This window comes from Salmo trutta, chromosome 30, assembly GCF_901001165.1.
Source record: "Salmo trutta chromosome 30, fSalTru1.1, whole genome shotgun sequence".
NCBI lineage: Eukaryota > Metazoa > Chordata > Actinopteri > Salmoniformes > Salmonidae > Salmo > Salmo trutta.
The window spans coordinates 38,125,644-38,269,822 of record NC_042986.1 but is presented as its reverse complement, the minus strand read 5'-3'; the positions used below and the strand labels follow the sequence as shown (position 1 = coordinate 38,269,822).

At 43.7% G+C, this 144,179-nt stretch overlaps 4 protein-coding genes and 1 pseudogene across 4 annotated transcripts; 1 reads left to right on the top strand and 4 right to left on the bottom strand.

Annotated features, from left to right (window-relative positions):
- The first annotated feature begins 39,273 nt into the window (after positions 1–39,273).
- Positions 39,274–74,456, top strand: LOC115168768 (syntaphilin-like). The gene is made up of 8 exons (XM_029724326.1): positions 39,274–39,501; positions 59,477–59,607; positions 61,955–62,032; positions 68,230–68,340; positions 70,644–70,796; positions 71,190–72,371; positions 72,599–72,654; positions 72,710–74,456. Exons 2-8 carry the CDS (start codon positions 59,558–59,560, stop codon positions 73,168–73,170), a joined length of 2,091 nt encoding a protein of 696 aa, XP_029580186.1. The 5' UTR covers positions 39,274–39,501; positions 59,477–59,557; the 3' UTR covers positions 73,171–74,456.
- Positions 74,457–78,094: 3,638 nt separating this feature from the next.
- Positions 78,095–103,477, bottom strand: LOC115168635 (syntenin-1). The gene is made up of 9 exons (XM_029724080.1): positions 103,276–103,477; positions 94,243–94,294; positions 90,468–90,561; positions 84,203–84,303; positions 82,243–82,407; positions 81,667–81,842; positions 80,761–80,932; positions 79,474–79,565; positions 78,095–79,364 (listed from the first exon to the last, which is right to left on the bottom strand). Exons 2-9 carry the CDS (start codon positions 94,291–94,293, stop codon positions 79,310–79,312), a joined length of 906 nt encoding a protein of 301 aa, XP_029579940.1. The 5' UTR covers position 94,294; positions 103,276–103,477; the 3' UTR covers positions 78,095–79,309.
- A 1,123-nt stretch (positions 103,478–104,600) lies between these two features.
- LOC115168634 (peptidyl-prolyl cis-trans isomerase FKBP1A) lies at positions 104,601–110,824 on the bottom strand. Its single transcript, XM_029724079.1, has 5 exons — positions 110,676–110,824; positions 110,448–110,495; positions 107,177–107,289; positions 106,119–106,264; positions 104,601–105,990 (listed from the first exon to the last, which is right to left on the bottom strand). The coding sequence occupies exons 1-4, from the start codon at positions 110,710–110,712 to the stop codon at positions 106,136–106,138; spliced, it is 327 nt and encodes a 108-aa protein (XP_029579939.1). The 5' UTR covers positions 110,713–110,824; the 3' UTR covers positions 104,601–105,990; positions 106,119–106,135.
- Positions 110,825–111,103: 279 nt separating this feature from the next.
- Positions 111,104–127,529, bottom strand: LOC115168633 (sodium-dependent lysophosphatidylcholine symporter 1). Its single transcript, XM_029724078.1, has 14 exons — positions 127,346–127,529; positions 127,122–127,241; positions 126,166–126,290; positions 125,788–125,920; positions 122,047–122,125; positions 115,994–116,181; positions 115,554–115,644; positions 115,321–115,442; positions 115,121–115,204; positions 114,936–115,019; positions 114,720–114,832; positions 112,600–112,743; positions 112,122–112,298; positions 111,104–111,638 (listed from the first exon to the last, which is right to left on the bottom strand). The coding sequence occupies exons 1-14, from the start codon at positions 127,430–127,432 to the stop codon at positions 111,596–111,598; spliced, it is 1,590 nt and encodes a 529-aa protein (XP_029579938.1). The 5' UTR covers positions 127,433–127,529; the 3' UTR covers positions 111,104–111,595.
- Positions 127,530–138,234: 10,705 nt separating this feature from the next.
- Positions 138,235–141,944, bottom strand: LOC115168632 (NSFL1 cofactor p47-like; annotated as a pseudogene).
- Positions 141,945–144,179: the final 2,235 nt, after the last annotated feature.

The following is a 144,179-nucleotide window of genomic DNA, read 5'->3' as shown; positions in this document are numbered from 1 at the left end:
CCCAGTGGAGCCAAAGTATTAAGTTTTGAAATCCACCTGGATTCGGACGCTTTCCTCTGGCCTGTGGTCCAGGTGGATTTCATCTCCAGACCGGTAATGCGGAGGGAGGTTGTTGGGTGGATTTGAAAATGTTGGACCAGGTGTGTTTGTAATATGTTTTTTCCAATTGTATAGAGGTGCTGTTTCAGGCGTGTCAAGACTGTGTGACCGGTTTCTCCTATATAAATGTTATGGCATAATGTGCATGTTATGGCGTAGACAATATTGGTGCTTTGAATGGTCATGAGTTATGAGATAGGACTGGAGGTTTGTGCATGTGGATTTTGAATGTGTGAAAGTTGTCTATAATACTGTTGTTCAATGGGTAGTTTAGGAGTGGGTTTATTGGAAAATTTTGCAAAAATTAAGAGATCCCTTAATTTGGGGTTTCTGCGAAAAGCTGATATGGGTCTAAAAAGTTAAGGGTTAGGGTTAGAGCTAGCGTTAGGGTTAGGGTTAGAATTAAGGTTAAAGGTTAAGGTTACCGTTAGGGTTAGAATAAAGGTTAAGGGTTAGGGTTAGAATAAAGGTTAAGGGTTAGGGTTAGAATAAAGGTTAAGGGTTAGGGTTAGAGCTAGCGTTAGGGTTAGGGTTAGAATAAAGGTTAAGGGTTAGAGCTAGCGTTAGGGTTAGAATAAAGGTTAAGGGTTAGGGTTAGAATAAAGGTTAAGGGTTAGAGCTAGCGTTAGGGTTAGAATAAAGGTTAAGCGTTAGGGTTAGAATAAAGGTTAAGGGTTAGGGTTAGAATAAAGGTTAAGGGTTAGAGCTAGCGTTAGGGTTAGAATAAAGGTTAAGGGTTAGGGTTAGAATAAAGGTTAAGCGTTAGGGTTAGAATAAAGGTTAAGGGTTAGAGCTAGCGTTAGGGTTAGAATAAAGGTTAAGGGTTAGGGTTAGAATAAAGGTTAAGCGTTAGGGTTAGAATAAAGGTTAAGGGTTAGAGCTAGCGTTAGGGTTAGTCGATAGTTAGTTGAAATGTTACTGATAGTCTGGCCTTTATGTGCTTGTTTTGATTACATAAATGCTTCAAAATTCACAAAAAAAATTACATTAGCTGATGAAGATTATCTCATAGAACAAAACGTATAAGATATCCTAAGCGTATTTTACCACAGACAGTATTTTCGGCGTTTATCCCAAAACCCTGCAAAAAAACAGTGGTGGAAAAAGTATTCAATTGTCATACTTGAGTAAAAGTAAAGAAACCTTCATAAAAAATGACTCAAGTAAAAGTGAGTCACCCAGTAAAATACTACTTGAGTAAAAGTCTAAAAGTATTTGGTTTTAAATATACTTAAGTATCAAAAGTAAAAGTATGAATAATTAAAAATTCCTAATATTAAACAAACCAGACGGCACAATTTTCTTGTTAATAAAATGTACGGATAGCCAGGGCGCACACTCCAACCTTCACACATCATTTACAAGCAAAGCTTCATTTGTGTTGAGGCAGTCTGCCAGATCAGAGGCAGTAGGGATGACCAGGCATGTTCTCTTGATAAGCACGTGAAATTGACTATTTTGCTGTCCTGCTAAGCATTCAAAATGTAACAAGTACTTTGGGTGTCAGGTAAAATGTATGGAGCAAATATTACATTATTTTCTTTAGGAATGTAGTTAAGTAAAAGTAAATGTTGTCCAAAATATAAATAGTAAAGTACAGATACCTCCAAAAACTACTTAAGTAGTACTTTAAAGTACTTTTACTTAAGTACTTTACATCAGTGCAAAAAAAACATGAATTTCCCCATAGGCTTTAGCCAACAAGACACGGCGGAGTTAGTGGCTATAAAAAGAAGCCATTACTATTGCTCTCTATAAAAGCCAAGCTAACGACTTAGGCTATATTGCAAATTAGTACCTGTCGAACGTGTCCCCCTGAATCATCACCTACCCTCAGTGTTCATTACTATAACAGGGCTCCAGACGAACATGTTCCCCTGAATCATCACCCACCCTCAGTGTTCATTACTATTACAGGGCTCCAGGCTAACATGTTCCCCTGAATCATCACCCACCCTCAGTGTTCATTACTATTACAGGGCTCCAGGCTAACATGTTCCCCTGAATCATCACCTACCCTCAGTGTTCATTACTATTACAGGGCTCCAGGCTAACATGTTCCCCTGAATCATCACCCACCCTCAGTGTTCATTACTATTACAGGGCTCCAGGCTAACATGTTCCCCTGAATCATCACCCACCCTCAGTGTTCATTACTATTACAGGGCTCCAGGATAACATGTTCCCCTGAATCATCACCTACCCTAAGTGTTCATTACTATTACAGAACTCCAGACGAACATGTTCCCCTGAATCATCACCCACCCTCAGTGTTCATTACTATTACAGGGCTCCAGGCTAACATGTTCCCCTGAATCACTAGCTTTTACAGTTGAAGGCACCAGCCCATGATTTGGTTAGACCCAAATCATGAGTAATCATCTTATGAATTAATTCACAGTGCTTTATTAAGAAGCATAATACCACAGACTACTGAGCTATTCAATAAATACTGTACGGAGTTTCATTTAATACATCCAAGCAAGAATGCATGATTCAAGATATTTTGATATGCAACCTAATCCAGTGATTGTCATGCATTCTGGGTTGACAATTAGACTATAGTTGGTATATTTTACTGTCAAAATTGGACTCCAGAATATATATATTTTTTAATAGAGATGAATTACATCCATCTTCACGTGACACGAACATCTGTCACTGATTCCTCCTGTACTGCTGCTCATTCCCTGCACCAGCTCCGGAGGTCTACGTCACCGGCCTTCTAGGCGTCACTGAACTGGATTCATTACCACCAACCCTGGACTGTCTTGTCTCATTACGCACACCTGGTTCCCATTCCCCCTGATTAGTATGTTATATACAATTGAAGTCGGAAGTTTACATACACCTTAGCCAAATACATTTAAACTCAGTTTTTCACAATTCCTGACATTTATTCCTAGTAAAAAAAAATCCCTGTCTTAGGTCAGTTAGGATCACCACTTTATTTTAAGAATGTGAAATGTCAGAATAATAGTAGAGAGAATGATTTATTTCAGCTTTTATTTCTTTTATCACATTCTCAGTGGGTCAAAAGTTTACATAGCATTGCCTTCAAATTGTTTAATTTGGGTCAACCGTTTCGGGTAGCCTTCCACAAGCTTCCCACAATAAGTTGGGTGAATTTTGACCCATTCCTCCTGACAGAGCTGGTGTAACTGAGTCAGGTTTGTAGGCCTACTTGCTCGCACACGCTTTTTCAGTTCTGCCCACAAATGTTCTATAGGATTGAGGTCAGGGCTTTGTGATGGCCCCTCCAATACCTTGACTTTGTTGTCCTTAAGCCATTTTGCCACAACTTTGGAAGTATGCTTGGGGTCATTGTCCATTTGGAAGACCCATTTGCGACCAAGCATTCACTTCCTGACTGATGTCTTGAGATGTTGCTTCAATATATCCACACACTTTTCCTCCCTCATGATGCCATCTATTTTGTGAAGTGCACAATTTTTCTGTCCTGCTAAGCATTCAAAATGTAACAAGTAGTTTTGGGTGTCAGGTAAAATGTATGGAGCAAAAAGTACATTATTTTCTTTAGGAATGTAGTTAAGGAAAAGTAAAAGTTGTCCAAAATATAAATAGTAAAATAAAGTACAGATACCCCCAAAAACGACTTAGGTAGTACTTTAAAGTATTTTTACTTAAGTACTTTACACTGTACTTTCCCACGTCATCCCCCAACGTCCTCAGACATGAATGGACGTTGAATTCTGATTTGTATCACGGGTGACCTGGCAGCACAGGAGCAGAGCAGACACTTTCATTACATGAATCATGAGGTTAAATGCACTTTACTGTTTGACCAAATCATAGTTTTAGCTGTCCAAAAAATAGGAAGCTTTGAGTGAGGTGACAATATACAGCGTGCAATTTCTACATTTATACTCACCCTTTCTGTTTTTTACGATCCATGATGTTGGCTGTCTTACTGATGACAGAGCAGGTCTCTTTGATTTCGTGTTTGAAGTTGAATGTAAGTTTGCGTGAGCCCGCCCATGTTAGTATGGGGACTGGACGTTGCCCACTGATCAGCCAAAGGTCCATTATAGATTAGTATGACTGAGAAATTGGACAAAAAAATCATTAAACAAAAATACATCTTAACAGGCCCATGGGCCACTAGACATGTCACCTTCTTCATTGTTTTATCTTTACAGTGCTTTTGGAAAGGATTCATACCCCTTGACTTATTGTACATGTTGTTGTGTTGCAGCCTGAATTCAAGATGGAGTAGCTTTCTCACCCATCTACAAAGAAACCCTTAATGACAAAGTGAAAACGTGTTTTTAGAAAGGTTTGCAAATGTATTGAAAATGAAATACAGAAATATCTTCACATACAGTAAATATACCCACCCCTGAGTCAATACTTTTTAGAAATACCTTTTGGCAGTGATTACAGCTGTGAGTCTTTCTGGCTGAGTCTCTTAGAGCTTTTCACACCTGGATAAGTGTTCAACCCCTTTCTTATGGCAAGCCCAAATAAGTACAGGAGTAAAAATGTGCTTAATAAGTTGCATGGTTTAACACAGACGCTGGGAGTCAGGAAGCAAGTACAGGGGGTGAATTTAATCATGCAAAAAAACATGGCCCAAAACAAGAATAGCGTCTGGACATGAGAAAAACAACTAATAGTGCCTGGGGACTGAACCAAAGGGAGAGACAGATACAGGTGAGGTCATCCTAGAAGTGATGGAGTCCAGGTGAGTCTCATGAGGCGCAGGTGCCTGGGGACTGAACCAAAGGGAGAGACAGATACAGGTGAGGTCATCCTAGAAGTGATGGAGTCCAGGTGAGTCTCATGAGGCGCAGGTGCCTGGGGACTGAACCAAAGGGAGAGACAGATACAGGTGAGGTCATCCTAGAAGTGATGGAGTCCAGGTGAGTCTCATGAGGCGCAGGTGCCTGGGGACTGAACCAAAGGGAGAGACAGATACAGGTGAGGTCATCCTAGAAGTGATGGAGTCCAGGTGAGTCTCATGAGGCAGGTGTGCGTAATAATGTTGGCAGGTGTGCGTAATAATAAGTAAACTGGCGACAATGAGCGCCAGAGAGGAGGAGCAGGAGTAGACATGACACATGGACTCGCTCTGTGTGCAATAATAGTGTTTAACATCATTTTTTTAATGACTACCTCATCTCTGTTAAATTAAATTAAAATTACATTACAATTAAATCCATTTTAATCCCACTTTGTAACACAACAAGATGTGGGAAAAATACAAGGGGTGTGAATACTTTCTGAAGGCACTGCATGCTTACAATCATAAGGCGTTCCCAAAAGATGTGTTACTACTCTGGCCAGTCTAAATAAAGGCCACGTGAAGCCTATCCATTGCGTGCTTGTTTGGAGTTTCAGGCTGGGTATCTGTTAAACACTTTGTGAAAACTGCTGACAAAGGGATTTATTTTTAAAAAAATGATGTATGTGATTGATTGATTGATTGATTGATTGATTGATTGATTGATTGATTGAATGATTGAATGATTGATTGATTGATAAACCACTGTGTTTCTTTGTGTTGCTCTGGACCTCACTTTTGGGAAGCAACATCTTCAGAGCTATGATAATTATACATTAAGCTCAATATGGATCACCTCTAACTAAATTAATATTATGTGTCAAATCATTAGCTCTCTCACACACTACTACATATGCAGTAATCAGTACTTTTACATTTTCTGCCTCAGGTGCAACTGGACCATATTAGCTGTTGGAGTCCATGGTGGAATATATGTAAAAGCCAAGGACACACAGTGGCACAGCGCTACGCACTAAGGAGGGATGATGTACAACCCAGCCCAGTATTAAGAAACCAAGCCTGGCCTGATCGAAGGTACTAACGCAGGATTAGGCCAGTAGCCTGTGTTTTACTTTATGTTCTGAACTGCTGGTCTTATGTGTGTCCTTCTGGTTGAAACACAACTCTCTGAGAGAAGCTGGAGTCAGGTACACTAGCTCACAGAGTCCTTGAGGAGCAACAGTGTACTCCCCTGGTACTGTAGAGGGAAGCAGGAAGTGCCACGGAGAGACAGGCAGTGTGTTGCACAGATAAGAGATGACAGGACTGAACCAGAGCCCAGCTAGTCGTACATTTCAGTTCACCCCCCCCCCCGACAACGTAAGGCCTTGAAGAGACAGAGGAAGAAACGGTGTCCCCACACAGCGTAAGGCATGTTACTCCAATTACCTTGCTGTGACAACTGCTGTTAACACCTAAGCAAACAAACACTGTGTCTTCAGACCATCAGGCTCTGGGCTGACTCACTGCACGCTATATCCCTCATCGGAAACATCTGGGAAGGAGGTTTAGGATATGTTTTTTTAGATATTCTTTGACTTAACAGTTCATATACTATTATGTGAAAGTGTGTTGTGCAATTCCGGCATTTGCTCTGACGTTTTATCATAGCTGGTTTAGATGTCTAAGGGAGTGGAATAATGTTTTGATGCATGTGACATTACAACCCAGGACCATAAAATACTGTTCTATTACCTCATTACAACCCGGGACCATAAAATACTGTTCTATTACCTCATTACAACCCAGGACCATAAAATACTGTTCTATTACCTCATTACAACCCAGGACCATAAAATACTGTTCTATTACCTCATTACAACCCAGGACCATAAAATACTGTTCTATTACCTCATTACAACCCGGGACCATAAAATACTGTTCTATTACCTCATTACAACCCGGGACCATAAAATACTGTTCTATTACCTCATTACAACCCGGGACCATAAAATACTGTTCTATTACCTCATTACAACCCGGGACCTTTAAAATACTGTTCTATTACCCCATTACAACCCGGGACCATAAAAAAATGTCCTATTACCTCATTACAACCCGGGACCATAAAATACTGTTCTATTACCTCATTACAACCTGGGACCATAAAATAATGTTCTATTACCTCATTACAACCCGGGACCATAAAATACTGTTCTATTACCTCATTACAACCCGGGACCATAAAATACTGTTCTTTTGCCACATTACAACCCGGGACCATAAAATACTGTTCTATTACCTCATTACAACCCGGGACCATAAAATACTGTTCTTTTGCCACATTCCAACCCGGGACCATAAAAGGCTGTTTGTTCTATTACCTCAACTACTACATCCCAAAGTGATTGTGAGCCTGTCATGCTACACTGTATTGTCTCTGATTGATTTGTTTCTATATCAAGACAGAGGGCTGCTGTACCTCGGAGAGTATTCTGACCTTTTCCAACTTAAGGAAAATATTAGGAGAGAGCGAGAGAGAGAGAGAGAGAGAGAGAAAGAGAGAGAGAGAGAGAGAGAGAGAGAGAGGAGAGAGAGAGAGAGAGAGAGAGGAGAGAGAGAGAGAGAGAGAGAGAGACAGAGAAAGAGAGAGAGAGAGAGAGAGAGAGAGAGAGGAGTTAGAGAGAAAGAGAGAGAGAGAGAGAGAGAGAGAGAGAGAAAGAGAGAGAGAGAGAGAGAGAATTTGTGACCTGTTGCCACACAAAAGGGCAACCAGTGAAGTACAAACTCCATTGTAAATACAACCCATATTTATTTATTTTCCCTTTTGTACTTTAACTATTTGCACATCGTTACAACACTGTATATATACATAATATGACATTTGAAATATCTTTATTCTTTTGGAACTCCTGTGAGTGTAACGTTTACTGTTCATTTGTATTGTTTATTTCACTTTTGTTTATTATCTACTTCACTTGCTTTGGCAACGTTAACATGTTTCCCAATAAAGCCCTTGAATTGAATTGAATTGAATTGAATTAAATTGAATTGAATTGAATTGAAATAGAGAGACCCTCTTGGTCACAATAGCTCCACCAGAACTAGTCTTTCTCATTCGTCAACATCTAATATAGTGTTCTCTGTTTGTTTGAAAAGTAATGTTACTGTAGACAGTCACTTTAAACAGAAGGTACACTTAAAGAACGGTGTTGGCTGGATTCAGAGATGTGTGAAGAAACAACCAAAGGTGTGAGGGTAGCACCAGGTTCGGAGACGAAGAGGAAGATTACAAGCTTTCTCTGAGTCACTATCAAATCAACCAGCTAACTGGCAGTGTGTTTTTTTACAGCCATGTTTTCATTATTTTCACTTGTTTTAAAGTTTCTAGCTTTTTTTAACCCGATTTTCATTTGTACTGTTCTCCTTTTTGACTGCTTGTTCCTGGTCTTTTTTTTTATCTCTGTGGGAAAGCTGTCAAATCAATGATAAAGATGTGTCAACACTTTTTCTTCAACCTGTCATCCCGTTACACAAACAGAGTAGGCCACAAAAAACACACCGAGAGAGAAAGAGGTTCACATCCTAGTTACAGACACAACAACACAGCAAAAACAAAAGGCTCTAGCTATATCAAACGCAGGCACGTGTATATATACATGCGTGCACTCACACATACAAAACACACAGGTCTATACAGTCACAGACACAGTCACAGACACAGACACCGACATAGACCTAGACACCGACACAAACAGTCACAGACACAGACACCGACATAGACCTAGACACTGACACAAACAGTCACTGACACAGACACAGACACAGACACCGACACCGACATAGACCTAGACACTGACACAAACAGACACAGACACCGACACAAACAGACACCGACATAGACCTAGACACTGACACAAACAGACACAGACACAGACACTGACAGAAACAGTCACAGACACAGACACCGACATAGACCTAGACACCGACACAAACAGACACAGACACAGACACCGACATAGACCTAGACACTGACACAAACAGACACAGACACAGACACCGACATAGACCTAGACACTGACACAAACAGACACAGACACAGACACCGACATAGACCTAGACACTGACACAAACAGACACAGACACAGACAGACACCGACAAACAGACAGACACCGACACAAACAGACACCGACACAAACAGACACCGACACAAACAGACACCGACACAAACAGACACCGACATAGACCTAGACACTGACACAAACAGACACAGACACAGACAGACACCGACACAAACAGACACAGACACAGACAGACACCGACACAAACAGACACCGACACAAACAGACACCGACACAAACAGACACACCAACATAGACCTAGACACCGACACAAACAGTCATAGACCTAGACACCGACACAAACAGTCATAGACCTAGACACCGACACAAACAGTCATAGACCTAGACACCGACACAAACAGTCATAGACCTAGACACCGACACAAACACAGACACCGACCTACGCGCAGACGCATATAGCTCAAAATGGAATAAAGAGCAATAACAAAGCTTTTGAGAGGACATGCCAAATCTCTCAGTGCCAGTAGCAGACAGACGTGAGGTTCTCTGAAGATCAACAGCCACCAAGACACCTGAGAAGAATGAACTTATACTGGGCTTAAGCATTTGACATTAAAAGAAAGAGGATAAGAGTTGGGGTCTGGAAGAAGAGAGAGAGTGATTATCACTCCTCCGGGATGTTGGACATGAGTTCAACGTCATGACCCCTTTATTCCCTACAGAAATGTCTCTTGCCAGTCTTCAAATCAAAATCAAATACAATTTTATTTGATCCATACACGTGTTTAGCAGATGTTATTGCGGACGTAGCGAAATGCTTGTGTTTCTAGCTCCAACAGTGCAGTAATATCTTAACAATTCACAACAATACACACAACCTAAAAGATTAATAATAGAATTAAGGAATATATATTCAATGTCTAAGTGGCATAGACTAAATACAGTAGAATGGAATACAGTATATACATATGAGATGAGTAAAGCAAAAATATGTAAACATTATTAAAGTGACTAGTGTTCCATTATGAAAATGGCCAGTGATTTCAAGTCTATATATGAGGTAGCAGCATTTACTTAACAGTCTGATGGCCTTGAGCAGTTTTGTCAGTCTCTCGCTCCCAGCTTTGATGCACCTGTACTGACCTCGCCTTCTGGATGATAGCGGGGTGAACAGGCAGTGGCTCGGGTGGTTGCTGTCCTTGATGATCTTTTTGGCCTTCCTGTGACATCGGGTGGTGTAGGTGTCCTGGTGGGCAGGTAGTGTGGTAGTGTTGGTAATCAGGCCTACTACGGTTGTGGGCGGAGCAGTTGCTGTACCAGGCGGTGATACAGCCCGACAGGATGCTCTCAATTGTGCATCTGTAAAAGTTTCTGAGGGTTTTATTTAATTACGCAAGTCAGTTAAGAACACATTTTTATTTACAATGACAGCCTACCCCAGCCAAAACCGGACGATGCTGGGCCAATTGTGCGCCGCCCTATGGGACTCCCAATCACGGCCAGATGTGATGCAGCCTGGATTCAAACCAGGGATTGCAGTGACGCCTCTTGCACTGAGATGCAGTGCCTTGGACCGCTGCGCCACTCGGGAGACCAATTTAGGTGCCAAGCCACATTTCTTCAGCCTCCTGAGGTTGAAGAGGCGATGTTGCTCCTTCTTCACCACACTGTCTGTGTGAGTGGACCATTTCAGATCGTCAGTGATGTGTACGCCAAGGAATTTGAAGCTTTCCACCTTCTCCACTGCTGTTTCCTGTAGTCCAAGATCAGCTCCTTTGTTTTGTTGACATTGAGGGAGAGGTTATTTTCCTGGCAGCACTCTGCCAGGGCCCTCACCTCCTCCCTGTAGACTGTCTCATTGTTGGTAATCAGGCCTACTACTGTTGTGTCGTCTGCAAACTTGATGATTGAGTTAGAGACGTGTGTGGCCACGCAGTCATGGGTGAACAGGGAGTACAGGAGGGGGCTGAGCACACACCCTTGTGGGGCCCCTGTGTTGAGGATCAACGAAGTGGAGGTGTTATTTCCTACTTTCACCACCTGGGAGCGGCCCGTCAGGAAATCCAGGACCCAGTTGCACAGGGCGGGATTCAGACCCAGGGCCTCGAGCTTAATGATGAGCTTGGAGGGTACTATGGTGTTGAATGCTGAGCTATAGTCAATGAACAGCATTCTTACTTAGGTGTTCCTCTTGACCAGATGCGATAGGACAGTGTGCAGTGTGATGGTGATTGCATCGTATGGGGCGCTATGCAAATTAAAGTGGATCTAGGGTGACAGGTAATGTAGAGGTGATATGATCCTTGACTAGTCTCTCAAAGCAATTCATGATGACAGAAGTGGGTCCTACGGGACGGTAGTCATTTAGTTCAGTTACCTTTGCTTTCTTGGGTACAGGAACAATGGTGGACATCTTGAAGCATGTGGGGACAGCAGACTGGGATAGGGAAAGATTGAATATGTCCGTAAACACTCCAGCCAGCTGGTCTCCTAAGTTCTTACCTAGCCCTTCATTAGTCTCTGTCTGTCACATGACTTCACTGACCATAACCCTAACCCTAAACATGCACATTTTTCCACAACATTTATATATTGGAGAAACCAGTCACACAGTCTTGACACGCCTCAAACAGCACCTCTACACAATTGAAAAAAATTTATGTTACAAACACACCTGATAAAACACTTTGAAAACCACCCTACAACCTCCCTCCGCATCACCAGTCTGGAGATGAAAGCCAGAGAAGAGAAGCTGAATCCAGGCGGATAGCAAAACTTAAGACCTTGGCTCCACTTGGTATGAATAGTGAAGAGTAAAATAAAACATTGACAGTGGGAGTTAGTGAGGGCCTAATTAAGAGAGCCGGAGGGGCCACCGACACGAGGAGGAAGTTCAATCAAAAATAATGTTTTAATTTTCTCAATCTGGTTTTGTCTTTTTTTTATATTTAATTGTATTATATTAAGCACTTTAACATAGCCCTTATCTTTGTAGCACTTAATCACTTCATTTCCAATGATGTAATTATTTCCAGTTTGCATGTTTTATTATGATTTTATTATATAACATTTGTTTTAAAATTAATCTTGTTTACCCCCAGCACTTGTTTACCGTCAACAATTGTCTTCCTCCTGTTGTCGAATTCTCATGGGTGACCCCTCTGAGCTCTCGACCTTTCATGTTCTCTCACTCTCTCCAGACCGGTCTGATGTACAATACAGAAACAGGGCAGAAAGTTGCAATAGGTCCGTGCAACCCAGGGTTTGATACCAGCAGAAACAGAAACCCTCTTAACCCTAACCCTTCACTAGTCTCCATCTGTCACATCACTTCACTGACCCTAACCCTTCATTGGTCCCCATCCGTCACATCCGTCATATCACTCAGTCACATCACTGTCACGTCACTTCATTGCAGCAGAGTAGTGTTTAAAGGCAAAGCAGCACACCTCTTTAAGCAACACAACCATCAGATCACATGTGATGACAGTCATGTCCTTGCCTGTGTCCCAAATGACACCCTATTTTCTACATAGTGCACTACTTTTGACCAGGGAGGGCTTGGTAGTGCACTATATAGGGAAAAGGGTGAAATTTGGGACAGAACCCTAGACTTCATTGACAAATCAGATAGTGTTGTTGTTCATAGTACAGATCTTTGAATGTCTCACAACTGTAATGAAACGTCACAATAGGAATGTTGTCACAATAGGAATGTTGTCACAATAAGAATGCTGTCACAATAGGAATGCTGTCACAATATGAATGACATCACAATAGGAATGCTGTCACATTAGGATGTGGAACATGCTTGAGAAATGAACCATAAAAAGTGGGCAAATGGTAAAGTATGAGAACTGAACCAGCCTTTTAATAATTAGCTGTCTATTTGTCTCTATTCATCATTCAGTGATGCCTTTCATCTAAATTGAACTAAAATGTAAAACAACCAGTAAAGCGTTGGTCCCATGTTTCATGAGCTGAAATAAAATATCCCAGAAATTCTTCATTTGCACATAAATTTGTTTACATCCCTGTTAGTGAGCATTTCTCCTTTGCCAAGATAATCCATCCACCTGACAGGTGCAGCTTGTGCTGGGCCAATAAAATGCCACTCTAAAATGTGTTGTTTTGTCAGGCAACACAATGTCACAGATGTCTCAAGTGTTGGCATGCTGACTGCAGGAATGTCCACCAAAGCTGTTGCCAGAGAATTAAATGTTCATTTCTCTACCATAAGCAGCCTCCATGGGCAGGCATAAGCTACGGACAATGAACACAACTGCAATTTATCAATGGCAATTTGAATGCACAGAGATACTGTGACCAGATCCTGAGGCCCATTGTTGTGCAATTCATCTGCAGGCATCACCTCATGTTTCAGCATAATAATGTACGGCCACATGTTGCAAGGTTCTGTACACAATTCTTGGAATCTGAAAATGTCCCAGTTCACCAGACATGTCACCCATTGAGCATGTTTGGGATGCTCTATATTGATGTGTATGACAGCGTGTTCCAGTTCCCGCCAATATCCAGCAACTTTGCACACCCATTGAAGAGGAGAGGGAGAACATTCCACAGGCCACAATCAACAGCCTGATCAACTCTATGTGAAGGAGATGTGTCGCGCTGCATGATTCAAATGGTGGTCACACCAGATACTGACTGGTTTTCTGATCCATGCCCCTACCTTTTTTTTAAGATATCTGTGACCATCAGATGCATATCTGTATTCCCAGTCATGTGAAATCCATAGATTAGGGCGTAATTATCTTTTTTCAATTGACAGATTTTCTTATAAGAACTGTAACTCAGTAAAATCTTAGAAAATGTTGAATTTATATGTTCAGTGTAAATAAAAGCTGTATTACAAAACAGTACTGGAAGCTTTTTAATGATTTTAAAGTTCAAAGAGATCAAACTTTGGAGTGATTTTTATATATTCCTTCTGGAATCATCGCAAGGGGAAGAAGGCGACAGAAAAGGCAGAGGAGGGCGAGAGAAAACGTGGGGTAGGGAATTGAGCGATAAGATAAAAACATGAGCAAGAGAGACAGAAAGGGGGAGAAACAGAGAGATCTCAAAATTGATAAATACAGAATCACAATGCTTGGGAGAAGACTCAACAAGAATAAAGAGAAGCCCAGAGACTCAACGAGAGCAGAGAGAAGCCCAGAGAAGCACAGAGAAGCACCGAGAAGCACAGAGAAGAACCGAGAAGCCCAGAGACTCAACGAGAGCAGAGAGAAGCCCAAAGACTCAATGAGAGCAGAGAGAAGCCCAGAGATTCAACAAGAGCAGAGAAAAACCCACGAAGCACAGAGAAGCAGCGAGAAGCACAGAGAAGCAGCGAGAAGCCCAGAGACAGACAGAGAAGCAGCGAGAAGCAGACATAAGCACAGAGAAGCAGAGATAAGCCCAGAGAAGCACAGAGAAGCAGCTAGAAGCACAGAGAAACACAGAGAAGCAGAGAGAAGGACAGAGAAGCAGCGAGAAACACATAAAAGCATAAGGGGAAGCACAGAGAAGCAGAGAGAAGCACAGAGAAGCAGAGAGAAGGACAGAGAAGCACAGAGAAACACAGAGAAGCAGAGAGTAGGATATGACTTCCAAAGCCAAGAGAATATTTCCCATCGTTCTGCACCTGTCTCCCACAGAGTGGGGGAAATCACTAACACTCACACACACACCAGAGGACCTGTCAAACCCGTCAGATCACCACAGGCCTAGCAGCATTGTTACTACAAGGTCTTTCCTCCTAAACCATTATAATTGGTCCACACCAAACTCCTGCCGTTTTAACAAGTTGACCCCTACGGTGCTACAGGAAATCCCATGAACATTACAGCAACGTAGTTGGAAAAATAAAGATTCTCTTCAAAACAACAATCCCATTTGATATATCATGGCAAATTAAAAGAGCCTTAGGACAGCAACTTGGACTAGAAATAGGACCCGATAACGAAGGTTGCTCCCTCACATTTCCCCAAAGTGTTTTTCCATGGGACAGAAAGGCTCATTTGATTTATCGTTGAAAGTGCACTTAACGTACCTCACAATGGTATCAATATCCTCTCTAGCACATCAATTGTATCAATATCCTCTCTAGCACATCAATGGTATCAATATCCTCTCTAGCACATCAATGGTATCAAATCAAATCAAATTTTATTGGTCACATACACATGGTTAGCAGATGTTAATGCGACTGTAGTGAAATGATTGTGCTTGTGCTAACAGTTTCACAACAACTACCTTATACACACAAGTGTAAAGGGATGAATAAGAATATGTACGTACAGTTGAAGTCGGAAGTTTACATACACCTTAGCCAAATACATTTAAACTCAGTTTATCACAATTCCTGACACTTAATCCTAGTAAAAATTCCCTGTCTTCGGTCAGTTAGGATCACCACTTTATTTTAAGAATGTGAAATGTCAGAATAATAGTAGAGAGATTTCAGCTTTTATTTCTTTCATCACATTCCCAGTGGGTCAAAAGTTTACATACACTCAATTAGTATTTGGTAGCATTGCCATTAAATTGTTTAACTTGTGTCAAACATTTCAGGTAGCCTTCCACAAGCTTCCCACAATAAGTTGGGTGAATTTTGGCCCATTCCTCCTGAAAGAGCTGGTGTAACTGAGTCAGGTTTCTAGGCCTCCTTACTCGCACACGCTTTTTCAGTTCTGCCCACATATTTTTTTATAGGATTGTGGTCAGGGCTTTGTGATGGCCACTCCAATACCTTGACTTTGTTGTCCTTAAGCCATTTTGCCACAACTTTGGAATTATGCTTGGGGTCATTGTCCATTCGGAAGACCCATTTACGACCAAGCTTTATCTTCCTGACTGATGTCTTGAGATGGTGCTTCAATATATCCACATAATTTTCCTCCCTCATGATGCCATCTATTTTGTGAAATGCACCAGTCCCTCCTGCAGCAAAGCACCCCCACAACATGATGCTGCTACCCCCGTGCTTCACGGTTGGGATGATGTTCTTCGGCTTGCAAACCTCCCCCTTTTTCTTCCAAACATAACGATGGTCATTATGGCCAAACAGTTCTATTTTTGTTTCATCAGACAAGAGGACATTTCTCCAAAAAGTACGATCTTTGTACCCATGTACAGTTGCAAACCGTAGTCTGGCTTTTTATTGCGGCAGCTCTGGACACGGACTGCGCACTGAAGGCCTGATGCGTGGGGCTGGCTTAGGACGTGCCAGACTAAGGACACGCACCACAGGGCTAGTGCGAGGAGCAGGACGAGCTGGACTGGGCTGACGCACTGGAGGCCTGGTGCGTGGAGCTGGTACTGGAGGTACCAGCCTGGAGACACGCACCCCAAGGCTAGTGCGAGGAGCGGGAACAGGACGTACTAGACTGGGCTGATGCACTGGAGGCCTGGTGCGTGGTGCTGGCTTTGGAGACGCCAGACTGGAGACACGCACCTCAGGGCTAGTGCGAGGATCGGAAACTGGTTACACCGGGCCATGAGTAGGCACTGGAGGTCTGGAGCGTACCTCCTGCACAACCCGTCCTGCCTGGAGCGGAGTGCTGGCACAGGGCGAACTGGGCTATGCAGAGGCCTGATGGTTGCCGTGCGTAGAGCAGGCGTAGGGTAGCCTGGGCCTAGGAGGCGCACTGGTGGCCAGATGTGCTGCGCAGGCATCCTCCTTCCAGGCTGGATGCCCACTCTAGCACGGCACTTGCGAGGGGCTGGGATTGCTCGCACCGGACTGTGCGTGCGCATGGGCCAGGTCGTGTGCACTTCCGCATACTCTGGCGCTCTCCACTCCATATACTCCCCATAATAAGCACGGGGAGTTGGCTTAGGGCTCATCCTTGGCCCAGCCAAATTACCCGTGTACCCCCCCAAAAAGATTTCTTGGGGGTGCCTCTCGTGCTTCCCAATCGACGCGTATAAAGCCTCATACCGGCGCCGCTCCGCCTTGGCTGCCTCTATCTCCTCCGGTGGGCGACGGTATTCACCAGCCTGGTGCCATGGTCCAGCCCCGTCCAGAATTTCCTCCCATGTCCACGACTCCTTGTAGTCCACATAGTTCCTCTGCTGCTCCTTCCCCCGCTGCTTGGTCCGTTGGTGGTGGGTAGTTCTGTAACGTTTGTCGTAATGATTGGACCAAGGTGCAGTGGGAACGTGTATACTCATCTTCTTTAATTGGTAAAAAGAAGGCAAAAACAAACAAAACACGTATACACACTTAACGAACGAACGAACGAACAAACAAACGAACGAACAGTCCTGTCATGTCATGTGCTCAGACACTAAACAAGGAGACAACTACTCACAATTCCCATTACAAACACACCCCTATACATAGGACCTTTAATCAGAGGCAATGAGGAACAGCTGCCTCCAATTGAAGGCCAATTCCAATTAACTTAACATAGAACTAAACAACCTAGATCTAACATAGAAATACACTAACCTAGAACATAACTCAAAAACCCCGGAACACTCTGAACAAACACCCCTCTACATAACACATAGCCCAACAAATGTGTTCTAGGTCCAAAAATACAGGAGAGAGAAAGTAAGTATCCCATGAAATTTGTTACGCTTTTTTTGGATACATTAATTCTGCTGGACGATTTAGAATAGGTAGTTAGTTAGCTAGCTAGCTAGCAAACGTTGGCTGCGGTTTTTGTTGAGCCTACCAACCAGGCTAGCTAGCTAGCTAGGAGCCCAAGACGTACTCTTATTAAGGAGACTACCGTTACTCCTTAAGGTCCAATGATCTGACAGTGCCTTCAGAAAGTATTGACAACCACTGACTTTTTTAAAAATGTTGTTGTGTTACAGTCTGAATTTAAATGTCATTAAATTGAGATTTATTGTCACTGACATACACACTACACCCCATAATGTCAAATTGGAATTAGGTTTTTCGAAATTTTTACAAATGAGTTAAAATTGAAAAGCTGAAATGCCTTGAATCATTAAGTATTCAATGCCTTTGTTATGGCAAGCCTAAATAAGTTCAGGAGTAAAACTTTACTTAACAAGTCACATAATAAGTTGCATGGACTCATTCTGTGTGCAATAATAGTGTTTAACATGATTTTGAATGACTACCACATCTCTATACTCCACACATACCATTATCTGTAAGGTCTATCAGTCGAGCAGTGAATTTCAAACACAGATTCAACCACAAAGACCAGGGAGGTTTTCCAATGTCTCGCAAAGAAGGGCACCTGTTGGTAGATGCTTAAAAAAATACAGACATTGAATATCCCTTTGAGCATGGTGAAGTTAAGTACACTTTGAATGGTGTATCAATATACCTAGTGACTACAAAGATACAGGCGTCCTTCCTAACTCAGTTGGTGGAGAGGAAGGAAACAGCTAAGGGATTTCACCATGAGGCCATATGGTGACATTAAAAACAGTTACAGAGTTTAATGGCTGTGATAGGAGATAACTGAGGATGGATCAACAACACTGTAGTTCCTACGCAATACCAACCTAAATGACAGAGTGAAAAGAAGGAAGCCTGTACATATTTATTTTTCAAAAACATGCATCCTGTTTGCAACAAGGCACTAAATTAATACTGCAAAAAAACAAGGCAAAGCAATTAACTTTTTGTCCTGAATACAAAGTGTTGTGTTTTTGCTGCAAATCCAATACAACACATACAATACTTGTGGCTCAGTTGGTAGAGCATGGCAGAGTGCGGCACTTGCAATGCCAGGGTTGCGGGTTCAACTCACATGAGGGACCAGTATGATAATGTATGAGATAAGAGAGTCTGCAAAATAACTAAAATGTAATTACTGAGTACCATTCTCCATATTTTCAAGCATAGTGGTGGCTGCATCATGTTATGGGTATTCTTGTAATCATTAAGGAATGGTGAGTTTTTCATGATAAAAAAAACTGAATGGAGCTAAGCACAGGCAAAATCCTAGAGAAACCTGTTTCAGTCTGCTTTCCACCAGACACTGGGAGTTGAATGAACCTTTCAGCAGGACAATAACCTAAAACACAAGGCTAAATCTACACTGGACAGTGAATGTTTATGAATGGCTGAGTTACAGTCTGGACCTAAATGTACTTGAAAATGTGCAGTACGACGTGGAAATGGTTGTCTAGCAATGATCAACAAACAATTTCACATAGCTTGAAGTTTTTTTTAAAAGAATAATGGGCAAATGTTGCACAATCCAGGTGTGGAAATCTCTTAGAGATTTACCCAGAAAGACTCTCATCAGTAATCGCTGCCAGAGGTGCTTCTAAAAAGTTTTGACTCCGGGGTTTGAATACTTATGTAAATTAAATATTTCTGTATTTCATTTTCAATACATTTAGAAAAATGTTTAAAAACATGTTTTCACTTTGTCATTAAGGGGTATTGTTAGTGGATGGAAAAATTATCTATTTAATACATTTTGAACTCAGACTGTAACACAACCAAATATGGAATAAGTCAACAGGTATGAATACTTTCTGAAGGCAATGTATATGTTATTTTCAGAGGTAGACTAGCTCTGGCAGCCAAAAGAGCCAAATACTCTATCTAAACATGAATCGATTCTCAATTGCAATACGGTTCTAGAAACATAAAGCCCTTTACTTTCGTGTCATATGAAAATGCAAAATATACTCTTACTGTACACTGTTTTAATCTGCTTTATCACAGTTGCAGCCGACAGCATTTTTCAGTGACAACACATTTCTGTCGGCCTTCTTCCATTTCACACAGGTGTTTGGAGCATGCTAAACAGCTAATTAGCACAGGTGGTCCCTCTCTGTCTTACGTAAACATGCGCTGTAACATGGAGACATGGCTGTGTGGGAAAACTAACCAGAGATCCTCTTTCTCCACAATGAGGGGCCAGGCAGCAGGCTGTTAGCCAGCCTGTCAGCTTAGTGGAGTCTGCCCCTAGCACAGTCAGTGTGTAGTCAGCTCAGTTTTCCTCATTGAGTATGTGCCTGTGCCTCAATCTAGGTCGGGCAAAAGTAAACATGGTGGTGTTCGCCTTAGCAATCTCACTGGAATAACATAAAAGGTTAAATGTTTTTCCTCATAATCCTGGATTATTGGACCACCATCTTATTACGTTTGCAATTGCACCAAATAATTTGCTTAGACTCCAACCAAAGATTATCAAAAGCTGCCCTATAAATTCTTGGACATTCCCCAAGATTCCTAGATGCCTACCCAAGGACATTCAGAGTACAAAAATAAGTTAACCACCTAACCCTAGGATCTAAACTTAAGATTGCGTAGTACCCTAAGTACAGTCGCACCGATAAAAACTAAAAGAAATTAGCTCCCTGGTATACATAAAATATCCGAGCACTGAAGCAAGCTTCCAGAAAATTGGAACGGAAATGGTGTGCCACCTAATTGGAAGTGTTTCCGACTAGCTTGGAGAGACAGTACCATACAATATCGAAAGCTCTCACTGCTGCTCGATCAGCCTAGATTTCCAATCTGCTTGAGTTGAATAAAAATCTAATGTATTTTTGATACTGTCGCATTCCCCAAGTGAGGATGGCCTTCACTTCAGCAGTGATGAATTCATGAATTTATTTGACGAAAAGATCTTGATCATGAGAAAACTAATTACAGACTCCTCTTTGGATAGGCGTATTTCTTCAAAACTCAGTTATCCTGAGTCTGCACAGAACTGCCAGGACCTCGGATCAATAGAGACACTCTAGCTTTTTAATCCTGTATCTCTCTACACATTTACAAAAATAGGCATAGCCTCTAAACCTTCCAGCTGTCTACCAGACCCTATTCCAATTAAACTACTGAAAGAGCAACTTCTTGTGCATGGCCCTCCTACAGTATGCTGAACATAATAAACGGCTCTCTATCCTCCAGATGTGTACCAAACTCACTAAAAGTGGCAGTAATAAAGCCTCTCCTGAAAAAGCCAAAATTTGTCCTGGAAATGTTGTAAAACTATCGGCCTATATCAAATCTCCCATTCCCAAAAATTTCAATTAAAAACTCACTGTCTTCCTGAAGACAAATAATGTCTACGAAATACTTTTAGACCCCATCATAGAACTGAGACCTCACTCGTGAAGGGGATAAATGACCTTTTAATGGTGTCATACCAAGGCTCTGTACCTGTCCTGGTCCTCCCAGACCTTAGTGTCGCTTTCAACACCACATTCTTTTGGAGAAATTGGAAACCCTAATTGGTCTATGCAGACAAGTTCTTGCCTGGTTTAGATCTTATCTGTCTGAAAGTTATCAGTTGACCTCTGTGGATGGTTTGTCCTCTGACAAATCAATGGTAAGTTCCGGTGTTCCGTTCTAGGACCTCTATTGTTTTCACTATATATGCTGCCTCTTTGTGATGTCATTCAGGAACACAATGTCAACAGTTACTGCTATGCAGACGACACACAGTTCTACATTTCTTTTTTTTTGCTACAATTTTTTTTTTTCATTCTTGTCTCATCACTGCAACTCCCTTACGGACTCAGGAGAGGCAAAGGTCAAGAGCTATGCATCCTCCGAAACACAACCCAGCCAAGCCAAGCCAAGCCAAGCCACACTGCTTCTTGACACAATGCCCACTTAACCCAGAAACCAGCCGCACCAACATGTCAGAGGAAGCACCGTACACCTGGTGCCCAGCCCACCACAGGAGTTGCACGATGAGACAAGGACATCCCTGCTGGTCAAACCCTCCCCTAACCCAGACGACACTGTGCGCCGCCCCATGGGTCTCCCAGTCATGGCTGGCTGCAACAGAGCCTGGACTCAAACCCAGGATCTCTAGTGACACCGCTGCACTGCGATGCACGTTTGTGGGGGTTGTAGAGCAAAACGGAGAACACCATCGGGTTTTTGAGAGTCTCATCTTTCCAGAAAGGGGTCATATTTTGTAGGCCAAACCATTTGGACTCTACATACGATTTTCTGAGAAGACCGATTTTCGGGATGTCTCATGGTCTGACAAACACTGCTGTAGCTCCTGAGTGCCGCAGTGGTCAAAGGCACTGCATATCAGTGCTAGAGGTGTCACTACAGACCCTGGTTCGATTCCAGGCTGTGTCACAACCGGCTGTGATTGGGAGTCCCATAGGGCGGCGCACAATTGGCCCAGTGTTGTCTGGGTTAGGGTTTGACCCTCAATAAGAATTTGGTCTTAACTGACTTGACTAGTTAAAAAACATAGCTCTTTCATTGCAGATGCGGAAGTCAGACATAGGTGGATCAAACCAACTTTTATTTGTCACATGTGCCGAATAAGTGTAGACCTTACCATGAAATGCTTACTGACCACCCCTTAGCCAACAGTGCGGTTCAAGAAGAGTTAAGAAAATATGAACCAAATAAACTAAAGTAAAAAAATAATACAAAGTTACACAATAAAATGACTGAGATATCTCTATCTTAAATTGACAGATTTTTATGGGGATTTCTTTATTATGGACATCAACCTTAAGGGGTTAAACTCAGACAAAAAAGAGATGCTAGTTCTAGGTTCCAAGAAATAATCTGCTTTCCGGTCTGATAATGAATCTTGATGGTTGAACAGTCAAATAAAACTGTGAAAGACCTCAAGTTACTCTGGACACTGATCTCTCTACTTGTTATTTTCCCCCCTTTCTCCCCCCAATTGCGATCTTGTCTCATTGCTGTGACTCCCCAGCGGGCTCGTGAAGGTCGTGTCATGCATTCTCCAAACCATGACCCGCCAAACCACGCTCCTTAACACCTGCCCGCTTAACCCAGAAGCACCAATGTGTCGGAGGAGACACTGTTCACCTGACAACCAAAGTCAACCTGCAGGCGAACCACAAGGTGTTGCTAGAGCACAATGAGCCGAGTATTGCCCCCACGGCCAAACCCTCCCCTAACCCAGACCACACTGGGCCAATTGTGCACCGCCTTATGATATTCCCGGTCACAACACAGCCTGGGATCAAACCCAGGTCTGTAGTGACACCTCAATCACTGCAATGCAGTGCCTTAGACCACTGCGCCACTCGGGAAGCCTCTGATCTCTCTTTTGACAAACATATTTAAAGAGCAGGCTTTTACCATCTTTGTAACATTGCAGTTATCTGAAACTGTTTGTCCAAAAATGATGCAGAAAAGCTAATCCATGCTTTTATCACTTCAAGATTAGACTATTGCCTTAATTTTGCTGGACCCCAGGAAGAGTAGCTGCTGCCTTGGCAACAACTAATGGGGATCCATAATAAACCCCAGTAAGAGTAGCTGCTGCCTTGGCAACAACTAATGGGGATCCATAATAAACCCCAGGAAGAGTAGCTGCTGCCTTGGCAGGAAGTAGCACTGGTGAGGACGACAAGCACACAGATGAGCTTCCCTGACAGTTTGTTCGGAAATTCTTTGTTTGTGCAAACCCACAGTTTCATCAGCTGTCCAGGTGGCTGCTTTCCGACGATACCGCAGGTGAAGAAGCCAGATGTGGAGTTCCTGGGCTGGCGTGATTACACGTGGTCTGCGGTTGTGAAGCCGGTTGGACGCACTGCCAAATTCTCTAAAACACAGTTGTGGCAGCTTTTGGTAAAGAAATAAACATTAAATTCTTTGGCAACAGCTTTGGTGGACATTCCTGCAGTCAGCATGCCAACACTTGAGACATCTGTGGCATTGTGTTGTGTGGCAAAACTACACATTTTAGAGTGGCCTTTTATTGTCCCAAGCACAAGGTGCACCTGTGTAATTTTGTTTAATCATCTTCTTGATATGCCACACCTGTCAGGTGGATGGATTATCTTGGCAAAGGAGAAATGCTCACTAATTTGTGAACAAAATTTGAGAGAAATAAGCTGTTGGTGTATATGGAACATTTCTAGAATATTTTATTTCAGCTCGTGAAACATGTGTACAAGTTTACATGTTGCATTCATATTTTTTGTTCAGTGTAAATTAGCTAGCTATGTACGCTACATACTGTACTATAGGCTACAGATTTCAGTCCCTACTAGAGTGGTCATTTTTATGTTATTGAGTATGCCTCTATCTTTGTTTAATATAATTTAGCAAATGACTAATCAAATTAAAATCCTTATTATTCTGTAAGAAATGTAAGGTATTGTTTACATGTTGCAATAAAGCTGACTACATTAGAAGCTCATATTTTGTTTGTAGGTGTTTTTACTTGGTAATGAATAATAAGTAATTATATAGAAATTGCTCATATGTAACTGTAAAGTTACACTTCATTTTAAATAGTTAAATCCTATGTAAAAAATAGCAACAACCTTGTACTTATGCAGATATTACAGATATGTACTCGAAGGTGTATTAATGTGTTTATTTACCTGACTTGGATGGCGCTTTCAGATGCTGATGATTAGATTGTCAGAATGGGTAACGTACTTTGTAGGTACACAATAATTACAAGTAAGTACCCCTCAAGATACACTTTAACTAGCTAAATCCTGTGTAACACCTAGTAATTACATTGTACTTATACAGATATTACATGTACACTGTGGTGTAATTGTGTGTTTATCCTTCCAACTTGGATGGCGCTTTCGAAAGCCTTTAAAATAAGGGCCAGGTTGTCAGGATGGGTAATCTACACTACAAAACATTAAGAACACCTGCTCATTACATAGACTGAACAAAGGAATCCAGGTGAAAGCTGGGATCCCTTATTGCTGTCACCTGTTAAATCCACTTCAATCAGTGTAGATGACGGGGAGGAGACAGGTTAAAGAAGGATTTAAGCCTTGAGACAATTGAGACCTGGATCGTGTGCATGTGCCATTCAGAGGGTGAATAGGCAAGACAAAAGATTTCAGTGCCTTTGAACAGGGTATGGTAGTAGGTGCCAGGCACACCGGTTTGAGTCAAGAATTGCAATGCTGCTGGGGTATTTCACGCTCAACAGTTTCCTGTGTGTATGTAACAGTATAGCTTCCGTCCCTCTCCTCGCCCTAACCTGGGCTTGAACCAGGGACCCTCTGCGCACATCAACAACTGACACCCCACGAAGCATCGTTACCCATTGCACCACAAAAGCCACGGCCCTTGCAATGCAAGGGGAAACCCTACTTCAAGTCTCAGAGCGAGTGACGTCACTGATTGAAACGCTATTAGCGCGCACCACCGCTAACTAACTAGCCATTTCACATCGGTTACCCTCACCCCCCTTTTGACTTCCTCCTTTTCCGCAGCAACCAATGATCCGGGTCAACAGCATCAATGTAACAGTATAGCTTCCATCCCTCTCCTCACCCCAACCCGGGCTCGAACCAGGGACCCTCTGCACACATTAACCACTGACACCCACAAAGCATCATTACCCATCGCACCACAAAAGCCGCGGCCCTTGCAACGCAAGGGGAACAACCACTTCAGGTCTCAGAGCGAGTGACGTCACTGATTGAAACGCTATTAGCGCGCACCACCGCTAACAAACTAGCCATTTCACATCGGTTACATGTATAAAGAATGGTCAACCATCTAAAGGACATCCAGCCAACTTGACACAACTGTGGGAAGGATTGGGAATGCATTTGGAATGCTTTTGACACCTTGTAGAGTCCATGCCCTAATGAATTGAGCCTGTTCTAGGGGCAAAAGGGGGAGGGGGGGTGCAACTCAATATTAGGAAGGTGTTCTTAATGTTTTGTAAACTCAGTATATATAAGGAGAGGAGAACGACACAATGGTCTATTACCATACCAGAAGTAATTTACATAATGGTCTATTACCATACCAGAAGTAATTTACATAATGGTATATTACCATACCAGAAGTAATTTACATAATGGTCTATTACCATACCAGAAGTAATTTACATAATGGTCTATTACCATACCAGAAGTAATTTACATAATGGTCTATTACCATACCAGAAGTAATTTACATAATAGTATATTACCATGCCAGAAGTAATTTACATAATGGTCTATTACCATACCAGAAGTAATTTACATAATGGTCTATTACAATAGCAGAAGTAATTTACATAATGGTATATTACCATACCAGAAGTAATTTACATAATGGTATATTACCATACCAGAAGTAATTTACATAATGGTCTATTACAATAGCAGAAGTGATTTACATAATGGTATATTACCATACCAGAAGTAATTTACATAATGGTATATTACCATACCAGAAGTAATTTACATAATGGTCTATTGCCATACCAGAAGTAATTTACATAATGGTCTATTGCCATACCAGAAGTAATTTACATAATGGTCTATTACCATACCAGAATAGTCTATTACCATACCAGAAGTAATTTACATAATGGTCTATTACCATACCAGAAGTAATTTACATAATGGTATATTACCATACCAGAAGTAATTTACATTATGGTATATTACCATACCAGAAGTAATTTACATAATGGTCTATTGCCATACCAGAAGTAATTTACATAATGGTCTATTGCCATACCAGAAGTCATTTACATAATGGTATATTACCATACCAGAAGTAATTTACGTAATGGCATATTACCATATCCGAAGTAATTTACATAATGGGAGAATACATCTGTTCATAATAAGACCATATAGCCTAAAACTTTAATGAATTTGTTTGTTTCACACATTATGGGCATTAAGATATGTCCTGTTGGTAGGCTGCTGCAGATTATAGGACAGGCCTTCAGGGAAAATAAATATGGCCTAAAGAAACAGGGCAGCGGGATGTTAGGCCTACTTTCAAAATACTCTCAATGAAAGAAGGAAAATAACCAAATGAGCAAAAATTGTTTATTTTTTATTTAACCTTTATTTAACTATGCATGGTATACAAAATAGAACAAGGTTATTTGGATCAGGCACAGCGGCGGTAATCGCATAGGTCGATGACAAAATAAATCTATTCATTACTCAAGTCGTTTGTATTATTCTCTGGTCATTCAAATTCATTCTGCACGTCACTACATGTTTTGTCATATCGAATAACAGATGTAAGAAGAGGAAATGTCAAAATAGCCTGCTATCGTACCAGCAATAGCCTAATCTATAGGAGAATACGTCTATTAAAAGTCAGCCAGTTGTATATTAATCCAGTTATTTAATTAATTTGTTTGTTTTCACACATTTTGGTGAATATGATCCATACTGCAAACGATAGGATAGGCCTATCAGGGGGACCTAGACTGCAATGTTTATCTCTCTGATTGCTCCTGTTTCAAACAGTTCTCAGAACATGTGGGCTCTCCTTAATAACCTATGATATCATGTGGTTCAATAGTCTATCTAGCAACAACACCTAAACCTCTAATAGGAATGAAAAGGCCTGGGGACTCTATTACAAGGCGAGCTGCCAAGAGTACATCCACCACTCTCACGGTTACATTAAATGGAGTCCTTTTGACTCAATAGTAGCACTCAGGGTTACAGGTAGTGTAATATACCGTAGGTCTAAAGGACGATGTTAGTAATGATATACAGGCATCATTTTTCAATGGTTCTCTCCCATTAATGTCAAAACAACATGAGAGGGCTGATGTAATGAAGGTGGGCAGTGGCTTTTGTCCCATCACGTCATTTACAACATGGAATTGTGGGTAATATTTGATTGAGACGATGATCAATGAGATTTCAACCTTTATTCACCCACTCAAAAAGACAGCCAACGGTTATTTGTTTAATTTTCGAGTTTGAAAACTATACTTACTAATAGTCAACTAGTGAGGTTGAGAACACATTGCCATCTGATTTGACCAAAACACACCATGGACTCAACAGGGATTATCACTAATCCAAGGACTCAACAGGGATTATCACTAATCCAAGGACTCAACAGGGATTATCACTAATCCATGGACTCAACAGGGATTATCACTAATCCATGGACTCAACAGGGATTATCACTAGTCCATGGACTCAACAGGGATTATCACTAATCCATGAACTCAACTGGGATTATCACTAGTCCAAGGACTCAACTGGGATTATCACTAATCCATGAAGCCAACAGGGATTATCACTAATCCATGGACTCAACAGGGATTATCACTAATCCATAGACTCAACTGGGATTATCACTAATCCATGAAGTCAACAGGGATTATCACTAATCCATGAAGACAACAGGGATTATCACTAATCCATGAACTCAACAGGGATTATCACTAATCCATGGACTCAACAGGGATTATCACTAATCCATGGACTCAACAGGGATTATCACTAATCCATGAACTCAACAGGGATTATCACTAATCCATAGACTCAACAGGGATTATCACTAATCCATGAAGACAACAGGGATTATCACTAATCCATGAAGTCAACAGGGATTATCACTAGTCCGTGAACTCAACAGGGATTATCACTAATCCATGAAGTCAACAGGGATTATCACTAATCCATGGACTCAACAGGGATTATCACTAATCCATGAAGACAACAGGGATTATCACTAATCCATGAACTCAACAGGCTGAGATTAAACTAGGAAAACAATCTGTATCAACCAGGACCTTTCTGATGTTGCACACTCTTGAACGCACCCTGATAAGTATAATACAATTCTACTCATGGTGCAAAATGTATCTTCCAGATTTAGGGTCTATTTTACTGTTCGCTATTGTCATTCTGTGTAACACAATTGCAGCAGTAACTTGGAACAGCATTGTGTAAACCTTGGTCCATGTAAAAAAAAACGTGCACATTTTTTGGGGGGTCAAAGTCAAGAACGGTTTCAATTAAAATGTATTGCATCACAAAAGAGATGTACAAGCCAAAAACAAATACATGAAGAAAAAAATATATATTTTCTGGCACATGCTTCTGGAAATACAAATTCAATATACATTTAAGCAATTAAAAGCGCTGTCGGAACAGACTGACGCTTCTAACTTCTGAAGAACTCTTTCATCCCTTTTCTCATTGGCTCTCCAACTACCCCCCTTGCGGTCAGGTCTTGACATTGCCTGTAGTACATCTGTCTCTGTAGCCTTTGATTCGCCAAGACTCACACCTGCTGTAAAGGGGGAAAACAAATTAGCTAGAGAAGGTATTCAAATGTCCTGTAAAATGGCATAATTTGGACTCCACTGTCACAGGAAAAGGGTCAGATTTTTTTGCAGCAATTTGGTGAGTGGGATCCTCCATTGAAGAAGACAGAAGGAGACCTCGAGCCCTTGTGCTCCAGGGTTAAGCCATATAAGAGAAGATGATTCTCTGCAATAAAAGATTGGACAACATCTTGCCAGTTGTTTTTACAGTTATAATACATTACACTGACAGTGGTGAAACATGGAGTGATTCAGTCTGGGTTGAGCCTATCTTCCCACTAGCCACACGCTTGTAGATCTGAAAGGACCAGTTCAAGTGATACAGTACAAGGTCCTCCCAGTCTATCAAAAGGCATGGGGGTTGTTCAGTGGCAAGGGTTTAGAGACAAAGGGTTGATTAGTAATCAGCATTGCAGGCTACCATACTTCCATAACTTGGAGGCAGTAGTGGTTGGGGGTGGGAGATTAGAATCCTCATGTGATTCTAAAACACACAACAATATACTGTATAAAAACTATGCCAAGTCAATTTTATGTAAACAAACTGTCAATGTGTTTAAACATGCAGTACCAGTTATAAATTATTTGAATACATTTTTGTTGTTGGTTTCTCTTGGAGATCTCCTCCACCTCGCTGGCGTTGGTGATTTCGAACATCTTCACATTGCTGTTTTGATTCTGAATGGTTGCGGGAGGTTTCGAACAATTTAACAGTCATTTCGAACAACCAACAGTTTTTACTTATTGCATTTTCAAGTTTAATATATATGCTATTTACCTGATTTCAGTTTTATCCTCAGAAGCTGAAATGACATCCCTTTCAGAGAGGCTGTGGACCAATCCCTTTACTGCTCATATTGATTTAGGGGACACCACACAGTTCGCTTTTTTGATCCACTGCTCTGGAATAACACTCTCTTCTCATTTCCCATCCGCACCGCTCTGGAATAACACTCCCTTCTCATTTCCCATCCGCACCGCTCTGGAATAACACTCCCTTCTCATTTCCCATCCGCACCGCTCTGGAATAACACTCCCTTCTCATTTCCCATCCACACCGCTCTGGAATAACACTCCCTTCTCATTTCCCATCCGCACCGCTCTGGAATAACACTCCCTTCTCATTTCCCATCCACACTGCTTTGGCCCACCTCCTCTGAGATTACAACCTGTGGAAATAGACATTATTAAACAATATCAACTATTCCAATACATCTGATCTTACTTGGCAAAACTGTGCAAGAGAGCGATCACTATGTATTGCCTACATTAGTGCAGACACACAGCCTTCCTGATGAGGTCAATGACGAGAGCGATCACTATGTATTGCCTACAATAGTACAGACACACAGCCTTCCTGATGAGGTCAATGACGAGAGCGATCACTATGTATTGCCTACATTAGTGCAGACACACAGCCTTCCTGATGAGGTCAATGACGAGAGCGATCACTATGTATTGCCTACGATAGTGCAGACACACAGCCTTCCTGATGAGGTCAATGACGAGAGCGATCACTATGTATTGCCTACATTAGTGCAGACACACAGCCTTCCTGATGAGGTCAATGACGAGAGCGATCACTATGTATTGCCTACGATAGTGCAGACACACAGCCTTCCTGATGAGGTCAATGACGAGAGCGATCACTATGTATTGCCTACGATAGTGCAGACACACAGCCTTCCTGATGAGGTCAATGACGAGAGCGATCACTATGTATTGCCTACGATAGTGCAGACACACAGCCTTCCTGATGAGGTCAATGATGAGAGCGATCACTATGTATTGCCTACATTAGTGCAGACACACAACGTGGCTGACGAGGTCCTCGGGATAAAAAAACGTTTCTTTTTCATTTGTGGATATTTGAGATACTGATGATGTTGACAACTTTGGGAGGGCACATGGAAGAAAGATGGAGTTTGAGTATGGTGAATGACATCACAGACAAGGTTTCCATTGCCTTTTATTTATTTGACAGACCCATATTTGTCCCGGAGGAAGCCACCATCTGGCATGTTATTCTTGATGTATGGTTGGATGTTCTTGGCAATATGTTTCACTTGGCTTGATTCAGACAGTCGCCTCATCACTTTGTACCAAAGGATTAGGTGGGCTTTTGATGGCACGTTTAAGCCACTGCAAATGGTTCTCAAACTCAAAGCAATTGAGGTCATTGAGTGAGCAGTTGTGAAATGCAGCCATCACCTGCCAAGTGAGTGAGACCATGTACATTGTACATTGTAAACTGTAAGTGTATCATCCTAGACATTCTTGCTCATCTCAAAGTGCATCAGCAGCTGTTCTGAATAATCAAGGTAATGCCCCCTTCGGTCATCATCTGGATCGATCTAAACTGACATGGCTACACTGAGGGACAGTGATAGACCTTTTTGGAAACAACATCCTTCAATATTATGAGACCCGTGTAGAGCAAAAAAAACTGCCTGTACTCAGTGGCATTCCATCGGTCAAGTTCTGCCAGTGACCGAGGTTTTCGGGCAAATTCTTTTTTGGCAATAAGCCAGGAAAAGAGATCAGAGCCTCTGACAACTTGGTTTCCTGAGAGAAAAACAGTCTGCATGTTCTAGAGCCTGGTTTAAGGGAAATCAACATCCTCCTCATGACAACCAAGCACACCATATGCATAGAATCTAATGGAAAGCCTGAAATAAAATAAACTCTAGCATCTATCGATGGAGATGTAGCTACCTGATGGCTAGCCAGGTAGACCAGGTTATTGAATTCACCATCATTTCTCTCTGGATGTGTGCCCTCAGAGTGCAACACTACCCTTCCGTTCCCAGAGCCTTTAAATCTGACCTTTCTCATCCCACCTTCCATTTTACTCCACTCCGGTAACCGTCATCCTTCTCGTCCTGTCATCGTATGTGGCTAGTGTCTCCATTCCGTCCGACCATAATGGATCCAGCTTCCTCGTGGCGCCGTCATCAGTGTTAATTTCCATACTAATAAAGCAATCAGGTCAGTAGGGTGCAGCTGTCACACAACGTCACAAGCAGGTTGACAAGACACCTTTCTCACTAGTGTGGAAACACTTCATGCACTATAAATCACTAAACATCATATGGCAAATTAGCACTATAAATAGAACGCTAAATACATGACATTGATATAATAAGGATTTACATTTGGATATTGTCTTATCCATATACAGTACATTATGAATAACATATTTATAAAAGGCAATATCCAAAGGTAAAAGTGTATTATTAATATCATGAATTTGGCATTCTAATAAAGCTAATGGTGACTACTTCGAAACATCTAAAGATCAATCATGAATGAACCATATACCAAGCTACATGTTGAAATGATGATGTCCTTTGGGCAAATTAGATGTCAATGTACTACATTCAATATAGCCTACATAAACCCAACATCACTCCAAATTCACTTTCACATAGCTTGTGTAAAACAAGTTAGAGGAGTTACTTTCAACTATTCAACGTTATTAAGGTAGAGAGCATAGCTACGCAAATGAGTATGGAAGCTGATCAGTATCCATATGCTGTCTGTTGACATGATAGCTCAGGAGAAATTAACACAGCTCGTTTCCAAAGCTAAGCAGGGTAAATAGAGGTAGGTATCTGGATGGTAGACTTGTCCTCAGTAGAGTACAGTACTCCTCATATACATGTGGCAGTACTGTTCAGGTTGGACTGTGGCTTCAGATTTTACTTCAATATAGGTATCTCTTTATTTAGGTTGATAGCATGACCTTGATTCAAACATACCATTTTACTATGAAAATTGAAACAAAGTCAATTTAAATATGTCTAATCAAATATGAAATTCAACATAATTTAAACCACCCAATATATAGGATGAAAAACTGACGTTGGTTAAGCAGTGAGAATAAGCAAAAATGTCAACATCTAAAATATAATGAAAATGTGACATGAATCGGGTGTTGCATGTTCAACCTACACTACCTATCAAAAGTTTTAGAACACCTACTCATTCAAGAGTTTTTCTTTATTTTTACTATTTTCTACATTGTAGAATAATAGTGAAGACATCAAAACTATGAAATAACACATATGGAATCATGTTGTAACCAAAAAAGTGTTAAACAAATCAAAATATAGTTTACATTTCAGATTCTTCAAATAGCCACTCTTTGCCTTGATGACAGCTTTTCACACTCTTGGCATTCTCTCACCCAGCTTCACCTGGAATGCTTTTCCAACCGTCTTGAAGGAGTTCCCACATATGCTGAGCACTTGTTGGCTGCTTTTCCTTCACTCTGTGGTCCGACTCATCCCAAACCATCTCAATTGGGTTGAGGTCGAGGGATTGTGGAGGCCAGGTCATCAGATGCAGCACTATCACTCTCCTTCTTGGTCAAATAGCCCTTACACAGCCTGGAGGTGTGTTGGGTCATTGTCCTGTTGAAAAACAAATGATAGTCCCACTAAGCCCAAGCCAGATGGGATGGCGTATCGCTGCAGAATGCTGTGGTAGCCATGCTTTACGGTGGGAAATACACATGCGGAGATCATCCATTCACCCACACCGCGTCTCACAAAGACACAGCGGTTGGAACCAAAAATCTCCAATTTGGAATCTTCAGAGCAAAGTACAGATTTCCACCGGTCTAATGTCCATTGGTCGTGTTTCTTGGCCCAAGGAAGTATCTTCTTCTTATCAGTGTCCTTTAGTAGTGGTTTCTTTGCAGCAATTCAACCATGAAGGCCTGATTCACGCAGTCATCTCTGCACTTGAAGAAACTTTCAAAGTTATTGAAATGTTCCGTATTGACTGACCTTCATGTCCTAAAATAATGATGGACTGTCATTTCTCTTTGCTTATTTGAGCTGTTCTTGCCATAATATGGACTTGGTCTTTTACCAAATAGGGCTATCTTCTGTATACCACCCCTACCTTGTCACAACACAACTGATTGGCTCAAACACATTAAGAAGAAAATAAATTCCACAAATTAACTTTTAAGAAGGCACACCTGTTAATTGAAATGCATTTTAGGTGACTAACTCATGAAGCTGGTTGAGAGAATGCCAAGAGTGTGCAAAGCTGTCATCAAGGCAAAGGGTGGCCATTGGAAGAATCTCAATTATAAAATATGTTTTGATTTGTTTAGTACTGTTTTGGTTACTACATGATTACATGTGTGTTATTTCATAGTTTTGATGTCTTCACTATTATTCTACAATGTAGAAAATAGTAAAAATAAAGAAAATCCCTTGAATGAGTAGGTGTGTTCTAAACTTTTGACCGGTAGTATATTTACAACACCACATGACATGAATGTGTTGCAATTTCCATGTAGATTCTACATAAAAACAAATGTACCATTCTATGTGGAATGTTCATTGCAATTCCAACATATACGTAGTTTGATGATTATGTTGAAATTTGATTGATGTAACAACCTGTTAGTCATGTTAAGTCATTGTATTTAAGTTGAAGTTTCACCCTAATTTTAATGTTTGCAACGCTGGTAGAAATGATATAAAAACATTACTGGTTGATGACTTTTTAGCAAATCCAAATGTCTTTCAAAGATAGATTCTACGTCACAATATGTTAACAAATTACGTTGAAACAACATTGATTCAACCGGTTGGTGCCCCGCCTGGTATGTTATGGTTGATCGGATCATAGATCCCAAGTGCCCTAGAAAGAAAACAATATTATCAAGAAAACGTAGATGAAATTGAAAGAAGTTTCAAGAAAAATGTTATATGTTTGAGAATAGACAGCATTAATGATAGAAAATAACACAGGATAAATATTATTATTTGCTCAAGGATTTTTTTTTGCCTATTCACTGAAGTGAATTGACAGTCTGTATTCTTCTTGCACAAACGTCCAAATGCACGACATGTAAGATGCTGGAGAGTTTAGCTGAAATAACGTTTTTGTAATTCAGGAAAGGTCACCTCCAGTCCAAGGGACACCAACACCTGTCTATCAACAGGTCTGCTCTTGGTAGACGTCATAGCCGTGAATGAACGGAGACACGAGTATGAGAGTAATCGTATAGTGACATCTACTGGTAGCGGAGCAGTATTACACCTTCAGTTTATAAACCGGGGGGTTGTTCAAGATCCCAACATTTTACAACCGTTTGCAACTAAATCAATTAATCGGAATAACTAGTACTCTCTGCTCAAAACTCCATGTTTCTGCACTACACCCAGCAGAAGAAAAAAATATATATCTGTGATAACAGTGCAAGAAACCCTAGGTTAAAACTCCAACAGGTCACTTAAAACATCAGCAAAATACCAGATGCATTTCCTTCTAAATAAGAGTCACATTATTAGGAATCAACCATAGAATGGTTTGTCTGGTGATTGTGTCCGACTCTATAGCTCACTCAAAAGTGGAATTTCAATGTTGTTGAAGGATGATACGCTACTTCCACTAGATGGCATCCTTGTCACGAAAAAGAGGAAGAGGGCCTGGTGAAGGCCTGTTAGGTCTAGGCTATACACACGGCCGCCGTTAGGACGGGCCTTAGTGGGCCTGGCCCGCCCTACCTTACCTCCTTGCCTATCCAAATAAAATGTAGAAATATTGATCATTTATTTGACCGAGACGCACGCCGTCAGAAAGAGGCATCAATCTCAGTTAACAAAACATCGCCCCTCTGTCTCACTATGTGTGGACTATGTATATCAGATACATTGGCTATATAGTGGGGCGCTGTTTCGCTATGCTTTCTCCGGTGATATACCATAGTTTTAGCCGAAAGGAAGAGGCGAAGCAAAAAGGGCTCACTCTAGCCAAAATCTGTCCAAATCCAGTGCGTTTCTATGGGAATAATATGCAGACCTAAACTTGTCGCCTGCCTTCTGGACTTTTGGACAAGGAGTCCCATTGTTAGGGCAGAGACATGAGCATCTCGTCATTATAAACAGATCTCTGGTTTCAGCCTCTTGAGAATTGGAAAGGAAAGTAGGCGGGTGCATTGTTAGGATGCTGGATTGCCCTAAAGTAAATTGATGTTTCATCTAAATTATATAAATACTCCTATCTAAATAATATACTTAACCAGGGAGTATGACTTAGCCACGAGGATCATTAGCTTATTTTTAAACAATAGCTGTGGATTGTTTCAAATCACAAGTGTGTTTAGGAAGATCAAATCAAATTGTATTTGTCACATGCGCCAATACAACAGGTGTAGACCTTACAGTGAAATGCTTGCTTACAAGACCTAACCAACAACGCAGTACAATAAATAGAGTTAATCAAATATTTACAAAATAAACTAAAGTAAATGCCAAGAGTGTGCAAAGCTGTCATCAAGGCAAAGGGTGGCTATTTTGAAGAACCTCAAATATAAAATATATTTTGATTTGTTTAACACTTTCTTGGTTACTACATGATTCAGTATGTGTTATTTCATAGTTTTGATGTCTTCACTATTATACAATGTAGAAAATAGTACAAATAAAGAAAACCCTGGAGTAAGTAGATTTGTCCAAACTTTTGACTAGTAGTGTATATGTCCTGGATGTCAGGAAGCTTGCCTCCAGGGATGTACTGGGCCTTATGCACTACCCTTTGTAGTGCCTTACGGTCAGATGCCGAGCAGTTGCCATACCAGACGGTGATGCAACTGGTCAGGATGCTCTCGATGGTGCAGCTGTAGAACTTTTTGAGGATCTGGGGACCCATGCCAAATCTTTTCAGACTCCTGAGGGGGGAAAGGTGTTGTCATGCCCTCTTCACGACTGTCTTGGTGTGTTTGGACCATGTTAGTTTGTTGGTGATGTGGACTCCATGGAACTCGCCCCTCCTTTTCCTATAGTCCACGATCAGCTCCTTTGTCTTGCTCACATTGAGAGAGAGGTTGTTGTCCTGGCACCACAATGCCAGGTCTCTAACCTCCTCCCTATAGGCTGTCACCACCGGTGATCAGGCCTACCACTGTCGTGTCTTCAGCAAATTTGATGGTGTTGGAGTCGTGCTTGGACACGCAGTCATGGGTGAACAGGGAGTACGGGAGAGGACTAAGCATGCATCCCTGAGGGGCCTCAGTGTTGAGGATCAGCGTGGCAGATGTGTTGTTGCCTACCTTCACCCCCTGGGAGCGGGCCCATCAGGAAGTCCAGTTGCAGAGAGAGGTGTTTAGTCCCAGGGTCCTTAGCTTAGGTATGAACTTTGTGGGCACTATGGTATGTGTGAAGATAATGTGTCTGGAGTATAATTTAAAATGTTGCATAAAGAAAAAGGGTGTGGGGTGTGGTGAGGATATGGTGCGTCTCCAGAATGTTTGCATATGTAGGAAAGTGTCCATTTGGCGAAGTCTTATTTCTGAGTGTCTGAACTCCCCACATACTCTACTCCTTTTCTCTCTTCGCCTCACACAAGTCAACAAAGTCTGTTTTTTTAACATCCATTGCGAATGATAGTTCCTCATTATTTGAAAAATCTTTCCAACACTCCTGGCCTCAATCACCAAGCCTCGGTGTGAAAGAGCCAAATATCATGATCTGATGATCCCATACATCCAGTGGAAACGTAATTTAAAAAAAAGCTTTCTGTTCTGAGCTCACATGTGCAGGAAACTTTGAGAGCCTGAAATAGGCTAGTTGACACTGTTGCAAGTTTGTTAGCTACAACTTCAGGCTGTTGATGTGATAATTTGGTACAAATGTTGAACACTAGCAATAGCTCAAGTCAAGACAGATAGAAAGGGAGGCAGTCAGGCAGAGAAGAGAGATGAATGTGATTGAAAGAACCAGAATTTTGAAACTCACAAGCTGCCTGCCTATGGTCTTTATTAAAACACCCGTTTTCAAAATGCACGTGCACACATAGGAGGTCCCGTGAAAAATATAGAAATCAAACGCCCCTCCAACTGATTCCTTCTGGTGCCTTGGTCTGGCTACATGCAGAGAAATAGTACTGAATTATGGAGAATTATGTGGAAATCACTTGTGAAATATAAGAATACAAGGTAATATATAATAAATGCCATGTGTGACAGGTAGCAGCAGGTAGCCTAGTGGTTAGAGTGTAGGACTAGGAACGGAAAGGTTGCAAGATTAAATCCCCATTGAAGTGACTATGTATAGATGATAACAACAGAGAGTAGCAGTGGTGTAAAGAGGGGGAGGGGGGTTGGGGGGCAATGCAAATAGTCTGGGTAGCCATTTGATTAGATGTTCAGGAGTCTTCTGGCTTGGGGGTAGAAGCTGTTTAGAAGCCTCTTGGACCTAGACTTGGTGATCCGGTACCGCTTGCCGTGCCGTAGCAGAGAGAACAGTCTATGACTAGGGTGGCTGGAGTCTTTGACAATTTTTAGTGCCTTCCTCTGACACCGCCTGGTATAGAGGTCCTGGATGGCAGGAAGCTTGGCCTCAGTGAGCCTTCTTGGATGGGCACTTCTTATGTAACTCTATGGCAGCACCCAAGGGACTTGAATTGTCGTGCTCTCCCCGTAGATTTTGCGATGACGTAGTGTCCCCATGAGTGACAAAACACTGAGCCAATCACGGTGCAACTAGAGAACATTACCAACCCCTACGCTCCGTATGTTCCGCTGTCTGACCCTCCACCACAGAAAGCACTGAGCTGGGCTGAAACACCTGTATATTCCACTGTCTGCCCCACTAGCACAGAAAGCACTGAGCTGGGCTGAAACACCTGTATATTCCACTGTCTGCCCCACTAGCACAGAAAGCACTGAGCTGGGCTGAAACACCTGTATATTCCACTGTCTGACCCTCCACCACAGAAAGCACTGAGCTGGGCTGAAACACCTGCATTTTGGAGCTGCCTTAGTCAAGAAAATAAAAAAGAGGCCATGTTTGTATGCTGCTATATTAACTCGTTTTTTTTTTTTGCAGATTGTTTGCAAACTGATATGTGACACGTACTAATGTGAAAATAACATGCAAAATAGGCAACAGGTGGGGCTCAAATAATAATGATTATTTGTATTTTTTTTAGCTCAACAGGTCGAGCTCAGATACTCCTGCAGTCAGCATGCCAATTGCACCCTCCCAACTTGAGACATCTGTGGCTTTGTGTTGTGTGACAAAACTGCACATTTTAGAGTGGCCTTTTATTGCCCCAGCACAAGGTGCACCTGTGTAATGGCATGCTTTTTAATTACCTTCTTGATATGACACACCTGTCAAGTGGATGGATTATCTTGGCAAAGATTAAATGCTCAAAAACAGGGATGTAAACAAATGTGTTCAGTGCATATTTTGTTCAGACCATAAATTATGTGAAGAATTGTATAAACTGCAGACACATGAGTTCACTCCTGATTCAGTATTTGTTTGTGTCCAGGACTGTTATTAAGATGCACGTTTGTTATGAAGATCGGTGTTTCCCTTTAAGAACCAACGTAGCACTACGCATCTGCTTTCAACAATGCACGTCTTTCCGTGAGGCTCTCAAACGCAACTCAGGCATTCCGGTCATCCACCCCGAGCGCCGGAGCAGAGGCACACCGATCTCTGGCGAAGTCCTTACCGGAGACGGGCTTCGCGGGGTAATCAACAAGGCAGGCAGTAAACCATCCCGGGTATAACGATGGAACCGTAAAATAAATACGGAAGGGGGGAACAGGTAAACGTCCTTCTTTTTCGATTCAAGACGTTGTAGCCTAATGCCATTTGGCTTTGCTGTCATTTTACTAAGGATGCTCCGGTGTAGGGCACATCAAGGACTGTGAATAAGTATGAATAGAGTATTCGAGAAATGGAGACATGCAGAGAGAGCTGCAAGATGTTGCCAAGCCGAATATAATTTTGTTTATGAAGAGCAGAGTTACGCACGCACCTATAGCATAGGCCTAATGTTATGATGGTTGGTTGTTTGTGTCGCTGTCCAGCAGCGAGCCTGCTGCTGCAAGGATGCAGCGCAGATGTGTGTGTACCTTGTCATCCTGCGCTATACGTTGGAAGTAGCGGTACTAGGCTATTCTCCGGCCAGGTGATCACAACCCTTGCAGATTACGCGTCGGTCATTTGCGAATTGTCGTTATATATTATAGATGCAATGTATTTGGAAAGCATTTGATAGAGATGGTTCATATGAAGGGCAGGTTCAGTAAGCGTTGGGAAAAAGCACAGTAATCCCAAGCCAAACACCTGCCATTTTAGTAGCCTACTAAAGTCGTGACTGGTCTCCTGGCAATTTGACCTTGCAGTAGTTTTCGATGTTCAGTAAAATAGGAAATCTGACGGAAATATAAACATCAGGCTTGTAAAAGGGTTCTGGACTTTGTGTTTGTTGGTGGAGACGTTCTAGATTGTAGCTCATGTTACTCACACTCTCTCCAAATGTCCCCTAGAAATATATGTTGTTTTCCCAGGAGTCTGCAGTGACTCAGCTTTGCATTATGATTGTTGGTGCATATGGTGATGACCAGAGGGGTAAAGGGCCCAGTTGTTGAGAGCACATTCACCCCACATACACCACACATACACCCCACATACACCCCACATTCACCCTGCATTCACCCCACATACACCACACATACACCCCACATACACCCCGCATACACCCCGCATACACCCCACATTCACCCTGCATTCACCCCACATACACCCCACATACACCCCACATACACCCCACATTCACCCCACATTCACCCTGCATTCACCCCACATTCACCCTGCATTCACCCCACATACACCCTGCATTCACCCCACATTCACCCTGCATTCACCCCGCATACACCCTGCATTCACCCCACATACACCCCACATACACCCCACATTCACCCCACATTCACCCTGCATTCACCCCACATACACCCCACATACACCCCGCATTCCCCACATTCACCCCACATACACCCTGCATTCACCCCACATACACCCCACATTCACCCCACATATAACCTCTGCCTGGTTCCAAAACAACCATAGCCTGGATCCAAAACAACCTCTGCCTGGTTCCAAAACAACCATAGACTGGATTCAAAACAACCATAGCCTGGATCCAAAACAACCTCTGCCTGGACCCAAAACAACCATAGCCTGGATCCAAAACAACCTCTGCCTGGATCCAAAACAACCATAGACTGGATCCAAAACAACCATAGCCTGGATCCAAAACAACCTCTGCCTGGAGCCAAAACAACCATAGCCTGAATCCAAAACAACCTATGCCTGGTTCCAAAACAACCTCTGCCTGGATCCAAAACAACCTCTGCCTGGATCCAAAACAACCTCTGCTTGGATCCAAAACAACCATAGACTGGATCCAAAACAACCATAGACTGGATCCAAAACAACCTCTGCCTGGATCCAAAACACCCATAGCCTGGATCCAAAACAACCATAGCCTGAATCCAAAACAACCTCTGCCTGGTTCCAAAACAACCTCTGCCTGGTTCCAAAACAACCATAGCCTGGATCCAAAACAACCTCTGCCTGGTTCCAAAACAACCTCTGCCTGGATCCAAAACAACCATAGACTGGATCCAAAACAACCATAGCCTGGATCCAAAACAACCTCTGCCTGGATCCAAAACAACCTCTGCCTGGTTCCAAAACAACCATAGCCTGGTTCCAAAACAACCATAGCCTGGTTCCAAAACAATCATAGCCTGGATCCAAAACAACCATAGCCTGGTTCCAAAACAACCTCTGCCTGGTTCCAAAACAACCTCTGCCTGGATCCAAAACAACTATAGCCTGGATCCAAAACAACCTCTGCCTGGATCCAAAACAACCATAGCCTGGATCCAAAACAACCTCTGCCTGGATCCAAAACAACCATAGACTGGATACAAAACAACCTCTGCCTGGATCCAAAACAACCATAGCCTGGATCCAAAACAACCATAGCCTGAATCCAAAACAACCTCTGCCTGGTTCCAAAACAACCTCTGCCTGGTTCCAAAACAACCATAGCCTGGTTCCAAAACAACCTCTGCCTGGATCCAAAACAACCTCTGCCTGAATCCAAAACAACCTCTGCCTGGAACCAAAACAACCATAGACTGGATCCAAAACAACCATAGCCTGGATCCAAAACAACCATAGACTGGATCCAAAACAACCATAGACTGGATCCAAAACAACCATAGACTGGTTCCAAAACAACCTCTGCCTGGTTCCAAAACAACCTCTGCCTGGATCCAAAACAACCATAGCCTGGTCCTTTCCTGTCTAACTACATCCTCTTTAGTGTTTGCAGATTGGAGAGGACTGTCACAGGACTGATCACATCAAATCACATTTTATTTGTCACATGCGTCGTAAACAACAGGTGTAGACTAACAGTGAAATGCTTACTTACAGGTTCATTTTTCAACAATGCAGAGATAAAGGCACAATATAAAAAATATATACAAATTGAAATAGTGACAATTAATAAATACACAGTGAATAATGAATAACAATGACAAGTAAAAATAACATGGCTATATACAGGAAGTAGAAAATAACATGGCTATATACAGGAAGTAGAAAATAACATGGCTATATACAGGAAGTACCAGTACCGAGTCGATGTGCAGGGGTATGGGGGAATTGAGGTAGATATGTACATATAGGTAGGGTTAAAGTGACTAGTCAACAGGATAGATAATAGACAGTAGCAGCCATTTGATTAGATATTTAGCAGTCTTGTTTAGCAGTCTTATGGCTTGGGGGTAGAAGTCCAGTTATTGCGCCACCACCTATAGCCTTCAATGGACTCAGTGAGCCTCTGCCTTATTGCAACACTGACGCTTTCCCTTCAGATCTGCAAACACTGAAGGTGTAAGGGCTAGAGATTGGACCAGGCCTGTAGGGTCTGGCAATTTTCTGCTGTCCAATCCCAGTGAACGAATGACCAATCCACTGCCAGTATCATATTTGCTAGCTACACACATCCTGATATTAAAACCCCACCCTTGATCCAGTCTGTTACACAAATCAGACAATGTGCAGCTCACCTTTTGGATAAGTTGGAGGAATGACTGTCTCCATGGTAGCTTGGCCATCACTGTCATAGCATGCTGTTTCCTGTCAGTCTCTATTGTACATATCTCTCTCTCCAACTCCTCCTGAGGTAGAGTACTTCATGATAAGCTGTAAACCACACTATCTACCAAGAGAGTTCTCATCTATATTATTTTTAGCCGTCTAACTACCACCACAAACCTTTGCTGGCGCTAAGACCGCACTCAATGAGCTATATAAGGCCATGAGCAAACAAGAAAATGCTCATCCAGAAGCGGCCCTCCTAGTGGCCGGGGACTTTAATGCAGGCAAACTTAAATCCATTTTACCTCATTTCTACCAGCATGTCACATGTGCAACCAGAGGGAAAAAACTATAGACCACCTTTACTCCACACACAGAGATGCATACAAAGATCTCCCTCGCCCACCATTTGGCAAATCTGACCATAATTCTATCCTCCTGATTCCTGCTTACAAGCAAAAACTAAAGCAGGAAGTACCAGTAACTCGCTCAATACGAAAGTGGTCCAACGACGCGGATGCTACGCTACAGGACTGTTTTGCTAGCACAGACTGGAATGTGTTCAGTGATTCATCCAATGGCATTGAGGAGTATACCACCTCAGTCACCGGCTTCATCAATAAGTGCATTGACGACATCATGCCCACAGTGACCGTACGTACGTACATATCCCAACAAGAAGCCATGGATTACAGGCAACATCCGTACCGAGCTAAAGGCCAGAGCTGCCGCTTTCAATGACACTAAACCGGACACTTATCAGAAATCCCACTATGACCTCAGATGAAACATCAAACAAGCAAAGCATCAATACAGGACTAAGATTGAATCCTACTACACCGGCTCTGATGCTAGTCAGATGTGGCAGGGCTTGCAAACTATTACGGACTACAAAGGGAAACCCAGCCGTGAGCTGCCAAGTGACACTAGCCTACCAGATGAGCTAAATGCTTTTTATGCTCGCTTTGAGGCAAACAACACTGAAGCATGCATGATGAGAGCACCAGTTGTTCCGGATGACTGTGCGATCACACTCTCCGTAATCAATGTGAGCAAGACCTCTAAACAGGTCAACATTCACAAGGCCACACAGCCAGACGGATTACCAGAGCGTGTACTCAGTGCATGCGCGGACCAACTATCAAGTGTCTTCACTGACATTTTCAACCTCTCCCTGACCGAGTCTGTGATAACCCCATGTTTCAATCAGACCACCATAGTCCCTGTGCCCAAGAATACTAAGGTAACCTGCTTAAATGACTACCGCCCCATAGCACTCACGGTAGCCATGAAGTGCTTTGAAAGGTTGGTCATGGCTCATATCCACACCATCATCCCGGAAACCCTAGACCCACTCCAATTTGCATACCGCCCTAACAAATCCACGGATGACCCAATCGCAATCCACACTGCCCTTTCCCACCTGGCCAAACTCCATTGTTCAACACCATAGTGCCCACAAAGCTCAACACTAAGCTAAGGACCCTGTAACTAAGCACCTTCCTCTGCAACTGAATCCTGGACTTCCTGATGGGCCACCCCCCAAGTGGTTAGGGTAGGCAATAACACATCTGCCACACTGATTCTCAACACCATGGTCCCTCAGGGATGCGTGCTAACTTCCTGTTCACCCATGACTGTGGGGCCAAGCACGACTCCAACACCATCATTAAGTTTGCTGATGACACAACAGTGGTAGGCCTGATCACCGACAACGATGAAACAGCCTATAGGGAGGAGGTCAGTGACCTGGCAGTGTGGTGCCAGGACAACAACTTCTCCCTCAATGTCAGCAAGACAAAGGAGCTGATCGTGGACTATAGGAAGAGGAGGGACGAACAGGCCCCCATTAACATTGACAGGGCTGTAGTGGAGCGGGTCGAGAGTTTCAAGTTCGTTGGTGTCCACATCACCAACAAACTAACATGGTCCAAACACACCAAGATAGTTGTGAAAAGGGCATGACAACACCTTTTCCCCCTCAGGAGATTGAAAAGATTTGGCATGGGTCCCCAGATCCTCAAAAAGTTATACAGCTGACCGGTTGCATTACTGCCTGGTATGGCAACTGCTCGGCCTCATACCACAAGGCGCTACAGAGTGTAGTGCATACGACCCAATATATCACTGGGGTCAAGCTTCCTGACATCCAGGACCTATTTACTAGGCGGTGTCAGTGGTTAGAGCGTTGGGCCAGTAACCGAAAGGTTGCAAGATCGAATCCCAGAGCTGACAAGGTAAAAATCTGTCGTTCTGCCCCTGAACAAGGCAGTTAACCCACTTTTTCCTAGGCCGTCATTGAAAATAAGAATTTGTTCTTAACTGACCTGCCTAGTTAAATAAATGTAAAAAAAAAAGTAAAACAATTGTCAAAAACTCCAGTCACCCAAGTCATAGACTGTTCTCTGTGCTACCGCACAGCAAGCGGTACCGGAGCGCCAAGTCTAGGCCCAAAAGGCTCCTTAACAGCTTCTGTTAGACTGCTGAACAATTAAACAGTCCGTAAACAGTCCGGCCACCCGGACTATTTACATTGACCCCCCCTTTTTGTTTTTAAACTGCTGATACTTGCTGTTTATTATCTATGCATCTATGTCACTTTACCTCTACCTACATCTACAAATGACCTCGACTAACCTGTACCCCCTGTATATAGCCTCGTTACTGTTATGCTAACCTGTACCCCCTGTATATAGCCTCGTTACTGTTATGCTAACCTGTACCCCCTGTATATAGCCTCGTTACTGTTATGCTAACCTGTACCCCCTGTATATAGCCTCGTTACTGTTATGCTAACCTGTACCCCCTGTATATAGCCTCGTTACTGTTATGCTAACCTGTACCCCCTGTATATAGCCTCGTTACTGTTATGCTAACCTGTACCCCCTGTATATAGCCTCGTTACTGTTATGCTAACCTGTACCCCCTGTATATAGCCTCGTTACTGTTATGCTAACCTGTACCCCCTGTATATAGCCTCGTTACTGTTATGTCATTTTATTCTGTTACTTTTTATTACATTTTTTACTTTAATTTATTTTGTAAATATTTTGTTAACTCCATTTCTTGAACTGCAATGTTGTTTAAGGGCTTGTAAGTAAGCATTTCAAGTAAGTAAGGTCTGCACCTGTTGTATTCGGTTTGATTTGATTTGATTTTGATTGACTTCTCGTCCTAGAACCACAAGCAGCTTTGTTAGTCCATTAAGCAGTTTTCTTTTCACTGGCCTTATTGTCTCATTGTGCTCCAAGCTTTCACCCGGACACTGCTCACTATATAAGTAAAGCATTTAGCACAATTACTGCAGTGGCTCCAGGCAAGGGAATTGCATTTCATGCTAAATGAAAGCAGTCCGAATGACTGACAGATAGATGGGTTGATTTAATTTGCATTATCTGACTTATTCTTTGTTCTTTGTTTTATTGGTGATTTGCATGCAGTGATATCCAACTATAATACAAACCTGTTGAAGGGCAACAGAAATGTAATCTGAGCCAGTGACCCTCTCCTATAGCACTCTAACCACTGAACCCACAATATCTTACTATCTGGATGTTTGCATTTATCTTTTCTCTATTATTTACAATCCTAAAGTTTAGTTGGAAAAGTCAATATGCTGAACCAGGCTACCAATGTTCTAGTTAGAGGAGCCTTCCTCTTCCAAGCTTCTTTCTTCCTGGATAGACCTATTTTGTGAGCCGGTCTCCACAGTACAAATGCTGAACTCTGGAATTCCAACCCTGCAGCAATTCAATAGTGCTGAAACGCTGTTCGCCATATTACCGCTTATTCATTGTTGTTTTTTCAACTTTGGACCTTTTTACACTAGACAAAGTCACCATAGTACTCCAGTTTAGTTCATTTTGACAGGTTCATTTCCTGTGAACTTGTCTCTTTGGGACATCTTTTTCAATTTGTCCCAGTTTTGAATGTTTTCCCAACAAGCTACTTTTATTTTCTTCTTTTTTAATGTGATGCCCCTGTACACGATGCCATCTTCATCCTGAAGGAAATCTAATCGAAAGATTGAATGTAGAAAACATGTATTTCCTGTTCCACCATGTCCCTACACTGATTATGGCTCAGAGAGAAATATTGTGCTTTAGTGAGATTACGAATCCACATGTACTTCATCTTTTCTTGTTGTTGCTTTCTTGGCAATGGGGGTGAATCACGGTGGACAATGCCCTGAGCCAAGCCTGTAAATAACACTCCTAACAGCAGTATGGAGCTAACAGGGAGCGCTAATGGCCGTTGGGCACATGTACAGTACACTCGCACAGTCTCTGGTTCAACAGGGTTTCTAGAGGTCCTGATAACATCACAGATAAACTGCTCAGCGAGAGGGGTCTCTGGTCAGTTAGGGGCAGGATGCTGCTACGGGATGTCAGGATCTTTCTGCTTTTTATTTTTTATTTTTTATTATTTGCGCTCAAATTGAAAGACTAAAGCTGTGTTCAAATACTCATACTAACCTGTACTATTTGTGATGTAAATTGAGTATATAGTATGCTTATTGGTCATAGTATGGATATATTTAGTATGCCAAAAGTTCCCGGATGTCGTACAACAACGGCGAAAATATGAAGTATACAAGCAGAGGACACTATTTCCGTGCTTTTAGGGCCCATAATGCAATTCTAGAGGAAATGGGCGTGGCTTCACATCGTTTTCAGACTTGAAGAAAATGTAGGAAAATATCCAATGAGAGCGGATACAAATTCATTGCTTTAACTAATTACGACAAATGTTGAGAAAATGTTGAGCAATGTAATAAAGTAATGACTTTTCAAATAAGTTACGTTACACATTATGTTGGCAAACAATTTGTTAGCTACGTTGTCCTTACGAACCACATAGCATATCATTACAGCAGTATGTACCGGTATGTTAGCTAGCTACCTAACGTTAGTTGCCTACTAATACATCAAACTTGTCAGTATATTAACTATATGCTATCTAACTAACTACCCAACGTTTATTGACATGATGAATCCTGTAATGCTTAGCTTAGTGAAGTGGTATAGTCATTGTGTGTTCTCAATGGACATTCTGGTGCTTTCGTAAATTCGCTCTGTCTATCTACTCCGATTTCAGAGCACTATCATCTGAGTGTACCAGAGCGCAGAATAACTGATGAATTTACGAATGCTGAACACCCGTTGAATATGGCCCGTGCAAAAAAAGCATAATTACATTGTTGAAAGCAGCACAGTTACAGTCACCAACGCTCTGATAACATGAAAACTGCTTACATTTACATCATTTTAGTCATTTAGCAGACGCCCTTATCCAGAGCGACTTACAGTAGTGAATGCATACATTTCATACAATTTCATACATTTTTTTTCTCTGTGCTGGCCCCCCGTGGGAATCGAACCCACAACCCTGGTGTTGCAAACACCATGCTCTACCAACTGAGCTACAGGGAAGGCTAACCAGCTTAACCAGCTCTGCTAAGGCGAGTAAAATGGTCATAGTGACGTGTTCTCTCATTTGTTTCTGGAAGTAGCTAGCAAGCTAGCCAACGTTAGAACGCTCGGGTCAACCCTAATCCTCGGCCAGAGCGTCCAGTGTGGAAACGCTCTGAATTGACAAACGGACAATCTGACAACGCTCTGAATTTACAAACGGCGAGAGCGAACTCTGAGCACCCTCTGGTACTCCAGATTGTATTTAAGAACACACACACAAAGTCGTAAAATGTCTAGCTAGTAATTTGTTATGCTAAGAAGCTAGTAAGAGGTTGCATAGCAACAGCATCAACTTCCGGTAGACAGGCGAAGAGCTAGTACGCTCAACTGAAAGGATACTGTTCGTTTACAGTGTACTAAAATGAACTAATAGTATATACTCATTAAGTATGTAGTATACAGTATATTAGTATGGGTATTCAAACACAGCTTAACTCTGGACCCAACAGATTAGAGCAAATCATGGTTAGCAATACAAATGTTGGCTGTGACTCATCTGCTTAGGATCTCCACTGTCCAATGGTTGGAATTTCCTTCTCCATACCAAAGTTATTTGAGTGGTTTCAAAACACAACCTATGGAGAGAAAAGCAACATGGTTGTTAAATAGGCACTTACAGTAGTTGTATATGTAGTAGTGATGGGGAAAAATCCATGCAGTTACATATCGGGATATTATTTTCTACTATTAATTGCAATATTATATTTGACATTATTGCAATATTATTTTTGTGCTAGTCAGATGTACCTGCACCAAAACGCTGGTATTTTTCCTCCTAAAGCAAAAAAAAATCTGTACTTTTATTTCCACGACTGATCAAAACACGTTTTCTAATGGCTGTCTTTTGTACTTCTGCAGCAGACATATGGTGAGCAATGTTTGGTTCGTCGAATAATAAAATCGCAGTATCGAATCGCAATACATTTAGTATCGTAAGAATCGTGAGAATTGCCATACATATCGTATCAGCACCTAAGTATGGTGATAATATCGTATTGTGAGGTCCCTGGTGGCAATTCCCAGTCCTAATATGTATACGTTATTACATATCAGCCCTGCTTGCTTAAACCACAATTCCAGGGCGAGGAGAGGTTCCTGAATATGTTAACAAAGATGGCAACACACATAAACATTGCATGTGGCAACATTTGTTATGATAATCTTTGTCACTTTAGTGGAGGTGCTCTTGCTGTTTCTCAGAAGGGGAGAGGGACCGGTGCTGGCTCCTGACCTGTTATATCCAGATGTCAGCCCAACATGACTCCCCTCATCTCCCCTCTCCTTAACTCCCCTCTCCACCTCGCTTCTCCTCCTCCCCCTCTCTTCCCTCACCCCTCTTCTCCACCCCCCTCTTCTCCCCCTTTCCCACCTCTCCCCCTCTCTTCCCTCACTCCTCTCCTCCTCCCTCTCCCGTTTTCCTCCCCCTCCCCTCGCGTAGCATTTCGTGATGGGTGTACAGACCTCTGCTGCTGTAAGCTGCTCTGCAGTGCAGTGACTAGGCAGGATTTTGAGATTCTTCGTAATGCCGAGTGTGTTGTCCTTTCCACTTGGCCTCAGAGCTTACACTGTCCCTTTGGACATACAGGAAACGCCTACCTGGAACCAGTTAGAAGTAGACTACTGCACTGGAGCTGTGTCCTGTGAGGTCATACTGTCAGAGCTGAACCATGTCTTTAGGGTTGTAGCTGGGAGTCCTAGTTAGCTGGGAGTCCTACTTAGCTGGGAGTCCTACTTAGCTGGGAGTCCTAGTTAGCTGGGAGTCCAAGTTAGCTGGGAGTCCTACTTAGCTGGGAGTCCTACTTAAAGTTGTTTGATCTTTTGGTTGTGACTGGAAGTGCTCTCCACTCATACATTTATACATTTTGTCAGTGTGATGATGTTAATATTTGTGGCATTAGGAGCTGTTCTGGGCTGGTGTTGTGAGCGGGGACATATTCCACTATCAGCTGGCTGTGCCGACCGTCCTGATAAGAGCGTGTGAGTTATCATCATCCAGGGAGGAGAAATGCAGCGCTGAAAACAAACATAGATCTATTATGAAAGGAGGACCAAGGCACTCTTCATATAATTAATGAAATGATATGAAAATGATATGAAGAGTGCCTTGGTCCTCCTTTCTTTTTGATGACCAATTCACCCTTTTTACCAAAGAGCACCTTCTGTCTACCAACATTTACTATTGTGGACCTTAGTAGCACTTCCCTTCCTCCTCTTTCTATTAGATCTATTATGCTTTAGAAAAACTGGCAGATCAACTTCTGGGCCTAAAACAAATGTATCTAGCGTATTCTATAGCAGCTGTTGCAACCACAACTGCTCAGATAGTCAGTCAGTCAGTCAGTCAGTCAGTCAGTCAGTCAGTCAGTCAGTCAGAGAGAGAGAGAGAGAGAGAGAGAGAGAGAGGTTTCTGGTGTGACTTTGCTCTTTTAATGGATCCCCATTAGCTCTTCCTGTTATAAAAACATTGCAATACATTCATTACAGAATTCACAACACTAATAGTGAAGGGAAATCTTATTAACACATACAATGACATGCTAGACGATTCTGTGCTTCCAACTTTGTGGCAACAGTTTGGGGAAGGCCCTTTCCTGTTTCAGCATGACAATGGCCCCATGCACAAAGCGAGGTCCACACAGAAATGGTTTGTTGAAATCGGTGTGGAAGAACTTCACTGGCCTGCACACAGCCCTGATCTCAACCCCATCGAACACCTTCGGGATGAATTGGAACGCCGACTGCGAGCGAGGCCTAATCGCCCAACATCAGTGCCCAAACTCACAAATGCTCTTGTGGCTGAATGGAAGCAAGTCCCCACAGCAATGTTCCAACATCTAGTGGAAAGCTTTCTCAGAAGAGTGGAGGCTGTTATAGCAGCAAAGGGGAACAACTCCATATTAATGCCCATGATTTTGGAATGAGATGTTCAACGAGCAGGTGCCAACATACTTTTGTACATCTCTGTATGAACAGCAGCACATATAACACACTTGTCAGACTCCCATGTTCATCAACATGGATACTTGTGAGTAACAGGAAAAACACCCTTTCTCTCTTTCCGTCTCTCTTTCCGTCTCTCTTTCCGTCTCTCTTTCCGTCTCTCTTTCCGTCTCTCTCTCCGTCTCTCTCTCCGTCTCTCTCTCTCTTTACATTTTAGTCATTTAGCAGACGCTCTTATCCAGAACAACTTACAGTAGTGAATGCATACATTTTATCTCCATGCTGGTCCCCCGTGGGAATCGAACCCACAACCCTGGCGTTGCAAACACCATGCTCTACCAACTGAGCTACACGGGGCCCCGTATTATTTCATAGTAATTTTCTCTCTCTCTTCCCATCTCTCTCTCTCTCTTTCTTCTCATCTCTCTCTCTCACTCTTCCCCTCTCTCTCTCCATCGCTCTCTCTTCCCATCTCTCTCTCTCTCTTCCCATCTCTCTCTCTCTCTTTCTCTCTCTCTCTTCCCATCGCTCTCTTTCCATCTCTCTCTCTCTTTCTCTCTCTCTCTTCCCATCTCTCTCTCTCTCTTTCTCTCTCTCTCTTCCCATCTCTCTCTCTTTCTCTCTCTTCCCATCTCTCTCTCCCTCTCTCTCTCTTCCCATCTCTCTCTCTATCTCTTATCTTTCTTCCTCAAACACATGCGTGCTGCAGTGTCCTGTACAGGAAGTTATTGGTTGTGTATGAGATTAGTCGAGGTCACCTTTCCCTGGGAGAGCATGAACATTCTCTCTATTTATATCTCTCTCTAATATACGGAGACTCTCCATCTATCTCTGGCCTGCCTCCTTCCCTCGCTTCCTTCTCTGTCCACATGTCTCTGTCATCAGCTTTGAAGCTTCTTGCATGCTGCTGTACCTTTCTGATGCTGCCAGTGGTTCTGGCTGGGGATGCTGTTACATAAGAGAGCTTAATAAATCCTGTATGAATGCCTTATGATGTAAGTAGTAGGAAATACTGCCTGCCTGCTCCTGTCAACCAGGGATATTGGTGCTGTAGGCTGGAGCAGAGAAGAAGAGGATGGGAAAGTCTAGTGCTGAGTGATTAACACGGATGTCGTTTTTTTTCTCGCTTATTAAACAACTAATTGTCCGATGTCGGTTCAATTACTTGAATTCCATTTCTGTTTTTGTGTGTGAGCCCAACGCACCAATACTCTAGAGAGAAATCAAATCATTCACGAGAGAAATGAAGTCACGAATGATGTTTGACGCTAGGCTGAAGGGAGTTGTAGTTTTTATTAAGCAAATATACATCCTAGTTCAGTGCAGAAACGTGGTAATTAACTACACTGACCATAATCCATTGAGGCTGACGAATGCACTTTTACGCACAGATCTCATGAGAGAGGAATGTAGGCTACACAACACAACAAGGAGAGGGATAAAGAGTGACACTTCGCCATGTCTACTTTGAAGAACTAGTCAAATGATTTCGTCAGACAGCTCTGCAGCATCCGTAGGCAGGCTAGCCTAGCTAAATATGATGACTGCAGACAGTACAGTATGGGGACCACAGAGATAACGTTGTCTAGCTGGCTGCTACTGTCTGAGTAGAGATGAGATGATGACTTTATTTTACACATATTTTATTATTTCATAGTAATTTATCATTTTAAATCGATGTCTACCCAATGTGGACCTGACAGAGACAATGGAATATTTTCTATGTTTTGGCATTTGAATGTCCACTTATTTTTGGCTTTATAATTTCCATTAAAAAGCTCTAAAATGATTTTAATGCCATTATTTCATAATGAATTTAACGTCTAAAAAACAATTATTGAAACCAAAAATTGAAAACCATGATTATTTTTTAATAATCGAACCTAACCGGAACTGACCTGATCAGCATGACAGGAAACATCCCAGAGAGAGTTCAGCTCCTATCGATCTGATCATCTTTACTCTGTTGTTATGGGAGTGTGTGTGTGTGTGTGTGTGTGTGTGTGTGTGTGTGTGTGTGTGTGTGTGTGTGTGTGTGTGTGTGTGTGTGTGTGTGTGTGTACGTGTTAGGTAAGAGTGATTTGTTTATTTGTGTATTTAATCATGTTACCCTGTTTTCCCAAATCAAAAGGCTTTGATTGGTGCAGAGGGTTTGATGTTGCTAAGTGACAGCCAATAACAGGAAAGCCATCATGGGCACAGGTGTGTCCACCTCCTAGTTCCCTCTGGGTGACTGATTCACCTCCTTTTACATTTACATTACATTTACGTCATTTAGCAGACGCTCTTATCCAGAGCGACTTACAAATTGGTGCATTCACCTAATAATTTTAGTTCCCTCTTCTATGCTATGTCACCCCCTGTGTAACCATGCTATGTCACGCCCTGTGTAACCATGCTATGTCACCCCCTGTGTAACCATGCTATGTCACGCCCTGTGTAACCATGCTATGTCACCCCCTGTGTAACCATGCTATGTCACCCCCTGTGTAACCATGCTATGTCACCCCCTGTGTAACCATGCTATGTCACGCCCTGTGTAACCATTCTATGTCACCCCCTGTGTAACCATGCTATGTCACCCCCTGTGTAACCATGCTATGTCAAGCCCTGTGTAACCATGCTATGTCACCCCCTGTGTAACCATGCTATGTAACGCCCTGTGTAACCATCCTATGTCACCCCCTGTGTAACCATGCTATGTCACCCCCTGTGTAACCATGCTATGTCACCCCTTGTGTAACCATGCTATGTAACGCCCTGTGTAACCATCCTATGTCACGCCCTGTGTAACCATGCTATGTCACACCCTGTGTAACCATGCTATGTCACGCCCTGTGTAACCATGCTATGTCACGCCCTGTGTAACCATGCTATGTCACGCCCTGTGTAACCATGCTATGTCACCCCCTGTGTAACCATGCTATGTCACGCCCTGTGTAACCATGCTATGTCACGCCCTGTGTAACCATGCTATGTCACGCTCTGTGTAACCATGCTATGTCACCCCCTGTGTAACCATGCTATGTCACCCCCTGTGTAACCATGCTATGTCACGCCCTGTGTAAGCATACTATGTCACCCCCTGTGTAACCATGCTATGTCACCCCCTGTGTAACCATGCTATGTCACCCCGTGTGTAACCATGCTATGTCACTCCCTGTGTAACCATGCTATGTCACTCCCTGTGTAACCATGCTATGTCACGCCCTGTGTAACCATGCTATGTCACGCCCTGTGTAACCATGCTATGTCACCCCCTGTGTAACCATGCTATGTAACGCCCTGTGTAACCATCCTATGTCACACCCTGTGTAACCATGCTATGTCACGCCCTGTGTATCAAATCAAATTTATTTATATAGCCCTTCTTACATCAGCTGATATCACAAAGTGCTGTACAGAAACCCAGCCTAAAACCCCAAACAGCAAGCAATGCAGGTGTAGAAGCACGGTGGCTAGGAAAAACTCCCTAGAAAGGCCAAAACCTAGGAAGGAACCTAGAGAGGAAACAGGCTATGAGGGGTGGCCAGTCCTCTTCTGGCTGTGCCGGGTGGAGATTATAACAGCACATGACCTAGATGTTCAAATGTTCATAAATGACCAGTATTGTCAAATAATAATAATCATAGTAGTTGTCGAGGGTGCAACAAGTCAGTAACACGAGTAAATGTCAGTTGGCTTTTTCATAACCGATCTTTGAGAGTATCTCTACCGCTCCTGCTGTCTCTAGAGAGTTGAAAACAGCCGGTCTGGGACAGGTAGCACGTCCAGTGAATAGGTCAGGGTTCCAGCAGGTCTGGGACAACAGGTCTGGGACCTGCTATGTCACGCCCTGTGTAACCATGCTATGTCACGCCCTGTGTAACCATCCTATGTCACACCCTGTGTAACCATGCTATGTCACCCCCTGTGTAACCATGCTATGTCACGCCCTGTGTAACCATGCTATGTCACACCCTGTGTAACCATGCTATGTCACGCCCTGTGTAACCATGCTATGTCACACCCTGTGTAACCATGCTATGTCACGCCCTGTGTAACCATGCTATGTCACGCCCTGTGTAACCATGCTATGTCACGCCCTGTGTAACCATGCTATGTCACGCCCTGTGTAACCATGCTATGTCACGCCCTGTGTAACCATGCTATGTCACGCCCTGTGTAACCATGCTATGTCACCCCCTGTGTAACCATGCTATGTCACGCCCTGTGTAACCATGCTATGTCACGCCCTGTGTAACCATGCTATGTCACACCCTGTGTAACCATGCTATGTCACCCCCTGTGTAACCATGCTATGTCACCCCCTGTGTAACCATGCTATGTCACCCCCTGTGTAACCATGCTATGTCACGCCCTGTGTAAGCATGCTATGTCACCCCCTGTGTAACCATGCTATGTCACCCCCTGTGTAACCATGCTATGTCACGCCCTGTGTAACCATGCTCTGTCACCCCCTGTGTAACCATGCTATGTCACGCCCTGTGTAACCATGCTATGTCACGCCCTGTGTAACCATGCTATGTCACCCCCTGTGTAACCATGCTATGTCACGCCCTGTGTAAGTATGCCATGTCACCCCCTGTGTAACCATGCTATGTCACCCCCGTGTAACCATGCTATGTCACGCCCTGTGTAACCATGCTATGTAACGCCCTGTGTAACCATGCTATGTCACGCCCTGTGTAACCATGCTATGTCACCCCCTGTGTAACCATGCTATGTAATACCCTGTGTAACCATGCTATGTCACGCCCTGTATAACCATGCTATGTCACTCCCTGTGTAACCATGCTATGTCACCCCCTGTGTAACCATGCTATGTCACGCCCTGTGTAACCATGCTATGTCACCCCCTGTGTAACCATGCTATGTCACATCCTGTGTAACCATCCTATGTCACCCCCTGTGTAACCATGCTATGTATCCCCCTGTGTAACCATCCTATGTCACTCCCTGTGTAACCATGCTGTCACCCCCTGTGTAACCATCCTATGTCACCCCCTGTGGTTGTAGAGATCCCAGAGGGGTTTATGAGTGATGAGGTAAGGTCTATCTCTGCAGCAGTATCTCTGCCTCTCTGTCGAAGGGTGATTCAGCACAGTTACTCTACACTGCAGGGTTGGAACAAACAGAACATTACTGCTCAACCCTGCCAGGCAAGGAAAGTGGAACAACATTAACTACAGTGAGGCATTGTCTTTGAGAGTCTGATGGACTGGCTGTGTTCACATAAGAGTAGGGCCCTTTCATGATCAGAAACACAAGGCAGAGAGACATGTTATATATATATATTTTAGGAGACTCTCTAATCCAATAGTGAGTGCATACATTTTCATATCGGCCCCCCGTGGGAATCAAACCCACAACCCTGGCATTGCATGTGCCATGCTCTTCCAACTGAGCCACACGGGACCATGGATGGATGGATGGATGGATGGATGGATGGATGGATGGATGGAGTAGACCCCGCCTCGACATTAGACCCCGCCCACTAGCCATACTATGGTTCCACATACAACACATAGATGGATAAGAAAGGAATAACTATATTGGAGAGTATTTTCAGAAGCCGGGAGGAGAGGAGGAGGAGGAGCGGGGATGAGAAGGAGAGGAGGAGGAGGAGCGGGGATGAGAAGGAGAGGAGGAGGAGGAGCGGGGATGAGGAGGAGAGGAGGAGGAGGAGCGGGGATGAGAAGGAGAGGAGGAGGAGGAGCGGGGATGAGGAGGAGAGGAGGAGGAGGAGCGGGGATGAGGAGGAGAGGAGGAGGAGGAGCGGGGATGAGAAGGAGAGGAGGAGGAGGAGCGGGGATGAGGAGGAGAGGAGGAGGAGGAGCGGGGATGAGAAGGAGAGGAGGAGGTCAAGACCAGTCGTGAGAGAGTAAGGAGGATTGGGAGACTGAGAAGGCCTCTTGAAGCCAGAACAGGGAGCAAAAGGAGGCCACCTCAGTAGCTCTGAGCCCACAGACAGAAGGATGGGTGGGTTTATGGAGAAGCCTTAGGGAGGTTTAGGGCCTAGCCTTAGGGTGGACACTTGGCTCCTGAGCTCACTAAATCCTGTGTTCTATTATTGATGGCTTTAATCCCCTCTTTCCCTGCATGTATTCTCTCCCCCTCTCTTCCCCTCTCCCCCTCTCCTCTCATTATGCCTGCTGATCACTCTACCTCTCCCTCTTTCCCTGCATGTACTCTCTCCCCCTCTCCCCCTATCTCTCTCTCCTCTCATGATGCCTGCTGATCAAATCAAATCAAATGTCTTTATATAGCCCTTCATACATCAGCTGAAATCTCAAAGTGCTGTACAGAAACCCAGCCTAAAACCCCAAACAGCAAGCAATGCATGTGAAAGAAGCACGGTGGCTAGGAAAAACTCCCTAGGAAAAACTCCCTAGAAAGGCCAAAAACCTAGGAAGAAACCTAGAGAGGAACCAGGCTATGAGGGGTGGCCAGTCCTCTTCTGGCTGTGCCGGGTGGATATTATAACAGAACATGGTCAAGATGTTAAAATGTTCATAAATGACCAGCATGGTCAAATAATAATAATCACAGTAGTTGTCGAGGGTGCAACAAGCACGTCCGGTGAACAGGTCAGGGTTCCATAGCCGCAGGCAGAACAGTTGAAACTGGAGCAGCAGCATGGCCAGGTGGACTGGGGACAGCAAGGAGTCATCATGCCAGGTAGTCCTGAGGCATGGTCCTAGGGCTCAGGTCCTCCGAGAGAAAGAAAGAAAGAAAGAAAGAGAGAGAGAATTAGAGAGAGCATATTTAAATTCACACAGGACACCGGATAAGACAAGAGAAATACTCCAGATGTAACAGACTGACCCTAGCCCCCCGACACATAAACTACTGCAGCATAAACACTGGAGGCTGAGACAGGAGGGATCAGAAGACACTGTGGCCCCATCCGATGATACCCCCGGACAGGGCCAAACAGGCAGGATATAACCCCACCCACTTTGCCAAAGCACAGCCCCCACACCACTAGAGGGATGTCTACAACCACCAACTTACCGTCCTAAGACAAGGCCGAGTATACCTCTCCCTTTCTACCTCCCCATCAGGCCTGTCTCTCCCCCTCTCTATCTCTCCCCCCTCTCTCTCCTCTCATTATGCCTGCTGATCACTCTACCTCTCCCTTTCTACCTCCCCATCAGGCCTGTCTCTCCCCCTCTCTCTCCCCCCTCTCTCTCCTCTCATTATGCCTGCTGATCACTCTACCTCTCCCTTTCTACCTCCCCAATCAGGTCTGTCTCTCTCAATCTATCACTGATTGTCTCCTCAGACTGTGTACCTTGATCACTAGACAGACTGTGTACCTTGATCACTAGACAGACTGTGTACCTTGATCACTAGACAGACTGTGTACCTTGATCACTAGACAGACTGTGTACCTTGATCACTAGACAGACTGTGTACCTTGATCACTAGACAGACTGTGTACCTTGATCACTAGACAGACTGTGTACCTTGATCACTAGACAGACTGTGTACCTTGATCACCAGACAGACTGTGTACCTTGATCACCAGACAGACTGTGTACCTTGATCACCAGACAGACTGTGTACCTTGATCACTAGACAGACTGTGTACCTTGATCACCAGACAGACTGTGTACCTTGAGACCCATATCTTATAATTGGCCTTCACCCAACATTGCGATGAATTTCACCCTGAGCTTTGACAGCATGTTTATTAGGTCGTATTGAAACATCAAAACAGCTGTCTTGCCGGACTTTATTTAGGTTTTGTTTATTATCACTAAATCCAATACAGAATTGTTTTCTGTTGAAGCACGAACACCGCTCTCTCCCATCTCAGGCCTGTGGTCAGACGAATGAGTGGTGATTGGCTGCTTCTCCCTGGTGTTCTGTCTAGCTGGGCTGATCCGAGATCTGTGTCATCCCTGGCTCCTGCCAGCTTGTGTCAGCTTGTGTCAGCTCTCAGCACAATGATGAGACATCCATAGTTCTCACCAAGGAAGTCAGTGTGTGTGTGTGTGTGTGTGTGTGTGTGTGTGTGTGTGTGTGTGTGTGTGTGTGTGTGTGTGTGTGTGTGTGTGTGTGTGTGTGTGACCTCACTGTCTTCTTCGTACTTGAGTATAATAGCTTGTTTTGTTGGTTTAAAACAGTATGTGATGTCATGTCCTGCCTGGTCCACAGAGTCAGTACCTGTTTGTGTGTCGTTTGTTTTCCTCTCAGGCTGGCTGTCACTGCAGAGTGATAGAGAGACACGGAGAAAGACGAGGAGACGAGAGAGGGAGAGAGGGGCTGTCTGCCTCCATGTCTGCTCCTGTCCCTTCCACTCGGAGATCTGCGTCTGGCTCTCGCAGGTACAGCACTGCATACACACCTACCTACCTATCTAAAACTCATACTCTCCCTGTCTGTCATCATTTCTCTAATTCATCCGCAATCGTTCTCCTTTCACCTTCTTTTTAGATTAACTTCAAACTCTTATGTAGTCAACCTCTCAGTCAACCTACCTCAATCAACCCCTCAGTCAACCTCTTAGTCAACCTCTTTGCCAACCCCCCTCAGTCAACCCCCCCTCAGTCAACCCCTCAGTCAACCCCCCCTCAGTCAACCCCTCTCAGTCAACCCCCCTCAGTCAACCCCCCCTCAGTCAACCGCTCAGTCAACCCCTCTCAGTCAACCCCCCCTCAGTTAACCTCTTAGTTAACCCCTTAGTCAACCTCTGTCAACCGCTCAGTCAACCCCTCTCAGTCAACCCCTCTCAGTCAACCCCTCTCAGTCAACCCCTCTCAGTCAACCCCTCTCAGTCAACCCCCCTCAGTCAACCCCCCCTCAGTCAACCGCTCAGTCAACCCCCTCTCAGTCAACCCCTCTCAGTCAACCCCCCTCAGTCAACCCCCCCTCAGTCAACCGCTCAGTCAACCCCTCTCAGTCAACCCCCCCTCAGTTAACCTCTTAGTTAACCTCTTAGTCAACCCCCTCAGTCAACCCCCTCAGTCAACCCCTCAGTCAACATCTCAGTCAACCCCCCTCAGTCAACCTCCCTAAGTCAACCGCTCAGTCAACCCCCCTCAGTCAACCCCCCTCAGTCAACCCCCCTCAGTCAACCCCCCCTCAGTCAACCCCCCCTCAGTCAACCCCCCTCAGTCAACCCCCTCTCAGTCAACCCCCCCTCAGTCAACCCCCCTCAGTCAACCCCCCCTCAGTCAACCCCCCCTCAGTCAACCCCCCTCAGTCAACCTCTTAGTTAAGCTCTTAGTTAACCCCTCTCTCTCTTGCATCTCTCTGTTGTTCTCCATACCTCCTCTATTTTGTCCTCTTATTATCACCCACCAGAACTAGTCAGTGGTGAAGTTAATGGTTCTGTCCCACCCAGAGACCATTTATAATGATGGGGTGTCTCCTTGAATAGTAAATGTTGTGTGTGAACGTGTGTTTGTCTCTACTGCTACAGTACAGGGGCTCATAATCTCCTGAGAGAGCTGAGGCTCAGCTTTACCTCTGTCCCATCAGCTGCTGAGCTCTATAAACAGTTACAGGCCAATGCTTCCCGCTCTCTCTCTCTCTCTCTCTCTCTCATTCTCTCTCTTTCTCTTGTTCTCTCTCTCTCTCTCTCTCTCTCTCTCTCTCTCTCTCGTTCTCTCTCGTTCTCTTGTTCTCTCTCTCCCTCTCTCTCCCTCTCCCTCTCCCTCTCCCTCTCCCTCTCCCTCTCTCTCTCTCTCTCTCTCTCTCTCTCTCCCCCTCTCTCTCTCACTCTCTCTCCATCTCGTTCTCTCTCTCTCTCTCTCTTGTTCTCTCTCTTCCTCTCTCTCTATTTCTCTCTCTCTCTCTCTCTCTCTCTCATTATGTCTCTCTCTCTCTCTATGTCTCTCTCTCTCTCTCTCCCTCTCGTTCTCTGTCTCTCTCTCTTTCCCTCTCGTTCTCTCTCTCTCTCTCGCTCTCTCTCTTCCTCTCTCTCTCTGTCTCTCTCTCTCTCATTATGTCTCTCTCTCTCTCTCTGTCTCTCTCTATGTCTCTCTCTCCCTCTCGTTCTCTGTCTCTCTCTCTTTCCCTCTCGTTCTCTCTCTCCCTCTCGTTCTCTCTCTTCCTCTCTCTCTCACTCTCTCTCTCTCTCCCTCTCGTTCTCTGTCTCTCTCTCTTTCCCTCTCGTTCTCTCTCTCTCTCTCGCTCTCTCTCTTCCTCTCTCTCTCTGTCTCTCTCTCTCTCATTATGTCTCTCTCTCTCTGTCTCTCTCTATGTCTCTCTCTCCCTCTCGTTCTCTGTCTCTCTCTCTCTCCCTCTCGTTCTCTCTCTCTCTTGTTCTCTCTCTTCCTCTCTCTCTGTCTCTCTCTCTCTCATTATGTCTCTCTCTCTCTCACTATGTCTCTCTCTCTCTATGTCTGTCTCTCTGTCGGTCCCTCCCTCCCTCTGCAGTCATGATTGTGTCAGCACTTCAGAGCTTTGCTTTTCTCTCTTTATATCTGACAGTGATTCGACCATGTAACTGTTTTGTTAGCTGAAGTGAATGAGGTGGTGTGTTGAGATTCTATACATGGAGTGAATGACTGGTCAGCAGTTAATTTATTCAACAGAAGTGTTACTGTACTGTCACCTTGCACTCCATGTCTTTATGTCTTTACATTGATCTTTCACCTAAATGAATAACTAATGTGCAATGTCCTAGCTACTGAGCAGCGGTAGCATGAAATCTGTCTCTCTTCCCAGATTCAACCCTCTGAATGCTCTGCAGCCCAAACGCCGCTTGCAGCAAATGCTGTCGTCGCCCGTACCCACACGCCCTGCGTGAGACACCATTCTGTTCTACTGTCCCAGAGAGCATGCTGTGCAGCTGTAGTTGCAGAACCACTAGAATGTACTGTACATGGAGAGGAGGAGATGTGCTGTAGTCATAGCTGGACAGATGGGCACAGACAAGATATTCACTGATAAACCCTCAGATGCACCAAACAAATTGGGTGGTACACTGACATTGCCAATTTTATAGCCAATAGCTTGATGAGGTGATTGACAACAGTAAATGTACAGCTGTGGTTAAAGTGACAGTGCTGGACAATCTCAAACCATCTTCAAACAGGACCACAGTTAGTTACTGTATGTTAGTTATAAGTCTCTGTCCACATTCTCGTCTCACTTCTTGCAACCATTCTGTATAGGAGTATTCCGCACACAGCCTTCTCTTATACCACCCGGCCTTCTCTTATACCACCCGGCCTTCTCTTATACCACCCGGCCTTCTCTTATACCACCCGGCCTTCTCTTGTACCACCACGGCCTTCTCTAATACCACCACGGCCTTCTCTTATACCACCCGGCCTTCTCTTATACCACCCGGCCTTCTCTTATACCACCCGGCCTTCTCTTATACCACCCGGCCTTCTCTTATACCACCCGGCCTTCTCTTATACCACCACGGCCTTCTCTTGTACCACCCGGCCTTCTCTTATACCACCCGGCCTTCTCTTATACTATCCAGCCTTCTCTTATACCACCCGGCCTTCTCTTATACCACCCGGCCTTCTCTTATACCACCACGGCCTTCTCTTATACCACCCGGCCTTCTCTTATACCACCCGGCCTTCTCTTATACCACCCGGCCTTCTCTTGTACCACCCGGCCTTCTCTTATACCACCCGGCCTTCTCTTATACCACCCGGCCTTCTCTTATACTATCCAGCCTTCTCTTATACCACCCGGCCTTCTCTTATACCACCCGGCCTTCTCTTATACCACCCGGCCTTCTCTTATACCACCCGGCCTTCTCTTATACCACCCGGCCTTCTCTTGTACCACCCGGCCTTCTCTTATACCACCCGGCCTTCTCTTATACCACCCGGCCTTCTCTTATACCACCCGGCCTTCTCTTATACCACCCGGCCTTCTCTTATACCACCCGGCCTTCTCTTGTACCACCCGGCCTTCTCTTATACCACCACGGCCTTCTCTTATACCACCCCGCTCTTCTCTTATACCACCTGGCCTTCTCTTATAACACCCGGCCTTCTCTTATACCACCACGGCCTTCTCTTATACCACCCGGCCTTCTCTTGTACCACTCAGCCTTCTCTTATACCACCCGGCCTTCTCTTATACCACCCGGCCTTCTCTTATACCACCCAGCCTTCCTACACATAATACCACCCAGCCTTCTCTTATACCACCCAGCCTTCCTACACATAATACCACCCAGCCTTCTCTTATACCACCCAGCCTTCCTACACATAATACCACCCAGCCTTCTCTTATACCACCCAGCCTTCCTACACATAATACCACTCAGCCTTCTCTTATACCACCCAGCCTTCCTACACATAATACCACTCAGCCTTCTCTTATACCACCCAGCCTTCCTACACATAATACCACTCAGCCTTCTCTTATACCACCCAGCCTTCCTACACATAATACCACCCAGCCTTCTCTTATACCACCCAGCCTTCCTACACATAATACCACTCAGCCTTCCTCACACCACTTCCCCACCAGGGTCCATCTCAAAGGAGAAGAGATGTAATCAATCAAATGTATTTATAAAGCCATTTTTCTATCAGCAGATGTCACAAAGTGCTATAAACATAGCTGGACATGTAATGATGGACTCCAATTGTGCCAAAACCTTATTTAGTCTATATATTTGACATGTTCTACCTTTCTTTCCAGGCTTGCTTCCACTGCTCTCCTGAGCTTGACTGTGTTTTCTGTTTGTATGCTGTTGGCCTTCGTCATAACCTGTCATACCCTATCCTGACCCTTCCAACAATTCCCAGGCTGCTATATCTGGCATATCTGTTTTGCTTATCTCCTCCCACCCAGTCTGGAAGCCAGTGATTGGGCAAAACTCCTGTCCTCCTAGATAACAGACAGCCTTTGATTGCTTTGTTTAATTGGCTGTCATTAGTAAATCGACCAATTGGTCAACAGTAACAGATGAATACAGTACAGGAGTTGACCATCACAGTGCCCCTTCCCCTCACTAATAGAATTGGAAAACGACAGGTAACTGACAAAATAAAGGAAACACTTGAGTAAATGAGGGATACCAAAGTATATTTAAAGCAGGTGCTTCCAAGCAGGTGTGGTGGCTGAGTTAATAAAGCCATAAGCATCCCATCATGCTTACAAATGCTGGGCAGGCCGTTATTTTGGTTACCATGGCTACGCCCCCATAGGATGACAATGCCCCCATCCACAGGGCAGGAGTGGTCACTGAATGATTGGATGAAAGCAATGTAAACCATATGCCATGGCTGTCTCTGTCACCAGATCTCAACCCAATTGAACACTTAATGGAGATTCTACAAGCAGCGCCTGAGTCCGCGTTTTCCACCACCATCAACAAAATACCAAATGAATGACTGAATTTCTGGTGGAAGAATGGTGTCTCATCCCTCCAATAGAGTTCCAGACACTTGTAGAATCTATGCCAAGGTGCATTGAAGCTGTTCTGGCTCGTGGTGACCCAACACCCTTTTAAGAAGCTTGATGTTGGTGTTTCCTTTATTTTGGCAGTTACCTGTACATTAATACAATTTCGACAGAACTTAATACTTCTGATGTTTTGGGGAGATTTTCTTTCTTTTTTCTTTTTAATTCTGATGACTTTTTAGTTATTTTTTTTGCTCTGTGTTTTTTTCTTACGGGTTATGTGAGGTAAGAATTTCCCCAGATATTACAAGCATATTTTTGTTGTGACTTTGGGAGAATAATGCAGCCTAGGGATATTTTCAGCTCTGATGCCACTGCAGAATTAAAAGGCCCACCTTTCGTGCTGGGGGGGGGGGGGGGGGGGGGGGGGGGGGGGGGGGGGACAGCTAGGAACAGAGTGAGAAGTGGACCAAACACATGTTCGCCATGTCAGCATGTCTTAATCATGGTTTAATTACCATTAATCATGGTTTAATCATGTCTTCATTAAGGAGAATAATGTTTAGGTGAAGTCCTCTTCAGATGCCCTGCTAGCCTATAGCAGACCTCGACAGGGCAAGTTCATCGTTAGTAGTTGTTCTCTGCCTTCGATCTTTCTCATAAAATAACAAAGCTGTTGTATGTACACTTAACCAGTGTGAAGGTATCTCCCAGACCTAAAGAATACATTATAATGAGCCAGTTTTAAAGGAGCAGTAATACTTGAATCCACTATTAGCCAGTACTTCTGCTCTGAACAACCCAGGCCACACATTCTCCCTATCAGACTAGAGCTGTTCACTTTACTTATCCCATGATCACCATGGTCGATGTGTTTGGCCAGCACAGTGTATAAGTCCTAAGTACTATTGATGTTAGTCACTTGGTTCTAGCCTGCATCTCAGTCTCACAGACACCACTATCACCACCACCTCACCGTACCAGCCTGTTGTCTTTGGTCAGGTTTGACTACTGCAGGTTCATAGAGCTAGACTACATTCCAATGGAGACAGGCTTTATGGTTTCAATGTGCCCAACGGATCGAGGATATCTCACTACCAAGTCTCCAGAGCGGCACTGTCGGTCAGCACAACTCTCCCTCTCGCTCTCTCCCTCTATCCCTTCCTCACTCTCCCTCTCGCTCTCTCCCTCTATCCCTTCCTCACTCTCCCTCTCGCTCTCTCCCTCTATCCCTTCCTCCCTCCCTCTCCCTCTATCTCTCCCTCTTTCCCTCTATATCCCTCTATATCCCTCTCACTCCCTCCCTCTCCCTCTCGCTCTCTCCCTCTATCCCTCCCTCTCTATCCCTCTCTTCCTCTACCTCTCACTCTCTCTCTATCCCTCTATCCCTGTCTCCCTCTCGCTCTCTCTCTATCCCTTTATCCCTCTCTCCCTCCCTCTCCCTCTCTCCCTCTATCCCTCTCTCTCTCTCTCTAACCCTCTCTCTCTCTCTAACCCTCTCTCTCTCCCTCTCTCTATCTCTCTCTCGCTCTCCCTCTTGCTCTATCTCTCTCTCTATCCCTCTCTCTCTCTCTATCCCTCTCTATCTCTCTCTATCCCTCTCCCTCTATCCCTCTCTCTATATCCCTCTCTCTCTCTCTTTCTTTTTGTCCCTCCCTCCCTCCCCCCTGACCTGTTTGCTGGATTATAACCTTTCATCTTTTTCTTTTGGCGTTCTCATTTATTGAAAGGCATCGCTGACATTATTGACATCCTACTTTGTTTTCGCTATTTCGCTATCTATTCAGAAAGCGTGCCAAATCTAAGCTATGGTACAATATTATCTGTGTTATGGAACATAATTTACAGTTGAAGTCGGAAGTTTACATACACTTAGGTTGGAGTCATTTAAAACTCATTTTTCAACCACTCCGCAAATTTTTTGTTAACAGACTCTAGTTTGGAGAGTCGGTTAGGACATCTACATTTGTGCATGACAAGTAATTTTTCCAACAATTGTTTACAGACAGATTATTTCACTTATAATTCTCAATTCCAGTGGGTCAGAAGTTTACATCAACTAAGTTGACTGTGCCTTTAAACAGGTTGGAAAATTCCAGAAAATGATGTCATGGCTTTAGAAGCTTCTGATAGGCTAATACCTGTAGATGTATTTCAAGGCCTACCATCAAACTCAGTGCCTCTTTGCTTGACATCATGGGAAAATCAAAAGAAATCAGCCAAGACCTGAGCATTTTTTTATAGACCTCCACAAGACTGGTTCATCCTTGGGAGCAATTTCCAAATGCCTGAAGGTACCACGTTCATCTGTACAAACAATAGTACGCAAGTATAAACACCATGGGACCACGCAGCCATTATACTTCTCAGGAAGGAGACGTGTTCTGTCTCCTAGAGATGTACGTACTTTGGTGCGAAAAGTGCAAATCAATCCCAGAACAACAGCAAAGGACCTTGTGAAGATGCTGGTGGAAACGGGTACAAAGGTATCTATATCCACAGTAAAACGAGTCCTATATCGACACAACCTGAAAGGCCGCTCAGCAAGGAAGAAGCCACTGCTCCAAAACCACCATAAAAAAGCCAGACTACGGTTTGCAACTGCACATGGAGACAAAGATTGTACTTTTTGGAGAAATGTCCTCTAGTCTGATGAAACAAAAATAGAACTGTTTGGTCATAATGACCATTGTTATGTTTGGAGGAAAAAGGGGGAGGCTTGCAAGCCGAAGAACACCATCCCAAACGTGAAGCACAGGGGTGGCAGCATCATGTTGTGGGAGTGCTTTGCTGCAGGAGGGACTGATGCACTTCACAAAATCGATGGCATCATGAGAGAGGAACATTATGTGGATATATTGAAGCAACATCTCAAGACATCAGTCAGGAAGTGAAAGCTTGGTCGTAAATGGGTCTTCCAAATGGACAATGACCCCAAGCATAATTCCAAAGTTGTGGCAAAATGATTTAAGGACAACAAAGTCAAGGTATTGGATTGGCCATCACAAAGCCCCGACCTCAATCCTATAGAAAATATGTGGGCAGAACTGAAAAAGCCTGTGCGAGCAAGGAGGCCTACAAACCTGACTCAGTTACACCAGCTCTGTCAGGAGGAATGGGCCAAAATTCACCCAACTTATTGTGGGAAGCTTGTGGAAGGCTACCCGAAACGTTTGACCCAAGTTAAACAATTTAAAGGCAATGCTACCAAATACTAATTGAGTGTATGTAAACTTCTGACCCACTGGGAATGTGATGAAAGAAATAAAAGCTGAAATAAATAATTCTCTCTACTATTATTCTGACATTTCACATTCTTAAAATAAAGTGATGATCCTAACTGACCTAAGACAGGTCATTTTTTACTAGGATTAAATGTCAGGAATTGTGACAAACTGAGTTTAAATGTGTTTGGCTAAGGTGTATGTAAACTTCCGACTTCAACTGTATGTCTTCCTCCATGATGGCCTTTTATGTCTTGGCAAGTTCTGTCTTGTGTTTTTTTTTTGTGGGCATGTTTGTGGGCATGATTACGTTTTGGGTGTGATTACTGTTGGTTTAAGCGGATCATTGGTGTCTGTGTTGTATGATGTAGTAACTATGTCCCTCTGGAACAGACGGACAACTGCCCCAGTCAGCAACAGAGATCCCCATGGCAACGCCTCTCTCAGCAGCAGCAGCACTAACTCTGGCTCCTGCAAGGGCAGTGACTGCAGCCCCACCAAGGGGTAAGATTCAAAATGGCTACCGCATCAATCTTTAAGACAGGGCTCGATGCCCCTGATAGGTCAGCGTTATAGCGACATATGCAACATTTACTGTGAATGCAGTCTCCGCAAATGCAGGAACATGGCCTTTGGTGCGGCAGGTAGCCTAGTAGTTAGAGCGTTGGGTCAGTAACCAAAAGGTTGCTAGATCGAATCCCCGAGCTGACAAGGTAAAAATCTGCCGTTCTGCCCCTGAACAAGGCAGTTAACCCACTGTTCCTAGGCTGTCATTGTAAATAAGAATTTGTTCTTAACTGACTTGCTTAGTTAAATAAAATAAAACGTGCTGTACAGCGAATCTTCAGTGATACGAATTGACTCGAGCCCTAAGCCAAGGTAGTTATGCCTCATGTTGGTATCGTGCTTCTACAGTCGTGGCCAAAAGTTTTGAGAATGACACAAATATTAATTTTCACAAAGTCTGCTGCCTCAGTTTGTATGATGGCAATTTGCATATACTCCAGAATGTTATGAAGAGTGATCAGATGAATTGCAATTAATTGCAAAGTCCCTCTTTGCCATGCAAATGAACTGAATCCCCCAAAAACATTTCCACTGCATTTCAGCCCTGCCACAAAAGGACCAGCTGACATCATATCAGTGATTCTCTCGTTAACACAGGTGTGAGTGTTGATGAGGACAAGGCTGGAGATCACTCTGTCATGCTGATTGAGTTTGAATAACAGACTGGAAGCTTCAACAGGAGGGTGGTGCTTGGAATCATTGTTCTTCCTCTGTCACCCATGGTTACCTGCAAGGAAACATGTGCCATCATCATTGCTTTGCACAAAAAGGGCTTCACAGGCAAGGATATTGCTGCCAGTAAGATTGCACCTAAATCAACCATTTATCGGATCATCAAGAACTTCAAGGAGAGCGGTTCAATTGTTGTGAAGAAGGCTTCAGGGCGCCCAAGAAAGTCCAGCAAGCGCCAGGGCCGTCTCCTAAAGTTGATTCAGCTGCGGGATCGGGGCACCAACAGTAAAGAGCTTGCTCAGGAATGGCAGCAGGTAGGTGTGAGTGCATCTGCACGCACAGTGAGGCGAAGACTTTTGGAGGATGGCCTGGTGTCAAGAAGGGCAGCAAAGAAGCCACTTCTCTCCAGGAAAAACATCAGGGACATACTGATATTCTGCAAAAGGTACAGGGATTGGACTGCTGTGGACTGGGTTAAAGTAATTTTCTCTAATGAATCCCCTTTCCGATTGTTTGGGGCATCCGTAAAAAAGCTTGTCCGGAGAAGACAAGGTGAGCGCTAGCATCAGTCCTGTGTCATGCCAACAGTAAAGCATCCTGAGACCATTCATGTGTGGGGTTGCTTCTCAGCCAAGGGAGTGGGCTCACTCACAATTTTGCCTAAGAACACAGCCATGAATAAAGAATGGTACCAACACATCCTCAGAGAGCAACTTCTCCCAATCATCCAGGAACAGTTTGGTGACGAACAATGCCTTTTCCAGCCTGATGGGGCACCTTGCCATAAGACAAAAGTGATAACTAAGTGGCTCGGGGAACAAAACATAGATATTTTGGGTCCATGACCAGGAAACTCCCCAGACCTTAATCCCATTTGAGAACTTGTGGTCAATCCTCAAGAGGCGGGTGGACAAACAAAAACCCACAAATTCTGACAAACTCCAAGCATTGATTATGCACGAATGGGCTGCCATCAGTCAGGATTTGGCCCAGAAGTTAATTGACAGCATGCCAGAGGCGGATTGCAGAGGTCTTGAAAAAGAAGGGTCAACACTGCAAATATTGACTCTTTGCATCAACTTCATGTAATTGTCATTAAAAGCCTTTGACACTTATGAAATGCTTGTAATTATACTTCAGTATTCCATAGTAACATCTAACAAAAATATCTAAAGACACTGAAGCAGCAGACTTTGTGAAAATTAATATTTGTGTCATTCTCTCAACTTTTGGCCACGACTGTTCATGGGAGAATGAGTGCCTACTGAAAAGTAGCCTATGAGCGTGTTGTATTTTGAACGATAAGGACATGTCATTCCTAAGGCCTTATAAATTGTTATAAGAATGTATTGACCATAAAAGCTCTAATCCTTACTTGGTGAAACTGCCACGTCCGTTTTGGGATATTACAACAGCAAAGACGTTACTACTTCCCCCTCTGACATCATCACAGGCGTAATAGAACAGCAGAATATGTACTGCACTTTTTGAACTTACCCACCGCTGCCGCAGGCTTACAGAAGGTAATGGGTTCTATACCTGTCCTCTGTTTCCTCTCTCTCTCCAAGGCGTCACATGAAGGCATACACCTCATGTACAGATAACCATGGCATTCGCCCCCCTCCCCCAGAGCAGTACCTCACACCCCTGCAGCAGAAAGAGGTGTGTATCAGACACCTACGGGCCCGCCTCAAAGAAACCGTTGACAGGCTGCAGGACAGGTGAGACGCAGGGACACACACTGATAATAAATCTCCAGACAAAGAGACATTTTCCCGGTAACTCTGGTCTCATTAAACAGGTTCTCTTTATGAACGTACATTATGTAAATTACATTTAGATTTTAGCATTTTATGTTTTGGAAATATTATGGTCTTTGAAGTTGTAAGTATTTGTATATATATATTTGAATGTCAACTGCTACCCCATTTCCATCAAATGACCCTAATCATTATTTCATTTTGTAATTATGTTCATATATAAATGTTTCTAAATGTTTGCCAAATACATTAATTTGACAATTGCCCCCCATGATTCATTAGTAAATCTCTCTCTCTCTCTCTCTCTCTCTCTCTCTCAACCTTCCTTGTTTATTCTCTGCATGTCTGTCTCAGGGACTCTGAGATCGATGAGTTGAGGACCCAGTTGTCTCGTATGCAGGAGGACTGGGTTGAAGAGGAGTGTCACCGCGTGGAGACCCAGCTGGCTCTGAAAGAGGCGCGCAGGGAGATCCAGCAGCTCAAGGAAGTGGTGGACGTGGTGCGCACCAACCTCAGCTCCAGCGACTCCACCGACACCAGTGTCCAGAAATACTTCCAGGACATCAATGTCCAGAACCACAAGCTGGAGACCCTGCTGCTCAGCATGGAGCTGGCTCAGAACGGGGTGGCCAAGGAGCAAGAGGCTGCTGCTGCAGCACGAGGAGCGGCAGGGTGGGCTGGGAGGCCTGGGACTGCGGGGTCATGGCCTGGAAGTAGTCCCGCTGCATCAGGGACTGGATGGGGTGGCTCCAAGAGTCTGTGTGGGTCTTGTGACAGCTCCCCCGCCCGCTCTCTGCCCCGTAGCTTCACCTACACCAAGCTGAGCGACCATGCGCTGGCGGATAAGAACGGGAACGGCCTTTCAAGGGAGGAGAACCATGACAGTGGCTTTGTGTGCTGTGGGGAGAGTCACAGTGCAGCCAGCAGTCACAGTCACAGTCGCAGTGCAGCCAGCAGTCACAGGGAAAACCTGCTCCTGCAGGCAGCCTTCCTGTCTGAGGAGACAGCCTGTCTGCTCAGCACCTACTCCCACCTGCCACACTTCTCCAACTACGACAAGCTGTGCTCCGGGAAGGACAGGGTGGCGCCCCTGCGCTGTGCCATGGGTGGGGCGGGCAGCGCCAGCCACCCCTGTCTGTCCCACCACCACCTGTACCTGCACCACCCCAGGGAGCAGGCCGTCCAGACAGAGATCTGCTCCGTCCCCGTGGGGGTGGGCTACGCCTCTGACCTGGACACCATCGCAGAGCGCACATTCCGCTCTCAGGCCTGCAGCCCCACCTCCACCTGGGTCTCAGACGAGGGAGACGACCTGGACTCGGTTACCGCAACGTCAGTCACCACAACAACCCTCACAGCTACAACAGAGCCCGGTCCTGGCCCTCCGTTACCCAGCTCGTCCTGCCTTTCAGTTGATATGCCCTCCCTCTCAGTGGAGGAGGATGGGGAGGCGGTGGGGGAGTTGGAGAGGCAGACAGAGGAGGTGTGGTCGGTGGAGGTGAAGGAGGTGAGGTCAGTGGAGGTGGAGGAGGTGAGGTCAGTAGAGGGGGAGGAGGTGAGGTCAGTGGAGGAGGTGAGGTCAGTGGAGGTGGAGGAGGTGAGGTCAGTGGAGGGGGAGGGGGTGAGGTCAGTGGAGGAGGTGAGGTCAGTGGAGGTGGAGGAGGTGAGGTCAGTAGAGGAGGGGGAGGAGGTGAGGTCAGTAGAGGAGGGGGAGGAGGTGAGGTCAGTGGAGGAGGTGAGGTCAGTAGAGGAGGTGAGGTCAGTGGAGGTGGAGGAGGTGAGGTCAGTAGTGGAGGTGAGGTCAGTGGAGGTGGAGGAGGTGAGGTCAGTAGAGGAGGTGAGGTCAGTGGAGGTGGAGGAGGTGAGGTCAGTAGAGGAGGTGAGGTCAGTGGAGGAGGTGGAGGTGAGGTCAGTGGAGGTGGAGGAGGTGAGGTCAGTGGAGGAACGGCCCCACACCTCCCAGCCCAGGAGAAGTTTGTTGCAGCAGGAGGAGATCGCTGGGGTGACGGTGGTGGAGGTTGATGATGATGAAGATCAGGCTCAGGGAGCAGTAGGGGGAGAAGAGGAGTCTACCTCGTCTGGGTCTGAACCAGTAGTGAAGAGCTACTGGAGCCGCCACTTCCTGGTTGACCTGCTGGCGGTGGCGGTACCCGTGGTGCCCACGGTGGCATGGCTGTGCCGGGGGCCGCGGGGCGATGCCCTGCCCATTTACCACTTCGGCTCCCTGCTGCGTGGCTGCTGCACCGTGGCCCTCAGCTCCCTGCGCAGGGCCGGGGGCGTTAGGCACTACCCCGCAGGCACGGGTGGGGGAGCCATGGGAGGCACAGAGATCTGAGACAGGCCCCATGACACCCTGGGAGCTGCACACACACAACCCTGCCCTCTCTGGTCCTGGGTCGTCCTCCACCTGATGTACTGGGTAAAAGAATGAGGGGAAGAATGATTCTGAAGACAGGACAGCCTCCTAACAAACCGTATAACTCTCTCCTTTGAGCCTGGCTCCTGATGACCTCTTCCACCTCCTCTGCTGGACTGAGAAGACACACCAGGATGTGTTGAAGTGACACTGAACGGTAGAACTGAATGATTGAATGGACACTGAATAGCCTGAGGGTGTGATTGATGCTGATTCTAACTTCTCTCTCTAGTGTGCAGGGAGACTGAACGGTCTGTCAGTCTCTGTGGGTCTCTTCATTGGTCCAGTTCAATTTTGACTCGTGGTGTGTGAGTATATGTGCACACGACGTGTGTGTGTGTGAGTGTGTTGCGTGTGTGTACTTCTCTGTTGTGTTGATGTGTAGCCAAAGCACCTGGATGTCTGAAGGCAATCACAGCCATAGCTGTGCAGTAGATGGTATGCTCATTTAGGAGTGAATTATGGGACATATGGCCTTTCCCCCCTAAAGGTACCAGGCAAGCTGCTGCTGTACATTTCTGCTTCTTGTCACTGGTGTCCTAGATTAACAATCACTCTTGTAGCATTCAGTCCATGTCCATGGTCCAAGTTTGTCATTCCAGACCCATGAACCGGAAACATCTCAAGAAGGAATCATTTATAGAGATAAAATTATTCAAAACAAAGTTTATTGTCCTGTTAAAAATAGGGAAAAAAGTATTATGGACTTGGTGTGAGGATTGTCACGGTAATCTGTTGCTATTTGAATGTTTGCAATGAAATCAAATTATGACTGAGTTGGCAGGATTTTAGTGTCTTGTTATTTTGGCCTGTAATGAATGTAAAGTCGTTGAGATGTAAAATAATTGAAAGGTTGAGCAAGCAGACACTGTACTGTAATGGTATTAGTCTTTGTTAGGGACTAATGAGCTAACTGATGTCCTAAAGATTGTGATGCAACCAGCAAGAACAGTCCTTTGAGTTGAAGTATATTGAGTTGTTCAGAGAGGAAACAGGAATAGATCTTGTAATTTCTTTAGTCATCCATTCGCCATTTTGATCTGCACTATTATTCACTTTATGAAGTTGAGCAATTCCCTTTTCTCCAATTGCTTGAAGTCAAGTTTGTGTTTCCAAAGTCTAATACGTCCAATTTTTTTACCCCTTTTTCTCCCCAATTTCGTGGTATCCAAATTGGTAGTTACAGTCTTGTCTCATCGCTGCAACTCCCGTACAGACTCGGAAGAGGCGAAGGTTGAGAGCCGTGTGTCCTCCGAAACACAACCCAACCAAGCCGTACTGCTTCTTAACACAATACCCACTTAACCCGGAAGCTAGCCGCACCAATGTGTCAGCGTGCACTGCGCCCGGCCCGCCACAGGAGTCGCTAGTGCGCGATGGGACAAGGACATCCCTGCCGGCCAAACCCTCCCCTAACCCAGACCAATTGTAAGCCGCCCCGTGGGTCTCCCGGTCGCGAACCCAGAATCTCTAGTGACACAGCTAGCACTGCAATGCAGTGGAGGGAGGCCTTATGTCCACAGTTTTGCATCAGAGTTTGTTTTTTGTGTGCAATATCATTGTGATATTCTATAACTATTCCATAACTGTATTATGGAATACGTTTCCAAAGCAAAAGCGAAATAATCATCTGTAACCAAGAAACAGTGATTTGAATTTAAATTGTAGCATAGTTGAAGCTCCTGACCATAACAGGCCATTTACCTTTGAATGCTGAAAAACAGCTGCCTTCCATGACTTTCTTTCTTGTACACAATAGTGTTTTACTGCTTTCTGTAAGGAGTGCTGGATGTGCGTTTATGTTGTTGCTCTGTAATTCCTGTTATTTTCTGCTGCTTGACAATCCCTTCTCTGCGCGGTTTTGCTTATTTAACCTCTTCGCTATGACTTTCAGCACTTATGAGTAGTAAATCACGAGCAGCAATGGCAAAATAGATTGGCTGATGAATGAATGAACTGCTTGAAGGCCTCTTTACACACATTTCACTGTTGTCATGTCACGTGCTTCTACAGCAGATATGAACAACTTCCACAGCCCTGTTGGGATTTGTAATAGGACTCGATATTCTGGGTTGCTATAATTTCTCCCCCGTCGTGTGTCATCATCATTACCTATGAATGCCCCCCCCCCCTGTCATTTTGTGAGGCCTGCTGGGTAAGGCCTCTAAATGTTTCATTAAAAGCCATATTCCTTCCTGTGAGGGAACGTGTTTGAGAATATCTCTAGCAGAATCCCAATCATAAAAGTATAGTGTGAGTGATAATCATATTGATATGCATTTATAGACTGACTCAGCTGAAGTCTCCTCGACAGAACATGACGTGTAGGGCCAACCTCACTCAGGCTGGGAGTTATTGATCGATCGCGAGTTCCTGCCTGACTATGACTAGATAGGCAGGCGTTGCATTGCGTCAACCAATGGTTGTGTGCCACGTCATCAACTGTGCAGTCTTGGCATCAGATTGCTAGATCATATGATGTGGTTAGCTGATGTAGACCTAGCTGATGTAGACCTAGCCAGACATTGTAAGATCTGGCATGCATCTGCAATGTAGTCGGGTGGGAACTCGATTATTTTATACATTTCTTGAGCAATTCACTGGTGTTTTTAAGGAAAAATCCCCTCATAAATGTATATTATGGTATTTGTTTCATTAGTCCACTGTTAATACAGTCCCAAAATGTTTTGCATGTCAGCAGTCAACTTTACAAGATATTGGACTTTCAAGAAGCAATGTGTCAAAGTAATGTGGCATATATCTTGTAAACTTGACTGCTGACATACAAAAACATTTTGGGACCGTATCAACAGTGGACAAATAAGATAAAAATATACATTTGAGCGGATTTTTTTCTCCCTTTAACAGTAAAACACCATCCCTGCACAAAATAAGCTTAATTAACTGTATTGTTTGTGTCTGGGGTGTTCCGTAAATTAAAAGGCTTTTACAGGTAATGCTTGTTAGAATCAGTTTGCTAATTGCTTGTTATTGCCCAACAGCTTTGTATTTTTCTGGGGTTTTGAAGCATCATGTGATTTCTGATGTTCTGGTGTTGCCAGCATAGCACTTTAACAAGTCCAGTTCTTTCCATGTCCACTGTTCCACCCGCTGCTCTGAAGCATCATTTGATTTGGTAATGATTTGGTAATGATTTGGTAATGCACTGCTATGACATTAGATCGTATTATGTGTCCTGTGACTTTTTATTTGGGAATAATTCCCAGTCTCCAGTGTACCTGTTTTTTTTTGTGTGAAAAGCTTTTAGCATCAACATAGACTATCAGGCTTTATTGGTGGCTCAAAATAACTACCCAAATCACATTTGGAGTCATTGGAGCTCGCATTAGTACATGTAGGGTCATCGCTATATATATATATATATATAGCACTAAACACTGTCAAAATGTTTTAGGAAATACATTTTTTTTTAAATGACATTGATAAAGGGTAGCCTACAGTCTTTTGCATTGGAAACTAAAGAATATAGTCTTTTAACAGGTTTTCCTACTGTGTTACTGTATCCTACATCCATTTCACTCATCTTATTTCACAATACGATTGAAAGATATATTACCTCAGAAATTGTCTTTGTGTTTCATACATTCAACTCCAAGTAGACCTGGTGCACTTCAGTGTTGGTCTGAGACTGGCTGTGTCATTAGCATTGGAAGAGTGAGGCTATAGTCAGATCTGAGATTGTACTGTGTATCCCAGAGAAACACACACAATCTTTGGGGGAAATCATTTGAAGTTCTCCTTATGAGCCATGTGTATTGAATGTGCACTTTCTTTAATTGTCCGATTTATTTGTTCAATGTGTAATGGGATCTATACCCAAGATGGTTGAGTTCTATAATGTCTGTTCCTGAAGGGTACTTTCCCTCTTAAATGCCTTGTATGGGGATAAAACAGCAATCAATATTAATAGCTGGATCTAGTTAGATCAATTATCTTTAAATGGAAATTCAATATTTTAATGGCAATAGTAGTGACATCACTGTTCTCCAGTACAGATCCATTTTCACTCCCAGCATACTGAATAAAAACCAAATGACTATATTAAAACAGCATGGAGAACAACTGATAGTCGTCTCCTTTTCTTTCTCTGTTCAGTTACACACCCAGTTCTTATTTAAAATGGCTGTGGAAAGGGAATGTAATCCAGTTTTGTTGGGCTTCCTCCCACTGTTGTGTTCTGTGGAGGAAGCCTATTAAATGATAACGTCACCTATTGATAAAGTACGAAATCGGATGTGCAGAAATGTGTCCTCTGACTCCAGCCCTGCTTTAGGGCAATACCAGCCATAGTGCTTAGCTAATCAAGACTATCTTTGTATATTTTATTTAATAATTTTTGATGAATTAATCCTTCCAGTTGGGAGACCCATGAAGTGGCGCACAATTGGCCCAGCGTCATCCGGGTTAGGGGTGGGTTTGGCCAGCTGGGATGTCCTTGTCGTCCATCACGCTCTAGCAACTCCTTGTGGTGGTCCAGGTGCCTGCACGCTGACTTCTGTCGACCAGCTGTATGGTGTTTCCTTAGACACATTGGTGCAGCTGGCTTCTGGGTTAAGCTAGCAGTGTGTCAAGAAGCAGTGCGGCGGGATTGTGTTTCAGAGGACGCATGGCTCTCGACCTTCTTCCACCCCCGAGTCCGTATGGGAGTTGCAGCGATGGGACAAGACGATAACTACCAATTGGGAAGAACAATAATAGAATCCAAAGTGTCTAGCTACTTCTTCCTCCAGGCAGGAAATGGGTGTTCTAAACTAGGGTAGACATTTAGTTGCAATATCGAAGGATATATCTTCTGTGAACAAAAGGGGAGGGGACACTGATATAGCAAAATTGAAATGTGAACAAAATGATTATTTATTTGTTTTACATTAATTATCTTGGGTTACGTTAAATGCAGAAGACATTTCAGTTGAATGCATTCAGTTGTACAACTGACTAGGTATCCCCCTTTCCATTCATATATAAACATTTAGATTCTAGCATTTACAGAATGATGGCTGTGTGTTGTTTATCAAAGATTACATAAAAATGCAATAGAAAAACACGCTTCCAAACAAGAACAGCAATAAAGGAACAACATTCTAATATTAAAAAGAAACTCACTGATTAGGGCCCAGATTCACAAAACCTTCTTAAAGAATAAGAAATGTCTTAACTGCCATTTTTTTTCCTTAACTCTGGACTTATGAAGAGTTAAACCAAGTTGCCATTCCTCAAAAAGGTTATTGGAAATGTTAATGCTTTGTTTCAAGATTTTGCGTGAGAATTGTTTTGTGATTCTGAGCCCAGGTCACGTTTTCCGTCTTGCTGTGCACATCAATCAACTAGTATAGGAAATGATTGATTGAACCCTACATACGTACATATTAATAACTTCAGTTTCTTGATTACTTTGTGCAAACAAATCCATTCCCAGTTAACTTCTACATACGTTGTAGTTAATTTTGACTCAACTTGGAACAATAAAAAAAAAAAAAAACATTTTAATGGTTACAGGAAGGACGACTTCTAACAGGAAAGTGCACTTAGTGGGTCCGCCCAGCGTAATGTCCCAGCTGCATAGGGGAACAGGTTTATGATCAACAACCATGGAGATCATTGGCTTTTACAGCATTTTGACACAAAAGGTGAAAGGTCACAAGCCAAATAACCATTTCCATGTTCTTTATGAGGAAGCTCTGGACTCATGATAGTGCGCATGGCTTTAAAACAAATGTGTACTCAATGCAATGCCACAAACATAATTATAAGAAAACAATACTGGACTACAAGAGTTATCCTATCAAAAGATGAAACATGTAAAAATAGACATAAGGGATCGAAGTAGAAAAGGACCAACATCGAATAACAATATTTGAACCATCGAAAATAAAAAGGTATATTTAGATTATGCTACGATGAAAGACGAAGGCGGTGACTGTGATACAAGAAGTTTTTCAGTACAGAGAGCGAGTTAACCCTATTGGCTGTTTGGGGGCCCAATGGGAACTCTGGAGATTGTAGGCATCCTGCAGGAGACGTGGTCACGTTCCGGCCTTCACACCTCTGGCACAGAGTGGTCCATGGCTGACCTCAGCAGACCGCTAGACATTCTAAAAAGACAGAAAACACATTCTATTAATCCAAATGATCATAAGTATTCTACCAACTGTATCAACCTGAGACCTTATAATGCTATTCCTTAAACTCCTAACTGCTTACCTCTTGACCATGTGTTCGTAGATGAACTTGGGCATGATGGTGATGGTCATGGCTGTAGGAGAGCTGGTCAGGATGTCCTTGATTTGAGCATCCTGCACATCAACAAACAGTATTAACATATACGGACCACCACTGTTCACAAATGGATCGCTTCTACAGACAGTGAGTCACGTGGCCGTGGCTTGCTATAAAAAGCAGGCAGACAGGCATCCAGTTACTGTTAGAATGGACAAAACTAGTGACCTAAGCGACTTTGAGCGTGATTTGATCGTCGTTGCCAGTATCTCAGAAACGGCCGCGCTCCTGGGCTTTTCACATACGACAGTGTCTAGGGCATGGGAATTCAACTCTGACCTTACAAGGTCCGGAGCCTGCTGATTTTCTGATAATTCATTGAACACACCTGGTGTCCCAGGTCTAAAATCAGTCCCTGTTTAGGGAAGGGAACAATGAAAAATATACAGTGGAACTGGCTTCGAGGTCCAGAATTGACTTTGCGGGGTCTGGGTTTTACCGAGAATGGTGCGACAAACAAACACAAAAAGTCAGCGGCAGTCCTGTGGGCGAAAACAGCTCGATAATGAGAGAGGTTGAAAGAAAATGGTAAGAATTGTGCAAACTAACAGGCTGGCCACGAATCTCGAAACACACACACACAAACTCGTCGATCCTTGTCACGGATTGGCTATTGCAGCATATATCCACACCGTGTTCCACTCCTATCAGCTAACAACAAGAAGAGGCTCCAGTGGGCATGAGATCACCACTGGATAATTGAGGAGTGGAAAAACACTGCCTGGTCCAACAAATCACACAGTTTCTGTTGCGTCATGCTGAGTCAGGATTTGGCCTAAGCAGCGTGGACTCGTCCTGCCTGGTGTCAACGCTACAGGCTGGTGGCGGTGGTGTAATGGTGTGGGGATTGTTTTCCTGTCACACAGTCGATACCAATCGAGCAACGATTGAACGCCACAGTGTATCTGAACGTTGTTGCTGACCAAACCCAATAAGAGTCTTTGGGATGAGATGGAATGTGCTGTTGGCAGCATGAATGTGCTACCGTCCAATCTGCAGCAACTGCATGATGCCATCACGTCAGCATTCACCAACATCCCTGTGGAACGTTTAAGACACCTTGAAGAATCCATGCCCTGAATAATTCAGGCTGTTCTGGAGTCAAAGCGGGTAATAGACTTAATAAACTGGCCACCGAGTGTACATTCAACTTTGGACACTGATTCATCGTCAGGGAGAAGTCACTATCAACATTTGAAGGTCAAAGCTCACCTTGAGGCCGATAACATTCTGTCCGTTGATCTCACAGATGTAGTGGGCCGTCAGCAGGCCGTTGCGAGCGGCTGAACCATCCTTGACCAGCGAGGTGATGTTGCCCGACTTGAAGATGAACCCAACGTGGCCTGAGCTGTCTTTGTGCATGGTGACAGTACGCTGGAACGGCCTGAAGTCAGAACACAAACACAAAGGCTCACGAGGTAGTAAATACTCAAGACGACCACTTAGTAGTAGTACAGTCCAAATCCTCCATTGTTTTTCATCATGTCCTTTGGTCAGTATGATATTTTGAGAAAAGGCAAACAAATAACCTCTGATTAATAGCAAAACACTACAGCATGTAGTGTGGTGATATGACCAGCAGGAGGAGCCAGAGCTGTAGTGTTTGTCAGGTTCACAGAGCAACTAAGAACATTTTTCTACTCTAACATTCCCTCTTAACGGCTGGACATATTGATGAACATCAACACCTTGTGAAATAATCCAAGGAACTACACCAAACTGATCAGACCGGACTACACTGTGGCCCTGCGTCGCCTGGGTTAGGGGAGGGTTTGGCCGGGTTAGGGGGAGGGTGTGGCCGGGTTAGGGGGAGGGTTTGGCCGGGGTAGGGAAGGGTTTGGCCGGAGTAGGGGGAGGGTTTGGCCGGGGTAGGGGGAGGGTTTGGCCGGGGTAGAGGGAGGGTTTGGCCGGGGTAGAGGGAGGGTTTGGCCGGGGAGGGTTTGGCCGGGGAGGGTTTGGCCGGGGTAGGGGTGGGTTTGGCCGGGGGAGGGTTTGGCCGGGGTAGGGCCGTCATTGTAAAATAAGAATTTGTTCTTAAACTGACTTGCCTAGTTAAATAAAAGGTTAAATAAATAAAATAGTATCTGCATGAAATAACGGTGGTCGTCACCTCCTTACCTGTCCCGGACAATGAGCTCGATGCGGGTCTCCGCAGCAACCTTCAGGGCTTTGTGGGCCTTGTCCAGGCTCCAGCCAGCACAGTTCTGCCCGTTGATCTGGAGGACCTGGTCCCCGAAGCGCAGGCCCCCCAGGGCGGCCGGGGAGTTGGCCTGAACCAGCTGGATAAACACGCCCTGAGGAGACGGATAGATAACCGTAATCTGTAGTCTGGTTTGAGGACAGATGGATAGCCGTAATCTGTAGTCTGGTTTGAGGACAGATGGATAACCGTAATCTGTAGTCTGGTTTGAGGACAGATGGATAACCGTAATCTGTAGTCTGGGTTGAGGACAGATGGATAACCGTAATCTGTAGTCTGGGTTGAGGACAGATGGATAGCCGTAATCTGTAGTCTGGTTTGAGGACAGATGGATTACCGTAATCTGTAGTCTGGGTTGAGGACAGATGGATAACCGTAATCTGTAGTCTGGTTTGAGGACAGATGGATAGCCGTAATCTGTAGTCTGGTTTGAGGACAGATGGATAGCCTAATTTACCACCAGACTACAGATTAGGGATATGATAATGACTCACATTGTCGATGGCTCTTAGCCTCAGGCCGACCTTCCTATCCTGGTCCTTACAGAGGATGATCTCACGCAGGCCGGGACGGATCTCTGCCCTCTTGATGCCCAAGTCTGACCCCGTCACGGGACACACCATGCCACTGACGCCCATGCCAGAGGACACCGCCACCTGCTGTGGAGAGAAAGAGGTGACATTAAAATAAGAGAGGGCAGAGATTGGAAAATAGATGGTAGAGAAACGTTACCATCAATAAGCAGTTGGAGATGGAACGTTACCATCAATATGTGGGAGATTGACTGTACCATTTCCAGGTTAACCAGGAGAACTTTCACTTGCTAAACCCCCCCCCCCCAGATCTTATTTGCCAGATTCTAGAATTGTTATTTTCTGTGTTCTAAAGTGAATAAGACAAGTAAATGTCAGTGGACATGATACAAGGCAGTATGAGAGATCACCCACACACTCCCACTAGCCTACACACTAAAGAGGAGCAGAGGCCTCCCAGACACTCCCACTAGTCTACACACTAAAGAGGAGCAGAGGCCTCCCAGACACTCCAGGCTGTTGGAGAGTCAGTCAGTGCTGTTCTGGGAACACAGTGCTACACTACACTGTACTCTGGTTTCTTTTTTAAACCTTTTTTCGTGGTATCCAATTGGTAGTTACAGTCTTGTCTCATCGCTGCAACTCCCGTACGGACTCGGGAGAGGCGAAGGTTGAGAGCCGTGCGTCCTCCGAAACAACCCAACCAAGTCGCACTGCTTCTTGACACAATGCCCGATTAACCCGGAAGCTAGCCGCACCAATGTGTCAGAGGAAACACCGTACACCGGGCGACCGTGTCAATGTGCACTGCACGATGCCCGCCACAGGAGTCGCTAGTGCCCGATGGGACAAGGACATCCCTGCCGGCCAAACCCTCCCCTAACCCGGACAACACTGGGCCAATTGTGCTCCGCCCCATGGGTCTCCCGGTCGCGGCCGGCTGCGATAGAGCCTGGACTCAAACCCAGAATCTCTAGTGGCACAGCTAGCACTGTGATGCAGTACCTCAGACCACGGCACCACTCGGGAGGCCTGTACTCTGGTTTCTAAAGAGCCTGCTAGGAGTCCGTAGGACCGGGACGACACCAGTATCGCAATACAAGTTAGTATCGTGGCAAGGATACAAAACACGAAGCGGATTTAACTTCTTTAAGAACACATCCCTAATGTTGGAAACAAACATCATTATGATGTCATCCAGAGTCACATGCATTTATTTCCCAGGTTGCAGAACACAATATTTTACATACAGAAGGTTTTTAAAAAGGACCAAAGAGTTTGGTTAGCTTTGTGTTCTCATTTTTGCCATGGATTTTTTTTTTGCAATACTGATACTGGTATCGTCCCGACAGTATGAGTCCACTACTGAGAGTTTATCCAAAACCACTGTCCCTCCTGCCCCCCCCCCCTCTCCCCCAAAACCTAGGCTACATGTCTCATTCATGTACAACTCTGACGAACCAAATCAAGCTCAATTATCTCTTGTTGAACCCTGTGGTTTGAATGCAATCTCTCTTGTTGAATGTATATTTACTAACTACAGTCTGAGTCACAGTGTATACACTTCAGAATGTTTTTGTGAATGCAACCTATTCTGTGAAGCAGAGGGAACTTTATCCAAGGCCGTGCTGTCTTCTCCAGAGACCTACAGGATGTGTTGTGTACTGGTGTTAGCTGGCCCAATGGCACTGGGGTCTGCTCTGCTGACGTCTGAGCATCACACAGAGGAAATATCACTCAGTAAAAATAGACCTTACATAATATGACATTCGGGCATCTTATCCCTCACTCAGCCAATGAGGAGGAAATACCGCTGAAATGAGGTCACAACTGACATCCTTCATTACAGACACATAGGGACACCATCTGACATACATCAGCAACAAGAAGTAGGCATAAATCCTCCACACGCACAACTTACATTGTCTGTCATGGGCACCAAGGCCATGTTCCTCTGCACCTCATCACTGTCGAGGCTCAGGCCCATGTACTCTCCCAGCTCCTCCAGGTTCGGGTACAAGGCTAGAAGAGAACAACACACAGTTAATATATCAACAAAAACAATCACGTGTTATTGGTCACACGCACCTAGTACAAAACAGGTGTAGACCTTACAGTGAAATGCTTACTTCCAAGCCCTTAACCAACAATGCAGTTTTAAGAACAAAAAGTGGTAAGAAAGTATTTACTGAAATTAACTGAAGTAAAAAAAAAAAGAAGTAGTTAAATAATGAAGGAGCAACAATAAAATAACAGTAGGGAGGCTTTATACAGAGGGTACCGGTACAGAGTCAATTTGCGGGGGCACCGGTTAGTCGAGGTAATATGTACATGTAGGTAGAGTTAAAGTGACTATATGCATGGGTAATAAACAGAGAGTAGCAGCAGCGTAAAAATGGGGGTGGGGGACAATGCAAATTAGCTGTTTAGGAGTCTTATGGCTTGGGGATAGAAGCTGTTAAGAAGCTTTTTGGACCAGTAACGCTTGCCGTGTGGTAGCAGAGAGAACGGTCTATGACTAGGGTGGCTGGAGTCTGTCAATTTTTTGGGGCCTTCCTCTGACACCGCCTGGTATAGAGATCCTGGATGGCAGGAAGCTTGGCCCCAGTGATGTACTAGGCCGTATGCGCTACCCTCTGTAGCGCCTTGCGGTCGGAGGCCGAGCAGTTGCCAAACTAGGCGGTGATGCAACCAGTCAGGATGCTCTCGATGGTGCAGCAGTATAACTTTTTGAGGATCTGAGGACCCATGCCAAACCTTCAGTCTCATGAAGGGGAATAGGCGTTGTTGTGCCCTCTTCACGATTGTCATGGTGTGTTTGGACCATGATAGTTTGTTGGATACCAAGGAACTTGAAGCTCTCAATCTGCTCCACTACAGCCCCTTAATGATGGTGTTGGAGTCGTGCTTGGCCATGCAGTCATGGGTGAACAGAGAGTACAGGAAGGGACTGAGCATGCACCCGAGGGGCCCCCATGTTGAAGATCAGCGTGGCAGATGTGTTATTACCTACTCTTACCACCTGGGGGTGGCCCCATCAGGAAGTTCAGGATCCAGTTGCAAAGGGAGGTGTTTAGTCCCTGGGTCCTTAGATCATCACTAAGCTAAGAACCCTGTAGTTCACGGTCCTCTGTAGCTCAGTTGGTAGAACACGGTCCTCTGTAGCTCAGTTGGTAGAACACGGTCCTCTGTAGCTCAGTTGGTAGAGCACGGTCCTCTGTAGCTCAGTTGGTAGAACACGGTCCTCTGTAGCTCAGTTGGTAGAGCACGGTCCTCTGTAGCTCAGTTGGTAGAACACGGTCCTCTGTAGCTCAGTTGGTAGAACACGGTCCTCTGTAGCTCAGTTGGTAGAACACGGTCCTCTGTAGCTCAGTTGGTAGAGCACGGTCCTCTGTAGCTCAGTTGGTAGAACACGGTCCTCTGTAGCTCAGTTGGTAGAACACGGTCCTCTGTAGCTCAGTTGGTAGAGCACGGTCCTCTGTAGCTCAGTTGGTAGAACACGGTCCTCTGTAGCTCAGTTGGTAGAGCACGGTCCTCTGTAGCTCAGTTGGTAGAACACGGTCCTCTGTAGCTCAGTTGGTAGAACACGGTCCTCTGTAGCTCAGTTGGTAGAGCACGGTCCTCTGTAGCTCAGTTGGTAGAGCACGGTCCTCTGTAGCTCAGTTGGTAGAGCACGGTCCTCTGTAGCTCAGTTGGTAGAGCACGGTCCTCTGTAGCTCAGTTGGTAGAGCACGGTCCTCTGTAGCTCAGTTGGTAGAACACGGTCCTCTGTAGCTCAGTTGGTAGAACACGGTCCTCTGTAGCTCAGTTGGTAGAACACGGTCCTCTGTAGCTCAGTTGGTAGAGCACGGTCCTCTGTAGCTCAGTTGGTAGAGCACGGTCCTCTGTAGCTCAGTTGGTAGAGCACGGTCCTCTGTAGCTCAGTTGGTAGAACACGGTCCTCTGTAGCTCAGTTGGTAGAGCACGGTCCTCTGTAGCTCAGTTGGTAGAGCACGGTCCTCTGTAGCTCAGTTGGTAGAACACGGTCCTCTGTAGCTCAGTTGGTAGAACACGGTCCTCTGTAGCTCAGTTGGTAGAACACGGTCCTCTGTAGCTCAGTTGGTAGAACACGGTCCTCTGTAGCTCAGTTGGTAGAACACTTTCCTCTGTAGCTCAGTTGGTAGAACACGGTCCTCTGTAGCTCAGTTGGTAGAGCACGGTCCTCTGTAGCTCAGTTGGTAGAACACGGTCCTCTGTAGCTCAGTTGGTAGAACACGGTCCTCTGTAGCTCAGTTGGTAGAACACGGTCCTCTGTAGCTCAGTTGGTAGAACACTTTCCTCTGTAGCTCAGTTGGTAGAACACGGTCCTCTGTAGCTCAGTTGGTAGAACACGGTCCTCTGTAGCTCAGTTGGTAGAACACGGTCCTCTGTAGCTCAGTTGGTAGAGCACGGTCCTCTGTAGCTCAGTTGGTAGAGCACGGTCCTCTGTAGCTCAGTTGGTAGAGCACGGTCCTCTGTAGCTCAGTTGGTAGAACACGGTCCTCTGTAGCTCAGTTGGTAGAACACGGTCCTCTGTAGCTCAGTTGGTAGAGCACGGTCCTCTGTAGCTCAGTTGGTAGAGCACGGTCCTCTGTAGCTCAGTTGGTAGAGCACGGTCCTCTGTAGCTCAGTTGGTAGAACACGGTCCTCTGTAGCTCAGTTGGTAGAACACGGTCCTCTGTAGCTCAGTTGGTAGAACACGGTCCTCTGTAGCTCAGTTGGTAGAACACGGTCCTCTGTAGCTCAGTTGGTAGAGCACGGTCCTCTGTAGCTCAGTTGGTAGAGCACGGTCCTCTGTAGCTCAGTTGGTAGAGCACGGTCCTCTGTAGCTCAGTTGGTAGAACACGGTCCTCTGTAGCTCAGTTGGTAGAGCACGGTCCTCTGTAGCTCAGTTGGTAGAACACGGTCCTCTGTAGCTCAGTTGGTAGAACACGGTCCTCTGTAGCTCAGTTGGTAGAACACGGTCCTCTGTAGCTCAGTTGGTAGAACACGGTCCTCTGTAGTTCAGTTACTCAGTTCTTTGTTGAAGCACCTTTGGCAGCGAATACAGCCTTGAGACTTCTTGGGTATGATGCTACAAGCTTGGCACACCTGTATTTGGGGAGTTTCTCACATTTTTCTCTGCAGATCCTCCCAAGCTCTGTCAGGTTGGATGGGGAGATTTGCTGCACAGCTATTTTCAGGTCTCTCCAGAGATGTTTGGTCGGGTTCAAGTCCGGGCTCTGGCTGGAACACTCAAGGACGATCAGAGACTTGTCCCGAAGCTACTCCTCCGTTGTCTTGGCTGTGTGCTTAGGGTCGTTTCTTCTGTTGGAAGGTGAACCTTCACCCCAGTCTGAGGTCCTGAGCGCTCTGGAGCAGGGTTTTATCAAGGATCTCTCTGTACTTTGCTCTGTTCATCTTTCCCTCGATCCTGACTAGTCTCCCAGACCCTGCCGCTGAAAAACATCCCCTCAGTATGATGCTGCCACCACCATGCTTCACTGTAGGGATGGTGCCAGGTTTCCTCCAGACGTGACGCTTGGCATTCAGGCCAAAGAGTTCAATCTTGGTTTCATCAGACCAGAAAATCTTGTTTCTCATGGTCTGAGAGTCCTTTAGGTGCCTTTTGAAAAACACCAAGCAGACAGTCATGTGCCTTTTACTGAGGAGTAGCTTCCGTCTGGCCACTCTACCATAAAGGCCTGATTGGTGGAGTGCTGAGGATGGTTGTCCTTCTAGAAGGTTCTCCCATCTCCACAGAGGAACTCTGGAGCTCTTTCAGAGTGACCATTGGGTTCTTAGTCACCTCCCTGACCAAGGCCCTTCTCCCCCGATTGCTCAGTTTGGCCGGGCGGCCAGCTCTAGGGGGAGTCTTGGCGGTTCCAAAATTCTTCCTTTTAAGAATGATGGCGGCCACTGTGTCCTTGGGGACCTTGAATGCTGCAGGCATTTTTTTGTTGTTCTTCCTGTCTCGGAGGTCTACAGACAACTCCTTCGACCTCATGGCTTGGTTTTTGCTCCGACATGCAACCTTTCCAAATCATGTCCAATCAATTGAATTTACCACAGGTTTATTTTACAAATCAAAAACAGAATATTAAAAAAGAAGAAATAAGACAGACTATTACATCTGTAAATCATGTAATTATGAACTGAAATATATTTGATGTGAATGTTGAATTGTATTAATGATCGTAAAATGCGAAAAACAAATATTTTTTTTAGGAATAGTTTGGGTGGAAAGTTAAAAAGGACACATGTATACCAAGGCATGTGGGAGATCGACACGATAAGCCAGACAGTCACACAGCACCCCCACAATAAACATAAAAAGGCATAGGCTATAGGAATACACATGAGTGACACAGAGAACATCCACCCACACAGTCCACAGATGCTGTACGGGAGAAGAATTTGCTGATAGTGATTCAACTAACCACCGCCTACAGGCATCTGATCTCTTCCTATTGGACAGGAAAAATATATATAAAGACCACGCACTGCTCAGTCTACGCATTGGTTTGGTTAACACACATACTCATTTAATCATTTAACTGTTGGCCTCTCTTCTCACACACAAACTACCACTCAACTAATACAGGATATAAACTGACCTTGGCCTGGTATAATCTGCAATACCATTACCTCTCAGAGTTGCAGTGCTCTGCCAACCCCAGGGACTAAATGATGTCTCAGTGTTAAGTTTTACTCTTTCACTGTCACCTGACCTCTACGGATCACCGGGGCTGAGCCTGACGACAACACTGGCCTCTACGGATCACCAGGGCTGAGCCTGACGACAACACTGGCCTCTACGGATCACCAGGGCTGAGCCTGACGACAACACTGGCCTCTACAGATCCCTTTAAGAGTGTGCGCCTAATCTCAACTCATTACCTGTATAAAAGACACCTGGGAGCCAGAAATCTTTCTGATTGAGAGGGGGTCAAATACTTATTTCCCTCATTAAAATGCAAATCATTTTATAACATTTTTGACATGCGTTTTTCTGGATTTTTTTGTTATTCTGTCTCTCACTGTTCAAATAAACCTACCATTAAAATTATAGACTGATCATTTCTTTGTAAGTGGGCAAACGTACAAAATCAGCAGGGGATCAAATACTTTTTCCCCCCCACTGTAAGACATGATTGGAGGAAATGAGGAAGCGGGCGGCAGTGAGAGCTGTGGTTGGGCTGAGGTCCAGTGGTGATGTCATGCAGGGCCATTTCCTTCACCACCTTTCCTGTCTGTCCCCTTCAGGCCTGAGGAAGAAAAATCCCCTCCCCAGCGCTGCCACCAGGCCAGCCGTCTCCATGTCAACCATAAGCTAGCTCCACTGGGAGAAAACCAAAGCCCAGAGGACATCCCATACTGAGAAAGAGAGAATGAGAGTGAAAGAGGGGAACAAGTGAAAAAGAGCTGAAAACCACGTTTTTTTCCCCCTCCCTGTGGGCCCCTGTCCACCTTCCTTTTATCGTGTACTCCTCCCTCCCTCTATTGGAATCCCTGCATTGAGAGACTGCTCACTGTGGTCTCTGCCCATTTCACCCTCACTCAATGAAAGACACTGAGGCTAAGAGGAGACTGATCCACAGAGTAGGAGCTGAGCTAAAGAACATTCAATAAGACCCCCAACTGCCTCTAATCCTCAGCACGTCTTTATCGCCTCTCAACACCACACTACAGAGACGAAAGGCCTTTCACCACTAACAACAGCCTGATTCAGAGAAGAGCCCCAAACAGACAAAGATGGAGAGGGAAACCAAGAGACGAAAGGGAGAGACCAAGGGCCTGCATTCAAAAAGGGTATCAGAGTATAAGTGCTGCTCTAGGATCAGTGTTTCCTTTCAGATCATAATGAATAAGATTACATGGACGAGGAAGGACCTGATCCTAGAGCAGCAATCCTACTCTGAGAAGTTTTGTAAATAGGAACACCCTGGTCTGGAGGAGGGCAACCAACAGGTAAACTACAGAATATGGTCTGTGATACTCTACGTATCTCTGTGTGCAGTTTGAAGGCAGTTGCTCAGTAACTTTAGTGCAATGACTGGAAGACATAACAATGGTATCCACATGTTCATACGACACTGTGGAAGTAGATGAAGAGAGAGACACACTGCCAAAATCCCGAGGTATCCCTTTAACATGTGGTACAGGCCTCACAGAGCCAGTGGACTCACCTGATGATGGCATCCCCTGCCCAGCAGCCTGTGGCTGGTAGGTCCCCTCAGAAATGGCTGGGGTAGCAGTGGTATGGGCAAATTGGGTCTGAGCCTAAGAGAAAGACAGTAGAGACATTTATTAAGTCGCCACACTGAAACTAAATATTTATTTATTTATTTATTTTCACCTTTATTTAACCAGGTAGGCCAGTTGAGAAAAAGTTATCATTTACAACTGTGACCTGGCCAAGATAAAGCAAAGCAGTGCGACACAAACAACAACACAGAGTTACACATGGAATAAACAAAGGTGCAGACGATAACACAATTGAAAAATCTATGTACAAGGTGTAGTAAGATTAGATAGGTAAGGGGGATGAGGTAGTTGGGTGGGCTATTTACAGATGGGCTGTGTACAGGTGCAGTGATGGTTAAGCTGCTCTGACAGCTGATACTTATAGTTAGTGAGGGAGATAAGTCTTCAGCTTCAGCGATTTTTGCAATTCGTTCCAGTCAATGGCAGCAGAGAACTGGAATGAAAGGTGGCCAAAGGGAGTGTTGGCTTTGGGGATGACCAGTGAAATATACCTGCTGGAGCGCATGCCAAGGGTGGGTGTTGCTATGGTGACCAGTGAGCTGAGATAAGGCGGGGCTTTACCTAGCAAAGACTTATAGATGACCTGGAGCCAGTGGGTTTGGTGACGAATATGAAGCGAGGTCCATCCAACGAGAGCATACAGGTCGCAGTGGTAGGTAGTATATGGGGCTTTGGTGACAAAACGGATGGCACTGTGATAGATTGAATCCAATTTGCTGAGTAGAGTGTTGGAGGCTATTTTGTAAATGACATCGCCGAAGTCAAGGATCGGTAGGATAGTCAGTTTTAGAAGAATATGTTTGGCATCATGAGTGAAGGAGGCTTTGTTGCAAAATAGGAAGACGATTCTAGATTTCATTTTGGATTGGAGATACTTAATGTGAGTCTGGAAGGAGAGTTAACAGTCTCAACTATGTGGACAACTACAAATACCAAAGTCAGAGCCGTCCAGAGTAGTGATGCTAGCTGGGCGGGCGGGAGGGTGCGGGCAGCAATCGGTTGAAGAACATGCATTTAGTTTTACTAGCATTTAAGAGCAGTTGGAGGCCACGGAAGGAGTGTTGTATGGCATTGAAACTCGTTTGGAGGTTTGTTAACACAGTGTCTAAAGAAGGGCCAGAAGTATACAGAATGGTGTCGTCTGCGTAGAGGTGGATCAGAGAATCACCAGCAGCAAGAGCGACATCATTGATATATACAGAGAAAGGAGTCGGTCTGAGAATTGAACCCTGTGGTACCCCCATAGAGACTGCCAGAGGTCCGGACAACAGGCCCTCCGATTTGACACACTGAACTCTGTCTGAGAAGTAGTTGGTGAACCAGGTGAGGCAGTCATTTGAGAAACCAAGGCTGTTGAGTCTGCCGATAAGAATGCGGTGATTGACAGAGTCGAAAGCCTTGGCCAGGTCGATGAAGACGGCTGCACAGTACTGTCTCTTATCGATGGCGGTTATGATATCGTTTAGGACCTTGAGCATGGCTGAGGTGCACCCATGACCAGCTCGGAAACCAGATTGCATTGTGGAGAAGGTACAGTTGGATTCAAAATGGTCGATGATCTGTTTGTTAACTTGGCTTTCGAAGACCTTAGAAAGGCAGGGCAGGATGGATATAGGTCTGTAACAGTTTGGGTCTAGAGTGTCTACTCCTTTGAAGAGGGGGATGACCGCGGCAACTTTCCAATCTTTAGGGATCTCAGACGGTACGAAAGAGGTTGAACAGGCAAGTAATAGGTAATAGGGGTGGCAACAATTTCGGCGGATAATTTTAGAAAGAGAGGGTGCAGATTGTCTAGCCCGGCTGATTTGTAGGGGTCCAGATTTTGCAGCTCTTTCAGAACATCAGCTATCTGGATTTGGGTGAATGAGAAATGGGGGAGGCTTGGGCAAGTTGCTGCGGGGGGTGCAGAGCTGTTGACCGGGGTCGGGGTAGCCAGGTGGAAAGCATGGCCAGCCGTAGAAAAATGCTTATTGAAATTCTCGATTATCGTAGATTTATCGGTGGTGACAGTGTTTCCTAGCCTCAGTGCAGTGGGCAGCTGGGAGGAGGTGCTCTTATTCTCCATTGACTTTACAGTGTCCCAGATCCTTTTGGAATTAGTGCTACAGGATGCACATTTCTGTTTGAAAAAGCTAGCCTTAGCTTTCCTAACTGACTGTGTATACAACTCTTACAGTATGATGGCCCCCCCCCCACACTGAAACTCAATACAACTCTCACAGTATGATGGTACCACCCCCCCCCCCCCCTCGATAAAGAACAACATTAAGCTAGCACATGCAAATAAGAACACATTTGAAAGAACAGACACCTCATTCTTCTTGGAAGGGAAAAAACAGGAAGGGAAAAAAGTTAATCACACTGTACGATAACATGCAGCTGGACCCATATCCATTTCAACCTTTATATGGAAGACAAAACATCACTAGACAGAGTAACGGACACTAGAACACCTGCAGTCTAGACAGTGACGGACACTAGAACACCTGCAGTCTAGACAGTAACGGACACTAGAACACCTGCAGTCTAGACAGTAACGGACACTAGAACACCTGCAGCCTAGACAGTAACGGACACTAGAACACCTGCAGTCTAGACAGAGTAGCGGACACTAGAACACCTGCAGTCTAGACAGAGTAGCGGACACTAGAACACCTGCAGTCTAGACAGTAACGGACACTAGAACACCTGCAGTCTAGACAGTAACGGACACTAGAACACCTGCAGTCTAGACAGTAATGGACACTAGAACACCTGCAGTCTAGACAGTAACGGACACTAGAACACCTGCAGTCTAGACAGTAACGGACACTAGAACACCTGCAGTCTAGACAGTAACGGACACTAGAACACCTGCAGTCTAGACCGTAACGGACACTAGAACACCTGCAGTCTAGACAGTAACGGACACTAGAACACCTGCAGTCTAGACAGTGTAACGGACACTAGAACACCTGCAGTCTAGACAGTGTAACGGACACTAGAACACCTGCAGTCTAGACAGAGTAATGGACACTAGAACACCTGCAGTCTAGACAGTAACGGACACTAGAACACCTGCAGTCTAGACAGAGTAGCGGACACTAGAACACCTGCAGTCTAGACAGAGTAGCGGACACTAGAACACCTGCAGTCTAGACAGAGTAGCGGACACTAGAACACCTGCAGTCTAGACAGTAACGGACACTAGAACACCTGCAGTCTAGACAGTGTAACGGACACTAGAACACCTGCAGTCTAGACAGTGCAACGGACACTAGAACACTTACATTTGGAAGATAAAATGTTACTAGACATTACATTCTAGTCATTTAGCAGACGGTCTTATCCAGAGCAACTTACAGAAGCAATTAGGGTTAAGAGCCTTGCTTAAGGGCACAGACAGATTTTTCACCCTAGTCGGCGACTCGAACCAGCAACCTTTTGGTTTCTGGCCCAACGATCTTAACCGCTAGGCTACCTGCTGCCTAGAGAAAATATAATGGACACCAGAACACTTTGGCTGAAGCTTCGTATTTTTCTTCCTCTATTTTAACAAAGAACAAGGTCGATTTTCATTTGAATGTTTGAATTGGTTTTAGCCACCCGCTAGTTTTATTGTGACCAGGAAGAGTACTTTAACAGCCGGGACGAGGTCAGAGTAGCCTACTTTAAAAAAAAAGTCCAATATTCTGTCCAATACTGGGTTTTCCTTACCTTCATGACCTTGTCCACCTTAAGATCCTCGAGGGATGGATACAGCGACATTCTGTGGGAAGAACACAAAGGAAACTGTTATAATGTTGGCATGAGAAGAGTAAAGCCCACAATACATAGGAGAGAGAGAGAGAATCTCACCCATAAACTGCTAACCTTTGATGGCAAATCCCTAGCTGAGAATAATGTGGCGGAAGACAGGATGGGCTCTGGACCACACAGACAGAGGGTTGGAGAACAGAGGGTTGGAGAACAGAGTGGTTGGAGAACAGAGTGGTTGGAGAACAGAGTGGTCGGTCTGTCTGTCTGTCTGTCTATAGGCCGTGCCCATACACAGCTCTGACAGAGTGACACACATGGCATGGGGACTCCAAGCTCATAATGAGATTCCTGTTTTTCAATTGAGGCTTTAAGTTTTTCACCACTAATCCACCATGATCTATTTCTGCACTTCCAGACCCCTTCCCATCATCACTCATCCTTTCATTACTGTGAGACGGAAAAGAGAGAGAAGGGTAGCTAACGGCAACAAAGATGTGATGTAGGCTGAGGAGTGGGTGTCTCAGAACACCCTATAAAAGACTAACAAACAAGTCAGAGATACCTTTCTTATCCACATACTGTAGGCTGGGCTAGTTCTAGAACAAACAATGTAGGCTAGAAACTGAATGTAGTAAGTTAAGGTGATTTTGATAACCAAAATGTGATAAAGAAGAATGTTCCTACCTTTAAAAATGCTGAAAGCTCATATTTATGTTAAAACCATTTTAAAAAATGGCCTCATCTGACTACTGCGTGCCGCCATCTTGATAACGTGTCATCAATGACATCACTTGAATGGTTCGTCTGACAAGCAGCCCAGATTAGATTGCATGTTTGTAGCCTCATTGAGAATGTTTAAAATGTTGACAATACAAAAATAAGTGCCTTTGTAGAAGGCTATCCTGTTAAGAGACTAGCCAGGTAACATGGCATGAACGATAAGTTGACAAAAAATATATATACACACACCGTGCAAGATGGTCTAGCTAGCCAACTAGTCCAAAACCACGGCAAGCTCAGCTACCATTGATGGATATTTTGCTAGGTAGCCTAGTGACATTGGCAGCATCATTTGGTAAGTCTCACAACTAGCTGCAATTGATTTAATAAAAGTGGACACTGTTAGCAACACTACATGTCTGTAGCTAACTCTTTCAGAACAGACACCTAGCTATCTAGAAGGAGGCTCCCGAGTGGCGCAGCAGTCTAAGGCACTGCATCTCAGTGCAAGAGGTGTCACTACAGACCCTGGTTCGATTCCAGGCTGTATCACAACCGGCCGTGATTGTCAGACGCCCTATGGGACTCCCGATTGTCCCAGCGTTGTACGGGTTAGGCCTTCATTGTAAATAAGAATTTGTTCTTAACTGACTTTCCAAGTTAAATAAAAGGTTAAATAAAAAAAAATTAATCTAGCTAGCATTGACTGAATACTTGTTTTTCTAGCCCAGCTAGCTAGCTTCTCCTAGGTTTGGCACATCTGAAATCCCTCACTGCAAACCATATTGGATAACATTTTATGCATAGTGTACACAATCTGCTTGCAAAAGTGACTTCTTGTAGGCATTACCATGCAGTTAGCTTACTAACCTTGATGCTGTTAGCTACCTTATGCTAACACAGTACGAGCCAATGCCCATGTCAAAACTACTGTAATGTTTAACACAGCTAAACCTTGCTACCTGAATGAACAAAAACATGTCCAAGTGGGTTGACTGTTGACTGACTGACTATTCAGGCTAATTCTACGCTAGCTACCGGCATTGTTATTGTGGACATCATGCATTCAGCTAGCTTGCTAATGTAGAGTAACAGTTGATATGATGCCCCTGTCCATGTGAAAAACCACTAATGTAGCCTACAGCTGAATGAGCTCAAAAACGTTTGCAAGTGGTTTATTTAAAAAAAAATTAATTGCCCTTTTTTCGTGATATCCAATTGGTAGTTACTGTCTTGTCCCATCACTGCAACTCCCGTACGGACTCGGGAGAGGCAAAGGTCAAGAGCCGTGCGTCCTCCGAAACACGACCCCGCCAAGCCGCGCTGCTTCTTGACACACTGCTTGCTTAACCCGGAAGCCAGCCTCACCAGTGTGTCGGAGGAAACACTGTACAGCTGGCGACCGAAGTCAGCGTGCCTGCGCCCGGCCTGCCACAAGGAGTCGCTACAGTGCGATGGGACAAGGACATCCCAGCCAGCCAAACCCTCCTCTAACCCGGACGACGCTGGGCCAATCATCCGTCTCCTGGTCGAGGCCGGCTGCAACACAGCCTGGGATCGAACACGGGTCTGTAGTGACGCCGGGTCTGTAGTGTGGCCACATCTTTCTATCCAGAGCTAGGCGCTCGAAAAAATTATATGTTCTAAAAGCATTTTCATAACACCAAGGTTACCTAAACTCGACATGTAAAACAATGTAGGTTGATTTGAGCATTTGTACTGTAAAGTAACAGTCAAAACATACACAACAGGCAGAATGTGTCATTGTTCACACACAGCAATCCCCCAGGGCACTTCATCAGTTAAAAAACATGTTATGTAAGCCTCAACCTGCAGCCCGTTTGTACTGCTGCCTTGTCCCCAGCCACTGAACGAGCAACACTGCAAAAAATATCTCAAGGAGCTGGGCTTTTGATCTCCGGATGTCTACTATCAAGAAGAAAACATTGATGTCATAAAAAGTTAGTCAAGGAACAAAAAGTAGTTTCTAGCAACTAAAACCAAGAAAGTACATTACATCTATTAGACAACACTGAAACCTATTGAGGAAGCTTGTGGTGGTTTCTACCTGGTACAAGGCCTTCAGAAAGTATTCACACCACTTGACTTTTTCCACATTTTGTTATGTTAAATCTTGAATTTAAAGTTGATTATATTGAGATTTTTTGGGGTCACTGGCCTACCCACAATACCCCATAATGTCAAAGTGGAATTGTGTTTTTCAAGAGAAAAAATATAATTACATATGAAATGTCTAGTCAATAAGTATTCAGCCCCTTTGTTATGGCGATCATAAATAGGTTTTAGTAAGTTGCATGGACTCACTGTGTGCAATATTGGTGTTAAATGTGATTTCTGAACGACTACCTTTGTACCCCACACATACGATTATCTGTAAGGTCCCTCAACCAAGCAGTGATTTTCAAACACAGATTCAACCACAAAGACTAGGAAGGTTTTCCAATGCCTCGCAAAGGGCACCTATTGGTAGATGGATATTTTTTTAAAGCTGACATTGAATAGCTCTTTGAGCATGGTGAAGTTATTCACTACACTTTGGATGGTCTAACAATACACGCAGTCACTACAAAGATACAGGCGTTGCCAGTGAAGGAGGAAACCGCTTAGGTATTTCACCATAAGGCCAATGATGACTTTAAAACAGTTCTAGTTTAATGGCTGTGATAGGAAAAAAAGATCAACATCGTAGTTACTCCACAAATTACAATACTAACCTACAGTTGAGGTCGGAAGTTTATATACACCTTAGCCAAATACATTTAAACTCAGTTTCACAATTACTGACATTTAATCCTAGTAAAAATTACCTGTCTTAGGTTAGTTAGGATCACCACTTTATTTTAAGAATGTGAAATGTCAATAATAGTAGAGAGAATGATTTATTTCAGCTTTTATTTCTTTCATCACATTCCCAGTAGGTCAGAAGTTTACCTACACTCAATTAGTATTTGGTAGCAGTGCCTGTAAATTGTTTAACTAGGGTCAAACGTTTCGGGTAGCCTTCCACATGCTTCCCACAATAAGTTGGGTGAATTTTGGCCCATTCCTCCTGACAGAGCTGGTGTAACGGAGTCAGCTTTGTAGGATCCTTGCTCTTTCTGCCCACAAATTTTCTATAATATTGAGGTCAGGGCTTTGTGATGGCCACTCCAATACCTTGGAGTTTGTTGTCCTTAAGCCATTTTGCCACAACTTTGGAAGTATGCTTGGGGTCATTGTGCATTTCGAAAACCCATTTCCGACCAAGCTTCAACTTCCTGACTGATGTCTTGAGATGTTGCTTCAATATATCCACATAAGTTTCCTTCCTCCTGATGCCATCTATTTTGTGACGTGAATCAGTCCCTCCTGCAGCAAGGCACCCCCACAACATGATGCTGCCACCCGTTCTTCACAGTTGGGATGGTGTTCTTCGGCTTGCAAGCCTCCCCCTTTTTCCTCCAAACATAACGATGGTCATTATGGTCAAACAGTTCTATTTTTGTTTCATCAGACCAGAGGACATTTCTCCAAAAAGTATGATCTTTGTCCCCATGTGCAGTTGCAAACCGTAGTCTGGCTTTTTTATGGCGGTTTTGGAGCAGTGGCTTCTTCCTTGCTGAGCGGCCTTTCAGGTTGTCAATATAGGACTTGTTTTACTGTGGATATAGAAACTTTTGTACCTGTTTCCTCCAGCATCTTTACAAGGTCTTTTGCGGTTGTTCTGGGATTGATTTGCACTTTTCGCACCAACGTACGTTCATCTCTAGGAGACAGAACACGTCTCCTTCCTGAGCGGTATGACGGCTGCGTGGTCCCATGGTGTTTATACTTGCACACTATTGTTTGTACAGATGAACGTGGTACCTTCAGGCATTTGGATATTGCTCCCAAAGACAAACCAGACTTGTGGAGGTCTATAATTGTTTTTCTGAGGGCATGGCTGATTTCTTTTGATTTTCCAATGGTCAAGCAAAGAGGCACTGAGTTTGAAGCTAGGCCTTGAAATACAACCACAGGTACACCTCCAATTGACTCAAATTATGTCAATTAGCCTAAAAGAAGCTTCTAAAGCCATTACATAATTTTCTGGAACGTCCCAAGCTGTTTAAAGGCACAGTCAACTTAGTGTATGTAAAGTTATAAGTGAAATAATCTGTCTAAACAATTGTTGGAAAAATGACTTGTGTCATGCACAAAGTAGTTGTCCTAACCGACTTGCCAAAACTATAGTTTGTTAACAAGAAATTTGTGGAGTGGTTGAAAAACTTGTTTTAAGGACTCCAACCTAAGTGTATGTAAACTTCGGACTTCAACTGTAATTGACGGAGTGAAAAGAAGAAAGCCTGTACATAATAAAACTATTAAAAAACATGCATCCTGTTTGCAACAAGGCACTAAAATAATACTGCAAAAAATGTCCAATACAACACATTACTGAGTACCACTCTCCATATGTTCAAGCATAGTGGTGGCTGCATCATGTTATGGGTATGTTTGTCATCGTTAAGGACTGGGGAGTTTTTCAGGATAAAAAAGAAATAGAATGGAGCTAAGCACAGGAAAAATTCAAGAGGAAAACCTGGATCCGTCTGCTTTCCACCAAAGACTGGGAGATGAAGTCACCTTTCAGCAGGACAATAACCTAAAACACAAGGCCAAATCTACACTGGAGTTGTTTACCAAGAAGACAGTTAATGTTCCTGCGTGGCCGATTTACTGTTTTGATCTGAAAATCTACGGCAAGACCTGAAAATGGTCTAGCAATGATCAACAACCAACTTGACAGAGCATGAAGATTTTTTTTTAATAATAAATGGGCAAAAATGTGGAAAGCTCTTAGAGACTTACCCAGAAAGACTCACAGCTCTAATCACTGGCAAAAGTGATTCTACAAAGTATTGACTCAGGGGTGTGAATAATTTAGCAAAAATGTTTTAACTTTGTCATTATGGGGTATTGTGTGTAGAGAAAAATCTATTTAATCAATTTTGAATTCAGGCTGTAACACAATAAAATGTGGAATAAGTAATTGGGTATGAATACTTTCTGAAGGCAATGTACAGTATGTACTGGGGCTGATATGGTCTGTGTTTTGGTACTGAGCCTTCGCTCTCTCAAAGCTGGTAAACAAACACACAAGTTATCATGGAAAACTAATATAATCACATGACTGAGGGTGGAGCAAAACGAATGGATCTAGGCCTAATGGAATAGCAAGAGACAAACAGGATGAGAGAGCAGTTTCCCTTTTACTGGAAGAGATAGGCCTACAGCCAGAGTTAACGAGAAACTAAAAGCTCACTTACACTCACAAAAAAAAAAGAAAGAAGGACGGACGGACAGACAGACAGACGGAAGGAAGGAAGGAAGGAAGGAAGGATGAGAGAGAGGGAATGAGAGAAAGGGAATGAGGGGGAATGAGGGGGAATGAGAGAGAGGGAATGAGAGAGAGGGAATGAGAGAATGAGAGAGAGGGAATGAGGGGGGATGAGGGAATGAGAGAGGGAATGACAGAAGGGGAAGGAGAGAGAGGGAGGGAATGACAGAGTGCATCACATGACTGAGAGTACACACTTCCAGTACAGAGTAAATAGAGATCAGCTGTACTATAGGGTGTGGCAGGTGAAACTGTCCCAGAGTCTACAGTAGACACCTACCATGCCGAGGAGTAAGAGCCCAGTCACTTATGAATGACTAATCATCAACTACTACTCAAACATACAAGCCTTGCCTTTAAGGACAAGGGCTTTTGCTATCGTGTTCTTCTGATCAAGTTGTTGGTGTAGGCCTATGCGTACATTCGTTAAGAGCCATACGGGTCAATCCAGGAAGAAGAGAAGACATGAACTGGTCTGGTCACATTTCCGGTACGACATCAGAATCACTGTCAATGATGGTTTGTTTATAAAGTTGGTGTCTCCAGTGTGTTCTTGAGAACGGTGTTGAAAAGGAAATGCCCAAGAGAGATTTTCAAGTTCATGTCACATACTGTTCCTTTTCACTTTTATATTATACACTGTGGCATCCCACTTTTTGAATAGATCACAAGATATGCTGTAAGCCACGAACAGGAAACAGGAACTTAGAGGTAGTCAATGATACACTGCTACCATGTCGACCACAGTCAGTGTCAATGTCCAAGTTCTCTCCCACACACGACGAAATAAAAAAAAACTACACAACACACAGCAGACTTAGAGAACAAAAAAAAAAACACTCCTACGTGTATAAACCCTATCCCACAACATTGATGCAAATGAAACTCCCTCCTACACATATAGCACTGTCAAACCACACATCATGAAAACAGCCCAATCCTTGTTCCTCTACAAGAACAACATACAAGACAGACAACACACAATTGTGAAAAGACATAACCCCACTAACACATTCCTACTAACAAGTTGACACTACTACAGAGTAAAAAAAAAAAAAAAAAGGGATAAAAATAAGCACATAATGTGAACATTTAGTACAATCGCTGAGCCAAGCTAAACATGCCCACCAATCACATTACTAAGTCAAGACTACTGTACACTACACACCCAATTCACAGACCAGAGAGACACACTCCATTATGTCTCTGAACACCAAGGCACTTTCCATGTTTTCATTTGAAATGTGGTTACCTCATCCCCTACCAGGAACTACAAGTGTTTTTGTAGTACTGAGATGGGGGGGGATTCCTTAGCAAGAATAGGCGAACTAAATTAATCAAATAGGGACAGGACTTGTGTCGTGCTGCACGATGTGCTTCTGACAAGAACACAGACTGAAACAATTTCAGTCGCTCTGTAGGAAATACTGTGGTTTTTGTCTACGCACTACGCAGACATGTCCAGCAAACGCTACAGAAGGGGTAAACTTCAGCACTTCCTTGAGCCTAAACGAATTGAATACACAAAGAATGTTATCCCCTTGGGAACGTATTCTGGTCTACTGACATGGTGGAGAAAGAAGTGGGGGGGAGACTATGACAATGATCACAAGGTCCACTATTATAACTAATGACATGTTTCATGTCCACTCACCTTCCTCTTTGTTTTCAACCAGTGTATACCAAGTTGTTTAAGATATATGCCTAGCTACCCCATTCAGAATGTTCTTCTGTGCAGTCCTACAGTACGGAAGTTAGCTTCATCCCGCAGCTAGCCATTTAAAATGAACATTTATAGTAACAATTTTGACTTTTAATTTTACAGATGGCTACCCATTTGCAACATTTTAAAAGTTACTTATTTTTATTTTATATAAAATGGTCATTTAAAATGGCTATTTGCAGGACGAAGCTACACTGAACTAAACCATTGACATCTATATTCATTCATCCGTTTCAGTGCTGTCTGAGCTGATCGGTGACTAGACTGACCTGGGTGACTATATGATTCTAAATCAAAAGGTTGATATTCTCATTTTTACATTTACATTTTAGTCATTTAGCAGACGCTCTTATCCAGAGCGACTTACAGTAGAGTGCATACATTTTATGACATTTTTAAATACTGTCCCCCCCGTGGGAATCGAACCCACAACCCTGGCGCCATGCTCTACCAACTGAGCTACAGTGGGGCTTTATGTGGGGCAAACATTAACCTAGTTGCCTAGTTAAATAAAAATACAATTAAAACGTTCCATCCAACTCATACTTAATAAAACATCAAACATTTAGCTAAGACTGCCTACAGCTGACTAATTGTTTGGGGGGGTGGGGGGGTAGCATGTGTCAAGAAATCACATGATGTCAGAGGTTTCAAAACATTGAGAGTTAACAGTTGTAAACAAATATAGTTAACGTTAGCTTAGGTATGTAGCTGAATATCTAGTTTGTTAGCCAGTTAACTGTATTTACCTGGCCAGGCTAACTTCCATAGCCTCACTGTAACACCATACTATAAAAGACAACCATATAGACGGCATAGATATTGAGTGCATCTCTCTAGCTAACTTGGCTAGTTAGCTATATATGCTAGCTAAACTAGCTATAGAATTATCAGCTAACTGTAGCTAGCTAACAACAAGAAGTTGTGGCTAAACGATGAGATACATTTAGCTAACTAGGTAGCTAGTTAACCTAGGTCTCAAGACAAGGTGTATTCTTTCTTTATTCCTCCACTCTCGGCTAACACGTCGCTGGTGAATAATACTTTACTCACTTATGTTCAATCACCACCTTGCTTCGATAAATGTGCTAGCAAGCTAACAGTACTTAGCTAACCGGGAGAGCTACGCTAGCTAACGGGAAATGTGGTTGGACATATGTAAACTCACCTTAAAAGTTTTGGTTGTGAATATCTCAGGAAAAACCTCCGACTATAGTTATGATACTCTTTTTCTGCTTCGTACTTCGGACGACAACCACTGCTGTTGAGAAGAAGTGATATTCTGAGTCACCGCTAATTTCCTGGTCTAGAAAAGCCAAGTCAATGACAGTGGTGACATAGCCAATGGCCGCCTATCAGCTGTTGTCTCAAGGCATACATAATGAATGTAGTAATGAATATCACATTTTCAAGATTTTTGCAACTACTTGAAATTGAGCGATATGAGGTGGTTATAGACAATCTGTGAATTTAGTTAGTTCAGCAACTGTTCATCAGTGGGAAATGGGGCATAATGCTACTACTACAGTGGAGCAATTTTGCCACTCTTCTACGTCTTGCTGTGGGTGATGGCTCATATATATTCTAATCTATATGAATATGAACCGATGATCCATAAAACCTAGCTATTCCAATCCCCAGATACAACTCCGGTTTCTATAGCAAAGCAGACACTAATTTAACACCTTGATACTTAAAAAGGTGCCACTACACCTAGAATGTCTCAGCATTTCTCCCCTATGTTGAAGCTAGGTGAATTGCAAAAGCACTAAGTAGGCTGTATTAAAAACAAATCTCCCCCGCAACATGGCAGAGACACGGGCTTGGTGCCTCGTATCATCTGGATATGTGTGCAACAAAAAGTTCAACATTCTCCTTCTGCTACCATTTATGTCAAGCCGTATAGACATACAGTTTGATTCATACGTTTGATAAATCCAAAGTCTACAGCAACAACCTCTGCAACGCGTTCCATTAGAAATGAATTTACAGTACTTCTGGGTGTACCAACATTCAAAACACTGGGTGTGATCGAGGCGTGGGCCTTTTAGTTTCGGTTAAGGTCCACCGGTTTCAAGCAGCTGTAAAAACAAAAATGTTTTGCTATTGAAAATACATTTCACAGGGATTTAGATGGTGCAAGGATTCCCTACACGATTATTCAATGCTTGTTTTTGAGCGAAGAGTGTAGAATTTTAGCAACCACGAAAAGAGCGATTTCCACTAGATAACCCAGCCACAAAGTCAAAGCAGCTTTTCCATTTCGACAAGAGGCCCCTCCGGAAATCAATAGGCGAATATCACAGCCTATCACAACACCGGCGGGTAAATAATACTGTGAAACACTATCATTCTACTATTACTGCAGATATAATATGTACATTTTCTGAAATTACAACGCAAAATTTCTACAAAAAAAATCATTATTTAATACCCCACCTTCATAAATGCCAGATATTCCAGTAATTGAAGAAAATAAAGACTTTCCACAAAGCAGGTAGAGAGCACTTTATTGCAACTGCAAAAACATTTATTGGTTGTGCCTGCGTATGTAACTCAGCACACAAATAGACAGTACATAGGACTGTATTTGTGCCATGTGCCTAGACAGCTGTAACATCAAGAGCAATGATGGCCAGCATCTGAACATGTTCTATCTGCATTAGATTTAACTCCATTTCAACAGACTTTTAAATGTGATACAAAACATGGATGTCTCTGTCACCTGACTACCACAACACAGCATTTTTATTTAGGCAGTGTGGTGTCAGTCTAATGACGCTGACAAAAATATTTACCGTTACATTACAGGTAAAGTAGAAGTCATTCTTAGTTATCAAGTCAAATTGTATTGGTCGCATACACATATTTTAGAAAGATGGCATCTGAAAAATATTTTAATGTCAAGTTGTGAGACAAAATAAGGTGGGGGAGGTCACAACTGAATCGATTCCTCAACCCCCTTTCAAAATGTCTGGCATTTCACTTCTAAAGCGTCATCACTACTCCAATTAATGTGCGTACACTATATGGTTCCTATCACTGTTAATAACACGTTTATGGCTTTCAACAGGGTTAAAGATTTGACTTGGAAAGAAACATAAGCAACAACAAAATGATTCAAATGCAAAGCTTTGACACGTATATATCAGGATATCATTAGTATGACATGCAGAACCAGCTAGTTGGTTGGTCGTGTGTCTCGTAATGAGACACACAATATGATACAACTCTTCTGTACTAGTTCCTCTGTGCAGAATGCTCACTAGCGCCTAATAAAGTTAACAAATCAAAATTAATGAAAACATCACTATTTGGTCTGGGTAAATAACATATCAAACAATGTTCCTGTTTTATACCGTTAAGACATCCCTTGACTCAATATTTTACTACACTATTGCCTCTCAACATTACACTAAGCCCTATAACTCTAAAATCTATTCATATTTGTTCTACTTTCAGCTGGGAGAGGTATGGATGCAAACATGTACTTTTCATATTCTCTTAGTTTTGTTCCACAGGTAGGATTCACGTCAAGCACCAGCCCTCTTTCAGGTACTCTTGAAAACGGATGAATGTCGCTGCTAACATTTCATTGGTATTTTGTATTACTCATGTAACCATGCACAACCAATCATTTCACAAAACAAAGTAAAGCACAATTTAAAAATTCAAGATTAAAAACATCAAGGTTTGTAAGGTTTTAAGGTTATGGCCCATAGGTTTTTAAAGAAAAACAAAATAACCGAGTCATTGATAATGCAGATTTTGTATATATGGATAAAATAGTGACCAAAGTGGTAGAACTATAGACACAGGCCTCTTATAGAATCAAGTGCAGACTCTCCTAGCTGTTCTACATGTTTCCTAGGTAGAAAGCAACCTGCAAAGACAGAGAAGGAAGAGGAGAAAGGGATTAGATTGAATCCATCGACTTGTAGATGCATTTGTGCTATTATTTAAACTACGGATAATAATAAAACACTTAGAAAATCTTCAAAAAGTACTTACAAAAAAAAGAAACATCTTCATTCAAGGCTCAGTAGCTCAACATCAAAGATAAGGGTGGCGTTGGGTGGTATGATCCCCGGGTGGCCCTTTGCCCCGTAGGCAAAGTCAGGCGAGCAGGTCAGCTTGGCTCTCTGACCAACACTCATCTGCAAGGAAGTGGGGGGGACGGGGACATAGGTCAAGCACAGCCACACTGAGATAAGCTACAGAGGAACCTCTATGCTTTATTTCGGAAAGAAGCATTCATTTTATGATACCGTTGACAACTTTTTGGTTCAAATTGTGTTCATTTATGCATCACTTTTTGGTTGTACTTAAGCAGCAATTGACCCCAGACCAGACGCTTAGTGTGTGTGTGTGTGCTTGTGTGTAATTGGGGGAGCGGTTTGTCATGCTGTAAGTGTGGAGCCTCTGATGAAAACGCTGAGGGCTCTTGTGGAGAACTGCCATTGGCTGGGAGAATGCCTAGCCAACACAACAAAGACTAATACGGGCACGTCTCTTCACTGCATCTGTCGCCCTTGATAAGAATATTATGTAATCAACCTCCTGGCAAAAGCCCAGCGAACTGCTTTGAAGTACACAATGCCTCAGTCTCTCTCTCCTGTTGCACACATTTGCCTTTCAATCTGCTGCAGCTACACATCACAGGGCTGTACATCAAACAGACCGAACTGTGTGTTCTGCCCCAGTAACAGTGAAACTAATGTAAAGGTTTATGCAAATACTTCAAACTGTCTGGTATAGCCCACACAAAGCATGTCATATGTTCAGAGAAATACTATGTATGAAGGCCATTATCTTCCTACTGATAGAGAAGGTATGGCTGTACTTGGAACAGTTAAATTCATCAAGTAATATAAATGTATTTGCTCTGGATAATCTTGACCGAGGGTTCATGCACAGCAAAGAAATACACCGATGGGACACTCTGTGCTTTGGCAAAATGGCAACCTCTCCGTTACAAGGACGTGGTAATTTCATTGTAAAACCCTTCTCCTGTACTTCCTAGAAGTAGGGGCAGACAGACACCAGAGACGTCTGCACAGTACACCTACCTGCACGACTCCCTCTTCCCAGCCACGGATCACTTCCTGTTTTCCTATTTTAAACCTGAAGGGCTTGTCCCTGTCACGGGAGGAGTCAAACTTGCGTCCATCCGTCAGGGAGCCTGAGGAGGAGGAAATGAGAGGCAGAGAGGATTTATTTTGACAATCTGTAACAGAGATGGTGGCATGTCTGTTACGTTTCAAGGCAATCATTTCAGAACTGGACTGGGGATGCAATTCCTGGGGGTGCAACCCAAACTAACGAGTTCCAGCAGACAGACAAACTCTTAAGTTGAAAGACGTACATCCTGTGGCTCTTGTAGGTTTACTTCCATATCGATTGTTATGCAACACACAAGGGACAGAACCGACAGTTAACGAAGCATTAACAATATATATCTTCTGAGCTAGTGTAAAATTATCTCCCAGAATGCAAATGAAGGGATTCCACGGATAGCAGAAATAGCCCCTGCAGCTGTCTCTGGGGTGGGCAGTAAAGTGACAGGAAAATGTGGCCATAACTGGGTGTCTGCAGTCGGCAATTCATCCCGAGGAGGTATTCATTGTGTACTGTTGTTATTACCGCCAATCAGGCCAGGAGGGGGCTGATCTCTGGCGTGCACTGCTGTCGGGCACATCAGGGGGCAAGATATATATATAGTAATCCCAGACGTGGCATGGTTGGGCGGACAGATTTTTGTTATTTTCTCTCTCCCTCTCTCTGCAGCGGCCAATATAATGATCTATTAGGGATGGAATTTATAATGCACAAACTTTTTCAGTTGTATTTCTTTGACGTCGAACGTTATCGTTGTTGAAAGTCTCAAAAATGTCCCTTCAGGGAGCAGATTATGCAAATAGGAGACTGACTAATCAAATGAGAACTTGTTCTCAACTAGCCTACCTGGTTAAATAAAGATGAAATAAATAAATAAATAAAAATGACATGAGGGCAGTGGAGTGTATTCATTGATGCCAATGGAAGCCAGGCTCCCCCCAAATATTTGACCAATAAAAAAAAGAAAATGGTATAAAATAATTTAATCTTTCATCTCTCTGTGTTTTAATAATTTCCCTTAAATTGGCAAATGGCTGAATCTCACCGGAGAAATCATCAGAGCGAGGGAAACAGCGCCCCTCTGTCTCACTATGTGTAGCCCATGTATCTGTTGCTGTCTGGACTAAAAAAGTATGACATGTTGCCGCCATAGCATTTGATTGGTTGATTGATGCCAGCAAGCATTTCGCCTCCCTTAATAAAAGCTCAACTGTCAACTGTCCTGGCGCAGCAAAATGTCCCCCAAAAGGAGGCCAGTTTGGATTTGGCTTTACACCAATCAAATTGCATCCAAAGCAAAAAAACATTGTCAGAAAAACTTGTCCGTTCCTGGTCTGCTTGTGTTGTTGTGCTGCAGTGGCTAGCTTGCTAAATCAGCCCTTTCCTAAGTCATGGATGGAGATTTGGACTCAGGCAAATGATTCTGATCTAACCATAAATTCATATATTGAGCCACTGGCCTGAGATGATTGAAATACAATATGTGGCCTAGTAGGCTCACGTTAACTAGCTAGCTAACTTAGCTGCTTCATTATTGCCCATGCGAGGAAGTTAGGCTAGCAAGTATTTTAGCTAGATAGACTTTGACGACAAAAGCTAAAAGCGTACTGTATGACAAAGCCTTAGAATGTTAAGTCAACATGAAAGAGACGAGGATGACATTGTCATTCAACTAGTCTACAAGTAAGGTGGGTCAACTAGTTTTTTTACTTGCATGCACACACACACACACACACACACACACACACACACACACACACAAATGTGTACCATGGACAATCGCATGATATTTAGCAACATTGGACTAAATAGTTTTTGGTATCGTTCAGTTTGTTTTCACTGCCTAGTTGATTTGCTGATGTTTTAATGTTGAAGTGTAAATGGTGCAGGAATAACGGAGGCAGTGCTCCTGTTGTCTTCGTGCTGACTTGCGGTAACTACGGTAACTACGTGGCTCTAAACCCAGTAGTTGTTTAGTAAACTGTAGAAAACATTAACTTGATGGACCATGCTGTAGGTCATTTAACTATTTGTTACATGCAATATTTGTTTTTTGTGGACACCAGACAGATGTTGCTTTCTGATTTTGTGATGAAACAAGTATATGTGTAGTTTAATTTATTCCGCCAATGTGTGACTGTTGTCTTTTTTGTTGTCACAGCCATATTGTATATCAGGGTGGTGTATGAACTAACAGGTTATAGAGCAAACAACACAATTAACACAACATAGGTTGTAATATGGCTTTTTTTACTGGCTTGGCTTCCCCAGTGATTTTACCCAAGCACCCGCTATTGCATGAGGGTACAGTTCACACATGAATAACAGGAAAAGATCATTTTCTGACAGGAAATCAAAAAGTGGAGAGAAAAAAAAATAAATACTGTTGCTATAGCAAACATAGTAAAACATGTAGAATCTTGCCAGTGGCTTAAATATTTTGTGTATGCATGAATCCGAGTATAATAAAAGTTACATGATAATCCAATAAGGTGTTAGGACTACAATAGCACCTATCCTACAACTAGGTAGCTGACAATTGAATAGTGTAAATCATGTGAGAACGTGGAGAAAAGGCAATGCCTATGTAATTGAAAAGTACACCAACCCCCTGCAACTATTACAATAATACACTAACTCATTAGTAAACAATTACAACGAAAGGGAGAAGAAGAAAAAAATCCTTAAAAAGGCATCAGACAGCAATACTCAGTTCTATCCAACGTCACCAATCCCCTCAACTTCAACAAAGGCAGGGTATCAGACCGGGTTTAAATCCCTCGCTGTCTCGTCTGTCTCGACCTCGGATTGAACCCTACAGCTGCGTTCAGCTGACGTCTGAACGCTCAAGACAGACACCTGCATGTTATATTACTATAATCACCTATGAAGTGACCGATGGCAACATTACAACATAGTAGTCTTGACTTCGCACGCGATGTTACAATGTTGCTCAATAGTAACCGCATTCCAATACTAAAGAAGCCGCCTCCCTCGTACAGAAAGATTTAACGCAACACATTGTTGGGTGGCCAGAGCTACAGATGTATTTGCAATTGCATCCGAATGAAATTCCCCTGAATGAAAACATTACTATTGAAACAAAAATGCACCCAATCGCCAAGGTTGTGGCCTATCGAAAATCTGAATTAATCAAAGATTTAGGGGGAATTTACATTGGTGCTTGCATACAGACACTGGAAATGAATCTCCCAAACTCACCAACATAATGCACCACACACGTCTGTCCTTTTTTAGGGAAGGTTCTTCCTGTGGGAGAAAAAGCCATAGAAAAACAGGATAACGGGCATGAAAAGACGACGAGACGCTAAAACAGGATAACGGCATGAGAAGACTATGAGAACCTGCATTTTTGTTGTATGGAAATGTAAATGAATTAACGGAAAAACATCAAATCTTGAGCTAAAGAAATGCATAAAAATATTTTACCATCGCCCGGGGTTATTGTCTCAATTTCTACTCCCATTTCCTTCGTTAATATCCCTCCACCCTTCCAAGAGACTATCTTCCTTCAATCCGCTATTTCAGCGGCTGTTGTCGTCTGTCTCCGTGCAGCGGCGTCTACCACGTGATGTGAATGTAGCGGTTAAACCGGAAAAAAAGTGGGAGTGTTCGTCACATTTTGAGCGCGATTATTATTTTTTTCTGTTCATAAATAATAACAATGTAATAACAATGCACGCACCACTAAACGATCCCGTGGTGTTTCTTCTTCTGTTGGATGTTAGATTTACCTTCCCCATTTATTTATTTTAATATATTTGATCTGTAATGCGGCATCAGCATCCCAGACTAGAGTAGAATTTAGGCCTACTGTATACTAGGTTAAAATACTTCAAATAAAATGTTGATCTTGATCCCTTTGAATATAAGTGGTTTATTACAAACATGCAAATGTATTACTCTGAGGTCCTTGCATCCGGTGAACAGTATTTGGACACCAGTGGTTCCCAACCAGGGATACTACCTACAGGGGGTACTTGAGAAGATCCATGAGACCATAGGCATTCTGGTAAATATATACATGGGGTACTTCAGGGGTACTCTGGGCAGAGAAAAATTCAGTTGATGGTACAGTAACTGAAAAAGGTTGGGAATCACAGCTGTACACAAAAGTGATTACAATGGTTGGATAAGAAAACACACACACACACACGCAAAGATTCAATATATAGGCTGAGTCAAGTGTCTGTGTTTCGGCCTGTGACCACGACAATCATCTTCCGTGGTATAAACCCATGCGAGCTGCTGTGAAATAGGCAGCAGTGTCCTAGCATGGTGCCAGATGAGGCAAGACACTGACAGATGGACGTTTCCATTTAGACAGGCTGGCTGTGTCTGAGCGGAGTCTACAATCGTACTGCCTCCATTACTTGGAATCCATCCACTTTCCTGTAAAGACCAATATGGCTTGGTAAGTGAAACATGTCATAGAACACGGCATAGAACACGGCATAGAACACGGCATAGAATTATCAGGAAAGCTAACATGTCTTCCTAACATTTAAAAAAAAAAGTTAATATATTATGATATCATTCAAGCACATTTTTATAAATCATACTGTAGATTCTATTATGTACATTATTTTCACATTACTATTTTTATTACTTTTTTAATCTACTTTTTATTACTACTTGTTATTTTGGTACTCTTGTATTTGTCATTGTTGAGGAGCATTAGCAAGTAAGCAAATCGCTCTACCATGTGCACGTGCCCAATAAACTTTTATTTGATTTGCGAGAAAAACAAAAACTAGACAGCTACAGTGATCTACCACTAGATGTCAGTCTAGCATCCAATCAGTTCAACCAATGAATCCAAGTCATGTAGATCTACTGTAGAGTATTGGGAGTATCAACAGGATGGAAACTCACTCTGCTTTCTGCAGTTCCCGCTGGATCTGGCAGCGCCGCTCCTCATTGATGGGGTAGAAATAAAACAGAACCAGACCAATGAAGAGGAGGACGACGGGCACAGGGGCGAATAGGACCCGCAACGCTGTGATCACAGCTGGGTTCTGCCTGCAGGCCCCAGGCTTATACCCTGCAAAGCTAAGGGTGGGAGAGGAGGGTTACACTCGGTAGACAAGCAGTTACAGAGGGGAAACTCTTCTGAAAGTGCTGCCGCACTACAGATAGAATCCAAGTATTGGTACAAATATAGATTGAATCATGTATGGATTTATTTACATCAACATGACTCTTCATTGGGTGCTGTTTAGAGATATGACAAAGGTCTAAACAGCACACAAATGAAGAGTAATGTTGATGTAAATAAATCCAAACATGATTCAATTTATATTTGTACCAATACTTAAGATTCTAATCTCCGATCCCTGCAGGTGGAACTCACTGTAATGCCAGAGTAGAGATGCCCACAGACATCCCCCCTCCAAACTTGTTGAAGAAAACATAGCAGGAGTAAAACATGGGCTCCAGGTCTGTACTGGTGGGATTCTTCACCTTGAAGTCATCAACTACATCCGGCAGCATAGACCTGCACACAGACAGGATGACAAGGTACTGTGTGAGAATGCATTGTAGACTATTTCACTAAATAAATAACACATTTATTACTGTCCCACTTCTTCTTCCTTCCTTCCTTTAGTAGATGATTTAATAGTTGTAGTAAAACACAGATGTGTCTCAGCTCAGAGACCACTGCAGACCATTTCTTAACTTTCCTCATGACTCATTAAGTCTTTAAGAGTGTGGTCTCCAATAGCTGTGGAAAAATAAGAATCTCAGAGTGTGGTAGGGAAGCCCCAGTCCAGAGTGTGTGGGAGGGAAGCCCCAGTCCAGAGTGTGTGGGAGGGAAGCCCCAGTCCAGAGTGTGTGGGAGGGAAGCCCCAGTCCAGAGTGTGTGGGAGGGAAGCCCCAGTCCAGAGTGTGTGGGAGGGAAGCCCCAGTCCAGTTACCAGGGAGACAGGGCCATTATGATAGGCTGTACTGACCTAACTGTTTATATAGTGGCTTTGAAGATAGAGAACTCTAGAGCACTGTTTCCTGAACTCAGTCCTCGGGACCCCAAGGGGTGCACATTTTGGTTTCTGACCTAACACTACACTGCTGTTTCAAATGAACAAAGCTTAATGATTATTTGAATCAGCTGTGTAGTGCTAGAGCAGGCCTGGGCAGCTCCAGTCCTCGGGGGCCTGATTGGTGTCACAGTTTTGCCCCAGCCCCAGCTAACACACCTGACTCCAATAATCACCTAATTATGATCTTCAGTTAAAAATGCAAGTTGTGGCTCCTTAATGAGACAGAGAAAGTCAAAACAGTATCATGCATATCCATATAACATGATATTATTATGGGTGTAACAGTAGGAGGGTGTTTTACTCGTTTCTTGCACCAACATAATGAGGGGGGTGGTGGGGGCGAGCCGCCAGGGTTAGTGCTATGAGTCATCAGGTGTGACCGTGTGGTGTGGCTGGAGGCCTGGACTAGTTACAGTATGCTACAACATGTCAATGTGTTTTATTTAACTAGGCAAGTCAGTTAAAAACGAGATTATTTTTTTATAGTGTTTTATTTACCCCTTTTTCTCCCCAATTTCGTAGTTACAGTCTTGACTCATCGCTGCAACTCCCGTACGGACTCAGGAAAGGCAAAGGTCGAGAGCCATGCATCCTCCGAAACACGACCCAACCAAGCTTCTGCTTCTTGGCACCAACAAATTCTTATTTACAATGACGGCCTACCCCGGGCCAAACCCTATGGGACTCCCAATCAGGGCCGGTTGTGATACAGCCTGGAATCGAACCAGGGTCTGTAGTGACGCCTCTAGCACTGAGATGTGGCTCAGTTGGTAGAGCATGGTGTTTGCAATGCCAGCATGGTGTGTGCAACGCCAGGGTTGTGGGTTCGATTCCCACGGGGGGCCAGTATAAAAAAAAAAAAAGAAATGCATGAAATGAAATGTATGCATTCACTACTGTAAGTCGCTCTGGATAAGAGCGTCTGCTAAATGACGAAAATGTAAAAATGTAAAAATGTAGTGCCTTAGACCGCTGCGCCACTCGGGGGCCCTAAGCCATTGAACATGTAATGATACTGTAACTCTAATGCTTGTTAATACTATCATTTTAGTCATCACATTTATCGTGTTTTGACCTACAGTGCATCTGGAAAGTATTCAGACCCCTTGACAAGGTTGTAGCGTCATACCCAAGAAGACTCAAGGCTGTAATCGCTGCCAAAGGTGCTTCAACAAAGTACTGAGTAAAAGGTCTGAATACTTATGTAAATGTGATATTTCAGTTTTATATTTTTGTAAATTTGCAAACATTTCTAAAAACCTGTTTTTGCTTTGTCATTATGGTGTATTGTGTGTAGACTGATGAGGGCAACAAAAAAAACAATTTATTAACCAATTTTAGAATAAGGCTGTAACGTAACAAAATGCGGAAAAAGTCAAGGGGTCTGAATACTGTCAGAATGCACTGTATGTGTACAAACACAAACTCTCACCAGGGCAGCAGGTAGAGTGCCGATAGACTAGACCCAGATATGATGGACATAATGATGAAGACGGGCAGGTTGCTCTGTATGGACGCAATGACCACAAGGGCTGGTGCATACATCTGAAAAAAGGAGAAATAACAGACAGAGTGATAAAGGAAGTTCAAAATGTCAAGGATGAGGTGAAACATATACATAACCACGTTCTTGTAAAAGGGAACTTACACAGAGTCCTATGTACAGCGTTGTCTTCTTCCCCAGTCTCAAAAGCAATGTCTGCCACAGAGGGATGGACAATGTGGCAGCTGTCTAGACAAGGACACATACATACAAAAAAAAGACACTCTTGTTACCTAAACCAATGCATGAACCTACTCTGAATGAGTGTCAAACATGGTTACTTTACTCACTAGCAGGATAAGGACGAGGTGTTGGAAGTAGGCCCCCAGGCCTGCAGCATGGGTACAGAAGAGGGCAAAGTTTCCTTGAGCCATCTGGGTAATGTTGCCGTGACAGGAAAGAAAGAGAATAATTTAAGTCATTAACATCTCCACGATCATCATCATCATCATCATCATACACACAGCCCAGACCTTAGGGCAACCCTCACCTGGAAGGCAAGCGAGGCAAAGAGAAACCCGAATACGAGATTGACGTAGGGGGTGTGTCCCACCACCATCTTCATACCTGCCAGGTAGGGCATACGGATACGGTCCAGGGTACTGAGAGGAGCTGAGGTGGAAAGTGAAACAAATCATCAATAAATAGTCTGATGTCTCTCATACCACAGTCCAATTTTAATGAATCTACATATAAACAGAGCACCTAAGAAACCATACTCACCCAACTGCTCCTTCACACCCAGAAAGAGCACAACACAACACAGGAAATAGATTCCTCCCAAAACTAAAGCAGCAAGCACATAAGCTCTCCTCTGAAACCAAGACAGAAAATCACAAAATATTAAAATCAGCATATCTGTATTAAGACACACAGCAACAAGCTCAGGGGAAAACGTCAAAAGATACTTGTCAGTTCAGACAAGACAACATTAGACTTCCTGTAATGACCACAAATAGGGAAGAACCTATAACTGCAATGCTATTACTGAATTTCTACAGTACAGGCAAATTCTAGTTTATAAGTTCTCTTTCACACTTCTGACATATTGCAGAGAAGAAGTGATGCAAAGATGTCTTCTCAGCTACAGAAGAGTCTGATAGTGATTATTGTAAGAGCGAGAAGAGAAAGACTGTGTGGGTTATGGATATGATGGTCCAAACCGTGTTCTGAAGGGTATCAGTGAGGGGCGAGGAAAAGTTCTGGATTAGGGGCGAGGAGATGTTACGGAGGGAGGCCTCGCTGTAGTTCAGCTGGCTGCAGTCTTGTGCACTCTTAGCATGGTACACCCCCACAATCTGACCCTGAATGGTTGCACCCGCCAGTGTTGCAAACACCTCCATCCCCATTCCTGAGGGAAAAGAACAATTGAAGAGGATGGAGACATATACAATGAAAACATTGACATGGAATTAACCAACCAGGGGTACTAGGAACCCTTGGAGTACCTGGCCTATCCACAGGGGGTACTTGAGAAGACTCGTGAGACCATAGGTTAACTGGTAAAATACACATGAAAGGGGTACTTCAAGGGTACTCTGGGCAGAACAAAATGTACTTGGTGGTACAGTAACAGAGAAAAGGTTGGGAAACACTGACATGGAGAACAGTGAAGAAGAAATGAGAGGAAAAACATTTTACCTCGGGTGTTTTGGGGGTTAAAACCAAAGATGCCTCATACAGTAATACTGTTTTTAGAAGAGCAACTCCACCACTTTTTAACCTACTTTTCATTATCTCCATCACAATAACAGCATCAACATATGTGAAAACAGTCCATTTCTACATTTTGTAGAAGAAAAAAAAAATAGTTCTACCTGATAACATCAAAAGTTTAAACATTTTAAAAAGTGATTTTCAAACACTATTATCCCTTTCATACAAACACGTTTTTTCCCGACAACTTTTATCCAGCATCTTCCTTATATCTGAAAGGTATTGTCGGTATCAATGTCAAAACTTTTATTTTTGCATAACTAATCATTTCGGTAAAACTTTGGCCTAAGGCTTAGCATACAATTTTGCCGCAATGCTGAGGCAGCAATCGTTGTAATAGTGTTCCCTTGTGTGGTCAAGAACATTTCAGCACCGTTTTTATTGGGACAGCCCCATCGCGCTGCTTTGAGACAATTCTGTGGTGTCTCATCTTGATAAATCAATCAACATTTTCACTGAATCTCAGTTTGTATATTGGTTAGGCTACAATTAGGCTGGGGAAATGTTAGCTAAATTGAGGTGAATGCTGCTCATGATCATCTTGTCTAGTTGGCTCATTTATTACAACATTTTACCAGCATGTTATGTAGTTTAACAAGTGGATTATGTATTTTAAAAAGTGGATTATTTCGTAGTCCCTTAATAGCCTTAGCTTACTCCCGACCAAAAGCCTTCGACTTCACTGACTTAATTGGTTTCTGGCTGGGGAAATAGGTAGAGGTGGTATAGCTCCACATAGTTCATCTTCCACATACAACACTCGTTCTGCCAGTCACATTCTGTTTAAAGGTCCCCAAAACACACACGTCCCTGGGTCGCTCCTCTTTTCAGTTTGCTGCAGCTAGCGACTGGAACGAGCTGCAAAAAAACAATCCAACTGGACAGTTTTATCTCCATCTCTTCATTCAAAGACTCAATCATGGACACTCTGACAGTTGTGGCTGCTTCGCGCGATGTATTGTTGTCTCTACCTTCTTGCCTTTTGTGCTGTTGTCTGTGCCCAATAATGTTTATTACATGTTTTGTGCTGCTACCATGTTGTGTTGCTGCCGTGTTGTGCTGCTACCGTGTTGTGTTGCTACCGTGTTGTGGTGCTGCCGTGTTGTGTTGCTGCCGTGTTGTGTTGCTGCCGTGTTGTGTTGCTGCCGTGTTGTGTTGCTGCCGTGTTGTGTTGCTGCCGTGTTGTGCTGCTGCCATGTTGTGCTGCTACCATGTTGTGTTGCTACCATTTTGTGTTTTCATGTGTTGCTGCCGTGTTGTGTTTTCATGTGTTGCTGTCATGCTATGTTGTTGTCTTAGGTCTCTCTTTATGTAGTGTCTCTCTTGTCGTGATGTGTGTTTTGTCCTATCATTTTATATCCCAGCCCCCTACATAAACGCCCACCTACATCGGCACACTGCTAGGCCTACGCATGCCTGCATGCCAACGGGAGGTATGAAAAAGCTTGTGGGATTTCACACTGCTAGGCCTACGCATGCCTGCATGCCAACGGGAGGTATGAAAAAGCTTGTGTAAAGGATTTCACACTGCTAGTCCTACGCATGCCTGCATGCCAACGGGAGGTATGAAAAAGCTTGTGTAAAGGATTTCACACTGCTAGGCCTACGCATGCCTGCATGCCAACGGGAGGTATGAAAAAGCTTGTGTAAAGGATTTCACACTGCTAGGCCTACGCATGTCTGCATGCCAAAGGGAGGTATGAAAAAGCTTGGGTAAAGGATTTCACACTGCTTGCTTAGCAAGTACCACTTCCTCCCGATTCGGCCACTATTTGGTGCAAACTCGGGACCTCTGCCTCACAAACACACGCGATCGTCCTCCCTCAAGCATCTTAGACGATCGTGCCACCTCAAAAGCTAGCTAAATGAGGTGAAGCAAGCACGAAGCTTCAGGCTGAGGAGTTTCACACATCCCTATGTGCTACATCCACCCCTCAAACGTACTCAACAGCGGCCCCAGAGTTGAGCTCAACTGTAGATCCGGGTCACGGTACCACTGAGTGCTCCCGAGTGGCGCAGCGGTCTGAGGCACTGCATCTCAGTGTAAGAGGTGTCACAACAGTCCCTGGTTTGAATCCAGGCTGCATCACATCCGGCTGTGATTGGGAGTCCCATAGGACGGCGCACAATTGGCCCAGCGTCATCTGGGTTTGGCCGGGGTCGGCCGTCATTGTAAATAAGAATTTGTTCATAACTGACTTGCCTAGTTAAATGAAAGTTTCAATAAACATTTTTTTTAAAGGATGTCACACTGCTTGCTTAGAGATAGGGGTGTGCTGAGTACTCAGGCAAAATGAGTATTGTAACAGAGAATTTTCTGAATATGTATTTTTTATGAAACGTTTCCTTTTTTTAGCTGCCAGCAGCATCTCTTTTTCACTCAAACAGTGTGAAGCTGTGTGTGCTCTAAACAACTATTGGCTAAATCTTCTGTCTGTAAATAAATGGATGGGGTATCAGTTGAGCCTGATGCAATGATTGGATTAGAACAAGCTGCTCTAACCTCTGCTTTCATTTGCCCAGACAGACAAACGCACGGCTGTTTCACTCAGTCACTCGTCTCAGGGCACAAGTCTCCCCGTCTCCAAACATTGTGTATAAATCAGAATCCGTTGCTAAGTCATTGTTGTTCAATCCAGTTATTTTCTGGAGACTTTGCTGAGGCCACATGGTTGTTTTAGTCTGTCTACTTGGAGTTGTTTAGTAGGCCCACTTTGTTTGTCCATATAATTATTCAATTGCTGACGTCATGTCGTGATCCAAGCTCATACTTCTTGCTAATATGATTTCTCACCCAGCCATGTTCACCGAGCAACAGATCAATAGAGAATAAAAGGACGCATTTAGATTATTTTATTTTTATCGTCCGAATGTTTTGGCATAAGTGTTGAGTCAATGTGCGGGGTTACAGGTTAGTCAAGGTCATTTGTACATGTAGGTAGGGGGAAAGTGACTATGCATAGATAAACAGCAAGTAGCAGCAGAGTAAAAACAAAAGTAAATAGTCCGGGTGGCCATTTGATTAATTGTTCATGAGCAGTCTTATGGCTTGGGGGGGTAGAAGCTGTTAATGAGCCTTTTGGTCCTAGACTTGGCGCTCCGGTACCACTTGCCGTGCGGTAGCAGAGAGGGCAGTCCATGACTAGAGTGACTGGAGTCTTCAACCATTTTTGGGGCCTTTACAGGACACTTCCAGGTTCTCCGATCAAGAGTAAATCCGATGAGTATCAAGTGTGATAAAACAGATACAATTACGAGTATGACGAGATCAGCACACCCCTACTTAGCGTTGCACCACTTCCTTCTAATTCGGCACCATACCAGGCGTGAACTCAGAACCTCTGCCTTACAAACACACGTGACCATCCTCCATCAAGTGTCTTAACCAATCAAGCCACCTCAAAAGCTAGCAAGGTGACGTAAACATGACACTTCAGGCTGAGGAGTAAGTTTCACACATCCCCATGGTGCTACAGATGCAGTCAAGAATGTAGTATATAAACATTGTTCATATAAACAGTGCCCAATTATCTTCACAGGCAAAATATGGTAAATCCTATGTGAAAGCAGTATGTGAGATTTGTGGTGACGTGGAAAAAAAACCTTGGGCTAGAAACTCATTGCAGGTTTTGGAAAGAACTGGTTTCAAAATCAAAAGTAACAGTCGGTATCTGGTGTGGCCACCAGCTGCATTAAGTACTGCAGTGCATCTCCTCCTCATGGACTGCACTAGATTTGCCAGTTCTTGCTGTGAGATGTTACCCCACTATTCCACCAAAGCACCTGCAAGTTCCAAGACATTTCTGGGGGGGAATGGCCCTAGCCCTCACCCTCCGATCCAACAGGTCCCAGACGTGCTCAATGGGATTGAGATCCGGGTTCGTCGCTGGCCATGGCAGAACACTGACATTCCTGTCTTGCAGGAAGTCACGCATAGAACGAGCAGTATGGCTGGTGGAACTGTCATGCTGGAGGGTCATGTCAGGATGAGCCTGCAGGAAGGGTACCACATGAGGGAGGAGGATGTCTTCCCTGTAACGCACAGCGTTGAGATTGCCTGCAATGACAAGCTCAGTCCGATGATGCTGTGACACACCGCCCCAGACCATGACGGACCTTCCACCTCCAAATCGATCCCGCTGCAGAGTACAGGCCTCGGTGTAACGCTCATTCCTTCGACGATAAACGCGAATCCGACCATCACCCCTGGTGAGACAAAACCGTGACTCGTCAGTGAAGAGCACTTTTTGCCAGTCCTGTCTGGTCCAGTGACAGTGGGTTTGTGCCCATAGGCGACGTTGTTGCCGGTGATGTCTGGTGAGGATCTGCCTTACAACAGGCCTACAAGCCCTCAGTCCAGCCTCTCTCAGCTTATTGCGAACAGTCTGAGCACTGATGGAGGGATTGTGCGTTCCTGGTGTAACTCGGCAGTTGTTGTTGCCACCCTGTACTCGTCCTGCAGGTGTGATGTTCGGATGTACCGATCCTGTGCAGGTGTTGTTACACGTGGTCTGCCACTGCGAGGACAATCAGCTGTCCGTCCTGTCTCCCTGTAGTGCTGTCTTAGGCGTCTCACAGTATGGACATTGCAATTTATTGCCCTGGCCACATCTGCAGTCCTCATGCCTCCTTGCAGCATGCCTAAGGCACGTTCACGCAGATGAGCAGGGACCCTGGGCATCTTTCCTTTGGTGTTTTTTAGAGTCAGTAGAAAGGCTCCTTAGGTGTCCTAAGTTTTCATAACTGTGACCTTAATTGCCTACTGTCTGTAAGCTGTTAGCGTCTTAACGACCATTCCACAGGTGCATGTTCATGAATTGTTTATGGTTCATTGAACAAGCATGGGAAACAGTGTTTAAACCCTTTACAATGAAGATCTGTGAAGTTATTTGTTTTTTTCGAATTATCGTTGAAAGACAGAGTCCTGAAAAAGGGATGTTTCTTTTTTTGCTGAGTTTAGAAACACTGCTGTTTTCACAGACACTGGTTTGGTGCTGGAGATAATGAATATGGAGGTTGAAAAGTGGCAGAATTGCCATTTAAGGCATACTGTCCATAGACTGAAACCAAGCCAGTATTTGTATTATCTCTAATGCACCCAACGCTTTTTTTAAATGTTTTACACTGAAGTTAAGGAAATGTGTCCGTGTCTCTGATCCTTGACCTGTTAACTTTAGCTTGCCTTCAGCCAACACCACCTCCACAGCAAACAGAGTTAGTCACCGCCAGGAAACCAAACCCTCAAAAGTCAGACATAAACTGACATCCTGTCTGGCCTGCCTACGTCTCTATACAAATAATAATAGTGATAACCACTACATAGGCTACATCACAACAACGGAGAACATTAAGAGTTGCAGTGATGGTTGTACTATCATTGTCATAAGAATGTGTTTACTAATAATTTCATCCGGGAAGTCCTGCTAAAATAAAATCATATTTTCCAAGGGAGATCTGAAACAATATCTGATGAGTCTTTTAACTCCAGAGGAAGCCTTACTGTAGCCGGTGGCAGAGTCTCTGTCCTTCTGGTCTCCCCCCAGGAACATGTTGAGTGAGGAGTAGGGGACATGGTAGCACTGGAGAGGGAAGAGATGGACTGTAAACACAGGAACAATGCACAAAGAAAGGTAGAGTATTTGGCTGTAACCATAGTTCTACTGTTAGGAGTTGGGTGCAACTGAACATTATAAGCGCCGCTGGCAAATTAGAATAGATTGTGGCTAGTAGCTTAGTAGTCACCACGGAGGACCGAGCACACCTCCATCTACATTGACAGGGCTGTAGTGGAGCAGGTCAAGAGCTTCAAGTTCCTCTGTGTCCACATCACTAAGGAATTATCATGGTCCACACACACCAACACAGTTGTAAAGAGGGCAAGACAACGCCTCTTCCCCCTCAGGAGGCTGAAAAGATTTGTCATGTTTTACAGTTGCACCATTGAGAGCATCTTGACTGGCTGCATCACCGCTTGTTCCGGAAACTGCTTGGCACCCGACACTACAAGCTTGGCACACCTGTATTTGGGGAGTTTCTCCCATTCTTCTCTGTAGATCCTCTCAAGCTCAGTCAGGTTGGATAGGGAGCGTTGCTGCACAGCTATTTTCAGGTCTCTCCAGAGATGCTCGATTGGGTTCAAGTCCGGGCTCTAGATGTGCCACTCAAGGACATTCAGAAACTTGTCCTGAAGCCACTCCTGTGTTGTCTTGGCTGTGTGCTTAGGGTCATTTTCCTGTTGGAAGGTGAACTTTGGCCCCAGTCGGAGGTCCTGAGCAGGTTTTCATCAAGGATCGCTCTGTACTTTGCTCCGTTCATCTTTGCCTCAATCCTGACTAGTCTCCCAGTCCCTGCAGCTGAAAAACATCCCCACAGCATGATGCTGCACCACCATGCTTCACCGTAGGGATGGTACCAGGTTTCCGCCAGACGTGACACTTGGCATTCAAGCCAAAGAGTTCAATCTTGGTTTCATCAGACCAGAGAATCTTGTTTCCCATGGTCAGAGTTTTTAGGTGCCTTTTGGCAAACTCCAAGTGGGCTGTCATGTCCCTTTTACTGAGGAGTGGCTTCCGTCTGGCCACTCTACCATAAAGGCCTGATTGGTGGAGTGCTGCAGAGATGGTTGTCCTTCTAGGAGGTTCTCCCATCTCCACAGAGTAACTGTAGAGCTCTGTCAGAGGGACCATCTGGTTCTTGTTCACCTCCATGACCAAGGCCCTTCTCCCCCGACTGCTTCGTTCGGCCGGACGGCCAGCTCTAGGAAGAGTCTTGGAGGTTCCAAACTACTTCCATTTAAGAATGATGGAGGCCACCGTATTCTTGGGCAGCTTCAATGCTGCAGAAATGTTTGGTACCCTTCCCTAGATCTGTGCCTCGACATAATCCTGTCTCAGAGGTCTACGGACAATACCGTCGACCTCATGGCTAGGTTTTTGCTCTGACATGCACCGTCAACTGTGGGACCTTTGCTCTGACATGCACTGTCAACTGTGGGACCTTTGCTCTGACATGCACTGTCAACTGCAGTGCCTTGCAAAAGTATTCATCCCTCTTGGCGTTTCTCCTATTTTGTTGCATTACAACCTGTAATTTAAATTGATTTTTATTGGGATTTCAGGTAATGGACATACACAAAATAGTCAAAATTGGTGAAGTGAAAAAAACAACTAAGAAATGGAAAAGTAGTGCGTGCATATGTATTCACCCCCTTTGCTATGAAGCCCCAAAATAAGATCTGGTGCAACCAATTACCTTCAGAAGTCACATAATTAGTTAAATAAAGTCCACCTGTGTGCAATCTAAGTGTCACATGATCTTAGTATATATACACTTGTTCTGAAAGGCCCCAGAGTCTGCAACACCACTAAGCAAACGGTACCATGAAGACCAAGGAGCTCTCCAAACAGGTCAGGGACAAAGTTGAGGAGTAGTACAGATCATGGTTGGGTTATAAAAGAATATCCGAAACTTTGAACATCCCACGGAGCACCATTAAATCAATTATTAAAAAATAGAAAGAATATGGCACCACAACAAACCTGCCAAGAGAGGGCCGCCCACCAAAACTCACAGACCAGGCAAGGAGAGCATTAATCAGAGAGGCAACAAAGAGACCAAAGATAACCCTGAAAGAGCTGCAAAGCTCAACAGCAGAGATTGGACTATTTGTCCATAGGACCACTTTAAGCCATACACTCCACAGAGCTGGGCTTTACGGAAGAGTGCAGAAAAAAGCCATTGCTTAAAGAAAAAAATAAGCAAACACGTTTGGTGTTCGCCAAAAGGCATCTGGGAGACATCCCAAACATATGGAAGAAGGTACTCTGGTCAGATGAGACTAAAATGTAGCTTTTTGGCCATCAAGGAAATACCATGTCTGGCGCAAACCCAACACCTCCCATCACCCCAAGAACACCATCCCCACAGTGAAGCATGGTGGTGGCAGCATCATGTTGTGGGGATGTTTTTCCTCGGCAGGGACTGGGAAACTGGTCCGAATTGAAGGAATGATGGATGGCGCTAAATAAAGGGAAATTCTTGAGGGAAACCTGTTTCAGTCTTCCAGAGATTTGAGACTGGGACGGAGGTTCAACTTCCAGCAGGACAATGACCCTAAGCATACTACTAAAGCAACACTGGAGTGGTTTAAGGGGAAACATTTAAATGTCTTGGAATGGCCTTGTCAAAGCCCAGACCTCAATCCAATTGAAAATCTGTGGTACGACTTAAAGATTGCTGTACACCAGAGGTACCCATCCAACTTGAAGGAGCTGCACCAGTTTTGCCTTGAAGAATGGGCAAAATCCCAGTGGCTAGATGTGCCAAGCTTATAGAGACATACCCCGAGAGACTTGCAGCTGTAATTGCTACAAAAGGTGGCTCTACAAAGTATTGACTTTGGGGGGGGGGGGGGGGGGGGGGGGGGGGTGAATAGTTATGCACGCTCAAGTTCAGTTTTGTCTTATTTCTTGTTTGTTTCAAAATAAAAAATATTTTGCATCTTCAAAGTGGTAGGCATGTTGTGTAAATTAAATGATACAAACCCCCCCCAAAATATATTTTAATTCCAGGTTGTAAGGCAACAAAATAGGAACAATGCCAAGGGGGATGAATACTTTGCAATCCACTGTATATAGACAGGCGTGTGCCTTTCCAAATCATGTCCAATCAATTGAATTTACCACAAGTGGACTCCAAGTGGACATCTCAAGGATGATCAATGGAAACAGGATGTACCTGAGCTCAATTTTGAGTGTCATTGCAAAGGGTCTGAACACTTATGTAAATAAGGTTTTTCCATTTTATTTATTTATATTTATATATATAAATTTGCAAAAATCTCAAAATCTGTTTTTACTTGGTCATTATGGGGTATTGTGTGTAGATTGTAGAGGATTTTTTATTTTATTTAGTCCATTTTAGAATAAGGCTGTAACGTAACAAAATATGGAAAAAGTCAAGGGGTCTAAATAATTTCCAAATGCACTTTATATGTACATATCTACCTCAATTACCTCATACCCCTGCACATCAACTCAGTACTGGTACCCTGTGTATATAGCCAAGTTATTGTTACTCATTGTGTATTTATTTATTGTTTTATCATTTTTAAATAGTTCTATTATATATTTTTTTTTACTCCTTTGCATTGTTGGGAAGGGCCCGTAAGTTTCACTGTTAGTCTACACCTGTTGTTTACAAAGCATGTGACAAAATACAATTTCATTTGATTTGAGCTTACAGTCATGAAGGCATCAAAGAGGCAGCTCCAGATGAAGAACCAGAAGAAACTGGAGGAGGGAGACATGGACTCCTGAGGCGTGAACCACATCATGATGTAGGCCAGGACGCCCAGCGGCATGGAGAACACAATCCTGAGGAAGGGAGGGAATATTGCACATTACTTGAATGGTGAAATCATGGGTAGTTTCATCATGTTTTATCGTTGGCGTGTAGCCTAAATCAGTGACGTGCAGAGAAAGAAAGAGAGAAAGACTAGTCAGTTGTACAACAATGCATTCAACTGAAATGTGTCTTTCGTATTTAACCCACAAACCCTCTGAATAAGAAGTGCGGGCGCTGCAGATATTATGGCTGTTGCCCTTCTGAAGTCACTAACCAGGGAATGAGTTTGCCGATGCGTGTTCTACCACTCTTGGTGACCATATATCCCACCAGAGGGTCAGTGATGGCATCCCATGCCCGGCCAAGGAAGAGGATGAGAGATGCATAGAAGGCCCCCATCTAGAGGTGCAGTATAAATAATCATTATTGGATAGTGGTGGAGTTGGTGGGGAGGTTAAGGAATGAGCCTTTGTCCTGTGCTTTCTGTGAAAACATTGCCTGGTATGAATAGAACTCACTAACTAAAGTAATGGAGGTGACAGTGTAGTTAAATTATAGAGAGTGGCTGCTCTGTTGCGTCATGGGATGAGGGCTGAGTGCAATACCACGCCAATAAATATATATAACAAAAGCAGAATCTGAAATACACACTATGTTATTAACATCATATATGGGCTGCTTGGTTGGTATAGTTGGCCTAAAGTAGTAAAATCTTACATTGAATTTCTAGGAGGGGTTTATAGCCAAGGCCACACATAAGGGGAAGTTACGAAATAACTTTTGTTAAAAAAACTCAAAGAGTATTTGACGCCAATAACTAAACTTCAGCCATGATGTTAGAGGCAGATAGATTATTTGATCATTTTCTGCATTGTAAAAACAACTTTCTTTGGAGATGGGATTTGAGGTACAATATTAATACAAATATTTGCATTCCCACCACACACAAACACTTGTAAAACCCCACCACACACATCCTACAGACAATACAAAACATGCTATAAGAATTGAACTGAGGACACTATTCCAGTCAACTTGGAATAGTCTATAGAAAATCAACATCAATAGATGAATACCATGCTTATTGATTATACTGACATTATAATCCTCATTATTAATATGGGTGGGCCGAGGAAGTCAATATTTTTGTACAAAATTCCACCTCAGATCAATAGTTGAGATTAAACACCAGTGTCATCCATGCAGACCTCATCCAATCCCAGCACTGACCTGTACAACATCCAGCAGGAAGATCTGCAAGAAGAATCCCTTTGCGTTGGCCGTCATCTGATAGGGCATGCCACCAACTGCATAACTTATCTTCCTGGAGAAAGGAATGCCTCCGGGTTTCTGCAATAATATAACATGGTTTAGCCTGATCAATTCACATTAGTCTGAAGTTCGGTGAATACAAATTGAGAAAGGTTACAAAATAACGGTCAAAATAACATTACCAGAGTTGCGTTTCCATCCTTCGTTGTAACCAACTCATTTTTGTTCTCATACTGTGACCCATCACTGAGCACCGTGGTATGTGCCATTCTCTCGTCCACAACTTAAAAAGAACTCTAATTTTACGTGGTATGGTATTAGTAGTAAGCGCTTTGAACTTCAATAGGGTGAGAGGCGTGCGCTCGCATCGGTTTTAAAACAGTATCAGCCGGTTCGCATTTTACGGTGATATTCAACACAGGGTATTGATGCTTTGTCTTTCGGAATATTGTGAAACCACCAGTAACCACTCCTCGTTGAGATGACAACACCAGCAGAAGGTTCCGATTACTATGACTGGAGTACAACAGTTGCATAAAACTAAAATAAAAATAAAATACTTTAATGGGCTTACCCTACAAAAATAGCACTATAATGTCCTGATAGACAAACAGCATTCCATATTTAAGCAGATTAGTTGACCAAGTCTTCCCTGTGGCTCAGTTGGTAGAGCATGGTGTGTGCAACGCCAGGGTTGGGGGTTCGATTCCCATGAGGGGCCAGTATGAAATGTATGCATTCACTACTGTAAGTTGCTCTGGATAAGAGTGTCTGCTAAATGACTGAAATGTAAATGTAACTAGGCTATGGTTCAAACCTGGTCCTCATCTACACCACAAGACTGTTAGCCTGCTGAGCTTAGGCCAAGGGTATTCCATTCTTACCGAACGAGGTCTGGAGCCTACTGGTTTTCTGTTCTACCTGATAATTAATTGCACACACCTGGTATCCCTGATAAGAGGAGAACAATAAAAAAATGCAGTGGAACTGGTTTGAGGTCCAGAGTTGAGTTTGAGGGTCATAGGCATTAGCTCGGGGAGTTAACACAACTTAGTTAATTTCACACATATATGGGTCAACGAACCACCTCTGTAAAATTAGCATATCATCAAAGACTGTCTTGTTGATAAACAAAGTAGGATATTTTCGAGCATTGGGATTTTGGGGGGCTCCATTAGAAATAGAGGCATTAAATAGACATTCTATATGGCTATATAGAATGCCCAGACGCGCGGTAGAATGCCCAGACGCGCGGTAGAATGCCTAGACTCGCGGTAGAATGTGCGTTAGAATGCCCAGACGTGCGGTAGAATGCCCAGACGCGCGGTAGAATGTGCGGTAGAATGCCTAGACGCGCGGTAGAATGCCTAGACGCGCGGTAGAATGCCCAGACGCGCGGTAGAATGCCCAGACGCGCGGTAGAATGCCTAGACGCACAGTAGAATGCCCAGACGCGCGGTAGAATGCCCAGACGCGCGGTAGAATGCCTAGACGCGCGGTAGAATGCCCAGACGCGCGGTAGAATGCCCAGACGCGCGGTAGAATGTGCGGTAGAATGCCCAGACGTGCGGTAGAATGTGCGGTAGAATGCCCAGACGCGCGGTAGAATGCCCAGACGCGCGGTAGAATGCCCAGACGCGCGGTAGAATGCCTAGACGCGCGGTAGAATGTGCGGTAGAATGCCCAGACGTGCGGTAGAATGTGCGGTAGAATGCCTAGACGTGCGGTAGAATGCCCAGACGCGCGGTAGAATGCCCAGACGCGCGGTAGAATGCCCAGACGCGCGGTAGAATGCCTAGACTCGCGGTAGAATGTGCGTTAGAATGTCTAGACGCACGGTAGACTATGTGGCTATGTCATAATACCCATAATACCTAGCGGTCAAACAGGGAAATGGTACCAATCGTTTTTCCATCATTCATTTTTCCGCAGGGGATTTTAGAAACACTTCAAATAAGGGCTGTGTTTCTTCTAGGCTTACCTTGGTGTGACATTTTGATAACCGTTTAAATCTCTCTAGGACAAAGGGACTTATCAACATATTCGGATCCATTTACTCTTAAATTCGAAAATGCTAATTACCATCAAAGTAGACATCATGCAAAACTGCAATCTCTTGCACGTCAACTCTAGCTGACAGGTATTGTGTCAATTTAAAACTCGCACAAGACAGTTCACAGAATTGTAAATGTAAAGAAATTCAGCCAACTTGTGAATTACTACATTTTGTTAACATTAGATAGTTAAACCAGAGATTCTTACCTTTGCCTCGATTCTCATAAAGATCTTCATTGCATTTGTAGTTCTGTATGATAGCCACATTAGCAGCTAATTAGCATGTGGGGGGGGGGGTTAAATACAGGGGAATATATTGATAAAAGTCACCTTGTCCTAGAGAGATTTACACGGTTATCGAAATGTCACGCCAGGGTAAGCCCTAAAATCCCTTATGGGAAAAATGAATTGAACCATTTCCCTGTTTGACCGCTAGGTATTATGACTCATGCTGTGGTACTCAATAATCAGCTAAGTCATACAGTATGTTCCTTGACTCTCGTTAATAGAAAAAAAACAAGACTAGGAATTCTGTATACGTACACCAAACAAAAATGCATTGAATTTGTTTTCCAGAGGTGGGCAGGTAGCCAAATCCCTGAGCTGATTGGTGAAAAATATGTTGAGCAAGGCACTTAAGCCTAATTTCTCTGGATAAGTGTCTGCTAAATAACTCAAATGTAAATGTGCCCAAAACAATCATTCCAACTGCTCTGTTCTTCTGTCCAAGACTGCATAGAGAAAATCAGTATGAGTCCAACCTGCCACTAAAACCCAGTGTCTAAGAGTTCTAAAGTGAGTTTTTGTTCAATCATTGGTTTGATAGGAAAACAATCTAGCTTTTAAAGGGATACAACTTCTGGATTTTGGCAATGAATGCCCTGGATCCACTTCACCAGAGTCAGATGAACTGGTGGATACAATTGTTGTGTCTCTGCGTGCAGTTTGAAGAAAGTTGCATCGGAAAAAAATACTACATCTGAAGGTATGGCCTTTTCTACACTTTGCATCCAGTATGAAGGAAGTTAAGATGTAGCTTTGTGAGCCAATGCTAACTAGCATTAAAGGAATGACTGGACATCTATGGTAACTGTTAGCATGCTAGTAGATACCATAGACATCTATAGTAACTGCTAGCATGCTAGTAAATACAATAGACTTCCAGTAATTGCGCTAACACTAGTTAGCATTGGCTTGCGAAGCTACCTCTTAACTTCCTTCATACTGGATGCACAGTGTAGAAAAGGCCAGATTTTTAGATTTAGTATTTTTCCTATGCAACTCCTAGTTTGTCCCTTTAGTTAGAATGTCCGACAGCTCATCAGTCAACCACCCCTAACCTTTGTATCCAATCAGAGACATTCTCTTTAGTATACTCGTTGTAAATCCCGCCTCCAGCCAGTGAGTTCTGGTGAAGGGAGAGTTGTTGGATATCGTTAAAACTTGTTTTGCTATTGCAGAAATGTGGTAAGAGTGGTTAGTGGGAAATGGCGTCGAGTAGTGCGGACGAAATTGAGGAAATTGAGAAAAAGTTGGTGAAGCAACAGCTGTGCTGGAATGCGAACAATATGGGTGTCACTTCTGATGGTATGGAGCGGGAGGATGAGGGTCAAGGGCTGGAATAGTCGGTAGTGTAAAGACAGGAAGAAGAGAGATCATGATAAAGACACAGGAAGAAGAGAGATCATGATAAAGACACAGGAAGAAGAGAGATCATGATAAAGACACAGGAAGAAGAGAGATCATGATAAAGACACAGGAAGAAGAGAGATCATGATAAAGACACAGGAAGAAGAGAGATCACGATACAGAAAGACACAGGAAGAAGAGATCACGATACAGAAAGACACAGGAAGAAGAGAGATCATGATAAAGACACAGGAAGAAGAGAGATCATGATAGAGAAATACACAGGAAGAAGAGAGATCATGATAAAGACAGGAAGAAGAGAGATCATGATAGAGAAATACACAGGAAGAAGAGAGATCATGATAAAGACAGGAAGAAGAGAGATCATGATAGAGAAATACACAGGAAGAAGAGAGATCATGATAAAGACAGGAAGAAGAGAGATCATGATAGAGAAATACACAGGAAGAAGAGAGATGCAGTCAAAGAAGTGAAAGCTTATGCTGAGGTTTGAGAAAGTCTTGCCGGGAAAAGTACAGATAGGATTCCTTAGTTTCAATGTTAGAGAATTTGTCCCATATGCACTGCATTGTTTTAAATGCCAAATGGGACATGTAGCTGCTCAACGTAAAGGAAAGAAAATATTTGTCAAGTGTGGAGGAGAACATGATTATGGTGAATGGAAGCAATGTGAATGTTAAATGCTGTAAATGTGGGGGAGAACACAGTGCAGCATTTGGTGGATGCCAGGTACAGAGAGAGGCTAGAGAGGCTCAGAGATATAGGATCAGTCATGATGTATCGTATGCAGAGGCCATAAAACAGATTGGTAGAACTACAGTGCAGACTGATGGATCTGACATGGATGTACCTGTAGTTAGTGGACCTGCTGTCAGACTGATGGATCTGACATGGATGTACCTGTAGTTAGTGGACCTGCTGTCAGACTGATGGATCTGACATGGATGTACCTGTAGTTAGTGGACCTGCTGTCAGACTGATGGATCTGACATGGATGTACCTGTAGTTAGTGGACCTGCTGTCAGACTGATGGATCTGACATGGATGTACCTGTAGTTAGTGGACCTGCTGTCAGACTGATGGATCTGACATGGATGTACCTGTAGTTAGTGGACCTGCTGTCAGACTGATGAAGCTTTTTTTTATTAAATCTTAATTTAACCAGGAAGTGCTCATTGAGATTTAAAATCTATTTTTCAAGAGCGTCCTGGCCAAGATAGGCAGCGCCAAGTCATTACAAAAATTACAGACAAACAACATGAAAAACTACAAATAATCTAGTAAAAACCATAGAATTCACAAGAGTATAACAAAATCAAAAACAGCAAATTAAAAACATTGACAGGTCAGGGAATCAGTCAAGATCATTCATCAGTGATTTAAAAATACCAATCGGGACAAGTTCTTCCAGTTTAAAAGTATTTTGTAAGGCGTTCCAAGACGATGGTGCAGAGTACATAAAAGCCCTTTTACCAGATTCAGTTCGGACATTTGGAACAGTTGGCAGGATAAAGTCCTGCGAACGAAGAGACGACCCACCACATTTCTGAACAATAAAAATGCCCAAATAAAAAGGTAGTAAACCCAAAATGGCTTCGTAAATAAAATTATACCAGTGACTGAGCCTACGAGTGACTAGAGAAGGCCAGCCAACCCTGTTATACAAAGTGCAGTGGTGCATAAGGGTTTTGCAGTTTAAAATAAATCTCAAACTGCCATGGTAAAGGGTGTCAATTGATCTCAAACACTGAGCGGAAGCATTCATATATAAAATATCCCCATAGTCTAGTAAAGGCATAAATGTAGCTGATACTAGCCTCCATCTTACTACAGGTACATCCATGTCAGATCCATCAGTCTGACAGCAGGTCCACTAACTACAGGTACATCCATGTACTTATACAAATATCCTTATCAAAAACAGACTTGCTGAGTCAGGTTTCAGAAAACACAATTACATCAGCATCAGTTGATTTATCCCAAATTCTAACCCCATCAATTCTTGACAACAGGCAGATGGATCTAACATGGATGTACCTGTAGTTAGTGGACCTGCTGTCAGGCTGATGGATCTTACATAGATGTACCTGTAGTTAGTGGACCTGCTGTCTGACTGATGGATCTGACATGGATGTACCTGTAGTTAGTGGACCTGCTGTCAGACTGATGGATCTGACATGGATGTACCTGTAGTTAGTGGACCTGCTGTCAGACTGATGGATCTGACATGGATGTACCTATAGTGGACCTACTGTCTGGCTGATGGAGATGATGGTCCTGTCATGGTTTCAAGGCCTGTTCAGAAATCTTGTTCATGAATGTTTGGTGTCAAAGGACACTGTATTATTGAATAAATTTGACATCATAGCTTATATTAGTAAGGTTATCAATACGACTTGGGTTGTGGAAAGCATAATTGCCAGGTTGAAGGTTATTGTGGAGATGGCAAAAGAGATATTGGGGTTAACAGATGTTACTGTTGAAATGGTTGTTGACATGCTGAACAATCCTAAGTGTGTTTATGCAAAATATACAGTACCATTCAAAAGTTTGGACACACCTAGTCATTCAAGGGTTTTTTCTTTATTTTTACTATTTTCTACATCGTAGAATAATAGTGAAGACGTCAAAACTATGAAATAACACATATGGAATCATGTAGTAACAAAAAGTGTTAAACAAATCAAAAGATATTTTATATTTGAGATTCTTTTGACTGGTACTGTATATTTCACGGTCACATCCTGCTGACTATCAGGCAGTGAACAGGCTGTTGCTGAGTGAATGGGGTGAGTGTGTGTGTGCGTTGAGAGCACTGGTTGAGAGTGTTGCAGCTGAGTCACGGAAACAACTTTTTTACCAGTTGTAGGTAGGCTATTTATACTGAACCAAAATATAAATGCAACATGCAACAATTTCAAAGATTTTACTGAGTTCCCCCCCTCAGACAATCCTGCAGGTGAAGAAACCAGATGTGGAGGTCCTGGGATGGCGTGGTTACACGTGGTCTGCCGTTGTAATGCCGGTTGAACATACTACCAAATTCTCTAAAACAACATTGGAGCCAGCTTATGGTAGTGAAATTAACATTAAATTCTCTGGCAACAGCTCTGGTGGACATTCCTGCATTCAGCATGCCAATTGTACGCTCCCTCAAAACTTGAGACATCTGTGATGTTGTGTGACAAAACTGTGTCCCCAGTTTCAGCTCATGAAACCAACACTTTACATGTTGCATTTATATTTTTGTTCAGTGCAGATGGAAAGCTACTGAGGATGTTAGCTGACTCTATAGACATTCCTCACATCTGTCATATCTTTAATCTGAGCCTAGAGGAAAGTCTTTGTCTTCAGGCCTGGAGGGAAGCCAAAGTCATTCCGCTACACAAGAGTGGTAAAGCGGCCTTTACTGGTTCTAACAACAGACCTATCAGCTTGCTGCCAGCTCTTACAAAACTGTTGGAAACAATTGCGTTTGACAATTGCATTCGGAAACATAATGTTAACTTTCACTGCTATGCTGATGACACACAGCTGTACATTTCGATGAAACATGGTGAAGCCCCAAAATTGCCCTCCCTGGAAGCCTGTGTTTCAGACATAAGGAAGTGGATGGCTGCAAGCTTTCTACTCTTAAACTCGGACAAAACAGAGATGCTTGTTCTAGGTCCCAAGAAACAAAGATCTTCTGTTGAATCTGACAATTAATCTTGATGGTTGTACAGTCGTCTCAAATAAAACTGTGAAGGACCTCGGCGTTACTCTGGACCCTGATCTCTCTTTTGACGAACATATCAAGACTGTTTCAAGGACAGGTTTTTTCCATCTACATAACATTGCAAAAATTATGCAGAAAAATTAACCCATGCTTTTGTCACTTCTAGGTTAGACTACTGCAATGCTCTACTTTCCGGCTACCCGGATAAAGCACTAAATAAACTTCAGTTAGTGCTAAACATGGCTGCTAGAACCAATAAATGTGATCATATTACTCCAGTGCTAGCCTCTCTACACTGGCTTCCTGTTAAGGCAAGGGCTGATTTCAAGGTTTTACTGCTAACCTACAAATCATTACATGGGCTTGCTCCTACCTATCTTCCGATTTGGTCCTGCCGTACATACCACACGTACGCTACGGTCACAAGACACAGGCCTCCTTACTGTCCCTAGAATTTCTAAGCAAACAGCTGGAGGCAGGGCTTTCTCCTATAGAGCTCCATTTTTATGGAATTGTCTGCCTACCCATGTGAGAGACGCAGACTCGGTCTCAACTTTTCAGTCTTTATTGAAGACTCATCTCTTCAGTAGGTCCTATGATTGAGTGTAGTCTGGCCCAGGAGTGTGAAGGTGAACAGAAAGGCACTGGAGCAACGAACCGCCCTTGCTGTCTCTGCCTGGCCGGTTACCCTCTCTCCACTGGGATTCTCTGCCTCTAACCCTATTACAGGGGCTGAGTCACTAGCTTACTGGTGCTCTTCCATGCCGTCCCTAGGAGGGGTGTGTCACTTGAGTGGGTTGAGTCACTGATGTGCTCTTCCTGTCTGGGTTGGCGCCCCCCCCTTGGGTTGTGCCGTGGCGGAGATCTTTGTGGGCTATACTCGGCCTTGTCTCAGGATGGTAAGTTGGTGGTTGAAGATATCCCTCTAGTGGTGTGGGGGCTGTGCTCTGGCAAAGTGGGTGGGGTTATATCCTGCCTGTTTGGCCCTGTCCGGGGGTATCGTCGGATGGGGCCACGGTGTCTCCCGACCCCTCCTGTCTCAGCCTCCAGTATTTATGCTGCAGTAGTTTATGTGTCGGGGGGCTAGGGTCAGTTTGTTATATCTGGAGTATTTCTCCTGTCTTATCTGGTGTCCTGTGTCTATTTAAGTATGCTCTGTCTAATTCTCTTTCTTTCTCTCTTTCGGAGGACCTGAGCCCTAGGACCATGCCTCACGACTACCTGGCTTGATGACTTCTTGCTGTCACCAGTCCACCTGGCCGTGCTGCTGCTCCAGTTTCAACTGTTCTGCCTGCGGCTATGGAACCCTGACCTGTTCACCGGACGTGCTACCTGTCCCAGACCTGCTGTTTTCAACTCTCTAGAGACAGCAGGAGCAGTAGAGATGCTATGAAAAGCCAACTGACATTTACTCCTGAGGTGCTGACCTGTTGCACCCTCAACAACCACTGTGATTATTATTATTATTTGACCCTGCTGGTCATCTATGAACATTTGAACATCTTGGCCATGTTCTGTTATAATCTCCACCCGGCACAGCCAGAAGAGGACTGGCCACCCCTCATAGCCTGGTTCCTCTCTAGGTTTCTTCCTAGGTTCTGGCCTTTCTAGGGAGTTTTTCCTAGTCACCGTGCTTCTACACCTGCATTGCTTGCTGTTTGGGGTTTTAGGCTGGGTTTCTGTAAAGCACTTTGTAACATCAGCTGATGTAAGAAGGGCTTTATAAATACATTTGATTTGACCAATACAATGCTACTTCTCTGTAATCAAATTAACAGAAGGCTTTCAGCATGCTTATAGAGAAGGGCACTCAACATGTACTGCACTGACACAAATGACTGATGATTGGTTGAAAGACATTTTGAAGAAGATTGTGGGAGCTGTACTGTTAGATTTCAGTGCAGCCTTGATATTATTGACAATAACCTGTTGTTGAGAAAAACTTGTGTTAAAGCTTTTCAACCATATCGTGGATTCAGAGATATCTATCTACTATAAACTGAGGGTTTTCTTTAATGAAAGCTTCTCTAATGTCAAACATGTAAAGTGTGCTGTACCGCAAGGCAGCTCTCTAGGTCCTCTACTCTTTTCTATTTTTACCAATGACATGCCACTGGCATTAAACAAAGCATGTGTCCATGTATCCTGATGATTCAACCATATACGCATCAGTTGCAGTCTGTTGTGGAATGGGTGGCCAGTAATAAACTGGTCTTAAACAGCTCTAAAACTAAGAGCATTGTATTTGGTACAAATAATTCCCTAAGCTCTAGACCTCAGCTGAATGTGGTAATGAATGGAGTGGCTGTTTGAACAAGTTGAGGAGACAAAATTACTTTGTGTTACCTTCGATTGTAAACTGTCATGGTCAAAACATATAAATTAAATGGTTGTAAAGATGGGGAGAGTTCTGTCTGTAATAAAGAGATGCTCTGGAAAGACTGACTGCGTCACTTCTTGTTTTTATAAGAAGCATTAATGTGTTGGAAATTCCAAATTGTTTGCATAGTCAACTTACACACAGCACTGACACACACACTTACCCCACCAGGGGTCTTTTCACAGTCCCCAGGTCCAGAACAAATTCAAGGAAACGTACAGTATTATACAGAGCTATGAGTGCATGGAACTTCCATCTTATATAGCGCAAGTGAACAGCAAACCTAGTTTCAAAAAACAAATAAAGCAACACCTCACGGCACAATGCCTCTCCCCCATGTGACCCACTTGTGTTTATGTACTGACATGTATGTGTAACTGATAAATATACACACACACACACACTACATGTTTATGTTTTTAAATGTATGTCAATTGTGATGTCTTTTGTCTGTCTTTTTCGTTATGTCTCGGACCCCATTAAGACCAGCTGTCACCATTGGCGTCGCCATGGGGATCCTAATAAATGAAATCAAACGGGTTGTAGTAGTAGGTGCCAGGCGCACCGGTTTGCGTCAAGAACTGTAACGCTGCAGGGTTTTTCACGCTCAACAGTTTCCCGTGTGTATCAAGAAAGGTCGACCACCCAAAGGACATCCAGCCAACGTGACACAACAGTGGGAAGCATTGAAGTCAACATGGGCCAGCAACCCTGTGGAACGCTCTCGACACCTTGGGCTCCAGAGTGGCACAGCGGTCTAAGGCACTGCATCTCAGTGCTAGAGGCATCGCTACAGACCCTGGTTCGATCCTAGGCTGTATCACAACCGGCCGTGATTGGGAGTCCCATAGGGCAGCGCACAATTGGCCCAGCGTTGTCCAGGTTAGGGTTTGGCTGGGGTAGGCCGTCATTGTAAATAAGAATTTGTTAATAATAATTTTAAAAGTCCATTCCTCTATGATTTGAGGGCAAAGGGGGGGTTGCAACTCAATATTAGGAAGGTGTCCTTAATGTGTTATACACTCAGTTTATATTGGTAAAGAAAGAAAAAGTCTTAATAAAACCATTCTGTCTTTTGTTGTTGATGGTTTGTTGTGAATTGATGGGAGCAGAAGACTAATGGTGTACGTTGGGGATGCAGGGGTACATTTTCAGTTGAGTTGATGGGAACTTGTGTGGAAAAAGCAGGCAAGAGTTGAGCCAAAGGAGAGATGAGTGGAAGATGAACAAAACAAATGACAGTATTATAAACATCTAAAGCAATCTCTGAGACTGTTAAGAAAGCTTTATTGTTACTGTGCATGTTCAACTACTACTTTCTAAACAGGTTTTACCACCAGATCTGTCTTTCATCAAAGCCTTATCCACTCCCCACTTCCCCTCGCAAACAGCTGAAGAGGGAAAATGTATCATCACTATAGAAAAAAAAAAAAAGAAGTCCATAAGTCCATGGTGTCTCATCCCTCAGGGGGGTAAAAGAGCTGTGAACCAGCCAGGCCACCAGGGGGCTCCATCACTTTAGCCGCTGCACAATGACTGCGTTGAGCAGGTTGGCATCCTGCAGCGACTGGCTCTCGTCAGTCAGCTCCTTGTTGGGGAAGGTTGTCATGAGCACAAACTCTGTCGCCGCCATCAAAGGGCGAGCTCCCACCACAAACTGACGCACGTCTGACACCCTGAGGATGGGACGGGAAATGATGAGGAGAAAGTAGGTAATATGGTGTTGGACATGCCCTTCATAGAGGGGGGTGATGTAGAGCTTCATGGCTTCATCACTGACCTGTGAGTGTGGTTAAACTTCTGCACCAGTCTCCCCCCGTCGGCCAGTCTGATCTGGATGTTGGTCACAGGCTTGGAGGCGTCCAGGTTTACAGAGGCGATGGCCTGGGTCTCACTGGCTACCTGGTCCTGGTCCCCCATACACGGAGTAGACACTAGCTCAGGGGTTGCACTGAATGGACGGGTGAGGTGGGAAAGAGATGTTTATTGTGATTATACTGTATTTTAAAATAGACTTGAAGAAAATATTATAAGTCCACATTTTCCCAGAAGATAATATCAGGTTTTGAAAAATTGCTGGGTTACATTTAGATTTTAACGTCAAATATAATATCACTTTGTGCCAAAATTCCCCTTACTACCCCCTTGTGGTAATAAGGTGTAACAGACACCTTTATTAAAGCATTGTGTTGAAAAAGGGGGACAATTTCATTCCTTTCCTCTGTGTTGAATTCTATTAAAATAGAACTCACCCACCTGCCCAGTTTCTGTCCTTCCCCACCGAATGCCTTGAAGGCAACCTTGGGTTTGGAGAAGTCCTCATCCCGATGGTCCTCCATATCCAAGTTGACCTGACCCCCCCGGGAACGCTGCCTCAACTCCAAAGGAATCTCCCTGAAAGGACAAATGACTTCTATTATGACAATGCCCCAGCAATAAGAAAACAGACCTCAGAGAGAGACATGTAGCCTCCAGCTGTCCAGTGACATAAACCCATTTAGAACTTATGGATTTAGAAAAATTGTGATATGTGACATGAGCTGTCATTTATATAAATAGTATGACCAGGACGCGGTACAAACAGTGTACTCACCCCCTGCGGATGGACTCCAGGAAGATGGCGTTGCCAGGGTCGCTGTAGTTTCTGAGTTCACCGTCATCCAGGCTGAAACCTGTCTTCCACAGCTTCAGGACTACATGCACCTTCAGCACGTAGTAACGAAAATACATAAGTAAGTAAAGAAGTAAACTGAAGTAAATGTATTCTTTTGAGATCAAATGTATACTAGCAGTACAAAAAAAATCTAAATAAATTCACTGTCAAACACTCACATCCTGCTGGCTGTTAGCTGCTCTTCTCTCCCCAGCCACGTAAACAGGCTCCTCCTCAGGCGCTGCACCTAGCCGGTAGCCACCACCAATAAAGGGCTAGAGGGAGGGAAAGAGGAGAGAAAGAGTTTGAAAAACATGACAACTAACATCCTTCACCATTGGCTCTATCAATCCCAAAACACAGGGCTAATAACACATACATATGATCAGTGAATTAAAGAGGAATGATCCTGGTGCAGAACGTTTTACTGAGAAGCTTTTCATACCCTGGCTCGACTAGGCTCTCCTGGGCCCCTCCCAGCCTTCTCCACAGGCACAGCCCCATGCTCCTTAGCCCCCTTGAAGAGGTCCTCCACCACCTCATTAGAGCTCTTCTTTTTGGGGGGTCCCACTATCTGCTGCCCACTGCGTTCAGAGCCCCCAGCAAAGAACCTGGAGGGAAGCCGAGGGAGGATGTGGCCATTGAAGAGGGGAAACAACACAACCTGGATTTTGGACCCTGTCCAAGCTTCTGGTTACAACACCAGTGCTGCGATTGTGTGGATGATGAAAACAATAACACAGGGACCCAACCCCACCCAGAAGAATCTGTTGATGCAGCAGAAAGCAATACCAGCCTACAGAGAACTGAATACAGAAACATTCTGGAGGCTCACTAGCCTGGGTACCAGTAGGTTTCTATGTTTCTGCTCTCTTGCCAACTCCTCATGGAATTGTCATGCTGTTTGGCTTGACAATGGAGTAGGCAAAAACACAAACAGATCTGGGACCTAGGAGCCTCACTACACTCTGTCCAAAATGCACATAGACTACATGCAATGTGAAATTCATTGAAAATTCCCCAAAGTCACAGAAGTAGTCAGACCTACCTTTGCCCTTCCTCCTCATCACTGTCATCTACTTCCTCATGCATCATATCTCTGAAGGAGGTCACCCTATTTTCACTCCTTTACACAACAGAAACACACACAAAAATAACCATCAACATCAATCATGTAACATGAAATGCTTTATAGGATAGTTTTTTTTTTTTTTTTTTTTAAGTTTGACAAGAGAAACACTGAAATGAGTTAGATATTGCCTATCCTAAATTATACCAAGACTAACAGAGAAACAACAGATTTAGTTATGTACCTGGGCCCTGTAGGACGAGGCACAGAGGATCCACCACTCTCTGGCTGAGGAAGTGTCACGATGTCATCCTCAGGACCATCTTCAAAGAAACTGGCCAGGGCAAGCTAAGGAAACAGACCAAAACATCAAGATATCTAGTCAAAGTCTAAACCTGATCACTAACTACTTTGCTCGAGCTTAATGGTGAACTTGCCAAATGTAAAAAAAAAAAAAAAGGTAGCTAACTAAAAAGGATGTTATTAAACTAGCAATTAGATAGGAAGCGAAAATCTGATAAATTAGCTATCATCTCAGTCACTTGATGAAGATGAATAGTTAGCTAGTTATGATTATGAAGTAGGCTAACTGGGGCGACAGGTATCCTAGTGGTTAGAGAGATGGACCAGTAACCGAAAGGTTGCAGATCGAATCCCCGAGCTGACAAGGTAAAACATCTGTCGTTTTGCCCCTGAACAAGGCAGTTAACCCACTTTTTCCTAGGCCGTCATTGTAAATAAGAATTTCTTATTAAATGACTTGCCTAGTTAAATAATAAAACAATAAAAAAACTGCTGAACGATTCTATCTGCCAGTCTTAGAGCAAGCTAGCTAGCCAGATAGCTAGAACGCAGTGAGTGAGCCATTCCTTAAATGAAACAGACTATTAGACAGTGGTAGTAAAACATTGGAAACTGATTGGTAGATATAGATCCTAGGGAATAAGATAACAATGGTCCTTCAAGCTTTTGTTGTGAGAAAGAGTGACTTGCACAAACCGCTACAAACTAGCTACGTTAGTTATCTAGTACCGGCTAGTATGTGCTGGTCTGGCAGCTAGCTAACTACTGTCATTCGTATATCGTTGTGAGTTAAAATCAAATATCACATTTAGTACAACTTGTCCGTACCTGCAAATCCCAGCCGGCAGACTCCAAGAAAAACGGGCCCTCTCCTCATCAACATCTGTAACAGCAACGAACTCCCTCACCGAGACTTCTTGATCCGCCATTTTGATATGCCCATTCAATGACAGCACCGACCCCAACTGGGGAAACAACTACCAACTTGGTTCCTATCCGAGCAAGCTGTGCTTCCTGTCTGTGAGAAATGGATTTTAATGAAATGTTGTATTTAGCACAAAGTAAAGACATTTTATTTAAAGGAATAATATTTCACATATATTTGACATATATTTAACTTTTTTTCTTCTTCTCTGTATTACCATAACAAATACACCTCTATTTTCTGCCAAAGCAAAGGGGCAATCTGGGATTTGAAAAATAACAATTCAGACACCGCCACTTGTTTTTGTTAACATCTGAGAGATGGGAGTGGAGAAGTGTAACCACTCTCAAATTCACAGACAGAGCTATGATGCAAGGACTGACCATCCATGGGATCAACATTTTAGTTTTAACTATGTTTGAAGCTATAATTGATGTTTGTTTACAAATAAAACAAGCTTATATTTTGGGTTCTGGTGGGTTACAATAGTTATACTAAGCCTATTTGGGCATTTATAAGTGATATTCTTCAAGACTCTTTGGGAAATCTGATGGGATTTGTACTTAAATGTTTTCATTGTCTCTAATAAGGTGGACATTTAAACACTAGCCCATCCAGTATAAAGGTTGGTAGGATAAAGAATGGGTCCTAGTGCTCGCCCTGTGAGGCCTGAAGAAACACCGCTGTTCCTGTTTCTTCTGCATGTTTTAAAACACCTGAGCCAGGACAGGCTAGGCATATAGTGTAGTAGTGATATGCATTGCACAAATCCTAAACACAATTTATGACTGATAGCCTACAGGAATCATGTTTGTCTTACTAATAGGAATATTTTCACTATCATTGTAAAGCCCTAGTTATTTGCTTTAACAAAGTCGTATCAGAAAACTATTATTTACTTGATGTGATTAATTTAAATTTGTCCCTCAGGTTTAAGGTCAGCTTTGTAACTGAAATCTAATTTTAAAATTGGAAAACTATTCCTTTTTAAATAATATTTTCAAAATAAACATTTAACATCTAACAGTCAACTGAGCAGGTCGAGCGTAACATATCAACCCTGTTGCCCAAGTAGAAAAATAAATAATTCATTAAAGCACTTAACCCTAATTGCTCCTGTAAGTCGCTGTGGATAAGAGCTCTGCCAAATTACTAAAATGTACTACAGAGTGGCATTTTTATATTGACAACAGTTTTATATAGCCTTCACATCAATAGACATGTTTTCTCATTTGAATCTGTGTTTATGATTTGGTTTTATAACTAGATATGAGATGATGTACCCTTTGGACTCATGATGCAGCAGTTTTTATTCTGATTAGGCATCTGTGATAATAGTAAAGTATTAAGCATCTTAGTCAATTTTGGTTCTCGTTCTTGTTGAAAATGTAAACAAACAATATCTAATATATCCCTGCAACTAATGTTTTTGGGGTTGTAATGATGAGATAAGAGTAGAGCTAAATAATTTCTAATATTTAGGCTATGTATCATATATTTCAAAAACCATGAGGAAGACATTATTATCAATGGCAATATCAAGTTACACAATGTTTTCTGATGGACCTTTAGCCTAATGTGTTTAGTACTTTCATATTCGTACTATATAAGAGAGCGGAAAAATAGATCATTTTATGAAGACTGTCTACCATGAGAGAGAAGAGACATTTTGAAAATCTATGACCTTAAAATGCCTATTTACTCTATTCCATTTGGCTGCGCAATCTCATCAATCTCATCAGCCCAGCCAGGCAAATTACAAACTTGTTCTCCACTATTAAAAGGTATCTAGACATTATCTCACAATTCTTTTAGGCTAACAGTTAGTTTTCAACCGCAGTGATTTGTATAAACCTTGCTGTCTGTCTCGCTGACATTTGCAATATTGTTTCAATATTCAGTCTATCTCCAGCTGTCCCATAGTAATGTATGTGTAGGTGTCGGTACGAGACAGACAGACAACGTTTATCAGCCAGTCGAAGTCATTAATCAGCTGGCATCATTTTTATGCATATATACAAAGAAATGTCAGTTGAAAAAAAGGTACAACAAAACGAAGTGCAGCTAGTTTGCAGTCTTTACAACTTCATCTAAAAGTTGTATATAAATGATAACGCCCTATAAACTGGTGTTTTCAGGATATATTGGCACGTTTTGCAACACCCGTGCAAATATATCCCTCAAACATCAGTTTATAGGGCATTATCATGCTTAAATAAAACTTTTAGCAACATATTAAAATAAAATAACAATAAATTTACAT

What these genes read in the sequence shown, in the direction of transcription:
- LOC115168633 (XM_029724078.1), bottom strand. Translation starts at nt 127,432, where the DNA reads ATGGCACATACCACGGTGCTCAGTGATGGGTCACAGTATGAGAACAAA. An exon ending in ATCGGCAAACTCATTCCCTG is followed by an intron (nt 125,921 to 126,165) that starts GTTAGTGACTTC and finishes TCCCTTCCTCAG; the next exon opens with GATTGTGTTCTCCATGCCGC. An exon ending in AGACTCTGCCACCGGCTACA is followed by an intron (nt 116,182 to 122,046) that starts GTAAGGCTTCCT and finishes CTTTTCCCTCAG; the next exon opens with GAATGGGGATGGAGGTGTTT.
- LOC115168634 (XM_029724079.1), bottom strand. Translation starts at nt 110,712, where the DNA reads ATGGGAGTAGAAATTGAGACAATAACCCCGGGCGATG. An exon ending in GACAATAACCCCGGGCGATG is followed by an intron (nt 110,496 to 110,675) that starts GTAAAATATTTT and finishes TTTCTCCCACAG; the next exon opens with GAAGAACCTTCCCTAAAAAA. An exon ending in GTGTGTGGTGCATTATGTTG is followed by an intron (nt 107,290 to 110,447) that starts GTGAGTTTGGGA and finishes CCTCCTCCTCAG; the next exon opens with GCTCCCTGACGGATGGACGC.
- LOC115168768 (XM_029724326.1), top strand. Translation starts at nt 59,558, where the DNA reads ATGTCTGCTCCTGTCCCTTCCACTCGGAGATCTGCGTCTGGCTCTCGC. An exon ending in CCCGTACCCACACGCCCTGC is followed by an intron (nt 62,033 to 68,229) that starts GTGAGACACCAT and finishes CCTCTGGAACAG; the next exon opens with ACGGACAACTGCCCCAGTCA. An exon ending in GACTGCAGCCCCACCAAGGG is followed by an intron (nt 68,341 to 70,643) that starts GTAAGATTCAAA and finishes TCTCTCTCCAAG; the next exon opens with GCGTCACATGAAGGCATACA.
- LOC115168635 (XM_029724080.1), bottom strand. Translation starts at nt 94,293, where the DNA reads ATGTCGCTGTATCCATCCCTCGAGGATCTTAAGGTGGACAAGGTCATG. An exon ending in TGGTGCCCATGACAGACAAT is followed by an intron (nt 82,408 to 84,202) that starts GTAAGTTGTGCG and finishes TTCTCTCCACAG; the next exon opens with CAGGTGGCGGTGTCCTCTGG. An exon ending in TACGAACACATGGTCAAGAG is followed by an intron (nt 79,365 to 79,473) that starts GTAAGCAGTTAG and finishes CTGTCTTTTTAG; the next exon opens with AATGTCTAGCGGTCTGCTGA.